Below are 118,363 nucleotides of genomic sequence, written 5' to 3'. Positions count from 1 at the left end.
TCGTGCAGTCCCCCCAGTCCTCGCTCCACAGAAAAAAAAAAAAAATAAATAAAATTGAAAAAACAAAAAACAAAAAAAAAAAAAAAAAACAAGTCATTTGAAGCGGTCCAGTTCAAGAAAATACACCAACAGAGGGAAGATCCTTCACCTGTACATTCGAACAGGTGGTGTCTTCCTATATATATGCACCTTCCGAACGAAGTACAAATCGAAGGATCGTCAGAGTTTCGACTACCATTTAACCGTTTGATGTTCACGTCTCAGTTGTTTCTTACCCCGTGAGGGATTCTAGTCTTATCCAGTTTTTTTTTTTTTTTTTTTTTTTTTTTTTTTTCTAAGCGCTTTTGCGCAGGTACATTGTGCGTGTACATGGGTATGCATCTTCACACCTCTCATAGTTTCACATCTGCGTAGGTACACATCTATGTTGATGTTACGTAGCTACGTGTGCATAGATGCCTGTTTTGGAATTCCTGACGCCAGGTCGGGGGAGGGAGGGATGTCTCCGCCAATGTGTTCTACTCCACTTCTCACCTTCGTCCCTTCAGGGTATGTTCCTCTGGAGAGCATCCCCCTCAATAGAATTGTTCACCCTCCTTACAAGCCCCACTCCAAAATGGTAGATGGAGTTTTAAAATTCAATCTTCCAGAAAATGGCCTGGAGGAAAGTACCAGGAGCCTCAGCGTAAGTCCCGAAGAACATTTCACCTGAATACGTTTTTTTTCGTGTTGTTTGTTTGCACATTAGATGTGGTTTCATTTTCTGGTTTGTCATTTTCCACTCCTCCGTGTAGATGTACTACGACGGGAAAGGGGATGCACAAAAACTGAACAAGAGCCTCTTCCTTAATTTGAATGTGCCAATACCAGCTCTTAATTATATCATAGACGAGAGTAAGAATTACGTTGCGGGACATGCCCACTACCAACGGTGCACCCAAGAGACCTTCCGGTACTCCAAGAACCTCCTGGATATCATCATGAGGATTTCCCTTCAGCGCAGGGCACTCACGAACCAGGTGAGATCACATTAATATTACAACCACCAGACAAGGGATCCAACACAGTTGCGTTACCTGCGTATCTATGTACCGGGTTACATACCTACTGCTACGTTTATGTGCACCATATGGACAGACAGATGCTTTCCCTCTCCCCACAGGGATTGTACACTGAAGAGAAAGCGCATCTACCTGAGGGTAAGAAGGAAACGGAACAAACAGAACGGGAAGAACTAACTGGACAAGGTACACACAAGGGATACGTTATTCAAAACGAGCAAGCCTCACAAAAGGGAGAAGGTATTTTACCCATGACAGATGCGCAACAAAGGGTTAATCATCCCCATGACGGTGGCCCCACCATAGCACACGGGCAAGATGTAGATGGCCGAGGTGAAATGGAAAGGCTAAAGTATTACCCAGGATTTTGCATGCAGCTAGGAGCCAAAGGAAGGAGATGCATGTTGGATCTGATCCGGAGAGTATACAAGGAGAAAACCTCCACTTGCAAAAATATCTTGGCCCACAAAATAAATCCTCCCGCGTGTATCTCAAACCTTCCATTTTTTAACATTAACATGTTATGGAAACTGTCGTATGAATTTGGTGTTTTTGAGGAGGCCCTAAAGATTCACAGGATTTATGGACAGAGCGCTGAGTCCTTCGATGAGCTTATAAATGGGGGGTACTCCATGCCGAATTGCTCCAACTATGATGGAGGGTTCGATGCAGGTGCACCCAAGGTGAGTCACGAGGGTGAAGGTGGAACGATGGTAAAAAGAGAGTTGAGCGAAGAGAAATGTGGAGGGGGTGAAGCGCATAATGGGAGCAGTACCGACGGAAGACGGGGATCAGTGAGGCGGAAAAGAAAACGGATGTGGTGTACACAAGAAGGAAGGAAATATAATTTGAGTGAGGGGAACCCACAAATCTGTGAGGGGAACCCACAAGTCTGTGAGGGGAACCCACAAATCTGTGAGGGAGTTCCCCCGAAAGAAGATGCGAAGGAGGTGGGACGAGTCTGTTCGGGGGGAAATGTGTCGGACAGGAGAAGGCTCTCCATCAAGTCTGTTAAATGGACCAAATGGAGCGGTCCAGAAGAGCAGACAAGTCAATGCTTGAATCCTCAATTCGGATTTATTCCCCCCACAGAAGTGGTAGACACACAAGGGAGAAGCAAACAATGTATGGATGAACATGGAAGTACCCCCCCGAAGGACACGACGGAAGGGCCCCATAACTACCACCCTTTATCAAATAGAAGCATTGCAAAAGGAGCGAACTCAAGAGGAGAAGAAAAAAAGGGAAGCACCATCCCTGATAATAACGACATGGAGAAAGCCCTACCCAATTTGTTGTTCAATGAAAACTGTGAGTCCTGCAGGATGAACAGGGCGTATAGCAGACGGAGCCTCCAAAAGGAGAGTCGCCATGAAAAAAAGGAAACAGAGGAAATAAGGAATAATGTGGCGGAAGAGGAAGATCTAATGAAGACATACGAAATAGAAAAGGAATTGAAGGTAGACTCTGTGGAGGAATTACTATCCAACTTCGTTCACATAAGCAATGCAATATTACTTCACCTTAAAAAAAATAAAGGTACCCGTCTTCCCAAGGGAAAATACAACTTGTTGAGTGACCACTGCTTGTTGTTAATCCCGATAAATCAACAGAAGAAAAGAAAGATAGTAAGGAGGAATGCACATAAAGGAAACGAACCCAGTACACAACGGAGAGTTCAACATCAGGATGATCATCGGGGGGTAGGAAAAATGAAAACGGATCGAATTCTCCACGAGGCGGGCATGCCTCATAACGAGAGAGACAACTCCATAATACATAGTGTTCCAGAACAAATAAATGAAAAGTTCAGCCTGACTGATCTGGGTACCTTTGCCACGCCAAAAAGTTCCACGAAGGAAAGTTTGCCACAGGGACAAGGAAAAATTGCCAAATGGAAAAGGCAACGAAGTTGTTCACCTGCAAGGGGGAAGAGGAAGAAGCTGGCATCTGGGATGATGAGTGGGATAGCCCCCGTGGTGATAGCAGAAAACAAGCCCTTCGAGAGAACCGGGGGGTACTACAGAAAATTGCTCCCATCAGCAGAGGTCCAAGAACGGATCACATCGCTACTGGCGAACAACTCGGAAAGTCGTACGAACCGAGGCAGTGACACGGGAAAAACGACACGGAAGAGGAAAACCCCAAGTGACGCACACAGGGAAATGCAACGAAAATGATACTACCACCAGGTTAACCAATTAGTACAGAAAATTATAAAAGAATGCCAGACGGATAAGAAGGACAACACGATTCTGATGCAAGAGAAAATTAAGACCAACGAGAAAAACGTTCTTAATTGTCTGAAAAAAAAAAAAAAAATTTCAAGGAAAAAGGTGAACTCTTCAAAAGTGTACAAACTGAGGAACAACATGGACTTACAAAGAAGAGAGTTGAGACGGAGGACTTCATAAATTTTTTTTACGAGGGAGGTGAAAAGAGGAGAACCACCAAGCCCATTTCTTAGTGAGGCTTCCAAGGGGCGGTTTAGTAAAATCTGGAGTAAGCATCCCCTGAAGTACACGCAGATGATAGTGCTTCGAGCCAACTAGTCTATGCTAGAGACGAACTGCTGTGCGTCGCAGGGGTGCGGGGGAGAGCAGAAATAGGACGCATACATTTTCCTAATGGTGATTGTTACTCCGATTACCAGTGTGGTCGACATTTTGATTACCACTGTAATCGAGTGTTAAACGATACACACCCCTTTAAGCGCAGAAAAAAAAAAAAAAAAAAAAAAAAAAAAAAAAACTCTTAATCTCTTTTAAAAGAATATACGCAAAGGGAAACCTGGAGGCTGTTCCGCGGAGGGACCTTTCACACCCTCTGGGAAGAAGAAATTAGTGGCGTTATGTCGCGCTCTGTCTTGTTATATTCGCGTTACAGTCAAAGGGTTTATGTACACGTAATAATACAGGTACATAAAAGCATATGCCTCTTCCGTAGACACACTTTCGCAAAATGGTTATTTTTTTTATTTTATTTTTTTTTTTTTTTCTTCTTCCACTTTATGTCTTTGAAGTAGCACGCATAGCTCAGTCAAGTTGCAGACAACAAAGACTATTCAGTTCATCCTTTCACGTGTATGGAATTGGGAAGACGGGTATATACGTAAACGTTACGAGGTTCACTGTGTGGCCATCGAAACGGTGATGTCTCCTCTCCCCATGATCAGGGCCAACTGTTAACAAAAAAAAAAAAAAAAAAAAAAAGAAGAAAAAAAAGAGGGCACACGGCACGAGAGACACGCCGGGCATGAGGGAAAGGATACTTAAAATGCGAAACGAGGCAACAGATTAATGCGCGGAACTTTTCTCCGGTACGGACCACCTGCGAAGAATGGGGAAAGGCGTATACACGTGTAGCAGTGGAGAAGTGAAAAGGATACGTGTATATATAGAAAGCAACACTGTTATGTTTGGAAATTAAAATAGACGCATCTCCACTTTGCACTTTTCACACACTTGCGCCACCATATGCCATTTTTTGTTTTATATCATTTTTCCTACATGAAGTCCGTAAAGAAGAATGGGAGGCATATGACACAGGTAATTATGAAGGGGGAAAGCACGTCCAGCCTAACGTCCACCTGAGGGAAGAAAAGGGAAAGTAATGAATCACCATGGGGCGCCAAATGGTAATTAGCTAGCCAAAATGGGGAAAAAAAAAAAAAAAAAAAAAAAAGTCAGGTAAAAAAAAGAAAAAAATCCCCAATTAATATGACTCATTCATATATATATATATATATATATATATATATATATTTTCTTTTTTTTGCAATGCTCCCACGCCTTACATATTGCGCCATCTGGTACCTCTTAGGAGGTAGGGGTATCTTCATCCCGTTGTACAAGATGTTGGTGAGGAAGCTTCTGTTTTGCGGATTTGCTGAAAAATTATTCTGCGCCAGCATAAATGAGTAGCTGCTGTTGTAGTCGAACTTCCGGTCAGCCCTCTTGATTCCCTTTATCTCCATCGGCTTCAAGTAGGGGCAGTACTTTAACTGGGCGTTGCTTTTGTCTAAATGTTCTCCCACGATCTGCGATCCAACCTGCTCACTCACATTGTTATAAGCCAAATTCTTATGCTTGTTCGTGTTAAACTTTAGTATGTTTCCGAGTACCTGTGAAAAGGGAATTCATTGTCGTTGGGGTGAGGTGTATCCCCTGAAAAAGGTGTGTACTCCATTTGTGCGTGTCCGCTTCAGCTTCCACCTCTCCGCCTGCACACGGATGTTTTTTTTTTTTTTTTTTTTTTTTTTTTATTTTATTTTATTTTATTTTTTATTTTATTTTTTTTTTTTTTTTACATTGTGATTAAAAACGGCCGGAATGGGACCATTCGATTTTCTCAACAAGTTCAGTGACGTTGCCATTTTCTCTATCTCTTCGTTTGGGCGCGATAACTCAGGGATGAACACGCGCGTATATACGTTGCATACGCTGCTACGTTAGCGACGTTTGATTAATACAAATGAAAGAGCGTAATTATGGAAAGGGACCTCCGAACACACAACGCATCACGCCCCTGTTGTAGCGTAAAAGCGTGGGAAGAAAATCCGTGAAATTACTAAAACGTGAGAAATGTTCACGGCATAACTACGTACATATGTACGTACGTTCAAGTGTATTCATATCTGTATACATGGATATATCTTTTGTACATGTACACAACTCCGTCGATTTGAACAAGAGGGCGCAGCGTGTTATCTTCTTGTAACTATCACTTGCCGTATGAACAAGCAATTGCTTTACCCTGCTGAAATGGAAAAAAAAAAAAAAAAAAAAAAAAAAAAAATACTCTATAAGATAAACCAACAAGTTTATCCTTTTCACCAAAAGATTAAGAATTTTTTTTTCTTTTTTTCTTTTTTTCTTTTTTTCTTTTTTTCTTTTCTTTTTTTTTTTTTTTTTTTTTTGCAAAACTGAGATGGTACACGGATAGGCACATGAAATTTGTGCACTGCACCAAAGGGGGGGGGAAATGATGTGCGCCACGAGAAGAGAATTTCGCCCTGCTTCGTGAAATAACATATATAATGTTGGGAGATGACTAAGAAATGAAGCGAAAGTGACTTTTTTTTTATTTTTATTTTTTTTCTTTTCTTCCTTTTTTTCCTTTTGCTTCTTTCTCTTTTTTTTTTTTTTTTTGGGTGGGTTGGGAAACTGTATAGGCATGAAGAGCACATTCAACGGCGAGTCGCGCTTACCAGCACGCAGTGCTACTTAAAAAAAAAAAAAAAAAATGACAAGAAGATCGTAGGCACCAACGTGACTTTGCAGACGTCGACTATTGGAGGATAGAAGTATAAGAGTATGCCCTTAGATGTACATGTGTACATAGGAGAATCCCCTTCGACCAAGCGACTATCTCGATCTAACACACGGAAAGGAACTTACAATGGGTGAAGAAGGTGGCATTGACCACGTCCATATGAAACGGTAGGGAGGAGGCTGAGCACCCCACGAGGCTCGGCAACTAATGTGAAGTGTCATACCTGTTGAATACCCTAGCTGCTATCACCAGCGTCATATTCAACAGGTATAAAACTTCACATATGTAGCTAGTTATATGCACCCATCTATCCATCTACCTGCCTATTTTTTTTTTTTTTTTTTCCTTTTCTGCCACCCCCGAAGATTTGACCTGTACGCATCCTTCCCAAATGAGGGGTACATCTCCAGCATAGATTTGCTTAACAACTTAATCGCTACGACGAACACGAAGAATGGGATACAGATTTACGATGTGAACGAAAAAAGAGAAAAACTAACATACAGTATTGAAGACATAGTAATTAATGACATCAAGCTATTAAAAAGCGGATTGGAGGAAAGTGCTGATTCTGGCACAGAGTGCCAAGTGAACGAATGCCTCTTCAGTTCATACGAGAAAAATAAAAAGTGCAAAATATATCATTTCCATTTGCTTGACAAGAAGGTGATACATGTATTTGAATTTCTCAGCGAAATTGTTGAGAACAGCTTTGTCTTGCATCCAGACACGCACATTTTCATCGTGGCGCTGAGGAGTAAGGAACTGGTAGTTACACACATAAAGAACAAAACTACTATTTACAGGACCAATGTAAACAATGAGCATTGTATAGCTAGCTACAACAAGACGGGCATTATCTACGCCTATACGGTGAGCACCGATGCGATTTACCTATGCAGCTGTTTTGCGGATGATTACAACGATGAATTTTTTGCAAACTTTGACGTTACAAAACTTACGGCAAATAACAATGTTTGTACACACATAGACTTTTCATTCGATGAGAAGAAAATGCTTATAGCGACACAGGATGGTTCCATTTACACGTTGGACGCCTACACAGGGGATGTGCTCTACTCGTACAGCTTCCTCTACGACAGCAACTCTCCGCTGGCCTCGTCCATTGTACCTTCCTACCCGATTTATTCGTTCGATTCGAATTATGTGCTCTCCGGTGAGGCCCCATGTTCGATGCGCAAAAAGTGTGCAGGAAAATGAGCAAGCGTTGTGTGCTTCGTTTTGTGATCTTCCCGTTTAGAGACAGGTTCCCTTTGGGACCATACCTGCTAGAGCACTTTCACCTCTCCATCGCAACAGTGTTGCGCCGTACATTCAAAGAAACCATTGCACCATGGTTACGCCTTCACTGTGATCTTTTTTTTTTTCCTTTTCGTCAAGGCGGAAGAGATGGAAACCTCCACGTCTGGGACATAATGGGAAACCCCGTGTGCAAAAAAAAAATTGACAACCACGTTTTGTTTGTAAAATGGATATACAACCGAGTAGCTTTTGTAACGAGTAAGTTTTTCGGGCCACTTTTTCCGCGAGGAGGAAGTCTCTCTCTCTCTTTCTCTTTTTTTTTTTTTTTTCTTATTTCCTTATGTGTGTGTGATTATATCTGATGGGAATAATTTTCCCGTGCCATAGCCCCAGTTGGTGTGTTAATTCCCTTTTTTCCCTTCCGTAGCTAGCAATTACCTCCTAATCTGGCAGATACCGAAGGATAATTAAGGAAGATAAAAGAGGGCATGTGGCTTGTAGCAGGAATACCTCGCTTGGTATAGCAGAACTCCACAAAGTGTGTAACTCGCATGAAAGTGTTTTTTTTTTTTTTGAGCCGCTTTTAAGATGACGGTTTGTACCAGTGTTTAGCTCTTTTGCACCATCATTCAGATATTTACCTGACCATTTTTTCTTTTTTTAAGATTTTTACCTGACTTTTTTTCTTTTTTTTAAGCTATTTACCTGACTTTTTTTTTTTTTTTTTTTTTTTTCCCCATTTTGGCTAACTCCTCCACCAAATCGGAATTCGCTTCGACACAACCCCTGTGTGTGTCTTCATTTGAACAGTTTGAACAATAGTTAGCAGAAGCTGTCCCCATTTTGTGCCTCTTCCAATTCGAGGCCCCGTCAAGCGGATGGAACTGCTGCCGCGGGTAAATTTCTCGCCCATATTGTAACCACCTCCTCCTGTCCTGCTGGGGTGATACAAATGCAAGCAAACGACAGGGTTCGAAACTTCGCGGAGGACATCCAGAAAATCAGAATATGGAACCGCATATATGAGAGGAAGATGGAGCTTTTTCATTTGAAGAAGTTAATTCAACAAGAAATAGCAGGAACATCAGGTGGCATAGGGAAAGAGACCGAGGGTGGAGGAGGAAGAGGTCAAACGGATTGGACGAACTTCAGTGTGGACCGCAAGGAAAGGGCACCGAGCAGTGGCAATGCAGGTAAAAGCAAACTGTCCTTCTTTTTGACCCCCCCCTTATCGTACGATAACTATTTTAATTTGAAAAAAACTGAAAAGAAGAGCACGATAATGTGTAGGAAGGAAAGGGGGAAACTTCTAACGATAAAGGAGTGTGCGATGCCTGCAAATGGTGATCATGGTGAGCGCAAAGAGAGTGGAAATAGAAGGGAAAAATGTTTATCCAGTGGAAGATTCTATGCCAAGGGAGGAGTGAGTACAAATGGTGAAGAAAACGTTCCGGTGAAGAGTGAGCAGAAGGATGAAAAAACAAATGTCAGAGACGCCCAGTGGGAGAAAAGGACAGTCACTCTTGAAAAAAAGAAAAACTATTTTACCTGCATGAGCAAGCATCTTGATGGTTACATAAAGGAACAAGTAAAGAAAGGAGTGCCCGATCACTTGAGAGGCTTCATATGGCAGATATTAGTACAGTCATATGAATACAGAAAGGAGACTAACCTCACAGAAAAAAATCATACAAATGAGAGAGATAGTAGTACATACCAATATTACTTGAGTATAACTAACCAATACGAAAATACAATCAAGAAAGATATGAACAGGACATACCCCAAACACATTTTATTTAAAAATAATTATGAACAAGGTCAGCAAATATTATTTAATATTCTAAAGGCTTACAGTAATTATAACAAAAGCTTGGGTTACTGTCAAGGGATGGCATTTATCGTGGCGACTTTTATTCTTTACATGAATGAAGAAGATGCTTTTTATATGTTGGTAGCTTTAATAGAGAAGTACCATCTGAATGATCTATTCTCTTCCGATATGTCGTTACTAAATGAGGATTTGTTCATCCTAGACCAACTACTACTTGTATTCTTCCCAAAAATATATTTCCATCTGAGGAAGGAAAACGTACACTCGAGTATGTTTGCCTCCCAGTGGTTTGTCACTCTCTTCTCCTACAGTATTAGCATCATCTACGTAGTTAGGATTTGGGATTTTTTTTTTATCTATGGTCATTCGTTTTTATTTAAAGTGGCTCTGGCGTATTTTAAGCTACAGGAGGAGGCCATTCTGCGAGAATCCTTTGAGGAAATCCTGAACAGGTTAAAGGTTCTGTCTAGGCACGTCGAGCTGAACCCCCTTATTGATACAGCTCTGGGACTGGACCTACCCGAAGAAACCATTGCACGCCTCTCTGCGGAATATCGCGCACGTAGTGGCAAAGTGGTAAGGCGGTATCAGAAGGACGGGGTGATGGAACGATGTCTTCCCACCCCGCCGTCACAGGTCCAGGAAGTCGTCGGAGAAGTCGTCCACGGGAAGATGGAACTCTTTCATGAAGAATGAGATGAACTCTGAAAAGAGGAGAGAATCATATAAAGGGTGGAACATTTTCTTATTATGTAGGAACAATCACATATAATTCTGACAACGTAGGTGGTACATCCACTCCTGGGAGGCTACTCCATTTCATCATTTGTGCCTTCCCCCCATACACACACACAAGCTTATCTAATTACCGTCAGCGGTCCACACGTACTGTCTCGCGTCATCGCTATATAAGTGGGGCAAAAGGGCCAAGTTCTTTTTAATGTTTTCGTTTTTTTCGAAGATGCTCTGGTGCTCTGAGCTGTTTTTCACGAGACAACAGAACTGCAGGGTACTTATGTACAGCTCCCAGACCTGCGGAGGGGAGGTTATATAGTTGGGTAGGAGTACACATTAGTAGAGCCATGCGTTTGTTTGGCAAACACGTAGATACTGTCATTATGGTTCACTTATGTGTGTGTGTGTGCACTTGCGGGCACCCTGAGAACCCACCTCTTCCACATAGTTGCGCTCTCCGGAGAGGGGCGCGCCCTTGGGCTGTTCCTTATTGTACTCAAAGAAGGCGAAATGGTCCGTCACGCTTTTCTTGTTCAGCTCGCTGAAATACAAAACCTGCACCCCTGAAACATTCTCCACCTCCTTTAGATGCTTCATAAAGGAAAATACATTTTTCGTTTCCATGGATTCTAGAAGCATGATGGAGTACACGTGGACAAAGATACACACACCTGTGATCGCTTGGTTATAATCTTGCTGGAGTACCTTGAGCAGATGGTCCTTGACACAATTCCTTTTACTTTCTTCATTGGATGTTTGGAAGAGGATCAATACTCTAGTGCAAGCCTTTTCTTCCCTTAACTTTTTTTTAAACACCTTCAACAGGGGGATGTTGTTTCTTTCTTTTTCACTGTCCAGACTGTAGTCCGTTTCAATGTTGATAAATGTCTCCCGGAATTCATTTGCATGTTTGCACTCCTTGAAGAGGATATTTTTGTTCGTTACGGCGATTGATCCGTCGTCATTTTTTTTCTCCGCCAGGAGCACCGTCCTTTTCGCTTCGCTCATATTGCCGGGGTTGACTTGGTTGCGCGGCACTTATGAAGCGTGGTGAGTCGATCAGGTCTTGTTAAGCAATTTCGCCATGGGAAGGGGGAAAAATCCCACAGCCCATCTGCAGTTGCGCAGATGGACATATAGACACGGGTTAGGAGTACATGTGGCAGTTTTCCTCCTCACTTGATGGATGTACTCTATCTATTATACGCCGTTTTGCACAAGAGAGGGGGAAAATCGCATCTTTTTTTAAAGGTAATAAAATATCACTGCTCCTCATTGCCGCTTTGCATCACCTTTGCGTAGTGGCGTTCCATTCGAGTGACATTTCACACATTTCATCCAAGTTGGCAGTCGTAAAATTAATTTAAAAAAAAAAAAAAAAAAAAAAAAAAAGCTGGTTAGCTAGCTAAAAAAATTAAGTGCAAAAAAAAAAAAAAAAAAAAAAAAAAAAAAAAAAGATAAATAGGAAGAGAAAGAGATGGAAGGAATAAACACACACCTAGGGACATGGACAAACTTCTAAACAGAGGGGAGAGGGTTAACATTAGTCTTTTTTTTTTTTTTTTTTTTTTTTTTTGTTTGCTGTGTGGCAACAGGGAAAAACCGAGTCATCAGTTTACCTTCGTTGCCTGAATTTCCTAGACAATTGAAGACGAGTATGTTCACAAAGGAACAGAAGTTCGTTGGTAATTTTTCACCGTGATAGAACCAGAGGCTCAGCGGAGGATTTTTCCACGGTGATGATAGATAGGGCCCTATATCCCATTTTGTTCATAAAGATCCCTGATGATGGGCTTGACGTGCATGTCGTAAGTGGCTTCATCCAACTTTTCCATTCTAATTATCCTTCCTTCATACTTACGGTTGGACATATTTGCAATGCTACTGTCCACAGAAGAAGCGTTTTCAAACTCTATCAAAACATCTCCTACACTGAAGGGGGTTGTGTGTGCATACTTGGGGGTTATTAAAATGGCGTTGATTATTATTCCCTGTGAGTGAAAGCCATCCTTGATGTCTTCCACTATAGATGAATAATCTTCAGTGTTAATTGACTGTTCAGAAACAATTTCTAGCACGCGTAGGTACTTGGTTTCGAGGTCACTTTGGTTGTCCATTGCTCCCGTCAGGACGGATGGAGGGGGAGCGCCTGGTGGTGGGGGGGGCTTGCCGTACACGCTACCCCCGCCGCTAACCACTCCACTAACCACTCCGGTAGCCACTCCACTAGCCACTGCGCCAACGCTCTGCAGCAGAGACGGTTGGTTATGCTTCATCGTGTTGGTAGAGGAATAGTCATTCGGTCTGGAAACCTTAAGCGCAACCCCCCTACAGAGCATACCGTCCATGGTTAGAGCCCTCTCTGTTTCCTCTACAGTGGAAAACTCAACGAACCCATAGTTACCCTTGTCTTTGGCAAACCAAACGTAAAGAACAGGATTGATGTTATCGTCATTACAGAACTTTCTTTTCTTCATCTCATCCCAGATAGTTTCTTGGAATTCGTTTTCTGATAATCCTAGATGTAGAGGTAAATTACCAAAATATAGGCGTCTCAATTTTCTCGTGGAGTTCATTACTGCAGGATCTAAGTGCGAGGTAGATGAGTGATTCGTTTTCGCTACCCACTGGAACCCATCCCAAAAAACGCTCGTTGTTTCATGTCCTTCCATGTCAGCTAGCTTTTTAAATCCTCCTGCTTTTTTAATGCATTCTGCCTGTAACCTCCTTCTTCGCCTCTCCCTCGACCTGGAGCGCTCATGGGAGGAAGACAAATTCGGGTTGAGTCTACTGGACTTCCTTTTCCTTCCATCCCTATCTCGTCTTTCTCTCCTGTCTCTGTGATCCCGCCTTTCTCGGCGTTCCTTCCTTTCTCGACTGTCACTGTGTCCGCGGTAGGAGCGGCGTTCCCCTCGTTCTAACCGCTCATCACGATCTTCACGATTATCACGCTCTCCTCTCCTAACCCGCCACCTTGCTTCGTCCATTGAATTGTCTTCACTCCTCTTTATGTGTGACTCTCGTGAGGGATGGTTACTGTCTGGGCTCCTCTCTCTTCTTCCTCTTGCATCCATATGGTACCTGTCGCCACCTGCGTGATTTTCCATTGAGTTTCTTTTCCCTCGATATGAGTGAGACCTACTTCTACGTGCCCTTGGCGAGTTGTGTCTCTCCCGTGGATACCTGAAAGATGTTGTGGTGTGATAGTTGTGAAATCTTTTCGTAGGTGCAACCTGTGTTCGGTGGGGAAATCTCCCTTCCAGAGACGGCAAGTTTTTCTGTTCGCCCACCACCATGTTATCATCCTCCGGAGATGGGTAGCACGCTTCCACACCTCGCTAACATGAGGAGGAATTATTATACTGTTCAACACAACGCTGTGATGTTATGTACTCTTCCTTACCTTTCCACGCCTCTGTCATCATTTGGAGCTCTCCTGCTATCGTCGCTTGCCTCGTATGGGTACTTAGCTCCCCTGCTTCTGGTGGTCTCAAACTCCATTGGGTCAATTGGAGGCCAAAAGAAAGGCAGAGAGAAAAAGGGGAAAACGCGCTATCGCTGTATGGCGGTATCGCCGTATCGTGGTTGCGCGGCAAAGTGACTAATCACAGGAGACCCACTCAACGACCATCGATGTCGCGGCGATGCATTGAACACATTAAATGGTTGAAGAACTGACAATAGGAGGGAAAAAAAAAAAAAAAAAAAAATATATATATATATATATACTTCCTTTCCGCAGTTCAAATTCAGTTGGAGTCCCCTTTTTTTTTTTTTTTTTTTTTTCCCTTTTGCAAAAAAAGAAAAAGTGATTGTGAGAACGGTTCGGGAAGGGCCAAATTTTGTGACCGCGGTGGGAAAATGGTGAGAGATAAAATGTACCGTATCCTTGGGGCCAACTTCCTCTCAAAAAAAGTACCCACAGGAAAGTCTCTTGGCCGTAAAAGCTCATCAGCACCTCGTCCTCCCAGACCCCGCTCCCTCACGGAAATTCTAATGATAAAACGTACCCTTATCAATGTGATGAAATTGGAGGTGCCTATTCTTCAACCACTTTTCGACATATCATGGAAAATATGCACGAAAGGGAGTGGGGTATATATAGGATTACTTATAAACAGGTGGGTGTTAACACTATGTTAGTACTTTACCATTTTTTCCTAAAGTGCTCCATTGCCTGGCATCTAAGTGTTTTTTTTTTTTTTTTTTTTTTTTTTCCCCACAAAACCAATTCATTGGAAAAAGAAAAAAAAAAAAAAAGTTGCTAACACTTAAATGTTTTCTTTTCGCTCCCACTGAGGCATAAGTTCCTATGGATGAATCTTTAAAGAGTTGGGGAAGGCAGTCGCTCACGACCCATGGTGATGTATAACTAACTGGTAGGAAAGCGAGCAACGCCGTTGCATGAGAATAAAACGAATGGGCACATGTGTTAAGTCCACATTTTGCTTTTATCACTATACACAGGTGGGTGTGTCATCTATGGGGGATGCAGCCTGGGGATGACAAAGAAAAAAGGGAATGTTTTTTTTCTTTTCTTCCTCCTTTTCCAGTCCAGGGCATCACTCTGTGAGGATACTAAACGCACACGTTTTTTTTTTTTTTTTTTTTTTTTTTTTTTTTTTCATAATTAAATGGACGGAGATGAAGTTTGAAGGAGGATTGGTGAGGTAATGAAAAGGGAGTCCTTCCAACAATGGTTTTATTACGTAATGATATTTATTGAAAAAAAAAAGAAAAAACATATTGCAAAAGTGGAGCCAAAAAGAACAAACAGACAGGCTCGGGAAAAAGACAAACATCCGCCATATTTATGTAGCGTTTCAATACGACAGAGGGTTTTTTTCCAAAAAAAAAAAAAAAAAAAAAAAAAAAAAAAAAGAATTGTATGAGCCCTTTTTTTTCTTTTTTTTTTTTATTATTTATTTTGGCACCGCTAGGAGATAAACAAAGGTAGGGTTTCCTTCTCGAAGATGCCATTCCTTTCGATGACACTGTTCTCACGTACTATGCAGTCAACCAACTGAGGAATTAAAAAAAAAAAAAAAAAAAAAAAAGGAGGAAATTATTGAGCGGTATACGGGGGGTAATACGCTTTGTTGGATAATGCATTTCATGCCCATTGGTGTTCGTATATGTTGCTCATACGCCAGGGGAGAGAGATCACTCCTACACCACAGAAGACCCAAACTAGAGGTGATCTGTGGCACACTTTACTCACCTTACAATTATCTTCGATAACAACGTTTTTGCAAATGATGGAGTTCTGTATGTGGCAATTCTCACTGATAATTATGTTATCCATGAAAATACTTCTGTTAACGGAGGAGTTTTTTTTTATCCTTACGTTTTTTCCTAATTATTTTTTTAGTGGAGGAGTGCGTGGGGGGGTGGGTGGGTATAGATTACGCATGTGTGAAGTGTATTAATTACAGGGGGGGGGAGGGGGGGTAGACACTTTCCTGAACGGGCACTGCTCCCAGGGGAAAAAGGGCTTACCCAAGACAGATTTTTTGAGAATGACATTTTCTTCGTGCTCAAATTGGCTACTTATTATGCAGTCCTTGTACTGAAAGATGGAGCGGGCCCCACAAGAAAAAAAAAAAAAAGGAAGAAAAAATGGGAAGTGAAATAAAATGAGAAAAAGAGGCAACGGAGCGGAATGAAGTGGTGATGTGTAGCAGTGGGCATGTCACACATACGATGTTGACGATACCGCGGGTACGCAAACCTACCGACTGGTTCTTATCACTCATTAGGAAGAAGCAGTAGGGGGGCAGCACGTTCTTCAACTGCTCGTGCCTGGAGACGCAGAACTGGGGGGGGAGGGGGAAGGCGAATTTTCGTTGCTTAATGAGTGGGTTGACCTGGGCACATACACACACGCGTAAAAACACGCGTAAAAATAGGCGTAAAAATAGGCGTAAAAATAGGCGTAAAAATAGGCGTAAAAATAGGCGTAAAAACATGCGTAAAAACGTGCGTAAAAACGTGCGTGCCACATAGTGTACATGCGTACACAGGTACATGTGTATAAGTAACGGGGCAATGACGCAACGATATGGAGAAGGATGTGCCATGAGCTGTACCCTTCTCGCTCTCCCATGCTTACCAACATGTTGGCCTTGATAAAGTTCGGTAGACTGTTTATCCTCTGGCAGAACCCATTGGATTTGGGTTGCACGTAACAGACGACACTTTCTATATTTTCCTTCTGTGAGAGATTAGGAAGATAAAGGGGGTTGGGTAAAGGCAGATGAGATGTGAAACTGCTACATAAGATGCATGTCTTCCTATTTGCTACTATGTTTCTTTTTTTTAGCGCTGGTGGGGTCAGTACCTGGTCGAGGGTTCCATGTGGAGCGATGGCTCCCTCCTTCTGTTCTGACACATCGTTGTCCTCTCCTCCTTCGTACTTATTAATCAACGTTTTGTACATGTTAAATTTGAATTCTGATTTGGAGTAGTACTCTGCGCGGGGGAGAAAAAAAATGGTGAAGTCGTCCACATGGGAATGTTAACTCTCAGCGACTAACACAGGGATGAACATAAGGATGGAGTGGTTGGACATAGCTCTAAAACGGGCTGTTCAAAATTTTTTTTTTTTCTTTTTTTTTTTTCTCCTGCTTACCCGCTGCTCTACGTGTATTCTGAATTTTGATCAGGTAGGGTATGAGATCATACTGTATGGGTAAATGATGTGGGTGGAAAAAAAAAAAATGTTGCGGTGAAGGTTGCCAGTGGGCAGGTAGAACGTGCATTGATCATCGCTGCACGAGTTGCACCCACCTTAATGCTAGTGAAGTTGGTCTTGTGGTCCATAATGTCCAAGACATAGTTCTTAAAAATATAGACGTGACTATCCAGCAAATCCGTTTTGAGAATGAAATTTCTATGCGCAGTTAAATTTATTTTACTGATCTTAAGTCTCCCACTCTGCTTCATAGATAAGGAATCCTTTATACTAACGACTTTACTATTTTTGTCTATGCATACCCAGATGTTGTTTTCTAAGTTTAGTAACTCGTCCTCCCTTTTCTGCTTCTTGTTCTCGTTGTCTGTTTGGTTCTCTTCCAGTAGGAGCAACGCGCAGATGGCGTTTTCGCCTCGAAATAAGTCTGCATAAGGGTTGGAAGGAAGAGGGTGAAAAAAAATGCCAATGGGGGGGGGATACAACGGATGGATACACTCGCTCACATTTATATCTATTAATAAGTAACGGTGTGTGGGGGCGGAACGACTCGGCACACTCCACCAAGGGGGTGAAATTTTACTTGCTAAGGAATGGAAATCGACAAACCCGACGATATCACAGTTAACGACGATAAAGTCAGACTGATAGGAAAAAAAAAAAAAAAAAAAAAAAAAAAAAAAAAAAATGAGAGTGTCTTCGTATGGAGCGCTCATAAGGAGGATTTCACGGCAACGTACAGGACGCATCAATCCCGTGTCCCTACTTAGAATAGCTTCACACGCATTCAGACAAATTAATGAAGCCTACCTTTATCCTGTGGCGAATGTGCAGCAGGCACTGGATGGGCCCTAGCTCTTCGTTATTGTTCGAGGTGTATGGCTCCACGTCGATGAAGTAGCCGGCCATGCTCTTCTTGTCGTCCACCTTGTGGTTCTCCGGGAATGTCTCATTCACATAACTGACCATCTCATCGTAATACTTGCTATTCACAACGATGGTGATGTACTTTAACTTCTGTTCAATTAGGTTCCTCAGGATGTAGTAGATCATGGGGCGATTACTTATCTTGATGAGCCCCTTGCAAGTCCCTTCGCACAAGTCACTAGCAAAGTGGTTCTCATCATTCGTCAAAACAATCACTTGAAATTCAACGAAAGTACCTACTGGTACTTTCGCGTTGCTGGAATTTGCCGACTGCATTGTCGTTACTGGAAAAACGGAAAAAACCGAAAAAACAGAAAAAATGGAGAAGGGACGAAGGGCAGCAAAAGGCCCTCAAGGCCGAGGACGGAAAAAATGTATCCAATAGAGGTATCTTCAAGTTGGTGAAAAAAAAAAAAAAAAAAAAAAAAAAAAAAACCCTCGGACAAATTCACCCCATTTTGTGCTTCCCTTTTGAATCGCCAGAATGGGGCTTCTTTATACCTTCTAAGGGAACAAAAAAAAAAAAAAAAAAAAAAAAAAAAAAAAAAGAGAAAGAAAGAAAGAAAAAAAAATACAATAAAAATAACAATAGTAAAAAGGAATAATAACTGCACGTCCTTATGCACAGATACTTTTAACTCCTCTATACTGCGCACAATGTGGGGCACGCGGGAAAAAAGTAATCACTCGTTGAAATCGCCCGTTGAAGGAGCGGAAAAAAAAAAAAAAAAAAAAAAAAAAAAAAAAGAACTAGTGGGCACCATCAGATGCAATGCGCCGCGAGTTTCCCTTTGGCTCTCCCAACAAACTCAGAAAAAAAAAAAAAAAAAAAAAAAAAAAATACCAATGGGAAGGAAAGAGAAAGAAAGAAAAAAAAAAAGGGATGTATGTTTCAGAATCATCGCCAGGAGACAGTTGGGCACGAGGCATCCAGGTAGACGTGCATACACGTGAATGCGCTGTGCAAACGGGGTGTACAAAAGAGGAGAACGTAAACTGGATGGTGAAGAAAAAAGCGGAAGACTAACTGGCAACCAACTATCAACCGACTGGCAACCAACTATCAACCAACTGGCAACCAATTGTCAACCAACTGGCAACCAATTGTCAACCAACTGGCAAGCAACTATCAACCAACTGGCAAGCAAGCGCCTAGCCCGCACAACTACCTGAGCGAAGTGTACACAAAGAGGACGACGAAGGAAAGGAGCGAAAGCGCAGAAAGCTGAATTAGCAAAATAAACGTTCTGTAAAAATGGAAGTTGTTGTGTTTCTCCTTTGCCCGATCGCAGGTACTGACTTGGAAAGCAGTGTTGTCACCACATGATGATGAAAAGGAGAAAATCTTCTCAACCATCCCCTTCTTATGTCTCTTGATAATATTTTTTATATTTCTCTTCGAAACTATATGTTCGTAAATTTCGTTATTTAAAAGGTGTTCTTTCTCTTGTGGGTTTCCATTTTCTAGTGTCCTGTCTGATATACCCCCACTGTTATTGGGGGAAGTTCCTTTCCCAAGATGATTGGTCCGCTTGTTGCAATATGAAATGGCTGTATCGTATGTGTTCTTTAGGTTCTCTTTGAACTTGCTTAGATGTTTGGGTGTATCACCCACAAGGTCCACCTCCTCACGTATGTACTCTCCTCCACTATTACAGGCCTCTACTTCATCGGGTCGCTCCACCAACTTCTCATCCATCTGCATGTTTTCTCCTTGCTGGTGTCTATCGGTCACTCCATTTTTAGTGACAGTAGGATTATCCCTCATTTCCTTGGAGATATTCCCCCCGAAGTTTCTCTCTTGTGTACCTCCCATCAATTCGCCACTTGTATCTATACCATGATGATGCGAGTCAGACAGATTTTCTACCTCCGTAAGGATATATTCTTTCTCTGATTTGTTTTTTCCTACGTACCCGGTACTGTCTCCGGTGTCTCTACTCACCGTGGCTGCATTTAAAATATTTCTGAGTTTGGAAAATGCACCTGTGGTGGTTCTCTCTACTATCCCTTTGCTTGTTTTAATGACACGTAGAAACAAGTCGTCTTTGATGTACCTACAGAAGTATACATTGTCTACCATTTGAAGGAACCCCTCGTCGATATCATTCTTCCCCATGGTATAACTGTTCTCCTGTACATATTTGTTATAAATATAGTTAAGGATAATGAGGTCGTTTCTTTCGTTTTGTTTTTCGTCTTCGGTTAAATCCTTATGTATATATTTTTTCTTCTTCACTGCTTGATCATAATTCTGCTCAAAGACAGCGCAATCAATTTTTCTTACTACTATTTTAACAATCTTCGATCTATCTAGATTCAGCGTACATAGAGTAAACAATAGTTCAACTAGGTTGTTAGACATTAGGTGCTCGAAATTATTGCAACAATCTTCAAGCAGGTTCTCGAAAAGAATTCTTTCACAGGAATTCAACGCAAATTCATACTTGTTATTGTGATCATACATTTTATAATATTCTTTTATTTTTTTTTTCTCATTCATTTTTTTCGGATACCTGTTTTTCGGTACCTCATTCCTCGTTTCTCCACTGGGATGAGCAATTGTTTTGACGCCACCAGTTCCACCCGCTCTATAAATATTGGAACTGTTAAAACGGGAATTCTGTACACTGGAATCATGTGCACCGGATGGGGATTCACTCATCCTGTTTTCTACACTCAGACTCCTACATGTTTTCCTTCTCACATCGCTTCGATCAGTATGGTCCATAGTAAATTCCCCGGTTGGACATTTCACACTGTCGCGCTCTTCATAGTGCAGGAACCCATGCGCCAGAATCTTAAAGACGAGTGCATGAGAGACAGGTCGGTGGTAGAAGCAGTAGGGAAAGAGTTTTCTGTGCGTGTAATACTCAGCGATGACAGGCTCGTATGCACTGTACTCCCTCTCATTCGAAGCGGTGATCCCGAATCGATGTTCCGATGTTCCATCCACTGTCTTCCTAACATTATTGAAATAATTTTTGATGATAAGCATTTTCTGACAGCTGAAGCAACATGAGATGGTAATGAACTCCCCTAAAGGTAGGAAGTGCAAAATGCTAATAATGTACTCACTCAGATCCTTGAAAAAATCAGTGCAACAGAACTCTATCATGCACAAGGACCACAGAATATGAACCAACAAGACACACTTGGTGATCTTCTTAACATTACTTCGAAAGTAGTTAAGTATCTTGTGAAAGAAATAGGGGTAATGCTCATTTTTAACATTTAAATTGGATAAGGCACACAGGATGTTAGTGCAAGCATACAAGCTTATGTTCTCTACCCTGTCATAAAAGTAAGATACAACCCTATCGATATTCTTCCTATGAGTGGGTGTTATGAATCGCTTGTCATATGCACTACACATGTGAAGCAGATGTAGATACATGCACAGGTTCTCATTGGTACTATCTTCCACTCCTAGATGCACATGTCTGGTCAATTGAGATTTGCAATCTTCCAAGTGTATTATGTTGCAATACTTAAAAAGATAACTGATACAGAAGACGAATTCATTGGACAGTTTCATGCATTCGACCTCCTTGTATAGAATCCTCAACAAATCTACATACTGCACGTTTTTTTTCAACACACATAAACACCAAGCTATTTTTAATATTTCTACGAGGGTAATTATTTTCATATTTTCACCAAGGTAGAAACATTTTTTTTTGTAATTGCTATCCTGACAAAAGTTTCTTTGGTTTTGAAGGATTCCTTTGGGATTTTCATCTGTGGTCTCCACTTGGTCCTTCTTCTCCAATACGATCCGTTTGTTGTACAAGGTGAACAAGCTGACTTGGTTCGGGTGGTCACAAGGGTTCCTCTTCGTATTTTCACCTGTACCTACTGTCTTAATCCCTTTTTCAAGGTAATTTCCCTTTGTATTTTCTCCCCTTGTATTTTCTCCCTTTGTATTTTCTCCCTTTGTATTTTCTCCCTTTATATTTTCTCCCTTTATATTTTCTCCCTTTTCCTCTTCCTTCTCTTGCCCAACATTATCTCCTCCTTCCTCATTTTTTCTAATCTGTATATAGTAGTACTTGTTGCTATCCCCGGGTTTCCCCCCCAGGGTATCCTTAAGCAAGCAAGTCTTTAAATTTAAGCAGTACAGAATTTTGTTGAGCAACTTTATGAGGACTTGTTCTGGAATTTCGCTGGTGTCTGTGTTTCCATTCATCTCGGAAGTTAGAGAGTACAATGCCAAGGCGAGCAACACATCTATATTTTTAATACTTATAGGAATTCCATTGATTGACTCTGTGATGTACTTCAAGTAGTCTTCATAAGTATGTATACTACCAACTTGCTTCATGTGTTTTTTTTTTTCCTTTGACACAACACAGGGGAGTGCTTCTCTATAACTTATTCCACTTTTTAGCATAGCCCCATGGGCTATTTTGTTCTGGGTTGATATTTTTTCACTACAGTTTTGGACACTTCCCTCTCTCTTCCCTCCACTGTATATGCTTACATTACTACTCAGCATATTATTATTTTCCAGCTTATTGTTGAATATGTTAAGTAGTTTCTTTTCTGAAAAGTACAAAGGATGGAGGAAGTTCTTCTCCCCCTCTGACCTGACTAAATTAGCGGAGACAAATCCGAGAAACTCCCCCTGGCTTGAGCCCCTCCCCTGGATACTAGCAACACCGCTACCACTACGTATGTTGCTCTGGTTGGAGTTCCTAATGGGAACCCTTTCATCACTTCTTACGAAGTAGTCACCCGTGGGGGGTAACTTCTTCTCATATACACTGGTGTTTGCCTTCTCATGATATCCATCCCCCTGGGAAATAGAACGAGGAATGTGCTCATCATTATGTTCTCCCCTCACCGTGGTGTGTCTAACCATGGAACTCGTTCCACCGTCAACATAGAGCGCACCGTATATTTCTGCATTGCTACTTAAATCATTGTAATGAATGGATTTGTCCTTACTAGGATGCAATGCTGATATGTGAGAACTAGTGGTTAATAATTCACCTCCTGGATTTGTCGTCCCCAGAGATATCAGATCTGAACTGTCATTTGTTAGAGTATTTAGTTGGATATTGACACCCCTACTGTTACTATTACTTGTGCATCCATTCACAGGCAAATCTACAAGCTTGCTCGACTCGGAGTAGGTCGATTTGAAGAAACTCATGTTGATGGCGCTATTGCCAATATGATCAGAGTGTCCAGATTTACTTACAGAAAAGCAACTTCCATTTTCATTGTGTCTATTCCTCAAGTTGGAATTTTCCTCCTCTACCATCCGCCTGTAAGTATTGTTATTCTGTGAAGCCTCAACATGGCTGTTGTTAAAAATGTTAATGTTGTTATGAAGATCGTTATCATTGTTGCATCTACTTTGGTAACCTCTGAGAACAGAGCTAAAAAGGGACCCGTGTCGTTTGATCCCATCCATGTTAGTTTTTCTCCTCAAGTACGTATTTTCCAACTTGCCGGGAAGACCTTTCTTCTTTCTTAAATCTTTTTTAATTGACACTTCATTCTTAAGGAAACTATTTCGGTTGCTGAGGTAATGTACATAATCTTTATTTCTTTGCATTAAATTTTTTTTTTTACTACTACCTTGGGAGATGTCTGGAACAAATCTGTTCATCCGGTTGGGGTAGTAACTCTTGTTGCTCTCCCTTCCGAGGCCGACTCCACTTGTATCTTCTGCTTTGTTCATGAAGGAGGCTCTAATTTTCATTCCCTCCGAATTTTTCCTCCTGGCTGGGCGATGGAAAATGGGATTTACATCTCCCCCCAATCTGCGCTGTGCCTGTGTGTTACTACCTGCACTGCGCTCCACGTCGATGTCCATATCGAAGTTCACACCGACGTGTGCACCGACATGTGGACCGATGTTCACACCCATATTGATGTCCCCGTCGGTGCCGCTACTTCCATACTTCTTAAGCAGTTCATCAATGCTATTCATGTGAGTACCCTTGTTGGAATCTCCGTCGGGCCCGGCTTTCGAGGCACTTTGGCCAAACTTCAAAAACTGCTCTTCCACATAGTAGCTGTTATTTTTTTCCTCTTTGAATTTGCTGAGGTGTGTAAAATCGGTTGGACTAGCCGAATTTGTGGAGCTAAAAAAATTTGTCATATTATTTGACAACGAAACTGAATTTGTGTACCCTCTACTCTGATCATTTTGGTGAGAGTAGGTGTTATAGTGGAGATTGCCGGCGGCGCCGCTGTTAGTGTTCCTGGTCTCGGAAAAGATCGGCACGTTATTGAAGTGGCTATCATAGGTCGGGTTAGGGTTCGCCTTCCGCTCAGGCCGAGGATATTCATTCGCTCTACTACGATAGCTTGTCTGACCGCCCGCAACGTTAAGATGACCCCCCTGATCATTCTCCGTTCTGCCATGGTTGGAATTTTCCCCTACATTCCTGCCCCGATAAAAGTTCCTGTGAGCACCTCCACTGGCATTGTAACTTGCCTTGCCAATGTTCTTAAAATCCAAGCTCAATTTACTCCTTAAGTATTTTTCGGCAATTTCTTCAGCGGAGCTGTTCTTAGATATGTTGAGACTTTCGTAACTGTTCATAAAGGAATTGGACTTTGCACCACCACCGTTGCTTCCCAATGGATCATCGTGTTGGCAATTCATTTTTACATACGCAAAAAAAAAAAAAAAAAAAAAAAAAAAAAAAAAAGGGAGAACGGTGTTACCGTTGTCGTTTTTGTTTTTCTCTCTCTGTGTATTTTCTTGGCGATGTTACCCTGATTTTGTATTCACTGCATGGGAGGTGATGGTCCGATGGATGATCTGCTCCACACTATATAAATTTTGCCCTTCCTCGCAATGGTAACCACGTAGGAGGATGCTCACAAGTTAACGTGTGTACGCTCGTGTGTGTATGTGTGTGTGTGTGTTTTTTTTTTTTAAGAACGTGCTTGCGGCGAAATGCATGTTGTGTGGGTGACATGCCTCATTATCTGCTAAGGCAGCTCGCTATTTGCAGAAATACAAATGTATTTTCAGCGCTTAATGCGGATTACTTCTTTTCAAGTTAGCTATTTGTAAATATGGAGAGGGGGGTTCCGCACTCGTGTGCGTACGCACATACATAAATGTATGTTGCCCGGTTGATGCGAGAGCGTATGAAAATGTTTGCGGACAGGGGTCACTCATCTACGCTCTCATTGATACGTTGCCCTTTCCCCTTGTATGTTTAGAAAACGCGCAGTGGGGTGAACCTCCCCACATACGTTTTTTTTTTTTTTTTTTTTTTTTTCCTGTAAAGTCACGTAATCGCGGGTAAGATTGGCCAATTTGTTCCGTGTCTTTTTATCTGCCCGCGGGGAAAATCTGCTTTTCCGAGGCCAAGCAGAGTTACAGCTACGGTGCTACGCAGCTTTGTCGCTTCTCAATTACGTTTATAGGCTCAGAGCGCAATCGTTCACGCAAAAATGCATTTCCAGTTCCTTCCTGGATGAAGCCCCTCGCGCCGGCTTGCCACCCCCTATAACCGAAATTTCGTGTCTATCGATGTTGTGACGCCCGAAGTGTATCAAAAAAAAAAAAAAAAAAAAAAAAAAAAAAAAAGCGAAGAGCCTATGCAAGTATCTTCCTTATAATAGAAGTTAATAAAAGGAAGAGCTACAGATATATAGCCCTTCTGCAATACACTCCAAAGTGCCAAACACTTAAATGTTGATTTAACAAGTGGCGGAGAAAACGTAAAACACACAAAAGGGAAAATCGCAGCATTGGCGGGGGGAAAAAAATATGCCTACATGTTTATATTTTCCTTTCCTTTTTTTTTTTTTTTTTTTTTTTTTTTTATCTGAACAGGTCATAAAAAAAGCGCGATAAATTAGGCACATGTGAGGAAATGTAGCCAAATATAGCTGTTTTTGTTTTGTTTTTTTTTTTTCTTCTTCTTCTTTTTCACCTGAACGGGTCATATTTTACATTTTTACAAAAGGGACAAAATAGGAGAATACTTACTTGTGCCCAAAGCATGCAACCCTACATCCTTTTTTTTTTTTGTCAGCAGTGTTAATCTTTGCGCGTCACTTTCCTGTTCACTTGAAAGAAGTATCAAGAACGGAAATAAAGAGAACAGAGTTGTGAGCCGAATGGGAGCAAAAAAAAAATGACGCTGCACGATGGAACCAATAGAAAAAGATACAACTCGTCAGCTCCACTTTTAAGTTGTACTATATTATGTACTACATCGCTTTGTTTGGGGTAGTGTGATGGTGCTTAATCATGTATTCTTTCCTCGCCCTATACCTTTTTTAGTTTGGACATGCTAAATTTACCACTTTGTATAGATTTTTTTTTTTTTTTTTTTTTAATAAAATACAATTCTTACAACGTACATTTTTGTAATCTCTTTGTCGCTTAACAAAATGACCCATGAGGATGATACCTTCCGTCTTTGCACCCTTGTGTTGTTACATGCTTAAAAGGAAAAAGGAGATACACAATGGAGTTGTACTCCTGCTAGACATTTTAAAATATGTGAATAAACTTAAGGGAATTTTTTTTTTTTTTTTCCCTCCTTGTTAACCTTGTACACCTGTACGAGTCACCATTTCCAGCAACGTGTGACACTCCCATGCGATTGCCCCTTCGGAAGGCTTGTCGAGCAAAGGCCATTCCGCATCCTTTTGATAGAGTCCTCTGCACTAAGCCAGAAGAGTTCTCAATGTGAACCAAAGGGGTATGCACGCACAAGAGCATGCACCTGTATTATGCACCTGTCGTGTGTACCTGCAACGTGCCTCCATTGTATACTTATTCCCCCTTGAAATAACCAACCGTCAATTAACCCCTCCGACGAATCAACACCATTTGAAAGCAGTTTATCGCACCTCTCGCGGATTCCCTACTTGTGCCTGTCATAACATGTTTTTTTCGCAAGCCGCCCTATTCTTTAATCACCAGGGATTTGCGCAGTGGTTAAAAACCGCAAGAGGAGGGCAATCACGAATGGGGCAGAAGCATTCGTCCAGCAAGTGAAGCTCTTCCCCTTAATCCGTTCTGACACCGCTTTCCCCTAGTGCCTTTACAGATACACATTTATGCAAGTCTTTATCTCAGCCCAATTCGTTTACACATTCGTTTGTACATCAGTTGACACATTCGTTTGTACATCAGTTGACGCATTCGTTTGTACATCAGTTGGCACATTTGCTTGCACCTTTTTTGCGCTCGCGCACACGACTCTTGCGCGTGGTTCCCGACGAAAGCGTCTCCACTTGTGCATGCGAGGCATTCGGCGCACATGCGCTTGAAAATTAAGGGAAAATTCACACGCTTGCGTATATAAGCAGGTGCCAAAAGGGTACACGGAAGGGGGGCGAAGCACAGCAGAATGAGAGGGACACACTTGTAGTTCTGCTCCCTTATTGGTGAATCCTCCCCCCCCAAAAAAATAAAATAATAAAATAAAATAATAAAATAAAAAAATAAAATAATAAAATAATAAAATAAAAAAATAAAATAATAAAATAATATAATAAAATAATAAAATAAAAGCCAAATCAGTGGCTCAAAAAAAGAACCGATCTGAAACACAAGGCAGGGAAGAAAACATAAAACGGAGAAAGGGGACTTCGCCTTTTCACAAAGTGTCAAGCAAGGCGAAGGGAGCGTGTAGCGAAGAGAACCCACCTCAGCGCTGAACAAGTGTGTATGTGCTTGCGCATATATGTGTTACATGCACGTGTGATCCTCTCACAAAGAACCTCTGCCTGACCCACCACTCTGGCGTTTTAGCCGCCAAATTTACGCAACCCATGAACGCACCTAAGCATGATGGACAGAAGGGAACGAGACTATTCCCCACCATAGACAACACTGCCAAGTGGAAGGGAAGGGAGAGAGCGTGGCCCACCGGAAGCCAAGCCAGTGATCTAGAGAAAGAAAAGAACAACGCCTTCCCGAAGGAGCTGGGGGTAGCAAAATGGAGGGAGAAAAAAATAGTGGAAAGAAAGTGGGGATGTAGTGATGTGAAAAACCACGCGGAAAAGTACGCGGAAGAAAAGCCCACACGGGGGCAAGAACGAAACAACGACGTGACCTCACTGACCGATGTCGTCGAAAGCTTCGTTGGCATAGATCACCAGAACTTGCCTTTCGTGAAGAGTAATTTTGCTAGCCGCATTAACAGCGAAAATGTAGTGCCCATAATAGACCTCTTTATCCATAACTTATTTTTTCACTTAAAAAGCATCGGAAAAAATATAGACAATTTTTATTTGCGCTTTGATAAAATTGTGTATCCTTTTCACTTCCCCTTTCGGAAAGGTGACATCTGTGATGAGTGCCTATTGAATGAGAACAAGAGGAGGAAGATGATGATGGGGTGGAGGGGGGAAAGGTGGTGTGCATGTGGACAGGAGCACCAAGATAACGGGGGAAGGAAAAAAGGGAGTGAATTTCTCCCCCAAGTTTTAAATGCTTGGTGTGAAAGAGTAAAATGCTTGATAACCATTTATAATAAGAATAGGAAGAAGCAAAAAATAAAGGAATACTTAGAAGGGGGTGGAAGAGAATGGGATTCAGAAGATGGTAGTCTTCTCTTCGATCGAAGGAGCAGGTATGACATGAACGAATGTGCGAAGGGGTTAGTAGAAAGCATCCTTCTGGGTGAAGATAGATGGAAAAAACTAAAACACGTGTCTTTTTTCCCAACGGGGAAAAAAAAACAATTCGTCAAAAATAAATCAGGTTTTTTAACCCATGAAAGGGAAGACCACTTTTTACCTGACCTGTTCAGGCAAAAAAGAGAATTATGGAATGAAGAAATAAACGATTTGTATTTAATCAATTTGATAAAAAGAAAAATTGAAGATTACATAAAAAATATACAAGTGAAAAAATTTTGGGACGTCATAAATGTGCAGTACTTAGCTAATTTTGACTATAGGTATGCGGGGGGGGTAGGAACTTCGACCTCCTCCAAAGGGTTAGCAACTTCCTCCAAAGGGTTATCAGCTTCCTCTAAAGGGCTAGCAACTTCCTCTAAAGGACTAGCAACTTCCTCTAAAGGGCTAGCAACTTCCTACAAAGGGTTATCATCGAGCTCAAGAGGGATAGCTCCTCCCAGACACTCCATCTACCGTGAGCCAATATACGACTACATCCAAATGGTAAAAAAGAGTAAGTGCAAGAAGGAAGGAAAAAACAGTCAAGTGGGAAAGGAAACGAACAAAGTGAAGAACCAAGTGATGAATGGAAACAAGACGGGGGGGGGCGTTGACAGGGGAAAGACAGACAAAGAATTTATGATGAAGGATCTCTTTAACAATACAATTAAGAATTATGAATCGAATGAAATTCAAATTTTTTTAAGTAATTACGATAACGTGTTTTTAAAGTCTATAGGGAGGTTTTACCTTCTGCTAAATTTCTCCGTAGAAATTGTGGCTATTCTATATGAGAACCTTGACTTGTATTCCCTTCACATTTTTTCCTTGTACAGAAATTTCGATCAGTATGGGAGAGATGGTGGCGTTCCTCACCAGACTGATTCACAGTGTTCTAAACCATCCGCTGGAGGCAGTGGAAGAAGTTTGGGGGAGCATACCTTCTCCGCCATCGCTAACAAACTTCTTTGTAGCCTTCCTCCAGCCCAGAGGAGACTTGACATGGCCGTCTTTTTGTTGCTACGAGTATTTTTGAGGGGCAAACATGAAACACCTTGCGTGGGTCCTACTGCTAACGGTAATGAACCATTCTGTGTGGGATCGCAGGTGTCTGGTTCCCTCCTGGACGAGATACACAATCTCAAGGTGGAGAAGTACAAGGAAATTATAAAAGAAGTGATAAAGCTAATTAAGTATATTATTGAGAAAAAAATCCATTCGCAGAAACCAGTCCTTAAGTACCTTCTACGGGCTTATAAGAAGTACAACCAGAAGATTCACATGTTGGAGAAGATCAAGGGGAGGAGGAACTTCCATTCTGATCAGGTAACCATGTTGAGAAGAAACTTCCTTTTGCACTCCATGAATTTCTACTACTTTGATTTCTTCACCAAAGAGCATTTGCGGATAAATTTAAGGGGGATTCCGAAATGGCGCAATAAAAGGAAGGAGCTAAGAATTCCGGGGCATTGTAAAAGGAGAGTCTCCCTCTACAAATGGACATTCTCTCTCCGGGAAGTAGATCCTTCCTCTCGGGGATGGTGGTCCTCCCAAGGGGATAACCCTACTCACGACAACCTCTGTAGAATTTACACTTCGAGTCATGTGTACCGTCCATGGGAAAACTCCCACTTCGGGAAAAACATGGAGAACTTGCTTTTCCGTCGAGTGAATGAAAGGCGGCTGAGAAGGGCAAGGCGGGTGCGGCATCTACGGGCGCTGAGACTTCGCGTATACACGTACTTCAGGTTGGCGTTGCACCTGGGGGTGTCTTCCGTTGGAGGAAAAAAAAAGGAGAGAAGGAAAAAATGGACAAGTAGGAAAAAAGGAAAGGGCAGTAGCAAAGGGAAGAAGCCAAGTGGAGGAATATGTCGCGATCGAAAATTATCCTGTCGGTTCAAAAAGAAGGCGCATCTGTTCGTCCTCTCCTTTTACAAGAACAACTTGGTGAAATCTCTAAACGTAGAGAGAATAAGGCACAAGTTTCGAGCCCTGGTGAGGAGTAAAAACGCAGTCTACAGAAAGGTTGTGCAGAAGGCCAGGGAGCGCTTTGCAATGCAGAAGAAGACACAGGTTGAAGCACGCGACAAATACTACGATCTCTTTATGGACGTATTAAGCATTATCAAAAGACAGGACGAAGAGATTAGGAGCAACTTGTTTGGAATGATAAGGGCAGTGAGCGAGCAACTGAATTTGTTCTACAGAAACATTTGTCGTTGCGCTCCAGGGGAGACTTGGGAGGAGAAAAACGTGGAGCTCGCGATGCACGAGCGATTAGGGACAATGAGGAGGGAATGCTCCGTTCGGATGGATAAGGGAAATAGAGGAAACGCGGAGGAAGGGCAACAATCGGGAGAAGGGGAAGAAGCGATGAGTGACGAAATATGCAGGGATGTGTGTAATGGTGATCATCGTTTGCTTGGAAAAATAGCTGAACATTGTCCATCCCGGGGTGGTAAGCGCACCCAACGGCGTTGTACGCAGAAAGGGAAGGACAGCCACGCAACATTTTGCGCAGAATGCCGAGGTACCATAGACAAGCATCTACTCCATAGGAAAGAAAAATTATTCAATCATTTTCACAACATGAAAAATTATTACAAAGAAAAGATGCAAAAAATTAACTACCTATCATACGATGTATCCATTTTGAAGGAGTACCTATGTGCCTATGTGAAAAAATTTTTTGGAGACATTATCCTTCTGTTCGAGTACTTATTCTGCGTATCGAATTCTCCTGTTGGTGTGAATTGCGGCAACCAGGAAGGTGGAGAAAAGAAGGAGGAGGACCTACTGTTCGAATGGTTCGCTTTGTCCAGTGTGGATAACTTCAACAATGAAGGAGAATCCGTGGGGGATAGCCTAAACATCAAGCAGGCCAAATGGTCCAAGGAGAGTAATTGTATCAAAGGGAGAAAGCGCTCTAAAGAGTATGAGAACTATCTCCTTCTGAAAAAATTAAAATTTTTTGCGAAAAACGATATAATACAGTTTATGAGCAAAAGTATTAACTGTGCCCAGAATCAGGTACTCCTAAAAATAGGGAATGTCAAAAAGGCTTTTTATTTATTGCATGCTCTACTGAAAACTCAAGGAAATAGAAATGAGTTATTCATTTATAAGCTTCTACTGAGTCTGGTTGTAAAGTATGGGGAGTATTGTCAGAGGAAGGAGATGAAGAAACGTGCATCAATACCACAGGACAGTTCCCTCTCAAATAGGTACTCCTCCACGTACGAGCTGGAGAAATACTTCCTACAACAGAAGAAGAGAAAAAAATTTTTATCAAAGTTTGGCCTGGACTGTATGAATATCCCTGGTGATGTTACTTCCTTTTTAAAGGATATCATTCAGGGTTGCAATGCGGAGCACACAGGGAAAGGCTCTTATGGGAAAACGGTTCGGGCGAATGGAAACACTATGGATATTTATACCTCCTGTCTGTACAATATGTCTAGCTGTGGTAAGGATGATCATAATTTGAATTCCATCTTGCAAAAAATTATAAAAAAACAAAAAAAAAAAAATGTTTGCCTCGCTCAAAGTAAGGCGAAAACACATTCCGGGAGAGACACATACAGAGAGGACCTACTCTTATCTGATTTATCCACTCTGTATGAAGTTATTCACTCTAAAAATTTAGAGAAATATGTTGACTTGAGGGTTTTCATAACGATGGTGAAGAAGAGGAAAAATAACAGGAAGAGAAAATTCAACTGCGATGAGATACTAGCCACTGTGGACATGAGTGAGAGTAATGACATTATAAAAAAAGTGATAAAAAGATACACCATTAATTTTGTGGATGATAATAAATACGTTTTCCCCTATATTTGTAACACATTCGATTTTATATCTCCGGGAAGGGAACAAGGGAATTCGAAAGATTCTAGTAACCCTTCTATTTCGCCTGATTCGGAGCTGGACTATGAAGTTATCCAGTTAAATAACAATTTTAAGTTTTTTCATTTTATCAATCCGGGGAGAGAATACTCTTTTAGTAACTCCATCTTGAATTTCGTTTATGGGTACCCGGTTCTGTGCATAAGGAAGGACCTGGAGGATTGTGTCGTCCCGGAGGTGAGTCTCCATAAGGGGGAAACAGGCAATGCACATGTGGAAGGATCAAAAGAATCGGTACAAAAATTGCTCCGAAAAAGGAAGAGGAAGGAACTATTGCGACATTTAAGCAACGTAGATATATCGAATAGTATTCCCTTGAAATACATGCACCTGTCTGTCATGGGTGATATATTTAGATACCTAAAATTGGAACACATCCTCATAGACACTATTAAAAAAATATATGAAGAAATGTTACAAACAGTTCAGGAGAAGTTTTTGCGGTCCAACGATACACATCACTTGGCTAATGCTGTGACATGCTTTCTCTTATACTTTACCTCGTTTATAGATATCCTTCTGGGGGTAAGAGACAACAACTACATCAACCTTACCTACCATGGAGACTTTAATATCTTCAACAATTTCAATGGGGCTTTATTTAGAAAGCAGAAAAAGAAGCGTGGTGAAGAGAACCTGTTGAAAGGGTACGTCGGGGGGAAGGAGAGTTACGTGTACATGCACAATAGATACAGTCGAAGGAGTACTTACCTGTGGCTGTTGTGGAATGGGAGGGAGAATGAGATGGGTTCGCAAGTGGAACACATATATGTGTGTCCCAGGGGGGAGACAAGCTTGGGAATTGTCCCAGGGGGTAGGCTCGTGGCCCTCATGAGCAACTACGGGGACTTCAATTTTTCCTTTCTCAATAACGGAATGTGTGTCGACGAGTATAAGGGTAAACAGTACCTGTTCGTGGTTGGCGGCGGGAAAGAGTTGGAAAAGACAACCGAGGGAGAAACAGCGAAGAAGAAAGGAATAGACGACTCAGTAATGGAGCGAACACTTCTGTTCAGGCACACAAACGTTAGCGTTCACAGCGTGGAGGAGAGCGTAGGGTGTGAGGAGTACCCGCCATTTTTGACAGGAGGGATCTTGTCCCACCTTGTCAGATGGGGCGACAGCCACTTGGGATGGACACAAAATTTTGAGTTGGTCGAGGGGGGAATGACAAGCATGGAAATGAAAAACGTGGAAATGAAAAACGGGGGAGAGACAAACGTGGAAATGAAAAACGTGGAAATGAAAAACGGGGGAGAGACAAACGTGGAAATGACAAACGGGGGAGAGGCACCTTTAGGAATGATCCAAGGAGGGAAAAAATCCAACTCCAGTAACATCCATTTAAATTCTATCCGTCAAATCAGCTTCACTCATCATGGTAAGAGTACCAAGTGGAGTAGCGCGACCTCCTCCTTAGTGGAACGAATTGGACTGGCCCTAACCATCCTTAAGGGTTACCTGAAAGAAACACTAAACCTGAAGCGGCACTGTCTGGTCGATGCGTTGGAAAATTTTAAAGAATGCAAAAGAGGACTAGAGGATATAAAGTTCATTTACCATTTGATCTATCTCCTAGACCTTGATGGGAAGGAAAAAAAGGCACCAGATTCTTCCATCTTTAAGAAGGTGTACTACTTACTGGTGGAGGCTTTGTTCGGTGGAGAAGGCACATTGCCTGAGGGGGAAATAACAGAGAAAGGGAAGGCAACTGATGAAGGAAAGACAACTGAGAAGGAAAAAACAACTGAAAAAGGAAAGGAGCAGAATGAGAAAGAAAAAAAAACAGAGAAAGGAATGGAGCTGTATGACAGACGCCCACTTTGCATCCCTCCCAGATTGGATACCGAGCGAGTAATAACATTCATCTTCAATTTGGTGAAAATCACCAGAGTAATAAAAATGAGAAAAGAAAAAATTGAAAGGATTTTCAAGCTTTTTCAAATGTATGTAGAACGATCTCCAGATTTTTATGAGTCCATTTTTAACAGGCTATTTCTTTTTATATATGAAGATACGAAGGAGGAGAACAGGAGATTTTTGAGGAAACACCTGAACAGCTATTTCAATGGCAAGAAAATTACCTTCCATATTTTGAACCATATCCTGCGATCCGTCCGTGCAGGTGGCCAACGGGGGGAGAGAAGAGTGAAGCGAGAGCGGGGGTGGTGCCTTCCATGGGACCACGCATCTGAGCAAAGGAGTGTACTTGAGAACCCCTCCCCTATACAGGGGCACATCCCCCGTGTTAAGGAAGAACACAGAGCAGACGCATGTAGAACGGACCAACGCAGCACGTATCTGTCCCGGAAACAACACCAAGCCAAACGAAGCACTTGGAAAAAAATGAAATTTTCCAGTGTGAAGGAAGAGATATTTAAGAAAGCCTTTCGGATGGGGAGGAGCATATATTCAAGTGATAGCTGTGACTCGACCAGGCAAGGCGTGTTCCGAGTGAAACCTGTGGAGAGTAGGAACTACCTGGTGTACGAGAGGGAGAAGGCAAATTACTTCTTATGTCGTTTAGGAAAGAAGGCATCTGTGGAAAACGTTTCTATGGCAAGTAAAGCGAAGGAGAAAAGTTCCAACGTATTTTCCGGTGGCAGTTCCTGGTTGGTAACTTCCCATATGAGAGAAGAACCCACTAAAATGGACCAGTCCAATAAGAAAGGAAATAAAAGGGGAGAACAACTAAGAGCATATATTTTAACTGAGCAACTGTGCAATGACAACCTATGGGATGAAACGAGAAGTTTTTCCACCTCCCTCTGCACGAATGACGAAGCGTCCATCGCGACGAGGAAAGGTTTCACAAATGTACAGGATTTCACGCACAGTGAAGAGAACCCATTCGGAAAAAAATCGATGGATGGATACAGCTCAAATGAATGCTTCCACTATGTTGATAATTTGTACCTTCACTATGAAAACAGACGGAAGGGACAACGAAAAAAAAAAAGCACTTGTAAAATGAGGAGCATATTAAAAGGCGATTGGAGAAACAAGGACGAAGACACCATTAGGTTCGAAGAGAATATGAGCGATGGTAGCACCCCCCTTAGTTGTACATCCTCCTCCTATTCAAAATTTCAGGAGAATTCAAGTGAAGAAGATAGACAGAAGATATGCTTCTACATGGATGAACTCAATAGTAGAGGTGGAGAAAAATATCTGAGCCTATTAAGTGCACCAGACTTTAAATTGCTAAAAGGAGTAAATAGGAATAATATATTTCAATCAATTGAAGATATAAAGAGGTACCCATTGGAAGAAGAAATGGAAGAAGTAAGAGGTAGGTATGGTGTGTACAACAAGGAAATGCACCGTTTGTTGACCTTCCCGAATGACAGCTCCTTCTGCTTTATCAAATATAAGCCGAACTATGAATTCAACGAAAACAGGAGAGTTAAGATAAACAAGTACAATGAAAAGGAGAAGAAAAGGAAGAAGAAAAAAATAGACATTATGTTTATGCCTCTCTACATTAGCATCGCCGGTGGACTGGACGTATTTTTATTTAAGTATTACCAACATATTTGCAACACATATGTGAACCCCTACTTTTATATGAATACCTACTACTTCGAAAGGTATATTCGTAAAAGGTACCGAGGAAAAAGGCATTCGGAGCAGTACCTAATACACGACCCCTTTTATTATCACTACTTGTTTTGCAACAAATTCGGTTGCCATGATAGTGCGAAGGCTCTTCGAGGTGCGCGCGTAGGTCCCCATGCATACGTGAAGTTTTTTAATCACAAGGGGGGGGGAGAGGCTAAGATGGTCTCTACTGATGTGTTGAACTCTAGTGACATTGCTCATGTGCGTATAAAGGAAGATGTCGTCCGGGAGGAGGCCCCCTCTGGAGTAGGGAGCCATGTAGAGCTGACAAACGAAAAAGTTGCGCGCGCTACGGACAAAAAAAAAAGACTAGACAGTGTAGTAGACAAGCGGAGCAAACAAACATCGAACGAGGTTAGAAAAACTTCAAAAATATCATCAACGGAGAAAAAGAAAAACAAAATCGCAAATGAAGAGGAATACAACTGTGGAAAGCACATCACGCAGAAGGAAAGTGAGTGGAAAAAATGTAAGCAAAATTTTTTCTATGCAGAAAATGAACTAAGTACAGATGATGAAGAAGGAATAGCTCCAAAGGAGCCGAAGGATATTCATATTTTTAAGAGGCACTTATTCATCCTAGATTATTTGAAAGGATATTTTAGCTTTTCCATTTTCACACGAATGGAAAATATGATTGGCGATATGTTTGAGAACTACTTGTTGAATATGCCCTACGTGAATAAGTATGTCTTGGTGAAGAGCGACAGTGGGTGCAGGGGCAACGTGGAGTATGAAGTTCTGCTTCCGAAGGGGGCGGTTGTCCCTATGGTTAATGGGGTAGTTAGCGCGTTGACTCCAGGGGGCATCCCCCTCCCGGAGAGACACTTCACATCTAGTAGGCCCTTCCCACCTGATAACGCGACCTACCACGACTTGGTGGGGGAGTGCTTCGTGCATGGGAGTGGAGTGCAACTCTCCATGACTGTGGTAAACGTGGAGTATTGGAAGTTCGAAGACATGAAGGAGGAAGACACCATTGTGAAGAAACTAATCCCGGAAAACTTATATGCATACTTTAACGTGGTTAACAAAATATACCAGAAGAAGAACGCAGACAAGCACCTAGTCTTTCTTTTTAATTTGTGTTATCTGGATTTGTGTGTGAACGATTATTTCTTCACTGTAAATTTAGCAGAAGGTTTAGTGTACTTATTTTTAACCACTCTGGAGGTTAGAACCGTGGATTTATACAAGGACAACTTACAGTCAGATCATTTCGACACGAATAACTGTATGTACAATTTCGATTTTCTATTTATTTCTTCTACGTATAAATCGGTGGAGAGTAGAACCATCCACATCATTGTAAATGAGCGCATGGTCTTATATGATTTTCACTTGATTAAGAATGCGGAGGAAATTTCCTCGTCCAAGAGCAGGAAGAATTTCCGAGTGAACCCTCCACAGAAGGAGGCAACATTCCGTGGACAAATGCAAAAGAGAGAAGGAGCCCCCAGAAAGGTGTCACTAACGGAGAGCCACCATCTTCAAAGGAGCCTCCAGAATAAGGGTGGAGAGTCCATTATCGAGAAGGACAAGGAATTTGTGGGAGAGTTAACCAAGAAGGTTACCTTGCCAAAGTTCGAAGAATCTTACATGCAAGAGAAGAAGAATGAATCAGAAAATGTTCATATGGACATGTCAGAAGTAAAATCCTTGTCATCCCCCCAGGGAGATACTGAGAAGGAAGATCGAAATAAAATGTGCGGAGAATTAAGTGGAGGAAGAAAGCACAGCGATGGAGACACGAATCCTACAAACACCGGGAAGAGTCGACAAAATAATTCACAGGAAGTAGAGACAATAAAAAAGAAAAATATTTCCACGGAAAACGTATATTACAATTTAACGTTTCTCAAAGAATATCAGGAAAATGAAATAAGAAAATTAAAAAGCAAAAAAGTTCTGGATGATGTAGATGTAAAGTTTTTTTTCACAGAGGAGTATCTGATCCAGAAGAGTAATTTGCCAGATAGGTTCATTCGGGAGACTCTAAAAAAGCTAACTAGGATGAAACTTCTACAGAGGAATACATTCAAAGTTATGAATAAGAGGAACAACAAATCGACTCAGTTTGTTGTTTACACGACGTCGGAGTTGGATGATGTGGATGAGATGGATGTATGTGAGAGGAGAGTTAAGGATGAGGAAGTGATGGAACCATGGGAAAAGGTGCCTGAGAGGGACAAGGAAGGTAGTACTTTCCTCCATCAGTTCGGTGAAGTGGGTGAAGTGGGTGATGCGGGTGAGAGGCGTGCACCGGGGGAAGAGCCGGAGAGGGACCAAGAGGGAGAACCCGAGGTTGGTTTGCGCAGAAGACAGGGAGGAACGCGTCATGCAACAAGAGAACGGTCGGAAGAGGTTACAAGGCAGAGATCGATTCCGGAGCGAGCTAACACTCCGGATCCCACCCCTAGGAGCGACAGGAGAAGGAAACTTCCAATTGGACCTAGCGACCTGTGCGGCCAGAACACCGAAGAGGGTAAGCTCCAATTGGCGAAGAAGCAGAAGTGTGGCAAGGGCAAAAGCGCAACGGGGGGAGAAAATGCTCCTCTGGGACCGCCTCCCCCATCTTCATCCATAGCACCTGCACCATCTTCATCCATAGCACCTGCACCATCTTCATCCATAGCACCTGCACCATCTTCATCCATAGCACCTGCACCATCTTCATCCATAGCACCTGCACCATCTTCATCAATAGTACCTCCATCATCATCATCAATAGCACCTGCACTGTCTTCCCCATCAACGTGTGTCGGGAAAATAAAAACCGAACGAGTGACCAAAGCATCGCAAAAACGACTCGCGGGAAAAGTGTCCAGCAATGGGAAGACGAAAAAAGAAAAAGGCACCCCCATAGTTAGCAGTAGCGTTGTGAAATTCGAGACTAGTAGTATGGCCTCCCTTATGAACAATTCACTAGGCACCTGTGCTCCGAATGAAGATATTGTGAAGAGGGAGAGTGTCGCTAGTGCGGAAAACATCACTAGTGGAGCGAACAACGCCAATGCAGACATCGCCAATGCAGACAACGCCAATGCAGACAACACCAACAGCGGGTGCGTCTCTACGATGCAGGGAGAAAAGGCCGACACTTACAGTGGTCGCCACACACGCCCTGGTGCACGGAGTGGCAATCGGAATAGAACGTGCAAAGGCGGGCAAGAGAAGGGCTCCGCGGAGGGAAACGATCATGAAAAGGCACCCCGAGTGAATGATTCCGATAATAAAAAAAGAACGAATAGAAAAAGGGTTGTCAAAGTTGTAAAGGAAGAATCAGTAGTTAACAGCATAGTGTCCTATCTGAGTGAGAGAAAAGGCAACAACGATGGCACCGTTAAGGACCATTCAGTAGTGAAGCAGGGAGAGGCAACCAACCCCGCCGGCAATAGCTCCAAATGTAGTAGTAGTATGAGTAATAACCTGCATGCAGAAGTGTGCATGTCGATTGATATGCTTACACGACTTTCGTTTGTTACGATTCGTATGCGTTGCGCGCTCGTTGCGCGCCTGTTGCTCGTCCGTTGCGCCGCTTCACTGTCTCTTCGCCCCCCTCCTCCCCAGACGAACCCATGGATTTCTTCCTGGACGAAGTACTAACGGACAACGATGAAGAGAATGAGATAAAGAAAAGGAGAACCTTCGACAACTTAAACTTAGAAGAGACCTACGAATTTTACGAAAACCATATCTTAAAAATAACGACGGATAGAATGAACAGAATGAAAGCAGAGCCGGGGAGGAACACCTCCACTCCTTTGTTTCTCATTGTGAGCAGCTTGAATAAAATTCTAACGGAAAGAAAAATGAACCTTTTGTCTCAGCCCACTGTACTGGCAATTTTAAATATCATGATGAAAAAGAACAAGGTGGTGCGGGTCGGCGGTAACTGGCAGCCAACTTAGGTCCTACCCTAAACGGAGAAAAAACGAAATACCAAAGCGAGCACATATTTGTAATGAATCCAACACACAAAATTTCCTTGTCCCTCTGATGTAACCTTTTAACGTGATATTTTTGCGTCAATACTTTGGAGGACGTAGCTTTTTTTTTTTTCTTCTTTTTTCTTTTTCTTTTTCTTTTTCTTTTTTTTTTTTTTTTTTTTTTTTTTTTTTTTTTTTTTTTTTTTCACGATGTAATTTTTCCTGCACACGCTTTGTAACTTCAGAGGGGTATATCAATCCAAGTTGTTTTTGAATTCGGTCCTTTTTTTTCAGTTCCTTTTCCCTCTACCATTTTGACACTGGACAGCACGGACATGTTTGCCAAAAATAAATAAGTGTATTCTTTCCTACAAGCGGCAGTGTGCACCCAAATGGGCACATGCGGGTTAGCTCATATATAAAAGGTGGCAGGCGGCGGACGCGCGTGCACACTTTTTGTTAGCTTTTTTAAACTTTTTAGGAAATCGCACAAAGGGGTGGGGGAGAAGGAGGAGCGGGAACAAACTGACGATGCCTTCTTTTCCAACTTATGCGTTTTCCTTATTTGCGTGTGTTTTTTATTTTTTTTGTTTTATTTATTTTATTTTATTTTTTTTTTTCGTCTGCTGTGTTCGCCCTCCAACTAGCGCTACACTTTTTAACTTTAACTTTAGCTTTTTTTTTTTTTTTTTTTTTTTTTTTTTTTTTTTTTTTCATTCTTCATTTTTGCGTAACTCTTTTCACATTTTTAAGCAGTGTTCATTTGTGAAAAAAAAAAAAAATGGCCTTTCTTTAATGCGAGAATTTTGTGTATGTATTTATTTTTGCTAAGCCCCTGTAATTACATATATATGTATATTGGGAGGAGTGAATATTTAGTTTCTATCTTCTTTTTTCTTTTCTACCCCCCCCCTTCTTTGGCTGACTTCATTTCCCCATTATTATTTGCGTGGCCGCGCATGCATGAACGGAAACAAGGTGAGCGTCATCATTCTGTTCGTTCCACGCGATCGCAGGGTGGCAGTTATGTATATATGGATGTGGCACATCACGCGCATCATTTGGTGATTTCGCCTCCCATCCATGTATAGTTAAGTGACTTGTCGGCCGATCCCTGAGACTGTGAATGTATATTTGAATAACATAATGTATTTTGCGAATTGCTGCACTTAATCGGATTCGCCGAATGCGCCTTCACGCCATTCGGAGACCACTTTCATTTCGGTTCGATCTTCCATCCAACACCAACAGAGTATACATTTGTGTTGTGTTGTACTGTATCTTACCCATGAGCATGTATACACGATGGTGCATTGACGCTAGCCAATACGGGAAAGGAGGCACATACCATACTGTGCTTGTAACTTCCCAACGCTGACGTATGTATATATAATATTGTATGCATATACACTACATACGTACTCGCGAGAACTCCCCGAATTTGTAACCATATTACCCAATTTGATGATCAACTTTTTTGTAAACCTCGGCATTCTGCCCTTCCCCCTCCCTAAACCTGTGTGCTGCGCTACGCTATGCTGCGCTTTTTTTTTTTTTTTTTTTTTTTTTTTTATTATTTATTTTTCTCCCAACCTCTTTTACTTCATCTACAACTCCCCAACCATCGTCCATTTTTAGCTGATTAATTTTTTTTTTTTTTTTTTTGTAATTACTATAATATTTTTATATAATTTTACCGAAAAAAGGAATCTTCCATTTTTTTTTCTACTTATTTTGAAGGAAAAAAAAAAAAAAAAAAAGGGGCCAACCCATTTGAACCACATTCTCCTCGCCAAACTGTCGCAAGTAGCTGCGGAGCAAATCATCAAACAGGTTATATCTCCTGCTGTTGTGCAAGAGATCTATTTGTACTACTGATTCGCATTTACCATTTAATATGCCTGTTCCACCACCAAACCTGTGAACACTTGGTGAATTGGAACATTTTGAACAAAAGGAAAGAAGTCAAACGGAACGCCAAGTGGATTGAGCGACCGAACGAAAAAAAAGAAAAAAAAAAAAAAAAGAAAAACGGATTTTCCCCTGTACAACTCTCTTCGCTTTAATTGTCACAATTTTCTTGAAAAAAAAAAAAAAAAAAAAAAAAAAGATTTTATTTATTTACTTTTTTTTTTTTTTTTTACACAAAAGGGGGAAGTGTCACCTTTCTGTGGCCATTTCCTGCCTCTATTTCCTCCGCCCCCCCCGTCTCCCTTTTCAAGAAAAGCCAATCCGTGTGCATCATAAACCTTTTTCATTTACACCCTAAAAAAAAAAAAAAAAAAAAAAAAAAAAGTATATATATATATATATATCCCCTAATCTGCCGCATAATAGCATATACATACTTGAACGTGTGCAGGGAAAACCCCCTCCACCACCACCCCGTGAACACCCACACACTCCAAATGTATATAACCCCCCCACCCGTGTAATAATTTGGGCACGCACTGTTGTACTTTACCTACCGTTACGCTTTTCGAAGCCATCACATACACCTCTGACTATTTAAGAAGAGTTCTTGGAGAATATTTGCCTTAGCAACCATGTCACGACGTAAAGTGGAAGGGAAGTTTCCTTGTTGTTGAGTTCGCCATTCTTGTCGAGTTGAGGATCGGTGCCAATTTGGAAGCGACGGCAACCCTGCAACTGTGACCCCCTCGAAGTTTACCATAGTCATTCACCCCCACGGACTGCATCGATCGAGAACGTGCCTTGAGCAGTAGATGTACGTTCTTCAGGGGGTGTGCTTATTCATACATGTGTTTATGTAAACATATATGTATGTGCCAAGCCAAGTGATCAGTGCGCATTAGACACGTTGGATAGCTCACCAGGCATTTGGCTCGATTCATGATACAAGGTCTTCCCCGTGATACAGCTAAAGAGTGCCCCCGTCTCGCACGTGCGGAAAATTCAGGTCATCGCTGCGATGCAACTGCGCGGTAAGGGTTAATGTGTACTCATCGTGGGTTTGCCCAAGTACGCCAATACGATTGCACGTCAGCTCAACTACACGTCAGCACGACTGCACGTCAGTACGACTGCACGTCAGTACGATCACGCGGTCACACGCATGTATATGTGAAGGTACCTAAAGGAGCGACTCGCAGCCCTGCGAAGCTTGCCCCGTGAAGCCTGTCTCCCGCAGGGCCCCTCCCCTGTGCTGTATACACCCGTTCCCACTTTTTCTTGATACCTGCATGAGCATAAAATGCAAGACACAGAAAGGAAAAAAGAAAAAATGAAATTTAAGTTGAATTGCGGGGAGAAAAAAAACCTCATCAGCGTAAGCATTAGAAAAAATGACCAAAGTACCAGGAGCAATCACATAAATGGGAGCAGCAGCCCCCATGTGAGCAATGCCAACACGCCGAGGAACAATATTAGTGGGATGGTTAAGAGAAGCCCTTTGGAAAAAGGCCCCGTAAAGGGTGTGTCAAAAAATATCAAAATAAACCTCGCGGGGTCCAAGGGCATCATGCAAAAAAGTGGCATAACCACGAATCGAGTAAACCATGCGAACTCGAACAATTCTGTAACAAAGGACAATAGTAGCAGCAGTAGCGTGAGTCATGCGAAGCAGGTTGGCGGTAATGTCAATTCCCCAGGAAAGACGACCACCCCGAACAACGCTAGCAGCGACAACAAGTACTACAGCTCGAACATCAACCCCCAAGAAACCGTAACTTTCAACGATAGTCTAAACATGCACGACAGCCTAAGCTTTAACGAAAGTTTAAGCCTCAGCGAGAGCACCAACCTGAACGGCAGTCTGCACCTGAACGGTAGCATGAACCTGAACGGTAGCATGAATCTGAACGGTAGCATGAACCTGAACGGTAGCATGAACCTGAACAGTAGCCTGAACTTGAACAGCAGCCTGAATCTGAACGACGCAGGCACCAACTGTGAAAATTTGAACGGAACTGGGAATAGCGAGTACGTCAGTAGCGGTGGAAGCGGCGTTGCGGTAAATGTGACAAACGCGCCAAGCGGTGGAGGGGTGCAGCTACACCACGGAAACAAGTCCCTCCTCAAAAGTAACCTAAAAATATACTACAAAAATGAGTTAATCCCTTTTTCGTTCCTTTACCATAAAATCCTGACGATACTAAAGTCTCACTACACTAACCATATTACGAACAACCCAGACGTGGCAAACAGAGGCATATCATTTTTCCACATAGAAAACATGTTAATAAATTTAGGTTTCAAAGGGGTAGACATAAGCAACCATTCTTTGCTAAGCTACTTGGCTTCATCGAAGCAAATAAAAGTTGATTTGAATGAAAAAAGAATTTGCTACATGAATCCCTACGTAGACATAACAAGCGTCACATCCTTGTTAAACAAAATAAACAAGCATGGTTTTCTGTACGGATACGAAATTAATGATGATTTAATTAATACCAATAAAAATATCTACAAGTGGATTAACACTCTGCTTTATGAAAAGAAAGTTCGCTGCATACGATCGAATAACAGCCACTTGAGAGGAAAATTAAAGTGCAAACATTTGCCATCCTTTTGTGATATTTATGCAAAAAATAAATGTGAAAACTGCTTTTACAATTTAAAGGGATATATCTTCTTCCCTCTGTCTTATGAACACATAGAACAGCAGCGCTATTCCATCACCAACGATATTAAAAATCTGTGGGACGAAATTACTCTCCCCAACCTTGATGACATTTTAAAAGAATACAAATTGAAGTCCACCAACAAAGTTTTCGTGAATGACAATGCCCCCAAGAGGAAAAACAAGGAGGACAAGTTCGCACCCGTCGTTAAGAAAATGAAACGCATTTACAACACCCACTTGTTCACTGCGGACGAGATTAAAAATGAGTTCATACAGAAGAAGTGAGGGCGTCCTTACCCATCACAGGAGCAGATGTGAGAAGCACACTGAGAAGATGCTCCTTTCACCAAGTCGCTATTTTGGCACACCTACATCTTAATCCACAAGGTGTATAGTTCAAATAGGGGAAATCGAAAAAAAAAAAAAAAAAAAAAAAGCTGCACGAGTCATAATTTTACTCTTTAAGAATTGCACTTTGCTCGTGCAGCCTGCTTTGTTTGATAAATTGGCTAGCTGGATTGCAATACATATGTGTGTTTTTTTTTTTTTTTTTTTTTTTTGCCAGTTAGCTATTTCGGCGAAGAAAAAAACATTCCTTTAAGGGGGGAAGAAAAAAAATTTATATTTTGCGCTTCCATCCGGACAGGGCGACAAAATAGTAGTAACGCTTGCATGACCGTTGCCTCTTCCCCCCGTCTTTTTCCTTTTTTTTTTTTTTTTTTTTTTTTGTGTTTCGTTGAAATGTATGCATTATGTGTGCTATATTTACCTACCCATACCTGCATACAACAACCATTTGAATGAAAATGCTGTTTTGTAATTTTTTTTAAACTAAACCTTACCTCTTCAAAAGTCAAAGAAGGTGCTCTCCTCATCCCCGATTGGGGGTCAGGAGAAGGAATTTTTTCCTTTTTCTCTGCATGAGAAAAAAGGACGAATAGGGGCATAAAATGGGATGCACATTGAAGAGAGCTATATGTGTGCACATTACATGGAGGATTAAAAAAAACATTTTCCCATTTTGCTGCTTCCCGACAGACAAAAAAAAAAAAAAAAAAAAAAAAAAAAATTATTTTGAAAGGATGCGTGTGCAATTCTGCATTGTCCAAATGGGCATTGCATAGGATAGCCTGGCTCCCGCCCGGAGAGACTACAGGGAGGTAAATGTGCTACCTCATAGCGGTTTAGTATTTAACGAAGTTTCGTTGCAGTTGGGGAAAGCTTCTTAACGATTTGGGGTAACTTCTTCTTTTTCGTCGCCTCTTCCGCATCATCACTATCGGAGCAAATCGAAGATGAGCAAAAAGAGGGAGGTGCACAGGAGGACGAAGAAGATGAGGGAGTTCATGCTTTTCTTGTTTTGTATTTTACTGAGGTAGGTATTCCCTTGGGCTACGTTCTCTATGCTTTCCTCCACCACGTGCTCTATCATGTTCAAGTTCTCATTCTGTTCATATATCTTTGTAACAAATATGTTCATTAGTTTGCTTATTTTGGCGATTTTGCTTTTAGTTTCCATGATGTAGGTGTTTTCTTCCTTCTCAAAGAGGTCCACGTACTTTTTGAATTCCAATTGTTGGTTCGCGTTGAGGGTGTAATTATAATTGCTGCTCGAGGTGGGGAGAAATACTCCCTCCTGCCCTCTTTTTGCCTCTTCCTCTTCAACATAGTTATACGTATCGAATTTGACGACTTTCTTTTCCCTTCGTTTTCTCGCAGTCATGTTTTTCATGGAATTTTCCTTCGCCATGTTCTGCTGCTCTCCTCCTTCATCCAAAAGGTAATTTTCACATTTCTCTCTCTCTAAGTGATAGTCGAGGCGATTTTCTCCATTTTGGTGCTCCCCAGTGTTGCTGCTCTTGATGGAGTCAACGGCGTGGTGATTATTTGAGTGCGTCTCTTGGTCAGGGGTACCTCCTCCATGTGTTAGGCCCAAAAGTGCATCGGGTTTTCTAAAATGGCTGTCATATGAATTGGTTGCGTATATGTAACGGTTCAATCTGCTAAGGTAATCAAAGTTACACTTGATGCCTTTCACGTCGTAGAAGCAAAAGTTCGTGTATCGATTCAACTTCAAATGGTAGCTACTTAAGTTGTGTTCATACTTGTTAATAATGTCAATGAAAATACCAAGGAGGCTATTTAGGCAGCATAACACATGCTTATGTGTTTCCGTCTCCGTCTTTGGTTTTAAAAGGTTAATGTCTTCTGAAATTTTGTTGACGGCGTAGAGTAAATTGCCTTTACTTTTGACCCTGGTCTTTTTCTCCTTCACGTGTATGCTTCGGGGAATTGTGAGGTTATATTGCTTTAGCGTGTTGTTATCTATGTAGTCACAGTTGGCAAGGAGGGTTGTGTATATTTTGCTGCTGTGGATAAGAAAGGCATCCTTGCACTTATTTTCCCTGCGCGTGAGGGACACGCCTTTGTCGCGCTTCCTGCATAAGCACATGAACTCGTCTGAGCGATCCATTTTGGGGAGTTGCCGCTGGTTTCGCCAAGTGCGCGCTAGCGTTTTTCACCCTCATTTTTACCGCTTCGCATTGCCCATTTTCTCCTTAAAATAACCCTCAGTGGGATTTCTCATGAGAATCAATTTCCTCATGGGAAAAGTTGCAAGAAAAAAAAAAAAAAAAAAAAAAAAAAAAAATTCACGGCACTTCGCATGACTCACCAGTGAGCAACATTACCGAGGTTAACACGTTTGTCACAAAAAAAAAAAAAAAGAAAGAAAAGAAAAAATCGGTAGGAGTGGCGGGCATTATATATGCCCCACGTCGATTACGTAAAAAAAAAAAAAAAAAAAAAAAAAAAAAAAAGTATACCCCTCAGATGGATGGACGGATAGATGAATGGATTTGCTTGTTCATGCTTACCATCCGAACGACACTACAAAAGGGAAAAAAAAGGTGTGGAAGTTTTTCCGTGGCGCTAAGATGAAACAATAGGGAGGAAAAAACTCTCCCTGTACATGAGTCACAACATGCTTGCCCTGCTCAGTGGTAAAACCCACATAAGGGGGGAGGGGGATCGCCCTACGCCAAGTCGAGCATTTTCCCGCGCAACACACAAATGGATTTCCTACACACATCCCGCATGTACTCGTTGTACCCGTCGTCAGCATACATTTTATTTTTGGCAGCGTAGTTGAGCAAACGCTGGTAATGCTGTATGGCCTGCACGATGAAGTTTTTGTCATCCACTGTGGATAGCGTTTTGCACACGTAAAAGTATATATCGAAGTAGGATTTTTTTTCCTCCTCAGTTTGGAAAGAAGCTGGGTTGGTGAACTCCTCCCCTGTCCCTATCTGGTAGGTACTCAAAAAGAGGAGATAATATTTCACAATCTGTAGGATTAATCCCTTCTCTTGCCCTGTGAGGGGTCCCTGGATGTGATCATCAAAATGTAGGTTCTTGTTTTTGTTATGGTCATTCACGTACATGTTATCAATAAAGGTGTTGTATTTTGAGCAGATGAAAATATCTTTCAAGATGAGTGCGCTTTTGAGAGCCATCTCCCGTCTGAAGGACAAGTATTGCTGGTTTGTTATTTGCGGCAAGGGGGCACTGATGCAGTTTAACATTTGCCTGCAGTTGTACATATACTCTTCATACGATTTGGTAAAGAAGTTAAAGTAAAAGTAGGATTCACTTGAATTCAGGAGAATGTCTAAGTGTAATGTTGTCTCGTTGTCTAGAGAGAAATATGCGAGCGTTTTTTTTTTATATTTTTTTACCTTCTTAAATAAAAATTGTACTTCGTCAAAATTGTGACATAGGTAGTGTGCATGCTCGCAGTACCCTATGCAGGTGGATTGTTTCCCCCCGTGGGTGATCCCCACAGAAGGAAGGTGCCACTTCTCAGACTGCTCTTCGGCCCTACCTTTGGAGAAATTTCTGTAAATCTTTTTCATCTTATCCGTGGCTAACTTAGCATACTCTGTGTGGGAAAAATTGCAGACATCGAATTGCATATGGGGGAGGTTAATTTTTTTAAAGTGGAAGATTTGGAGAAAATCCTCGGCATGTTCTTCATCCAGGTGAATCTTTACCCAGGGGAAGGCGTCACCCTTCACTGCCCTAGTGGTGGTTGCTGTTGTTGGTTCTGATGCTACTGTACAGGGGAATGCGCCCATTCGTGTAGCTTCATGCCAAACGTAAGAGAAAATTTCCCCCACCAAGCCATCCATCTTTTTTATGTTACCCCGGAGGAAAGTTGAGAAGGTCATTTGCTCATTGGACCTAGGGAATACATAATCATTCTGCTTGAGTTTTCCCTCCACCTCTTCATCCACATCGAAATTGAAAGTATTACTATTTGCAATTTGTTCACATATAAACTGATAAACGATGTTACTATCTTCGACGAGGGAGAAAATATCTCCAAATAGTTTTGATGGAATTTCCTTTCGACGTGAATAATGAGTGGGTTCTTCATTTGACATAGTCTTCACATCAGGGGTACTCACCCGTATGATGCTTTCCAGGTAAGAATTTGCTTCTATATCATCCTCCCCCTGATCAATGACTCTAGCGCGAATACAAATTTTCTTTCTGTGGAAGTACTCTCTAGTGAGGAATCCCCTCTCCTGTGTGCAACTAGTTGTCGTGTTTTCCTTTTTTCCTACGTTCCCTTTTTTTCTCCCGATTGGATTATTATCCATATGTGTGTTGCTTCTGCCATCATACCCTTGAAGTAATGAACGAATGGTCCGCCTGGCCTCGTCCAAGCGTCTATAAACCTGACATGCCCTTACGTAGGTATCGTCGTCTCCTCCCCCCCTGTTCGAATAACGCAAATAATTGTGTTTCAAATAGATGATGTAAATCTCGAGCAAGTTCCTGTACGCCATGTACTTGTACCGTTGTGAAAGTTTTTTTTTTTTTTTTTCTCCCTTGAATTGATGAAATAGCTTGCTAACATCTTTGGCCATGTAGAGAGAAAACAAAACAAGATGCTCGTAAATGCTAAGGAAGTGTAAATCTATGAAAAGGTACATGCATTCATTTATGCTGTCGAAAAGGGATGTTGTTGTTTCCATTATTTTGTCCATCTTCTTCTCAATCTGTGCGTCGACCCTTTTTTCTCCCTCCTCCTTTGTATCGACATAACTGGGGATCATATAAAAGTGGCAGTCATCTTGTGTTAACTCCTCATTCAGGTAGACAAGCTCACCATTCGGGGGATTGTCCTTGGGGGTTCCCGTTACAGGTTCTTCCCTCTTGATAGGAGGCATCGATTTCCACTGTTTCCTCACCTTCTCTATTTCATTCCTCAGGAGGAAGGAGTGCAGATCGATACTTCCCATCACGAGGAATGTGGATTCTGTGAAGAAGTTAAACTCGATGAGCACTTGGTTGATGGCCTGGATAATATTTATCATGTCTTGGAAGGAGTTGTATTTTTTTTTCTCTCCCTCTCTGTGATCCGTGCCTGTTTTTGCACCTTTCCCCTCAGGTGCACTTCCTCCCTTGTGAGCACACTGGAGAAACAAAAAACTGTGTGTTAGGAAGAACAAGCAAGAGAGGGTGTCCCCTTCCTGTTTACAATTCAACCCCACAATCTTACACACATGGGACAGGAGGGTCGGCACAGACACGTCGAACCTGAGGTAGACATTTCCCTCTAGGCACACGTAGTGCTCAATTTCTTTATCCTTAAATAGTGGGAAGGAAAGGAGAAGGAGGAAGAGGCTGACGTGTAGGTGGTATTTTTCCCTTTTGTCACTTATGAGGTGCATGTGATAAAAGCAGAGCGCGAGGTACAAAAGGCTGAGATGGAAACCCCACTGTTCCCTTCGTGAAGAGGGCAAACCGCTATTGATGAGGCTATCACTACTTTTAACGCCACTCTGCTCTGTTTTGTCCACCTTCCCATCGCTACCCCCACCATCCCCCTCCTCGGGAATGGGTTTGCCCCTACACTCTTTCATACCCTTCAGTAGAAGAGAAATGCACATGTGGAACCCCTCCGTAAGGTTCTTGCATATTTGGGCAATGTTACATCCCTTGTCCACCTGACCGGTATCCTTTTCCTCTTCCGCGGATAACTTATCCGGTAGTCTTTCCCTCAGGTCATCCCCACCATCAAGTGTACTCCACCCATCGGGCTCGTACAATATTTCCTCCCGTTTGAAATTCGCCCCATGTTTGCTTTCGGTTAATTTTTGCTTTATCTTATGTATGTTTTCTTGGATAATTTTTTTTTTTTTTTTTTCCTCATTCAGTTCTGCCCCTCGTTTTTCCTCTTCACTCTTCGCAATAATTTTTTTAACCAACAGGATGAAATGAATTAAATAATTCATGACCAAGTCCTTGGTCTTTATCTCCTGCAGTCGTTTTAATTGATGTAATTTCTCCCGTAGGAGATCCTCCTCTACATCTCCCCATGAAATCCAGTTCATCTTGAAGAGAGAAAAAAAAAAAAAAAAAAAAAAAAGGGGGGGGTTATCCAACAGGGGGAGGGAAAAGTCACGCATAGAGAAGTGTAACAGAAAGCAGTGTATTCATGTTCGTACGTGTTCTTTGCTCCCCTGCTCTAACGCTGCAGGCAGGAAAATGCAGTTAAAAAAAAAAAAAAAAAAAAATTACAAAAAAGGAAAAGTTCATTTGTACATATGCGTGTGGGAAACCCCGTAACGCATGCGCTTTTTGCCTGTGCGACCAATAGAAAATGGCTGAAGTTGTCGTTTCCAGGGGGGTAACTTTTGCATAGGGTGTTGTAAAACAGATGATGTGATCAGAGCCAGGTATTTTAGTGCACTTGCACCAGGAAGACGAATTAAAAAAGTGGCAAATCAACATACGCGCTTGAAACGCTTCCCGCAGGGGCGAAAATGCAGGCGCGACTGGACCGGTTCTATACTCCTGCATTTAGGTGGCAGTCTTGCGGGCACGCTTGTTAAGCTTATCAACTTCACCTGTCTGCTTCGCCCCATCCAATTTAAACGTGGGTCTCGATGAACCTGTTTAAAAACGAACAAATGGAAAGGTGCTTCTCCTGCTTGCATAGCTTGTTTGTCTCGAAACGGATCTCCCCGCGGGCCTGTAGAAATGAAAGCCATTTCATGTGTGAGGATATTTTGGAAAGAGAAAAAAAAAAAAAAAAAAAAAAAAAAAGGAACCTATCAATCAAAAGAGATAATCTAAAAACGAGTAATATGGGGAATCCACTTCCCCACGTATACACACATCTGAATTGTTGTCCACTCTGGTGGAGGAGGACAAAGCCTCAATGGGTAAACCATCCCCACTAAGGGTATATACCCATGCAGGTGTGTACCTTCTTCACTTGTTTTAGGCGAAAAATTAGGAGCGATACAAAAGTGGGATGATAATACATAACAAGGTAGACTAATTCTAAATTTTGGAGAAAGTACTTATGCCTTTTCCCACTCTTGCGGATTGCTTCTTCCGCCTTCAGTGTGCCTTCGCCTTCTGTATCCACTCCAACTTCGACTTCAATTTTCAGGTTGAGGAGGGATGCAATGAGACAATCCTGGGGTGGGCGGGGGAAGGAGATGGAAAGAGCAGTGATGAAGCCGCCCTTTTGCATGTCGCAGTAGCTATACGAACACGTGCAAGTGGGGCAATAGAAGCTTAACACATGTCTCGAGCTTATGCCAACCTGCAGGAAGAGCGTGGGGTGTTTGTCCAGTAGGGTGTTTAGAACGGAGGAATCAAAACGTAGGAAGAGCAGCGACGAAATGGTGAACAGAACCTTAAGAGCGAGAAAAAATTCAAGCTCGTTCGTTCGAATATGTCCAGCGCAAGCATTGAAATAGTTGTGTTCAAAGAGGTAAGGCTCTGAGTTGGCAAGTTGTCCTTTGGGGGTCATCAAAAAGAAGTTCCAGTAGTGAAAAAAAAAATTCACAGAAAAGGAAAGGATGTTAGTTATATTGCGAATGAACTGTTGGTCGTTCTTCCTTTTGTTGTACTCGTCCTCACAGATGATGTAGACGAAGGGCACGATGTTCAATTTGTCAATTGGTATGTTGCATGGCAAAACCAAATCATAATCTTTGGAAAGAAAACGAGGAACATTTTCAGGCGTAAATTTCACAAATATATCATTTTGAACAATCTGGATTGACTCTACAACGTTAAAAATGCATTTGTAAAAAATGTCATACAGAATTTTTATGTGAACAATATTTTTCATGGTTGGGTCCAGTATGAGGAGAAAGAGCTTCGTTACAAATTGCTTGTTGTGTATGTATCGATCTGCATGCACATTCTTCATAATTAGAGGGAATGCCAAAAAAACCTTTTCCTCATCTACCCAGATGGAAAATAACTCTAGTAAGCTCAGGAAATCATCTATATAGTGCCCATTTTCGAAAAGTAAATAATTACAAAAGAGATGCACCATAGAATTTAGCTGTTTGTGAAATTTCTCCTTTAGCATTTTAAAGGATTCGCAAGAAGGATTCAATTCTCGGATGTGAGACTTCAAATCTTTAAAGAGCTCAATCACAATTTCGATCGCTCTTTTTATCTTTCCTATAATTTTGTGCAGTTCGCCCATGGGGAGGTTCTCCCCTTTGAGAGATATTTTTTTCCCTGCTTCGTCCACACCCTCTTGACTGATAAAATTAATCACATGTTCGATGTTGGTGCATATGAGTGGGATGATTTGTGCAGAGGAAATCTCCTCAAAAGGGTAAGTTTCCCCCTTATCTTTCTCTCCCCCCATGTACTTCATGATTTTCTCTGCAAATAAGTAGAGCTCTACGTTCATATAGGATAATGGTGTTTTTAAAATATCGATGCATTTCTCACTTAGGAAAGAAAAGTTCAGACACGAGTATACAGTGGAATAGAGGATATAGAGGAGTTCCTTCTCCTCCTGAACCTTCACTTGGGAAAACAAGTATATAATGTTTGCATACAGTTTGTATACGCTCCTTTTGTCCAACACGCTTATGCAGCCTTGTTTTTTCATGTACGCGTTCAGATTGGTTTGACACTTCATTGCCGTTACTCTACTTTGCCTGTACGTTTCGATCACCTTGTTGAGTAGATAAAAATACTCCTTCACGAAGCGACTTCCGCTCAGTTTTAGGAACGTATTGTTCAGCAGTAGTAGGGTCATGTCTACATTTCTGCTATTAAGAAGGAACTTTGCCTCCCGGGCGCGGATCATCATTTGGGAGGCTTTATCCAGGGGGTGCGCCTCCCCCTTAGGAAGTTCTCCTTTAGGAGGGGGTGATCCTTTAGGTGTATTTTTCCCTTTGGGAAGTTCCTCCTCTCCGTTGTTCATATAAATCCTTGCGCGCATTGCCTCCACCATTCGGATATTCTCGGTGAGTGCGTCGAAGAGCAGTTCCACCAAGCTGACACGCTCTTCCCGGGAATCATCCTCCTCTTGTTCGTCCTCATCATTCAGGGAAGTGTCTTCCATTGAAGAGGCATCCCCTTCGACATCATCCTCCCCATTAACTTCTTCTTTTATTACTTCTTCGACCACTTCTTTTTCCACTTCGAAATCTTCCCTCTTTTCCCCCTGATGGGGGAGCTTCTTAAACCCCTTGAGTCCACCCTGTGCTCGTCCTCCCAGGCGCGGTGATAGGGAAGGGTGTGCCCCTTTCTTTAGCTTCTTCTGCAAAAAGTACATGTCAGCGTCAAAACTTACGTTGCTCCCTTCACGAGGAAAAAAAGAGTTATCCACAATCTCCTTCTCATTTAAAAACGGTAACATCTTCAAAAGATATTCTAGGCACTCAAGGTAAATGTCGTTGATTCCGTCAGTGTTGTAGTTTGCCCCGGCACCTTCCGATCCATCCGATCCGTTCGATCCATCCAACTTTGGAAATTCCTCCGTGTCGCTTAAACATGGGGAGAGCTCCGCACTCCCTGTCTGCGAGGTGCGAGATTCTTCCCCTTTCCCCTTCCCTTCCTTCTTCCTTCCTTGCACCTCCACCTTTTCATTCCATTCATTCACAAAATCGCAATAATAAAAAATGATGGCGTTTACAAAAGGCATACACCTTTTTAAGTAAGCCTCAGTAGATTCAGCTATTAGGCTGTTAACTAACCGGAGAGCAAATAATTGAAAGGAGTTGTCCGACCGGAGTAGTAAGGAAATGAAGTGGACGCCAATGCATTTGGATATTTTTAATTTTTCTCCTTCATGTAAATAGCTTGTATATCTGGACAATTTTAAAATGCTTCCAAATTTGTCCTTGGTGTTATCACTGTTTTTTATCCTTCTAAGGATAGCCTTTATTTCTTCGTTTTTACTCATATGGTTATTTTCCTCCCCCATCTTGTGTTTTGCATGCATTTTCTGTTCATTCGCCAGAGAGTGTGGAAGGGGAAAAAAAATCACGCGGACAAAAACAACGTGGTGACAAAAAAAAAAAAAAAAAAAAAAAAAAAGTTACTTCTTTCCCCAGTGAGGTACACACAAACAACCTCTTTCACAGAGAAGGGGGCATTTGCGCCAATTCACAAAGTGGACGCGTCGCTATTATTTTTTCTTCTCCGTTAATGTAGTCAGCAAGGCGAGAGCGGTGCGCGGCGCTTTGATCCGCTTGGCTCTATTTTTATGAGGGACAGATGGTGCAAGCTGAGCAGTGAACAAAGATGCAAACGGAAATATCACAAATATAAGAAGTAGGCTTGCGATGTTAAAGCATCGGAGGTTCCTTTTGAGAGGCTTCCCTTTGGATTCTCCACTTCCAATTACCCCTTCTTCATCTTAAGGGTCCCTCGAACCCCTTGATCGCTTTTTTATTTTTCGGGAAAAAAAAAAAAAATAAAATAAAAAAGGTGGATTAAAGGAGAAATAACTCCACGACGACAGCTTTGCACGCATGTGCCAGTAACTTATATGGGTGCCCCACCCTCATGTTTGCAACAAAAACGGGGACACGAAACAACGTCCAACGGGCAGGTGTTCTAAGCACAGCTATGCAGTTATTTCCCCTTTTGTATTTTTTTTTTTTTTTTTTTTTTTTTTTTTCTTTACTCATTCTCCGCTTCGGCTCCTTCGAACTGAAAATTAAATAAAACGAAAAAGAAGGGCGGAAAATATTAAAAACACACCAGGTCAAGAGGCACTCCACGTACGACCCCTTTTTGTAAAAATTATCAGAAAGGGGGAAGAAGCGAAGCGGGTAGATTCTTCTTTCTCTCATTCGTTTTATTTTTTTTTTTTTTTTATTATTTTATTCTTTTCTTTTTTGGGAAGTTACCTTTTGTTGTTTTTCCCAAAGATAAACCCTTCATGGGAGACCTGCATTTATGTACGTTATTATTTTTATTTATTTATTTATTTTTTTTTTTTGCAAAATACTCGGTCATCGCAGAAAAAGGGGGAAATGGAAATGTGCCTTCCCTTATTCTACCCCCCCCATCCCCTATGCTCCTATTTGACCATTGTATTTTTAGACTTCCTCAGACGCGGCTTACATATTTGGGGAATCCTTTGCAAAACCAGGCATAGTTCCGGAAGCTTTTAGGAACACCTTTTACTCTTTAAGGGCAAAAAAAAAAAAGTTACAAATGGGTTGAGTTACGTGTGGTTTAGGTTTCCTTTTCCGTGCCTCTTCAACTTATCGTTGTGTTCCTCCTCCTCCCCACACACACACACATACGTGTGCAAAATGGGAGTTGTCTGTGCTTACCCATTAGCCGTGGACATCTGAGGGAAAAAAACAAGGGGAGAGTATCGATTTCATGTGTATTTTTTTTTTTTTTTTTTTTTTTTTTTTTTTTCAAGCCATTTTTAAAAAGTCGTTACCGTGAAGTAGTCACAGTCGACTTCCCTGCATTTCTCTGAAAGGGATTTAAAAAAAAAAAAAAAAAAAACAGATAATGTGGAATCCTACTGTTTTCACGTCATACATTTTGCCAATTTTTGTTCGCATGCAGTGGGGGAAAAACAAATTTGCCTCTCCTGTTACCGTATAGGTCATCCAAGCGTAAAGCTGAGTTCATCTCGAACACTACATCCTTCTTTTCGCATACCCCTGTAATGGTGAACAAAGGAGGTGGAGATTTCTTCAACGTGGCAACCGCGAGGTGTGTCTGTGTCTGTCTGTCTGTCTGCCCGTTGGGGGGAATTCTTCTAAGTGGTCAGCATATATACAACTGCCAACAAAATGGCAAAGGAAAATTCCCTCTTTTGACCTTGAACATTTGGAAATACTTCGTAGTTGTGGGGTGGCCTTCCGATGACTGTTAAACGGGGGAGGAGGTGCGCGCATGGGGGTATTGGTGATACAGGTGAATGTGTACCTTTCTGCTTATGCCGATATTGCGTGCTTAAAGATATAAAAGAGCTCCCGGAGGAGGCATCCTTTTTTTTTTTTTTTTTTTTTTTTTTTATTATTTACTGTAAGACATTTTGATATAAATCTGAGGGGTAGAAATTGGGGTAGAAAAATGAACAAGAAAATTTTCCCTTTTGCAGAGGCATACAAAGGGAGGTCCATCCCCCATGAGCAGGTGCCACCCCATTTTGTTCCCTCATGGATATGGAAAACATCGTTAACTCACCTTGGAGTTCCTTTGAACTGTTGCATTTTTGTACGAGGAGGACTCACACAGTGTGTATCCATCGTAATTGAAAATTATGAAAACGCAGTTACTTAAGGCGTTACACCTGATTTGGACAAAGCACACACAGAGACAAGGGAGTGGGGTGGGGAAATATGTTTACAAAGAGAATACTGTGAAGGAAGGAGAAATAATGAGGAGACTCGTTCCAATTTTTAAATGTGCTACATGCTTACTCCTTCTCGGCCTCGTTCACGTCTATGTATTTTTTCCTAAGCAACGGTTTTTCACACAGGGCGTTTCTGCAAAAGGAGGAGGAGATTCTCTCGTGAGAAAGGGCAAAAAGGGCAGGAGGGGCACTCTCCGACGTGTAGCTGCACATCGGCAGATCTCCATATTTTCCCCCTTTACATGTCCTCCACGTGAAGGTACAGTTCCTCCTTTTCCTCTTCACCTATGTAATTGGGAGGTAGAAAAAATGAAGAAAGTGAGAAGGGTGACCCTCCCGCAAGTGGAGAAACGCATGCGCCTTCACTGGCCCCTCTACTGCTCAACTCTTTTTAGAAAAAAACCTTCAAACTCAATATTCCAGGTGTTGTCGCCCCCTCTTCGGGCCTTTACGTTGTCTGCAAGAAGTGACAAATCAAATGGAGAAAGGAATGAGTAGCGCACAAACATATTAAAATAAAATGGGTTCCTTCCATTTTTTCCCCATTTAATGGTGGGTGCAAAATGATAGACAAGTCCTTTTACGTACACTTGGGGAATGTCTCCAACGCGTCTGACGTGCAGGTGTATTTTACGACAAGTTTGTGGAAGTCCTTTATCATGGATAAGACTTTGAACGTTTCGTCATTGACAGGGATCTGAGATAGGGGATGCATAAATGGACAGTGAAACCATACGCAGAGTAAAAAAAAAAAAAAAAAAAAAAAAAAAAAACACTTTAGTGAATACCTCCCCACCAGCATCACCTCTTTATCAATGTTTCTATTTTCACCGAAGCTCACGTCAAATGTGAGGCTTCACCGAATTGTTCATTTTTACATCGCAGCTGGGTTTCCCTTCACATAACATCTGAACAACCGGCAGGGTGTGCGGTGCATCTAAGGGATCTGAGGGAGTTCACATGGTACAAAGGAGTCGTCACGTTGGAGCATTTTCCAAGATGGGCCACTAGCACACACGTGGGAATATGTACCTCAGTACGCACTTAACATGCGTGCACCAACTGAACATGCATGCACCAACTGAATATGCGTGGTGTCATTTATCAGCTAACTTTTTCTTATGAGAAAATTATCAACGGACGGATTTCCATAACTAGCGTCCAAAATGTGCACAGAGTGAGTTCCCCCACAATGTAGAGTTATCCTTTCCTCCAAATTCCCACTTTGTATTTTTACAGGGCCATTTGTAATTTCATCATTTGGCTTCAGGCAGAAAGATGTATAACTACATAGGGTGGTGATTAGCACCACGAGAGGGATCAACCTTACGCCATTCATTGGGGGGAAAGTAGTGGGGAGAAGCACAAGTGAAACAATTTACCTCTGTTGTGCAACTTAATGAAATTTTTCGTTTTACTCGATGGAGGAACCTAATTGAGGGAATTCATAAAAAGTAATTTGCTTCACACAGGAGGGGAAAAATGCTAATTCATAAATAATGCTTACAATATTAACGATGTTGCAATTTGTTGGCATGTCCATTACATCTCGTGAGGTATGTGTAGGTACACAACGGAGGAATTGTGTGTAAAAGAGAGGAGGGGGAATGCAAAACGCCCCATGCGCGTATGAAATATGCACATATTGGTATACCTTTTGGAGGAAGTGAATCGAAGACATTCCCATTTATTTTGCTTTTTACCTACTTTAATTTCAGCGAGATAATGTGCGCTTAACCCGAATAGTTGCGCCCAAAGTGGTGGACAGTTGATCTCCGAGTGGTTCGTTCACAATTGGGGGGGGCCCACTTGGGAGAAGTACAAAAAAAGTGATGGAACAAACGCGAGAAGAAAATGTGCCCAAGCTGAAAATTGATCAAACAGCGCATATTTTTTCTCCCCTTTATAGACTTTCACCCAAACCGTTGAATTAATGCCCAACTGAGGAATTTCAAAAATGGCTTGCTTGGGAGGATGGTTAAATACAGAACTTCAATAACTTGGCCTTCATTCATCCTTTTATGGTCTACCCCAAATGACAACTTTTTTTTTCTTACAAAAAAAAAAGGATGGCCATTATCAAATATGTAATGTTTATGTACAAATGGGACAACGCGGAGCGCTACCAAAAAAAATGCACAATGCTCTTGGAAAAAAAAAAAAAAAAAAAAAAAAAAAAAGAACAAATGAGTAACTTCAATTTTTTCCAACCATTACAACATTCCAAATTTTTCAAAAGTGATAATTTTCAAATTCTCTTTTTTGCATCTTGCCCAGGAAAAAATTGTGCATTTTTGATAGATAAAACAAGAGGAGAAAAACATTCACAACAGGGCAAAAGTGGGAACGGTGGGACCTACTCAATTACGCCCACTATTGTAGAACACAAGTGAGCTTCCTCTTAAAGAGGCACAAAGAAAATACATCTGCGTAAAACCCATCCTAGGGAACCCATTTGGTACGTTCGCCAAAAATAAATCAGGCACAGGGCAGCACGTGAGGCCAAGAGTCGTTTGTCCTACCCCAGAGCAGGGACAATCTGGTACATTTACAGTTGCGCTACGCACACGTAATTACATACGTACATGGTACCCAGAGTGTACAGATTTGTGTAGGTATATCTACTGCGCCGTAGTTCCAACATGCTCCCGCGCCTCAGTTGCACGAAGAAAAGGCCCTATTCATACAAAACATGTGTTACCCAAAAAATGAAAACGAACGTAGAAAGGATGACCAACCGGCAGAAAATACAGAAAGTGCCAACACATTAAAGAAAGAGTTCAGTGAATTATACACCAACGAAGGTTGCCAACATTGCGAAAAGGGTCAACCAGGAGATACCTCCCATGTCGTTAGCAGTGGGAATGGCGGGAAAAAACGAGAAACTGCCACGGAAAAGCATAACCGTGAAGAAATTCACGAAACCTCAAATGCGCATGAAAAGAAGGAGAACGGTGGGGTAGACCAAAATGGACAAACCAATAGTGAAAAAACGAACACAAAAAAGCATAAATCCTCAACAGATGAACCACCAATTGGGAAGAAAAAAAAAAAGAGAAAAAAAAAATTTAATGACAATGAAGTGACCAAGCCATCTAAACAAATGATTAGAATAAATTACCTATTGCAAGCATCATTTCTAATGAATGAATTTAACCCGAACATCTCAAGGGAGTATATCAAAACGATGAAAAAACTTTCGAACAAGTTCTTAATAAAATACGACAAAAAATTTAAGAAACTCTTCTGCAAAAAATGCAACTCAGTCCTCATCCCAAGTGCTAGTTGCAAAGTATCTGTTAACCCACTAAATTTGAAGAAAAAAGAAAATAACAAAAATGAGGAAATGAGTAGCAATTTGAAGGGGAAGTTGAGAGATGATTTTCTTGTTTCATACCGTTGTAACTATTGCCAGCACGACACGAAATTTGTTTACGAAAATAGTTTGACTGCTAAGCGCGTGAATGAAGCGGAGGCCGTCTGACGGGGATTCAGATGATAAGTGCATGAACAAAAGCGAATGTCCAACTGTATATACATGTTTATTAGGAGGGGGGGTGCTCCGCAAAATTGGAACAAAAATTCTGAGCAATTGTGTGCAAAGGTAAGACATTTTAAAAGGGGAAAAAAATCCACCCAACCCCGCTACATGTGCACACGCAGCTTGTAGAAATTGTAATCTTTGTTCTGCTAAAACCAGAAATGCGAATAATGGGAAAAAATGAAACAGAGTATAGCAAGACGAAGTAAACAAAATTACAAACAATAATCCATTTCCACAAGGAAACTTATAAAATGGAGTTTTTTTTTTTTTTTTTTTTTACTGCTTTTTTTAAATTTATATCATAAATATCAACAATTAGGGAACGCCAGTTATGAAGAACAAGAAAATCTATCTGGCCCATTTTTTTTTTTTTTTTTTTTTTGTTTGAAGTGTCCAGATTTTTTTCAACTGCACTTCATTTTCTCATTCACAAAAGGGAAGAATAAAAATATTCAATAGAATCTCTGTTTATTGAAATTTTCGTATAAAATTTTCCCAATTAACAAACTACCTTGAAATTAAGCCTTTTGGCCATTTCAACATATCTACAAATTTGTGCACATGTGTGTGTGTGTGCGCGAAGAGTTGCATATATAAATGCGCATTTGTATGTATATATATCATATGGCATATGTTTACCCATACAAATTGACACTCCCTTTTCAGTAGAAATTTATTCATTCCTTTTTTTTTTATCACGAAATGATAGGCTCTTTCTGTGTAAAAGTTACTTTCCACAAGTGACAGTTCCTACCGCTACGTATAGAGTTGTTAAAGTTAGAGAATTCAATAGAAAAGTTATTGGAATGGAAAATATGAATTTGGCATAGCAAAATAAAAAATATATATTTTTTTAATGAGCAAAATTGATAAAAATAAAAATAAAATTCTCGAATTTTTCTTAAAAAAAATATGACCATGCAACAATATTTTTTTCATGATTAAAATTAAGTCACAATATCGAAAGCTAGCCATCTTTTTTTTTTTTTTTTTTTTTTTTTTTTTTTTTTTTACAACAGTGCAACAATCTTGCTTGTTGCTGTTGGTGCATTCGCATGTTATTTCTACTTTGTATTACACAAAAAAAATGGGGTACAAATATTTTTTCACGAATATATGAATTTTTCAAGATATTTGCGCTTGTATATGTTTCTTCTAATTCATCAATTTTTAACATCGGCTTTTTTTGTTTTATTGTGTTTTTTTTTCCAGGTCATCATCTACAGCACTTTTTTTAACATGTACACATGTGTATACGTAAAATAGCCTTTTTTTTTTTTTTTTTTTTTGTACACTTATTTCTTCGTATAGCTACCAGCAACAGGGTAAAATGCACATGAACAAATTTTAAAATAGCTTTTTTTTTTTTTTTTTTTTTTTTTTTTTTTGTACATGTAAATGTTACCCATAAGCATGCTTTAAAATTTTTATTTTGTTTTTTGCTTTTCATTCTCTGCACTTCTTTTTTTTTTTTTTTTTTTTGTATTAAAATTGTGATGTTGTTTACGTATAAATACAAATATGCATGCATTTGTATAATACGTCCGTCCCTTTGTTTTTTGTAGTAACTTTTAATTGGCTAATTTGTAATAACATAAGGGGGGGAAAAAAAAAAAAAAAAAGAAAGAGGCTACATAGACCATTTTTGCGTGTCACTTTTGTGCACCATTTTTACTCACCTGTTGTAATGAATAATCCCATCAGCGATGGACCCGAACGACAATAAAAACGTGGACCCGTCAGTCGACTCAACAGGTGAAAGACAGGAAAACGCAGTAGCAAGTATCGAAACGCAGGATGAAAACCCAAAGAAGATAGATGAAGAAGAAAGAATTTCAGGCGTAGAAGTAAATGAAAATGCTCCAACTACTGCCAATGATGTTGTAAATGACACAAAGGCGGGGACGACGGGCTTTGATACTTCGAATAAGGATAACAACTGCAGCATGGATGCTTCTATCAAAGCGACCAAACAACTGACGCAAAATGGGGAAATCAGAGAGGGGGGTAATGGCCTGAATGTGGAAGACGCGTCCAAATTGGTCAAAGAAGGAGATGAGCACGTGAACAAAAATGAGACTTTAAAAGAGTGGGAACAAGAAGCTAAAAAGGAAGCTGAAAAGGAAGCTGAAAAGGAGAACGAAAAAGGGGTTCAACATGAGGCTGTGGAGGAGCACCAAAAAGAGAACTTTCCAAGTAGCACAGTCAAACCACTTGAGGGTGCTCCCATGAGCAAACACCCGAATATCACCTTTTCCCCGAAAGCTCCCCCCACAGTTATGAACAGCGAGCCGTTATACATCGAAGTGAAAGGCCTCCTGCAGGTCCTTAATCCTCAGGATTTTGCCAAAAATATGAGCATGGAAAGTTTAAATTTAGCAAAAAAAAACGAAAATGTACCGATCAACAAGCGCTCACATAGTGTGCCATACAAAGGAGTTTCGAAAAGCATTCCAAAGGACATTAACAAGCAAAACAGTAAAAGCAGTAATACAGCTCCTCAGAAGTTTCCAGGGATGCCCAAATCAGCCGATCTGATAAAAAGGCCCCCCCTGCCAATTAAGTCACCCATAATAAATCCACCAATTACATTGAACAAAAGTAACCTTCATAAGGAGGGAATTACGGGGAAGGCGTTAGACACTGGTAAAGGGAAAAGCATTTTTCGAAATTTACCAAAGAAAATTCCTTCACCGGAAGTAGTAAAGATAAAGCCCAAAGGAATGATTAAAATGAATTTTGTTCCATCTAAAGAAATTAGCAAGGACGAAAATGGGAAAGTACTACTGCCAAAAGAAAAAACATCTTTGAAAATTCCTCCAAAAGTGTTACCCTTTTTGATTAAAGAGAAAAGTGTTAAGCATAAGGCTCCTCCCAAAGGTAACATAAAACACACGTTGCATTATCTTAAAAGGGCTGCAGAAATAGGAAACAAAGAAGTTGATGTATCTGCGACAGAAAGGAAAGAAGTTCTAAATGGGACCACTAGTAATACAAGGAAGAGCTCACTAGTCACTCGAAATTTTATAGAGAAACCCAAGAATGCACAAAAAACTAGCCCCCTAAAGATGGAATCTGTGAAAAGAGGAAAGGTAATTTTAGCCAAAAAACCCATTTCCAAATTGGTAGGCGAATCTAAGACAATGGGAAAGGATAGAAAGAAAAAGGTTCTGCTTAAAAGTATAGAAGGGAAAGAAGCACAGCCTTCAGAGGTTCCTCTGGACACCTCTGCCCCTAAATTAGACGACGACGCAGGTGCAGATATTGAGAAGAGTCCCGAAAAGGGGGAAAAATCGACCGAGAAAGGGGACAAAACGAACAATGAACAGATAAACGTAAATGAAGATACAAAAGAAGAACAAATTCCCCCGGTAGATAAGGAAGAGGTTGTAGTAGTTGATACGGAACATATCACACAAAGGGAAAAAACGTTAGAAGAAAAGAACGAATCAGAAATGGAAAAATATGGGAAAGACATGTACGATTTGACCAGAAGCGAAACGGAGAGGCCAGAAGAGGCAGATGAAGTGGAGGGGGAAGTGGTCGCGGCAGAACGGGTAAAAAAGGTGGACGATGGGGATGAACACGCCGATGCGAGTGGCGATAAGGACTTGGACGCAGGGAAGGGAGAAAAAAAAGGGGAAAAAGAAGATAAAGCGGAAAAAGGGGATGGTGAAAAGGAAGAAGGAAATTCGGCTGATGTTCGAAAGGAGATAGGGCCGAAAGAGTTGGAAGATGGAAAGAAGGGCGATGAAATGGTTCAACCAGAAGAAGAGAAGAGAGACGAAACGATCCAATTAGCGGAATCGTCGAAACCGACACAATCAGAATCAGACGAAATAAAGAAAGGGATGGAAAAACTGAACGAAGCGAAGGAGTCAAAAAAAACAAAATCCGAGGTAAAGAAAGGCGCTGACCATAAGATAAGTAAAAAGGTGCCAAAAAGAGGCGATAACGCACCTACAAAAAAGGATGAGGGTGGATCTCCGCTAACCATGAAAGCAATTGGAAAGGCACCCTTATCCATGAAAACTATTGGGAAGGCGTCTCTAACCATGAAGTCCATTGGGAAGGCTCCGCTATCCATGAAATCCATTGGGAAAGCGCCTCTATCCATGAAGACCATTGGAAAGGCATCTCTTACCATGAAAACTATTGGAAAGACACCTATAACCGTGAAGCAAAGCACAAAGCCTGAATTGGCCTTAAAGCATAAGGCAACGATGAAAGGCATCCCAGGGTTACTAAAATTAAAGACAGATGTTACAGGCAACGTAAAAGAAAAGAAGGGCGTAAAAAATGAAAAAAGCGGCGACCCGATAAAAAGTACAACTAGCAAAAATTCGCCCCCAAGAAAGAGCACCCTCTTTTTGAAGAAAGTTAACACTTTAAAGAAAGCTACATTGAGCAAAAATTCATTGAAAGATTTAGATGCAGAAAAGAAGAAGCTTATAAAAAAGCTAGATACATCTATGAGTGATAAAAATGAGAAGATAGATGCAGAAAATGATTCCATTTCCATGCCCAGTAAAAATGTGTCCAAGAAAATTTCTTCTACATCTATTAAAAATGCCTTGTCCATTTTTAAGAAAAAAACGTTGAGTAAGTCCAAGACGGACAGCATTCATGAGCTCATGTCGAGCGAAGGAAACAACAAAGCAATCGTGTCGTCTAAGTCAGAAAATATTCACAAGGTGTTAGAGCAAAAGAAGAAGGAGAGAGAAAATGAAGCAGATGAGTTATTTACAAAAAGGTTGCTAAGTTCGAAGGATTTAAGAGCGGGTTCCAAATCCAACTCATTTGATGAGAACAATCATCAAAATCAAAACCCAAATGAAAATGAGAATGAATCTCCTCCTCCCATGGAGAGGAACGAAGAAGTTGTCGGATCTAAGGGGGATGAAGAATTTCCGAGGATGGTAGTAAAAAAACCCTCTTTGAAGAAATCCAAGTCGTTCAAAAAGCTCAAGTCCAAGTCGAGCAAAAAAATGAGCATGAGTGATGACATTTCAATTGGGGAAGAAAAGGTAACTAAAAAAATTGCCAAGCTCAGTAGCTCCAGGAAGATAAAAAGTGCTGTGTCCCAAATGAAAGAGGAGAAGAAAATGAAAAAGCTGAAATCAGAAATATTGAACAAGGGAGCGAGCAACCTAATCAAAATGAAAGATAAGAAGGGACCCAAGAAATATAAGTCTACAACTGGAAATGGGAACAGTAAAAATGTCAAAGAAGGAATGGGGGGAAGCAAATCCTTCATGGAAAAGGAATTAGTAAAAATGAAGTCTTTTAAGGATAAATGGAACAAGGATTTTGTAACTCCAAGGATAGGAGGCATGGGTTCATCCAATAGTTCTTTTGCTCAGGACAAATCGGAAATGTCAGAAGTTGATGCATCGGGTGATAACGCTTCGCACTCGATTACCTCTCCTTCGGTGGCGTCCAAAAAGATGCGGAAGAAGAAGAAAATGAGCAGCCGCGCGGATGGAATCGTGAGCAACCGCATAAATGGCCTTACCCGCACAGATGACGCTCCAAAAAAGAGGGGAACCACGAAAAAGGCTAAAAAAATTGCCGCGAGCTCCAGCATAAAATCCATGGATCATAGAATTATGAACGACTTGGAGCAAGAAGCACAACCACTCCCGGGCACACATAAAGACAGCGTGACCACGACCACAAGTGCGGAAGAAAGAAGAAACAGTGGAGAAGCAAGCACAGGAATGTTAAAACTGAGAAACGCTTCTCTGTTAAATTTTAACCGAATAAAATCTGCAAACACGTTGAGGAATTTATCAGTCCAAGTGAAGTTAGAATCTCCTCCTCCCCCCATGGAAGAGGCATCCCAAGGGGAACCCAATTTGAAGGTAAACAATTTATGCTCGAAAACGCCAGCGGTGGGTAGAAGGTCAAGTGGAATGATCACGCAAAATACCAGTTGGATGTTTGGCAAATGTTGTTCAGTGGGGAATAGTAGCAGTGAATATGTATATGAGAGAAAAGAACCTGCGATTCAGAACTTTAGCTCCCTCTTTAACGTGAATAATAAGTATATGCCGGTAAGCACGAATTTGCAAATGGCTCTCCTGTCTGGCAACAGCGTAAAGCTCTCAAATGTTTACGAGTCTGATTTGCTGGGGAGGGGTGCGTGGGCGCTGAACAGAGAGACTCTGCGTGGGTCTCTCAAGGGCAACACAGCGAGTGTGGGGGGTCCCTTGCGCAGACCGGTGAGCGGGTTGATGAGTAGGCCATCGTCCAGGCCGATGGGCAGGTTCATGAGTAAGCCGCCCAGCAGGCCGATGAGCAGCCAAGTGAACGGTCAGATGGGCAACCACATGAGCAGCACACTTAGCTATCAACTGGACGATCAAATGGCAAGTCAGATGAGTGGCCAGATGAATGGCCAGATGAGTGGCCAGATGAATGGACAGATGAGCGGCCAGATGAGCGGCCAATGGAGCAGCCAACTTAGTCACCAACTGGACGGACGGAATAGCCTCCCCCTGAGTTGCAAAATGAATTCTGGATCATACTCCAACAAATCGCTCCTAAATAATAGCAGCTCCCTGGAGTTAAGAAGAAGGCCATCCTGCAACACAACAGTGAATTACTGCAGTTGTATATAGAAAGGGTGGTTGAGGGGGAGGTGCTGAGAGAGACACTGCCCGGAACGGTTCCCTGCGTTGATCCTTCCGAACGGTTTAGAGTACTTCATGGTAGATAATTTATCCCGTGGAGAAGTTTCCCTCCCGAAATGTGAAAACGCGTGACCAAGTTACAAAATATATACACAAGGACATACGCAGGTACTACATACATTATTTCAACATTTTACCAACGTGGTGTTTTTTTTTTTTCTGTTTTTTCCATCCTTCTTTTTCATTATCAAAAATGGTTACCCTTTGCTTGTTTTTGTCTTCAACCGTGTCGATAATTCTTTCGTAGAATTAAAATTTCGTAGTATTACACCCTTACATGGCATGAGCAATATAATTATTTATTTTACAACCTAAATGGGGGGGGGGATGCACTTTTTTTTCCCCCCTCTCCTGCTGGGTGTTTCTCTCTTTCCATTATGTTTTCCTTTTGTTTTGTCTATTTTTTCCTTTTTTTTCTTTTTTTCTTTTTTTCTTTTTTTCTTTTTTTCTTTTTTTCTTTTTTTCTTTTTTTTCTTCTTTTTCTTTTTTTTTTCGTTCCCTTTTTGTTCCTTTTTTCGTTCCTTTTTTCGTTCCTTTTTTCGTCCCTTTTTTCGTCCCTTTTTTCGTTCCTTTTTTCGTTCCTTTTTTCGTTCCTTTTTTCTTTTCCCGATCCGCAAGAATGCGCATACACACATAGGTTACCCTCATGTGTGACTACATGCACAACGAGTACGGTGAACATTTTTTCGTGTTCTCTAGGCAGTCGAAAAAAAAAAAAAAAAAAATAGGGTAACTTTTGCAAAATTAAAAAGAGGGGCGTTCACGAGGAGGGAAAAATAGATCACTTAATTATTACTTAGGTCAAATTGGCCATTAAAAAAAGAGGTGAATTTTTGCGAAATAAATAAAATAAATGAAATCAAAAAAGGGGGGGCATATATCGTAAGACAGGTAGAAATGGCTTCTTCCTAATATACTCATATGTTCTGTTGTGTGTGTGTGTGCTTTTTTTTTTTTTTTTTTTTTTTTTTTCTTCCTTTTCCCGTTAGTTGTTAGTATTTGGTTTCACCTGGTACTTGTTCAAGTGTTCTTTCAAGTGGTCATTTTCGTGATACAGGTGGTTGATATGCCTTCTATATAAATCAATTTGCGTTTTGTACATAGACGGGAGGTTTCCTTGGTTACTGGAATGCACTGGTTGTGTATACCCTGATTCTCCGCTGCTACAGAGTAGTGGTCTTAAATCTGTTGAGGCCCCCTTCTGTGGCTCCCCTTTCGCGCATACATTAACCGAGTGGGCCTTAACGAAACGTTCATTTTTTCTAGTGAGTCTCTGCTTGTTCTTCAACAAATTGTGTGTGTAAAAGAACAAGTCATTTATAACACTTTGTTGGAGCTGAATTAAACTTAAAGTGTCATTATAACTCTCAATTAACGAAGTTAGCATTTGCAAGGTTTTCTTTTCTGAGTGGGCAGAGTGGTTCACCAGATCATAGGGTGGGACATGGACATGCTTTACCAAGACTTGGTTGTTAAAAATGTTGAAATTATTGTGCTTATCATATGTCATAATATTTTCTGTGTATGTAGAAAGAGACAAATTATTTTTATACAATATTTCATTAATATGAGTTATATCATTTTCACTTAAAAAATTTGGCGAGGAAAATTTTGTATTGAATTTTGTTTTTCTCTTTTCTTCTTCTTTTGCTTTTTTTCTTTTTTGCTCTTTTAACTGCAAAAAGTTCAGGATATATTTATTTGCATAAATTATATTTTCACTGTCATATGTTATTTCCTGCTTGTAATCATTCGTGAGTTTTCTTCCTTTGTGTTCATTTTTTATGGTACTCAACAAATTTAGTTCTTTCAGGAGGGAAAAGTTTTTAACCAGTCTGTTGGCAATTTTTATTTTGTCTTCCTTGTAGGTATCTTCGCACTGAATGTCTTGGCTAATTAATTTGTTTACATCTCCGCTGCTCATTTTTGTGTGTCTCCCCCCCTTTGGTTGGTTAATTCATTTTTTTTTGCTTGTCCGGGTACCTCTGCGTGGGGTCATATGTACGTACGGTACGCGTATGTGGATATATGCAAATAGCCATTCATGTGTTTTTTCCCCACTTGGGGGTTGCCTTATTTCCCCCTTTACTGTAAGTCTTCCCCTTGCGCTATGTTGGCCTCTTTAACAGTTGTAAAAATGTTTAGTGCTAGCTTTTACAATTTTGCACCTTTCTCGTTGTTGTCGCGCCAGCCATGCTTGTTCGCTCCTCAACTCTTTATGTGAATTTATCGTCCAGCTCCAATCCGTCCCTGGCATGGAGAATGAACATATATTGATGCATGCGTGGGATAATTATACATACCTATTTCGCGCATGTGATAATGTGAAAGGGGCAAAAAAAGGAAAGAAATGACGTGGAAATAAAATTACCAGTGGGGCAAAGAAATTGGGGGGGGGGAAAAAAAAGTTCACCAGGGGTCGGACGCATATGGTACAACGCGTGTTGCGTTATATTATACATGAAGTACATTTTTTTCTCTTTACCTGCCATATGCACATATAATGCGCACATGAGCACATCATAACGTAAGAAAAATGTACTTCATGTATACACATACAAATTTCTGTCATGCGACGAATGAGAAAAAAAAAAAAAAAAAAAAAAAAAAAAAATTACACAAAATGAAAAGTTTCCCTGCTTTCATGCAAATTTGTTTGTGCAAGTTATTGGTGGCATTCGTTTTTTCCATGGCCATTTTTTTAAACCACTTTTTTTTAGGCATCATACAAATGTTCAGCGTTTTGCGTTTTCCTTTTTTCAAACATTGCATTCGTTTAGCGGAGTGCTCAGCTCGTTTGCCTTTTCTTTTTTTTTTTTTTTAAACCCCCATTTTCGACTACGGGGAGACCGCATGAATTCTTTAATTTATCGAACTTTGCGTTTTTGAATTTTCGAGAATTCTTTTAAAAGCGCGAAATGTGGCCACTGCTGCTGCAGTTCTTGCAGCTTTGTGAGCAATTCTTTTAGAGGCGTCCCTGCGTTGTTCGCTTCCCTTTTGAGTGGAACGCAAGCCGTGAAGCCGTTTTTTTGTCTTATTGTCTTTGTTTTGTTGTCTCATTGTTTTGTTTTTTATTTGTTTTGTTGTCTCATTGTTTTGTTTTTTATTTGTTTTGTTGTCTCATTGTTTTGTTTTTTATTTGTTTTGTTTTTTGTTTTTTTGTTTTTTTGTTTTTTGTTTTTTTGTTGTTTTGTTGTTTTGTTCTGTTTTTTTTTTTTTGTCCCGCGTGACTTCTCCACCGCGGTTGCTGTCCTCGTGGGAAATTTTAACGTTAAGCTGATGTGTATGTTGTACACATTTACACACATATGTGTAACCAGTGCGAACTCCCATTGTGTTTAAAATTGGGATCGTTTTTTCCCCCAGACACACCCATGTCTGTTGTCTAACCACTTGTACATTGCCAAGTAACATTCCTTCAGTGCGCCCCTATTTTTTCTCTTGTGCAAAAAAAAAAAAAAAAAAAAAAAATGTTCTGTTGTTCGAAAAACATATTAGACGCGGTGGATAAGAGAAGAAGGAACTATGGAATGTACACGGAAAAAAAGACAAACAATGAAGGAAATGAATTAATATCAATATGTGATAATAAAGTATCCGTCGTTAACATTTTAAGAAGAGGAAATGAGTCGACGCCCAAAGCAAAGGAAGCAAAAGGAGATATAATTAAGAAGATACCGCCGGTGTCTAAATCCAGTGTGCTGAAATATTATGAAGCTAACATTTTGAAGGAAAAATGTTCCAAGGGGGTATCCCTTACAGATGTAAAAAAAAACCAAGAAGTGAAAAAAAAAAAAGAAGAAGATACACGCAAGTCACACCATGATAAATATAAGAAGGATGTTATTGAGGACAAGCTCCAGGAGGATGAGCTTACTCATTTGAACACGAAGTACAAATTTAAAGCTTTGGAGGAAATACAGAGACAGCTGAAAAATTGCTTAAAGGAGCAGGAATTTAGCATCCACGATGATATTTTGTTCTTGAACATATACAAACTAACCCACAAGAAAATGTACTCCCTGATGGAAAGGAAAAAGAAGAGTGTGGTAAGTTTGGACGAATCCCCATGGTATACTTGGGTGTCTGCGGAGGTGTGTACGTGTATGTGAATGTCTATACCAGTGTGTATGCGTGGACTTACCCCACTAATGGACAACAAAACAGATGCCCATCCCTTTTTCATCCTGCTCACAGGGTTACTATAACTGTAATGAAATCCTGGACATGATAATGAAGGGGAAGCTCCACAAAAACAGCCTAATTAAGCGAAAGTCGGAAGTGGATTATGTGTATCTAAAAGAAAAAATCAGGGAAATTCATTTTTTAAAAAATATGGAGCTACAGTATTATCTCAGAATTAAGAAGAACATACCCTCCATGAAATCTAAATTTGAAGAAAAGTACACAAAGGAAAATTCTCTATTTCTGGAATTCAGTGAAGCATTATTAGCGGAAAAGGTAAAGTCATTAAAACAGTTCTTTGTTTCTCCCTACTGTAAAAATATTGTAGAAATAGTTTTAATACCTAAGAAGAAAGATTGGAACACATTATATGGGTATCATAAAATTTTTGTGGATCTATTTGTAACAAAACATATTTCTGTATACTTTTATCACATCATTGAGAAAAAAATGGAAAAGCATAATTTGGCAGAGAAGACAGGTCCTGTACAGTTAAGAATAAAATTGAAGACAAATTACCCACAAGCCATAAAAACCATTTTCAGGTACATATACGACAAGAATTTGAACCTTCACGAATTAGATTTTAAATTATTAGTGGCTGTTTATATGGAGTGTGTTAATTTGAAAATTCTGAGCATCATGGATGACGTGATTGAGGTGATTTCTCAGAAGGCTACCTTCGACAACATCATTGGGGTGCTGAGCCTCGCGTCCAGCTTTAAGCAGATCGGGATTCCCTTGTTTAACGACTTTGCGCGAATCATTTCGGATTCAGGGGGATACCTCTTTGCGAGTAAGTCAAACGAAGCGCAGTACGCGGTAGCGCATGTGTGCATGTGAAAATTTAAAAAAAAAAAAAAAAAATGTGCGTTTGGCCCTTCCCTACGATGGATCGTTTTCCCTCACCTTTTCCACCTTTTTACACCCCATTTATCCAGAAAATTACCACTACGTGCTGGACAGCGAAACGTACAGCCACTTCCTCAGCAGCGACAACCTCATCGTGAACGAAATGAGGCTCTTCATCGAATCCATAAAGTTCATAATCAAGAACAACTGTAACATGAAAGAACAGAACTTAATTTTCCAGAACATCAGATTCAACCTGCTATCTGTGGAACACCTCGAAGAAATTTACCAGTACATAAAGAATTGTTTCGAAGACATTATACATAGCAAGTACGATGAGACGAATTTCATTTCCATGAGGTATCGACACTCCAAGTTGAAAATAAAGGAAGAATATCCAAATAATGAGCACAGGAAAAATTCTAATGAAGCAAATGCTCCCAGTAAAGAAGGTGCAGACGGGGACAAATCAGATGATGTAAAGGAAAACGAAGAAGTGGCACCTGTTGAAAGACCCCCCAATTTTTCATTTTCTGAAGAAATAAAACATTTAAACGAATTTTACAAAATAATAAATAAAGAAGCATTTGAACCCCCATATATTAGTAAAAAGAAAAAAGAATTATCCACTAAAGAAATAACCATTTGCATGAACAATATTTACAACATCCTTTTTGATCACATTTTCAAAAAAATAGGAAATAAAAAAGAGGTAAAGGAGAGATGCAGGATATGGAAAGATAATAAAAACTTCTTGTGTGTAAACGATTTTACCAATGAGAATTATTCTTTCCAATTAGTTAAAAAGAAAGAGAGTACAGATAAGTATGCTTTCACACATGGGGACGAAAGGTTGATAAGTGAATGTAAGTTGGTGTACCAAATTGTACAAAGCAAAGAGAGTAATATTTCCATTGGAGTCATCTTAAAAACGAAAGAATTAAACAATTTGTCCCATCCACAGAATTGTAAAATCCCAATGATCTTACTTGAATGCAGTGATCAGCTGGTCATTTATTTTGATTTTTTTGTAAATGATTTTTATGTGTGCAATTTTGACAATAACAGCTCCACGTTATTGAACAGGACCAAATTGAATATACATGCACATGAAAATAAATTGCAAAATGGGGACATGATTATTTACAACGTAGCCGTTATAAATCAAGCTCTCGAAATTGACATCAGAATATTACCAAAGGGTATCAACTTTTCGTTTTCCTTTCCGCTGCTAAAACCGACCATTTGGGGAGGGCAGGTGATAAAGAAGCCCTTTATCCACGTGGCGCCCTTTTTCGCCCTCAAGGATGCCTTAGACTCTATTTCCGTGCCCATCGTAAAGTTCTGAGTGCGCCCAGGCGTTTGCAGAAGAAAGCAGACTGGTCACATGTAAACATGTAAATATGTGTGTGGTATACGTGTATATATGTACATGTATGTACACGTAAACGTGTTTGTGTTGATTGCTTATGTTGTTTGTCATTTGCTTCTTTTACCGTTTTCTGTTTTTTTTTTGTTTTTTTTTTGTTTTTTTTTTGTATCTAGCGTCACGGGACCTAACCCACATATATGCTTTATTTTTTTAATCCCATTATGGCCATGACCCCCCTTTGTGAATTTACTTTTTCACATGATAATTTTTTTTTCTTTTTCTTTTTTTGCGCCAAAAGAGTTCTTTTTAATTTGTATAGTGCAATGTACATGAGTTCATCACATGTGCATTTATATGTGTACAAAAGCATAAGCATATGACATGCTTCCGTTCATATGTGAGATCTGTGTGCGCGGTATGTATGCATGGTATACACTTTTATATATACACAGGAGTGTATGGGTGGACCGCTGAGCATTTTGCCAAAGGGATAGATATAAGCAGCGCTTTGTTGCTCTTTTTGCTAGTATTTCGTTTTTAATTTTAAAATCTTTTTTTTGTAGTTTTTAAGTTAACCTGCTTTTTGGTTTTTCTCCTTCAGAGTTATTATTTTTTTTTTTTCTTCTTTCTCTTTCCACGTTGCTATGCATTTTTTTTTTTTTTTTTTTTTTTTTTTCCTACACAATTCTGCCTTCTTTTTTTTTCCCCCCCCCCTTCAGCAACAATTTAATACTTTTCTGTTTTGTGAAATTATATAACAGTTTTTAAACACTTTAAAGTTTTTCACAATTATAATTAAGCACAGATGTTTTTTCATCTGGGTTGAATCTGTCACATGATGTGATAATTGCTAGGCGTCCCTTCCCTTCTTTTTTTATGCATGAAAGTTCTTCAACACAGTAGAGCACGTCGCGGCGCCACACCTCTCACTTTTGCATCTTTTTGCCCACCCAGCACACTAAACGGAAAAAGGAAAAAGAAAAATTCGAGAAATTAGCAAAATTGGCAAAAAGAGTCCTTCTTCCGAATATACCACTTTTTTCCCATCTACAGACCAATCCAGCAAAGATGACTAACAAATTTTATAAGGTATCAGAGCAAGTGTGTGTACGCTGAAATTCGGTTCTCTGGTTGACTGACTGATTCATTTTTTTTTTTTCTTTTTGCAAAACGAGAGATATATAAAACGAATGCACAAGAAAAAAAAAAAAAAAAAAAAAAAGGAAAAATATATAACGTAGTATACATAGAAGGTAAAAAAAAAAAAAAAAAGGAACAACTAAAAACATTAACACATAAACAAATTGACAAATAAAGAGTCACAAAAGCGCCAAATTAACGAATTGGCTAGCCAACCAGCACATACGCACAAAATATTTGTATGTTCAATTTTGTGTGGGTATTTTGGTTACCACTTAAAATAATGTCGCTTGTCAAAGTGTGTTCTCATTTGCTTATAGTTATTTTATTCCTTTTTTTTTTCTTTTCATCATCCTGGGGACAACCAAAGATGAATAAACACATCTGTATCTATGGAGGCTCCTTTGATCCAATTACTCATGCGCACGAAATGGTTCTCACCGAAGTCAGCAACCTAGACTGGATAGACGAAATATGGGTGGTCATCTGTAGGTGTCGAGACGATAAACACCTAACAGAATTCCAACATAGACATAATATGTTCTCCCTAATCATGAATAATAATTCACCTAAAATGTTAAAAAATAAAATTTTCTTAAAAGATATTGAAAGCAAAGAAACCACCACTCCAACTTATGATTTGCTCAAGATGCTAAAGGAGAAATATCCAAATTATACTTTTTACTTTACTATTGGATCTGATCTACTGAATGACATTTTTTCTTGGGATAATGGAGAACAGCTAGTTGCAGAAAATAAATTCATTATAGTCGAACGGGGGAATTTTAAAATTGATGAAAATATCCTTAAGAAATTCCCAAGTTACTATTTAATCAAAATTGAAAATATGTCTTTTATTAATTATATTTCTTCAACTGATGCCAGGAAGATATTATCAGAAAAGAACAACTCGGAAGATCTGCAGAAGTATATCCACCCTGTCATTATTAATTATATAAAGGAACATGACTTGTATGAGAACAGCTCAACGTAGTTCTCAGCTTAGCGCTTACGTGAAATTAGTTTTCTATCACTATCCCAGTTGGGTTGGGCAATAAAACCACCTCTATTCGCCGCTCCCCCACCCCCCATATATACACACACAAAAACCATCTCATTGCTCCGTAACTATATATTATATATCACCAGTTCTACAATGCGAATTTCGCAGTACATGTCACGCGTTAAGCATATTTACATACTTTCTTCCTTCTTACCCCCCACATTGTAAAATTTGGCTCCTTATTTTTTTGAAAATATGTTTTGAAGTAATAATTAAATATTTTCATGTTACGTCTTAATAAATGTAGACGTTTATTTTTGAAAATAAATAGACGATATATTATTTATTATTTTTTTCAGCAAAAGTATGTGTCACCGTATGTGTCTCCTTTCTTTTGATAAAAGGTCAGTAATTCGTGGAAAAAAGGGGAAACCATCAATGCATGTTTTTTTTTTCGTTAATTGGCTTTATCTTCGTTTTATCCATTTTCTTTCTTTCTTTTTTTTTTTTTTTTTTTTTTTGCACTTTCTCCCTTGTGCAACCTGCATTGCCCCCGCCCCCCTTCCGCCTAGATATGCTCCCCTTTTATTTTGTTTTTCCATTCCTTATTCATTTAATAGGATCTCATATGTCACAACTCATTTCATGGGCTAAGTAAAAATTATTTTTTTTAAAGTGACTCCAACAATGCCAATGATAAAAAGAAAGAAATTTGTTCTTGTCATTATTGGTGGGGTACACTACCATTGCTTTAGACATAGTTATGGGTATCACCCCAGGGGGGGCATTTTCAAGAAGTATAACACTTTTTTCCTTTTTTTTCCGCTTTGGAAATTTACGCACCTTTCAAATTGAGCCCATTGGGTGCGCGCTTCAAGCAGATCTACATATTTTAATTTTTTATTCTTCAAGTTTTTTCTTAAAACTACAACTAGGGATGATAAAATTATAAGTCTTCTTTCATCACATTGATTAGATCACCGTTATCCTGATCCTTCTTAATAGGCTCCTCCGAGTTGTTCATTTCTTCACAGTATTTTAAAAAATAGGCATCTGATTCTAAGGTGTTGTTCATATCATCTAACTTATTTTTGTGTATGATGGTTTGATACGGTGCAAAGGATACCATGGCTTTGAACTTACCACCATTCGAATCGTAAAAGAATTTCCCATGTTGTGTTTTTATAAATTCCTTTGTCTTCAAATCATCCTTAAAGGATAAGTACATTCGTGAATGTGTTATATCCCCTCCCGGATTTTTTGGTACACATCCATTAACATAGTAATAATAATCTAATTCATCTTTGAGGTTGCTTGGGAAGGAGTCAAAAAAATTATCTTCACTTAAAGTTGGTGGTAAATGTCGAATGATGATTTTTTTATTATGTACAGAGGATTGTTCCTTTTTCAGTAAAGTTATCAGTATATCTTCTTTTTTTTTTAGTACCTTTTCGTTTTGCAATTTTTTAACATGGTTATTGTCTGCATTATTATTTGTTTTATTATTCCTTGTTATTTTATCATGGTCTTCTGCTTCTTGCCTCTTTGTACTAAGTGATTTTCTATTACATTCGTAGTATTTTAAGTCTTCGTATTTTTTTTTCTTCTCGATGGTGTGTTTTTTGCTATTATCTTCCCGTTCGGTTGGTTCTTTCTTTGCTTCATTGGAGTTTTGTTTGTTGCTATTATTATTTTCATTTTTTTTCACTTTTTGTAATATTTTGTACGGTCTTACGCTTGAATACATTTTTTTTTTTTTTTTCCTTTTTGATTATTTTTATTGTTTTCTTTCACAGTATGAAAGGGGGGGGGGTACTCATCTACTTATAGTTGGGTTTATGCTACAGGTATATATTTCCCGTGTGTGCTTCTATATGTGTTGTTGTGGATGTAGGTGTGTTCTCACACGTATGTGCAGGTTGAACCCTCCCTTCGAAAATAGGCCTCCAAAAGGAGCGTAGAAATTGCATTTACAGCGGGTGTTCACACGTTAAATACGCACTGCATTTTACTTTTCTCATAGAAATGATATTTATTTATTTTGAGGATGGGAGGGAAAAAATTGAAAGGAGTTGCACATTTTATGCCATTGCTCTTGTTATAGTTTCCCACACGGCCAACTGTTCGCGGAAAAAATATCTCCTTGTGTCAAAACAGTAAATGTTAAAAAGGTATGCATATATTATATATACACGTTTCAAGCCACCTCACAGAAAGGCACTTTCTAAGGAGCTTACTCAAAATATATAGATTTCAAACGGAAGTTCCTCCATGCATATAATGCTTTTTTTTTTTTTTTTTTTTTTTTTTATTTCAAACGAATCTACAAACATGTTATGAAAAAATAGTGACTCCATGATGAAGGAAAATATATATGTACATGCGAAAATGAAAAGCTTTGCGGAGTTAAAATTACCCTTTTCTGAGAATAAAATGCACATTAGAAACATCACTTCAAATGAGGAATACGAAGAACTGCAAGTACACCTTTTTCTGTGCGTTTTTTATGCTTGTTTTTTTATGCCTATTTTGTTCTTCGGTTCATGAAGTGGCGTGCATATTACGCGGATTTACACGTTAAAGCGGTTTAAAAAAAGAAGAGTAAAAGAACTGTGAGGCATAGATCAACAGTGCCTGCTTCAACATTATTGTGCTTGTCTTTCGAGGGCATATATTTGCGCTCACCAAACATGTACAAAATTATGCCTGTTCATAACAAAGAAGGAAAAAATGATGTTGCCAAGGTAGGAAATTGCCCCTTGGCGCTTAAAGGGAAAAGGAGTATATTCGACAAATATGCAATATGAATATGTGACTTTCCGCTTTACAGTGTTCTCCAGACCTTTTTCCTGAGTAAAAAAGTCTTTTACAAAAAGGAGAAAAAAACTGCATTAAAATGAATTGCGTTAAGGCGAAATCGGAAGTTGTGAAGGATGCACTGTACTCATAAGAGTCTATTTTTTTTTTTTTTCAACTTTTAGCGTTTTTCTGTTTAGCCATATGTTGTGTTTATTTATAAGTATTCACAAGCCAAAGGCTTTAACTTTTTCAATCGTGTTGTGTTTGCCTGAAACAATGCAAAATAACACGTTTTCCAAACACCCGCAACTACAAAGGTTCAATTTTTGTCCTCCAAGAGGAGAGAGCATGCTTTATTTTGTAAACCTTTTAAAAAATAAAACAATAAAACTTTAGAGGGGGTAGCCAATTTTTTGCAAAATAGTATTTATTCACGTGGGTTACCTCGTTTACCAATCTTTACGAGAATGTTCACAAAAACGAACGCTTAAAGAATTTTCCAGCATTCATCCAAGTAGTGCTAACATTTTTTGGTTAAACTATAACAGTAGCGAATTACTGAAGAGATGTTTTTTTTTTCCTTCACTTATATGCCATGTCGGTAATGGCCTTGTTGTTGGGGAAACATTAACGTGTAAACTGTATTGGGAATTTTATACACCCCACACAACTGTGCCACCTGCGCGAAAATAACCCCCTGTACCATTGTTAAATTTGCATTTGGTTCAACTCACAAAATGTGTAAACTTCGGAATGCTTACAAATTTTTGCTTTACTTATACAACGTTTAACTACGCCGTGCAAACAGAAGAGTTTTACATGAGATAGACGCATCGGTCTGGGAAATATAACAGGCAGTTTAAAGCCTTAAGCGTATAATGCTGATCAATTTTGCTAGTAGCGATCCGGAGCACCCAAATAAGTGATATAAAATGTCCGTACATATAACCATTTAGCAATTACGTAAATAAACACATGGACATTGCTATTCCACATGCCTATCTGTGCAAATAACTGGCGAACTGATATTTTGCAAACATAACAGAAGTGTATTTTTCTAATTTGCCTCTTTTTCATTTCCACAAATTTTGTATACATTTGGCCAAATTGAAACACATGTTATACATGTAACGTGGTGTTACATATAATATAGCACTGAATCATAATTTTGTTTAAGCTGAATAGCATAAAAATAAATGATGTTCATATTAAATTTCACTACTGCGATTTAATAAAACCCCGTTCAAAATTTTGGTGCGAAAATCGCAAGTTATCTTTATCCCCTTTTACATGCGCAAAATGAAAAAAAAAAAAAAAAAAAAAAAAAAAAAACATAGGAATAAGCAAACAAAATGATGAAGCAAATTATGCCGAAACAGAAGCACAGTCGGCAAACATATTTATTCATGTAATAAAATCAATTCTTACATATAGCAAAATTTTAACACAAATAAAGTAGGCAAATTTCTCGTATTTTTTCTTTGAAAAAAACACGCATGATATGATAGCAACATAAATGCAAGCGCCCCCTTCTCGTACGAACACATTTAACGGGTTTGCACAGTACGATATATAACATTATAAACAAAGCGTTGACTGTTACATCTACAATTAAAAAAAGGGTTAAAGAAAATCAACCGATTTGCACAGAAAGTACGCATCAAAAAATATTTGGGCCCGCTCACCCCGCATATACATACTGTTGCAATAGGAAAAGGAATAGAGAAAAGGAGCACCCATTAATGAAGTAACAAATACAATGAAATTTTTCAATATAGTAAATTAAATAATTCTCAGCTGAGAAACATACCAGATTACACATGACAAAATAAAGGTCCCTTTGGCTAAGGGCATATGCATATGTATATACATGTATACATACGTACTCTTACCTATAACGTGGAAGTAAATCGATCTCCCACCATCCGTGTAATGTACCTTTCATGAGGGAACATTTTCAAAATAAGCCTATTGTGTAATACAGAACAATATAATGATTTACAAAATTTATAACTACTCCCGGAAACTTTACGAACACAGGGATAAATTCATGAGATACTTTTCTGCTAAAAATGAATCTGTAAACATTTATCATGATAAATTTCAGAAAAGTGTATATTTCGTGTATGAAAATGCAAACCACTACAATTTCAATGAATACCCAGTAGTTTTGAACCAAGAAAGGCAAGGGCACAATGGGAGAAGAAGTCACGCGAAAGTCAAAACTATTTTATTCGCAAATATGTTGGGCCTAAGTGTGCATTCAAAGGAAGATGAAAATTTAGAAAATAAAGACATAAGTATTAAAAAAAATGAATTTAGTTTAATAAATAATAAAGGCAGAATATCTACAAATTCAAAGGACACCCACAACGTGGAAGCAGACTCTATGCACCCAGGAAAGAGTAAGAAAAAATCAAAAGATGATAAATATGAATATTATCAAGAATTAAGTGAATATAGTAACATGCAAATATTCTCTAGCAATAGCCACCATGAATTGGCCAATGAAATATGCTCCAATTTAGGAATAGGCTTAGGCAGAGCTTATGTCGGAAAATACAGTGATGGAGAAATAGCCCTTCAAATAATGGATGAAGTTAGAGGCAGAGATATTTATATAATTCATTCTACCCCGTCCGGTGGTAAAGATATTCATTCCCGTTTAATGGAATTGTTTTTATTCGTTTCCACGTTAAGGAGATCTTCTGCAAAAAAGGTTACTGCCGTTATACCATACCTAAATTACTCCAGACAAACTATGCAATTGGATCATTTGAATCATGTCCATTCTCTTGGAGCACCTGAAATAGCTATACTATTGCAAGCATGCGGTGTTGATGCAATTATTTCAGTTGATTTACATAGTCCACGAATTGAGGGATTTTCCACGGACGAAAAACTTTTCCAGCCCCCTCTTATGAATATTAATCCCCAATCCTTAGCTGTGGAATATTTTAAAAAAAAAAAACTTCAAAACCCAGTTATTGTTTCGATTGACAATGATGGAGCAGAAAGGACGAAGGAATTCTGGATTCGAATGAAAAAGCATTCTCTTAATGCCGGGTTTACAACGATTGTTTCTAGCGCATATAACGAAATGAACAGTAGAGAAGGGCATCCAAATGATGATGGAAGTGAAGGCAAAAACACGTCTAGTAATAAATATTTTAATATATTTAGTCAAGATAGAAGAAAAAATACCAATACCATCACAACCCCCGTAAAAAATGTAGAAAATAAAAATATAAATTACATAACTCCAAATTCTGAAAAGGAGAAATTTACCATAGTTGGAGATATCAAAGGTTGTGACTGCATTTTAGTAGATGATATTCTGGACACTGGCGAAAAATCTAAAAAAGTTGCAGCTCTTTTGAAAAGTGCTGGAGCTAGCAAAATATATCTTTATGCTACTCATGCTATCTTATCAGACGGATGCATCGAAAATATTAACGAATCCTGTATAGATGAAGTTGTAACTACAAACACTATACATATTCCAAGCAATATATGTTGTGAAAAATTGCACGTTCTGTCAGTTGCCAAATTATTGGCTGAAGGAATAAAAAGAGTTCAGAACGAACCATCACAAAATGCACTGGAAGATTTCTCAGATGGAGAAGTAGTAATAAGGGAAAAATAACCTTTTTTATTTTTTTTTGAAAAAGGTTATATTATCCTAATTAAGGCTTGTGGATGCCAGAAAAGGTTAACATGTAATGCACAACATCTACCTTTTTTTTTTTTTTTTTTTTCTTGTCAAATTATAAGTATTTTTTACAAAAAGATATACACATTTCTTTTATCCTCTTGTAATGTAGAATATTAACATGCCTATAGTTAAAAGAGCATTTAATAAGTTACATCCAACGTCAAGGTAATACATTCCTTTATTTTGCTTGTATATGTTTCCTTGTATCCTGACCTGTGCTTATTTATTTGTTGCTCCCCTCACACTTATATTTACATATTTATTCACTTACCTTTACATTTGTCTTATTAATGAATAAAATGTCTAATTACTCATATGATAAAGTAGAATTTTAGATTTCAATATGAAAACTGCTTCTAATTTTAGTTTAATTACAAAATTAAATATAATTTAGGGAATTACTTAAGAAGAAAAGCGAAACGCTGTATTCTCTTTGTATAAGCTTATTTTTATAGCAAAATTCGTAAGGTATTTTAAAAATAAATTATAGTGTTTCCATTTTTTATAATTACATTTATTTGTATATGAATAAAATTTCTTTTTCTAAAATTTTTTATTTTAAGGAATATAGCATTTATAATTTTGAATAATTTAAGCTTCTATTCATTTTTGAAAACCTTGTAATAGACGTATCTTCAATTGGCATGCAGCATATTTTTCTTTTAAACCTTTTTCCTCGATTCTATTTTAACACATCTACTTTGATGTAATTAGTTAAGCGGTATCCAAGTATCGAGCTACGTGCACTGAGCATACTTTTAATTTGTTATTTTTAACGCATAAAAAAAAAAAAAAAAAAAAAAAAAAATGTACTTCTAAATAGATGAAAGTAGGGATTAACATTAACACACATTTCTGATTATTCTTTAAGCTAGTTATTAAGTTCCATCTATTTGTGAAATACAATATTATTAAATTCTTTATTACAAATGAATTCATAATAGGACAAATGTCTAGAAAATGTGTACATAGTAATCTTATGTTTTGTATTTCAATTTAGTAAATTATACTGTGTAATGGCCTTTTACGTTCTCCAAGTTTCACTTTAAGAGACAAACACTTTTCCTGTATCATCCTGTCCATTAATTTGAACTATAACTTCCCACTACATACAAATGAATTTTGATGATTTTGTTAATGTTATATATGGAAAAGATGTATTTGATGATGAAAACTGCCATTATGTTAAAGAAAACATCTTCCCATATTTATTGCCTGTAATTATCTAACACAAAATTGTATAATAAGACATCATTAATTTCTCTTTTTTATTCACTATTATTATTAGCAATCATTTAAAATTATTTCTTTTTCATTTTACAGGCACTAGAAAAGGTATTATAAAGGATATTCCAATAGAAATATGTAAATTATACTCTTAAGCAGAACACAATTATAAATATCATTTTTTTTCTTTTTTTTTTTCTTTTTTTCCTCTTATATATTCATATATAGTTAGTTACATTAGTAAATAATGAAAAAGAGAAACATAAATACTTTAATGTATTCTATGATTATAATGAAAGAGAACGGCCTTTAATCAGAGTACACAACAAAAAGTAATGTCTTTGTATTTATACCTAAGTCTCGTTAATGGGTATATCCATAATAATTATATGCATTTTCTATAAGAAAGTTTTTTTCTTTTTTATTCTTAGGAGTGAGGAAAATGTTGGTAAAACAAAATATATATATATTTACTTTTATAACTTTTCCAGTTGTACAAGTTTTTAGATAGAAATGCCTTTAATACCTTATTCTAATATAGTTATACAGCGTGTTACAGAAAATTTTATTTTGTTCTAAATTCGTTTATTAGTTATAGAATTCGTTGTATACTGTATGATAAAAAAATTAGTATAATTTAAACTGTGAAAAAAAAAAAAAATTTTTAGCTAATAAACTACATGTACATTTGAAAATTACCGATGTATCTACGTCTTTTGAATTATTTAATGTTATGCTAGGTGATAAAAAAAATGATAACAAAATATACATTTTTCCCCTTTGAAAAATAAGCAGAACAAGTAGATATTTTCAGCACTGATAAATTAAAAGCCAGTTCTACAGAATTACTTGAAATCCAGCAAGAAGTAATATAAGATTTATTTTGCATAATGTTATATTTATGAACACATATTTACATCTTTGTTCAAAGTCTTACATTTCTCTTACTTCGTGAATACATTCATAGTACATAAATGGTATTATCTGATTGCTGTTTTTTTTTCCTATGTAGGTTCTAAAAAAATACGTAAACATCAACCCTATTTTGGCGCTTAGTGAATATCTTATAGAAGAATACAATAAAAAGAATGAAGACAAGAAAACAAGCGAATAAAACTTGTGTTATTTCTTTTTTTTTTTTCAATACTACATATATAATATAACAGTCCACTCTTTTGCTGTGCATATGTGTGAAGTATGACTATTAATACTTCTATATTCATGCCATTTGACTAATATGATTATTTCTTTTATTGCAATGTTTTCCTATATTATGAATTTTTATATAATAATTTTTGTATAAATAACAAATGGAACTATTAAAAATAACTTTAATGGAGAATCATTTATATGAAAATTAATTATCGGTTTTTGTAGGAATTTATGAGAATTATAAGCAGTCTTACATAACATTTATTTGTTCAATGTGATATTTTAAGTTCTATGAAATCTTGCGAATTTTTTTGTGTATTTCATTTAGATGTATTCTTCATGAACGTTCTATAATGAATAAATTTACACTCAAAGAATATAACGTTGTTAAGGTTTAGAGACATGTTTTTCTTATGTTTCTCACACTTCTTTTTTCTTTCGGTATTATCACATATAGACATAACGTGTAGCATTTTCCTACTATACCATTTCCTGTCCATTTACATAATTATATATTTTAAATAAAACTATTATTTCTATTTTTTTTTTACAACACATAATGTTGTACGTGTATTTTATTACTTTGATAAAAAGTAAGAAACAGTATCTTTAACGTAGGATGCACAAAATATGATTATGTGTACTTAATTCCCAAGGATATAACTTGTTCCACACACGCAAAATAAGAAAAAAAATCATATTACATATTCTTTCAATTGAAATTTTCGGCTTAATATTTTAAGAGCTTTATGGATTTTATAAAATTAGATTAAGAAGAATTATGAAAGTTTAAACAGTTAAAATAAAAATAGTGAGTTTTTTGTTATTTCCCCTTATTTTTATGTACATATGTATATAAGGCTTTGCCATTTCTAATGATGTTACATAGTTCGATGTTTCGTAAAATCATTTTTTAAAGTAAACGCTTAATGCTTTTTGGATTGCTGGATTTGCAGTAGTTATTGAGATTAGGAGTGACAATGAATTTTATAACATGTCCTATTAATTGAATTAATAGCATATGTGTCACGTAATGGTATACTATTATACTTAAAAAAAATAAATTTTGAAACATTCAATTGGAAGAACGAAATGCAGCAATTGCATCATCTAAATTTTAGTTACCAAAAAATATAAGACAATAATAACACTTTAGAACATGTTTCTATTGTTAAGAACAATCAAAACATAAGATCTGGTAAATCAAAGCACAATTTCAATTCTATAAAGAAAAAAAAGTAATTTACACTCATCATGTATATATAATTAATTAAAATTGTGATCTTTCCCTTTTTGTTAATTTACATTGTTTCGTATATATTTATCATAAACACAACCATGGAACATAAATTACGTCCTTTTTTTGTCGTAAAATATAGTTTAAATTTATACATTCTATATAGAAAATAGCTTTAAGGCTTTTTATGTCCTATATTTTAACATTCATGAAAAATACTTGATAATTTAGTGAAAGAATAATTATATAAATAAAATTTATCATTAAAAATAAAAAGTATAAAACAATATTATAATGGACAATAAGAAAAAATTACAAATGCAAAAAACAATTGGGGAAATTACATATAAAAGAAAGATAGAAAAATTAAATAAATATAATAAAAAAATAACATAATTTTTTAATTTAATAAACAAGCATTTAATATGTCAGTAACTGTACAAACTTAATTTAAATGAAATAAAAATATTAAAAAAAAAAATAAATAAAATAACCATATAAATAATATAAGCATATTTAATAATTTGAACAGTATAAACAATTAGAAAATTAAATTAATAATTTAAATAAATAGTACATCCAATTAAATAATATAAATATATTTAATTGAATAAAATTATAAGTAATAAATATGCTTATTTAAATAATATAAATATTAAATATATTTAATTAAATTAAATAAATATAATTATATAACAATTATGTTTATTTAAGTATAAAATGAGATGTTTTCTAAAACAAATAATTAAAATCTAACATTAAATTATAAGAAATCCTAAATATTATTTTAAATAATAATATATATCTATAGTAAATAATTCTTAATATTATAATAAATAAATATAACTAAATTAAAAAACTGAATAAAAAATAAATTATTATATAATTAAAATTAATTAATTGTGTATTGAAAATGTTAAAAAATATAAATATATATATATATATATTATTTTAATTAAATTATGAAACCACAATAAATATATTATATATAAAAAATAATTAATTTATTAATATAGTATTGTATATAAACTAATTACTGTCTAATGAAATATATATATAATATATTAATATAAATATTAAATTATTTATAATTAAATAATTATAGTATATAAATATATATATTTAAAATGTTAAAATAATCAAATAAAATTATAATAAATATAATAGTAATAAAAATATTTTTATTAAAAAAAATTTTAAACACAATTAATTATATTATCATTTTATTAAAAAAAAAATAATAATAATAAATTAAATATGGATAATACAATATATATTGCATTTATTTATTAAATATAAATAATATTAGTTAATTAACTAATTTGAATATAATGTCTTAAATTTATAAATAACAATCATAACATAATTTAATTAATAAGAACATAATAAATGATATAATTAAATAACGATTATATTATTATAACATAAATAATAATTAATTATATTTAATAGGTACATTTCAATAATTATTTAATTTATTATAATAAATGATAATTTAATTATATTATATATTGATTTATAGTATAAAATAATTGAAATTCATTTATTACTTTAAAATTTTTAAATATAATAAATAAAAAAAATACATAATGTAATATAATATATATATATTAATAATATTTAAAATACAAATATAATATTATAACGAACAATTACTCAATTTATTAAATTAAAAATGTTTTAAATAATTTTATGATGTTCAATATTTTATTTAATTACTGACATAATAATATATTACCATAAATTTATTATTAATTATATATACTAATATTGTATTTATTAAATCATTGACATTATTATTAATTAATTCATATATTTTTATTTTTATATTTAATTAATTCTTTATTTATATTTTATTATTTTAATTGTATATAATATATATATTTTTTAATTTAATTATTGTTTTTAGTATTATTTGACACATTTGTTATATTTATTTCATTGTATATTTACTTTATTATATATTTATTTTATTATTATATATTTTATTTATTATTATATATCTATATTATTATATAATTAATTATATATACATTTTTTATTGTTATATAATTAATTTTATATATATATTTTTTATTTATTAAAATATAATTAATTTATATATTATTTATTTATTATTATATAATTAATTTATTTTTTGTTTTTTATTATGTAATTAATTTATTTTTTATTTTTTATTATTTTATTTATTTATTATTTAATTATAATAGTTATTAATTCTCTCGGTTTGTTTTATTCAACTAATTTATTTATTGTTTTAATTAATTTTATTGAATTGAATTTAGTTTTTTTATAACTTAATTAATTTGCTTTATTTGTTATTTGTTATTTAATATATTTATTTTTATATTTATTTGCAGGTAATATTTAATTAAAATGGACATTTATGAAAGGAATATATACTATTTTAAATTATATATTTTATGTAAATTCTTACTTTATTTATTCCATTATATAATATATGAATTAACATAATATTTATTTTGCCTTTAGAAAAATAGGCTTTAAAGGTCATTATTGTGGAATTAATAAATATCTGAAATTTTATATCTAATTTTCATGATGAGTGCTTCGAATGAAATGTGTAGCATTCAGGGGAAAATGATACAGACATGTTTTGCAACAGCTTTATAACTGCTTATATAAGAACAAAGTAGTATTTTTTTTTAATTCATTAGAATGTTGCTTAATATTGTAAGTTGTAGTAAGAATGTAACGTGAAGAAGTACATTTTAACTCAGATTTGTTTTGTTTTGTTGGTGTAATCCACTGAAACAGCACTTTGTCATGAATTGCATTTAAAGGGTTATTTATCTTTGCATCTCATAAACGCTTTAATCAATTTTTGCAATATGTACACTTATATAGCAATTCATGAAATGTTATAATGTTATTTTTTGTTATACCTTATAATGTTTATCTTTTCACATTTTTTGCAGCTTTTGTGTTAGTTATTACACAATACTTTATGGTGTAAAACATTTGAAATTGTGAATCAGCATCTATTAGAATAAATGTAAATGTTTAACCCCGCTTTCCACTTTAGACTAAAGAATGCTTCCTATTTCATGCATCCGTGAATTATAATTAATGCAAGAAAGGTGCCTTCCTGATGAAAAAACATATAACTACAAAAATTTTAATAATAATAATGAGGAAATACAGGGCATCCAAAGGTACACGTAAATTTAAAATTCGATACATGTCTATCCTATGTCATCATGCCGAATTAAACCGAAATTAATTAACAGAAGCATGCTAACATGTTAAGGATATGACTTAGTATGTTCTATTATTGTTAATATACTTTAATATTTTTAAAATATCACAAGGTAAATCCTTTTTATAGTTTTAGCATTAATTTATAAGAAAAATAAGTTATCAACTCCAAAGAGAAATTATTATAGAAACAATCAACTTTTGCACATATCCTTTTTTTATCGCAACTTAATACCTATTTTGAAATCCCTTTGTCCAAAAAATTTTAATGAAAATTCATACTTATAATAATTTATAATTAGCGACGCCTTGTATTTGTATTTTGCTCAAAAATAGTATGCTATAAGAACGAAATTCGTCATGAACAATTGTTAGATAAAAGCATAAAATGCATAAACTGCCAGAAAAAATGTTATGAACGTTTAAAGTAGCTTAAAAAATATATTTACATTATTTAAAAGTTGTTTTTTCATTTGTCTAATAAATCTAATTAATAACTGATAATTTTCTTGTCTACACATTTAAAATGAAGTGTGTTTTTTGCTGAGAAATTGATTTATGAAATATTGTATAAACGAAACCTTTAACAGAAAGCGTACTTATCTATAGAGACAGTTGTCATTTTACTTAATATTTTCTATGTTTATTGTTAGGATAACTTTTCACAATAATAAAATGATTATATAATTGCGCGCTGCGAAATGGTACATTCAGGAAACCTTGAACTCCTTAAGCCTATAACACAGGAATAGGGCGATGTTTCTATATATGTCTATACTGAAATACTGAAAGAATTATTTCTTTTCATATTGAATTTCCATTATTATCTATTCCATGTATTAAAACGATCATGGAATGAGCTACTTTTGCGTTACAAAGAAAATAATTATTTCAAGTTGTAGCAAAGAATAAAAGAGTCCTTTATTTCTTGAACATACTCATTAGAAAACTTAAGGGAACATATAAAAGAGAAATTCCTTGTCCAGTATTTGGGTACTTCTTTTATTTTTTTTACATTATATGTTCCATTTTTTCTTTACTCAATAAAATTTTCATAACTGTCGCTTAATGAGCTTTAACATGTCAAAGATTTTACTTTTAAATGAAGATATTAGTGTATGCATTTCAGAATGAGTATTAGTGTAATATACAAGTAGTACTGTTTTCTTAAAGATACACTTCAGAATAAATTTATGTGAATTAAAAAAATAACACAGTATGTATAAACTATTAAACACTTCATTTACCACTATACTGTAATTACATAGATAATTTTAAAGAAAGAATGTACATTTTATGTAATGAATGCTTCTAGACAATCCAGAGTTTTTATTAGCACATGTGGTACTAAGCATTTATGGTAAGAAACATGACACCTTTTATTTATGTTTCTTCTCTAGCTTTCTTATTGCTAATAAAAAATGAAGCATCAGTTAGTGCTTTCAGAGTGTTAATTATTAAACTTTTATGCAAAATGAAATGAGAATTTCTTCATCACGCTAAGTAGGTCAATATATTTTGATATAAAAACTTAAATCATTTATTCATGTTGAAAAATACTTCAGCACGTACAACATGTGTCTATCATATGGTCTAGGGGTAAAAACATTTTAAAATAATTTACCTGATTATTTACATAAATTATACTTTACGCTCTCTCTAACGCATGATATCTAAGTAAGTGGTCATAAATATCAGCTTATAATAGAAGAATTTACCTTCATCCTACGTGTTGTCTATATCAGCTGATGAAATTATGTAATTTGCTCTATACATTTTCGTTTTATTGTTTTTGGGGAGAGGAATAAAGTTGTCTTAGGAATATAGATGTGTTATCTTTTTACGTTACCTTTTTGATAAAATTAAAAATTCCGTAAAAATTTTGTTATAGCAGTCTTTCTCTATATACAAACAGAATTAAAAAGGAAAAAATTTCCACATATTTATGTTGCACATTTTTTTTCATTATTCTCAGACAACCCACAGCATGAAAAAGCATGAGGGTCATAACATTTCCAAAAGATCCTTTACTTTTACTATAGCATGAAATTTATCCGATTGTTTATCGCGCTCAGTTTCATTTACGTTTCCTTTTATACATGGAGTTACTAATTTTATTTTTATTCAAATAGAATGACTATAATAGAACAAATAAAAATTGTATTTGAAAGGGGCTCTTGAGAACTGTGACGTATACATTTATTTCTCATGTAAATTTGAAAGTGTAAAGATTATTCATTTGCAAAAATTATGCAAACATGTGTCATATATTTATGAAAGTTATTTATTTTGTTGTACCTTAAAATGAATAAGAATTAAAATATTTTTGAGCTTCAGAAAAATGAAGAATTTTTTACAATAATATGATACTTTTTCCATATATTATGAACTTCCTAAAATGAGAATTTTTCTTTTACGGTTCGAACCTTTAGTCATATTATACATAACCATTTTTATTTTTAAAATACGAAAATAAGACACCCTGTTATCTCGAAATGTACATGTTCACTTTTAAACCTTTTAAATGCTAGAAAAAGACATTATATATTTTTTTTTCAAATTTAACATTTTAGAATTTTTTTCGCGTTTCTTGTAGGAAATAAAAGTACATGTTTTAAACATATAAAAGTTCCACGGTTTTATGGAACTTTCTAAGTAATGACGTTTCCTTTGCTTCTATCATAGAATGACATACGGTGAAATTCAAAAAAGGGGAAGATAAATGGTAAAGGTAAAGGAAAGCTAAGCACATATAGCATATAGAATGAAGCACAGAAGGGGGACAACATTTATTTCTTCCTCTAGGGATACACAAACATCAAATAACTTTTTAAAAAATCTTACACATTTTTTTAATTACCTAACATGCAACAGTTTGTGTTGACTTTTTTTACGATGTATTTTCGTACTCATAAACATACACAATAGTGTCTTATATGTACAGATGTGCATGTTAGTGTAGCATAATGGTACTTCACGCGTATCCGTTCGGCTACTTTTCGAAACTTCAAATTCAAAAGTTTGCAGAAGATCTATTTTTTATAAAGGGTATTTAATTCAGTTGTTAATAAATAAAAATATATCGCACACTGTTTTAGAGGTGAAGAAGGCCATTTGTAATGTTTTATTTGGTAATTCATAATACAGAAAAAAAAATGCATACATATATAAACGTATATATAAGTGTGTACATAAATTCGCATATACTTGTATGCATGCACACTTCAGCATAAATAATATATAGCCGTTTGGCATGTGCTTACATAAAGGTAGAATCCACGACTAATAATTAAAAATATCTATGGACTGAAATGTTAAACAAAGAACTTAATTAAAAAAGAAAGGCCAAGGGGAGAGATAAAGGGATAAATTATGACGAGAAGAAAAAAAAGAAAAAAAAAGAAAAAAAGAAAACAGAATAATCACGAAGGAAGAGGAAGGTTCGTTCATTCCAGAACTACAAATATTTTTACTACATCTATGTATTCCCGTAAAATGTTGGTAGGTTTAATTATTTAAGAAAGTATGTGTATAAGTAACCCGCTAAGAAGGAAACCAGGGTTTCTTTAGTGTCAATTCTGTTTTAAAAAAAAAAAAAAGTTTTATTTAAAGCGTGCTTCAGTTATTTGGGTGGATTCATGCCCATTTTATTTTTTTCCCTTAGAATAATTTTTTAAAAACAGAGGTAGCCATTTTGAAAGCGCTAGACATGGAAGTTTCGCTGGTTCTGCTAGAAGGAGATTCTACACTCCCTTTCTTATTACCCTGTCCTTTGTCATTTTCTGAATGTTCAAAAGATGTGTTATCATCCTGACATTTTTTATTTGTGTACCTTCTAATTTTTCTATTTTCGTTAACAATAATGTTGCTATTGCTTAACCTTTTCGAATTAAAAGTTACTGTCGAATTATCTGTGTCTTTCTTATTTGTATAAAATGACATACTGGTTTTAATTTTTTTTTCTAGAATATATTTTTTGTCAATATTTTGTTTCGTAATTTTTAGGGCATTCATGTCTACCTTAGCGTTGTTCATACTTTTCTGAGATTCGGCAGTGGCATACTGCTCATTTATTATTATATTTTTTTCTTCCGTCGGGTCGTAATTTTCAGTATTCTTGCTGAGAAAATAGTCTGCTATCATTTGGTTGTTTTTTCCATTAGCATGTTTGTTTGAGCTGTTTCCATATTTACACTCGAAATAGTTGCAGTTGTCCTCACTGATCATATCGTTATTGCGGTTGTCGTGGTGGTTTTCGCTGCCATTGTTTCCATGGCTGTCACTGTACTCCGCGTTTCCCCCCTTGCATTTGCTGGGGTACCTTTCACTTAACTCCTTAATGGGAAATTTTGTTTCGTTTTTGTTTTGACTTTGATTTTGCTCTGCAAAGTTTGGGTTGGACAAACCGGTGCGGAAAATGCTCTTGTACTGCAATTCATTTTGGGCCATCTCCCTGGTTGAAAAATGACTGAATTTGTTCGAGGAAAAATTCGTTTGTTCCATGTCGTAATAGCTTCTATCCACGAAGTTACTCTTGGTGAAGGGCCCCTTTCCCATAGAACTACCACCATGGTTGTCCATGTCATAATCTCTACTCAGACTGTTCCTGCTGTCACCATGATCCCCCCCGTTCTTGTTAAAATTCTGCTCATACATTCGTATATTGCTAAATATGCTCATGTTCACATTATTATTCGCATTTCCATACTTGTCCGTCATGCTCATGTGAAACGGTTGCATGGAGTCATTAGTAGGTCTTCCCCCTCCTTTGTAGCAAAAACTTCCACCTTTGCTGGAGAAGTTTTCATTGTCCCTTGTCATGTAGTAGCCCATGCCACTGCTATTTTCATTCCCATCATTGTCATTCTTTCTAAAGTCAAACGGATTTTTGGTACCACCAAATTCGTATATATTGTTATTACTGATATAACTGGTATGTTCGTTCATTCGGAAATTTTCGCACAAGTTCTCCGGGGCATTGTCAAAATTGTCCATTTGCATGCTATCGATAGGATTATTTCTTGTGTCCACATGGTTTTTGCTTTTTACCTTATCATCTGAAGCATCGAATGTATCCTTGTGAAAAACACATGTGGAATCATTACCATCTCCCGAATCCTTAGAATCAAAGCTGTTCAAATTGTTGTTGTAAATGTTGTCCGAATTTATCATGGAGGAATTTAAGAAATAGAAACTGTCTGAATTGTTAATAGATTTTTTAACTGAATTGTTCTTTCTTGTTTTCTTCGGAGAGGCAAAAAATTTAATGGTATTATCCTTATTCTTAATGTAATCAAATGCCGTGTTGTTGCAGTTGTATTTGTTATCCATATTGTGCCTGTACAAAGATGTATTAACCGTCATAATTGGTATGACATCTTCGTCGTAATTTTTATTATGGTACACACTCTTCTTCTTCTTCGTGGAAAATATGTTGGGATAATACGCGCTATCATGGTTGTGCTTTTTACTTTTCAATCCGCTCATACGCATGCCCATGTCCATGTTGATTCTCATCCTCATGCACGGGTCATTTGAAAAATTCGTATTATTATGTTGAGAGGAATACACATGTTTGTAGTCATTTTCAGATCCCTCTTTTGTTTCCATATAAAAAACTCCTGATGATGGCGCGTCGGCTGCGTTTGCCCTTTCCATGTCTATAGCACCAACATCTGCGTCGTTCACATCGTTGTTCGCGGCAAATTGTCTACTTTGTTCCTTCAATATTTGGTTTTTCTCCTTGAGCATTTTTTTTTTCTTTTTTAAAAGTTTCTTCTTCCTTTTAGATAACTTCTTCTGTTTCATCAGATTCTGCTGAAACATGAGGTGCTCACACCCGCTTGCCCTCTTTCTAAAGGAAACTTGCTTATCTTTATTTTTCAGTTCTGCGTTCTTGTTTCCAGCGTACTTGTCCTTCACAGAATGGCTTGTCGGCTCAGCATCTTCCTTCGATTTGTTGTAGCACAAGTTCGTGTATATAACCCTGGAATCGTTCCATGCATAATACGAACTAGGATCCAAAGTGGGGCAGTAACAAACCTCAATATCCGCAACCTTGTCAGTCATATTTAGGTATTCATTATTTGTGCTTAAATACCACTCCAGTTCTTCATAGAGTAAAGGGTCGCATGCCCAGTTCAGTTCAATGTTTGTTTCTTTACTCCATCTTTTCTTTAAATATGCGTGTACTTGTGGCCATTCCTTATCCGTTATTTTGTCATTAAGGTTGTTAATCACTTTCTGTTTTGCTAATATTCGCAGCAGGGAATGAGATTTACGGCTATTCCTTGAAACGAATTTATTATACACCTCTTTGTCAAACACTTCATCAAAATCGAGCAAACTCGGAGCAGATCCAAATATGGTGAAGGGATTAAAACAACTCTGTTCTTTCAACCTTTCCACAATTTTCTTCTTGTTATGCCACTTGGGGTGATACAATTTTATATTTGTCACATTTGTTATATTACTTTTTATGCACCCTTTTTTAGCATCATAAATGGCACTATGCTGAACAATTTCTTTGTCCCTTAATATGCAAATATTTTCTTCATTGTTTAGGTCTCCTCCATGCTTCTGCAGCAGATACAGACAAATGTCAAAATTGTTCGATCGATTTTTCACTGGAAGAGGTTTCAACACTTTATGCAGTAGAGGTATTTTTCCGTTAAAGTCTCGTAATATCTCTTCATATTTTTTTTCCGTAGATTCTAAATTATCAAAAGAGTTTAATGAATCTTTCAGAAAGTTCATTTCACTTTCTTCATTTTTTAGATCATCATCAGAGCCGAAGCTGTCTTCTCTGCTTAGTCCATTAAGAAGGGTATTCTTAAAATCGTAGCAATCTGTGTAATTAAATTTCTTTGCCTCGTTTTTATCATTTTCTTTATTTGCATATTGCTCATAGTATTTTATGAAAACATCATTGCTGTAGTCATTTCCCTTCTTCATGTAATACTCCTTGTTGATAGAATTTATATGACAGTTGCTGTAAATTCCCACGTTGTTAAAAGTGCTATTAGATGTATTTTGTGAAGCTGTATTGTTGAATACGTTAATTTTCATATTATTCATAAAATTCATGTTCGGATCATTGTAGAGGTTGTATCCTGGTGGGTCCTGCTTAAAACAGCTATTTCCACATTCTGCATTGCTCATATAGGGTTGATAATGAAAACTGGAGTTACCGTAAGATGCAAACTTCTCCTTGTGATTCTGTAAAAAATTTTCACCAAGTTTTTTCGACTCTTGCGGAATGTAATCTGGATTTAGTATCTTGTCTTCATTGCAGTACCTTTCATAATCTTCATTTGTTCTAAATTTTGATGCATTCTCTTTCAAACATTCTTCAACCAAAAAATTGTGATCATCATTGTTATTCATTTTTTTGTCTCTACTATTGTAAGCAAAAATATTTACCCCCTTTCTACCTTTTGCTAAGAAATCAATTTCATTACTTGTGTTGCGGAAATTCGGAATGTCTACAATTAGGGGGGTCTTACTTGAGGGCCTTTCCCTTGTGTGTTTTGTCTTGAAGATGCAAAAGGAGGTGCTGTCGTTTTCGTTTATCTTGGGAATCCCCTTAAAATGGTTGTTCTGTATATTTGATACCACTGGTGTTTTTATCAATTCCGCGCTGCTTAGCGAGTTTACGCTTGATCTCAGACTTTTCTGGCCTTCCAAATTGTTTATTCCCAATTCGGAGGATTTTATTCTTATCTTCTGCTTATCTCCCGTATTGTCCCTTTCAGCGGCAGAATCAGTACGAGCATCAGCGTCTACAGATTTGGTCTTAGCGCTTCGCTGAAAAGGGATAATAGTAGGAATGGCCGAATTATCATCGTTGCTCCTTTTGCCTTGGGGTGGATCTCCCCGGTTAAGAATCCCTACCGGTGGTGCAACATCACATCTATCTTTCCGATGCCTACTGATTGAACTACTAAAGGTAGAAATAATACTCTGCTTCTTGTAGCTGCTTTTGAAAAAACTGCGAGACCAATTGTCCATGTATTGCATATTGTTGCTGTGCAGGCTGTTCATGGTGTGATTACTATGATTGTCTGCACTAAAATATACGTTATCACTAGCATTAGCATCGGTGGAATTGATCAACGAATCATTTCTCTTAACATTGTTCAGGCTAAATGTGCACTCGTTATACATGTTCTCGGAAATGCCACAGTTACAATTACCATTGTCCTTTTTTTCTCTGCCACTTGGGATGCCACTCTGAGCATTCCGCGTTTCACTAGTGTTAAATATCCACTCATTATTTCGAATACGGTCAGCGCTATTCATATGAACCGGTGCATATTGCGTAACAATGCCTGGGACTTCTTCGAGAGAATTTTCCCTAAGCTTACAAGTAGCGCTACTCATAACACTAGGGACAATACTTGCATTCGCTACATGCGAAAGCATACAACTACTATCTGCATTTTCAGAAAACTTGAAGTTGCTTAAATTATATATTTTTTCTTGCAGATTCTTTTTCTCACTGCACATAACCACATTTTCATGGACACTCAATTTTTTTTGCACAATGCATGCTGCCCATTTTTCGTTTCTTAAATCTTTTTGGCGAAGCCTTCTCTCTATTTTGGGAGATTTACCTGAGCGGGTGTTTTCTATTGACGGATAGTCCTTCTCCAAATTATAGTTCAAATGGTTCTGTCTTTTGAGGATATGTTTCTTCAGGTCTGTAAAAGTAGGCGTGTATTTTTTGGTGCAGTGCAGTAGGTTGCTGTCCGAATGAAAATTATTTTTATGGTTATTTGGTGCGCTAGTCACACAGAGCAATGTGTTTTCTTTCTTCTGATTCCCATGCTTGATTTGATTGCTACTGACTGCTCTTTCCACCACAGGTATGTTTTTCTCTACTATTCCTTCTTTTCTAGATGCATTCCCCACTTTGGCGTGGTTACCCTTCGCACCCACGTTTTGGTGGTTCAAAGGGGACTTCAAATTGGTAAGGTGCTTACTTGTCGTTTTTGTTCCTGTCCCTATCCTTTTCATGAAATAGTTACTTTCCTCTTGTTTGCTCAAATTTGCGCGTTCAACAGGGTTTACGGGCTGATAAACGTGACTCTTCTTCTTTTTCTTTTTTTCTTTTAGATTTTCTGAAAAATAATTATCCGAATGGCAACGTTGGTATGTGTAAAATGAAGGGGAAGGATCTTTTTGTTTTTTCACTTTTTCTTCATCATGCATGTAATCATTATTTCCCCTCTTACAACTATTCGATCTGTCTCTATCATCGTAATGAACATCACAATCACTATTATAACAATGTGTGGTATGTAAATAATTCCCGCACATACGACTGCTCTCGTTTTTCTCCCCTATATACTTAAACAATTTTCTAAAATAAAATTTTGGTATGTCATTGTATTTTTTTACTTTTTTTTTTAACTCCTTTATTTCGTTCTTATTTACACTACTAACGATGTCGTAATGAAAATTGTGATCACTCAAAATTTTATTCACATAGTGCAGTACACTTTTGTCGTATTCATCTTTGGAATCATCTTTTTTCTCGTTTGTCTTATTCAGCTCGTTTGATAAACTAATAATGGAATCTATTAAACTATTTGTTGTTAATGTTCGCATGCTACATGTGTTGAAAAGTGCCTTTCTGGTTGGATGCCTATTTAGATGCCAATTGGGATGTTGCTTCTCCCTGTTCAGGACGACGGTCACCATGTCTAACGTGGAATTATTCGCACTTATGCCATCTAAATTTGCACTATTTGCTTCTACATCGTAAGAATGTTGATTTTTTGCGACATTTTTGCTAGTTACATGGTGATGATTTGTTTTTACCTTAAAGTGAAACTCGTCGCTTAGTGGATGCAGACTGGGGACCTGTCTCCCACCTATATCTTTAGCCTTCTCCAAAGCAGCTTCCCGAACACTTATGAAATTCTTTCGAGCGCTTCTCTTAATATGGCTTTTCCTTCTCTTGCCTTTTAAATGTACTAAAAAGGAATTTCTTCCAGATGGAACATTTTTTATATAAGAATTTTTTAAGATAACATTATAGTTAACTCTCCTTGCTATAACTTGATATTTTTTCTTTCTACTTTTGGGGAACTTTTCCAAATGGTTAAAATTTTTTTTCTTTTCTACGGAAACAAGTTTTATTTTCCTTGCATATTTTCCATGGCATAAATGTTTCCTTGCATATAGATAGTGGTACTTTATCTTATCACTTTCCTTTATGAACTTACGTGTTTTTATTAACTCCCTTTTGCTTTTTGTTATGTCTCCACAATATGGTGTGATTCTGTTGGATATGACTTTCACTTGGGAGTTGTTTCTTTTGATTGACACTTTACTCCCTCTTGGATACTTTGGGTTGTTGGTTTTTTCGAATGTGTTTTCTGTAATTACGAGCATGATTCCGCCATTTGATTAGTACCGAGTGGGAAAGGGGTTTAACAAACAGCTGGTTGATCATGTACATTTGCATAAACGCCTTCGCTCATATGCCTACGTAAAACGATCATGCCCTATGCACACGAGCGCAGGTTGACCGTTATGCATTCTCGGCGGTTAAGCATTTTTCTTTGCTGTATTTTAAATCTCCTGATTGCCGATGTTGTTCAGTGGATGGATGACTGCCTGATTGCCTGATTGCCTGGTTACTGTTTTACCTGCTCTATTGTTTGCTTTTGCACGTGGTTGCGTCGTTACTCCACTTCGCAGCTTGGTGAACTCCCCGGGGAGGCACAACACGGGGAAATGTTACAGGAGACACAAAGGGCACTGTACGGAATAAGTGGAGGCAGCTTCCAAACTATGCAGCGTTCATTATTCGGAAAATCTATATGCTTGACGGAAAACGTATTGCATGTATTTTTTTTTTAATTCTGACGAGCAGGGCCGGTGCAGCGCCAATACGCCTGCACGTACATAATATATTTACATACGTAAGTAGGCACGGGGTATATGTACATATATATACATGCGCGCTTATCCTTTGCAATGTTCCAGAGTTATATAAAGTGTGTGGTGCGATGGAAAGGATGCACTAGAGAAGGGGGTACTGTTTTAAAAGCGCGAAACTAGCTGACTTCGAACGGTTTCCATAAAGGTACACAAACATGCTCATACGCAATAAAAAATTTACGAATGCGCTATGGTCATATCACTGAGATATCATTTCTTAAGGGGTCGTTCCACTATAGTGCATACTTTTCAGTTTTCCCTTTAAATTGCAAAGGGGGGGATTTCCTTTTCCCGTTCTGTACATACGCCCATACATATGCATATACACGCTTATATTATTTAGGTAATACGTATTGCTACACACGGAAAAGGAAAATACGCGCAAACAGGAGAATGGGTTAATAAAAAAAAAAAAAAAAAATCTAACTCATATTGTCATATTAAAAAGAACAAAAAGGATTTAGACATTTCATAAATAGAAGTTTCTTTTTTTTTTTTTTTTTTTATAATTCTTATGGGCATATTCAATTCAAAATGAAAGATGAGTTAAATGTATGCATATTATATATACATTTACATACACATATATATACACATTACAATTATTACGAAGCATTTTTTTCTCCATAAAAAAAAAAAAAAAAAAAGGAGCGAAAAGGAAGCAGTCACCGTTTAGATGATTTTTAATATACATCTTTTATGACCGTTTTAAGAAGGAAACGAAATATCTCACTTTTCGTTCTTCAGAAAGTATATTGTCTTTTTTTAATGTTTTTTTTTTTTTTTTTTTTTTTTTTCTAATATTGGTAAATCAAGAAGGAAGCATCAAAACGTGTAAAAAAAATATGAACAAGGAATAAAAAAAGTTGCGTTTTTTTTTTTTTTTTTTTTTTTTTTTGTATGACCAATTTGTATGCTAGGTTTACAAAAACAGCTGGCTGTTCATAATTTTTTTTTTTTTTTTTTTGCGTTAGGAAAAAAATGTTTGAAATAATTTTGAGGAACGAATCTGACTTAAAGAAGTTCGCGTTCTCTAACAGATAAACGATTTTTCTTAGAAAGATGAATTACATTCAAGTGATGACAAGTGAATGGAAATCGTTTCGGGAGACAAATGTGTCAACGTTTTGTAGAGATACGCATATGCACACACGTGTATAATATATATGTGCTGCGTATACACCTATATATGAGATCACCTCTTCTAATGGCGGATCAAAAGGGGTGAGGTGAAATATGACTGCTTAACAGAAAAATGTGTGTTTGTTCCTACAAGCAGGTGAACTTGAACGCAGCACAAATTACGAACTGGTGTACTTAGGAGGAATGTACTATTTTTCTTTGCTAGGTAGCTCGCCACAAACTTTGGCACACTAAAAATTCGACAATCAATTTGTAAGAGGCAACAGTGATCATCTATCGGCTGGTGTACATCCTTTTGTTTAATCTCCGTTTTTCTTTGCACCAGGCTGTGGGTGTAGTTTATCCCTTATGACTTTTCCTCAAGTGTGAACACAACTTTGTTCACACCGTTCATGCGTAAAGAAAAAAGAACCCGCACAGCGCAAAAAGAAAAAATTGAATTGTGCAAGGACATGTAATAACATTTGGCCATGTAAATAAACCCGCACTTTAACGCAAATGCGTTTGTTCGCATAGCCCTTTCTTACTTTTGCTAAAGCTGTTAAGTCCACGGAGGCCATTCGCTCTTTGCCGCCAATTCTTGAGTGTGCCATTTGGGGGTGTAACTGATTTGTGTTCACTTCGGAAAAAAAAAAAAAAAAACGTAACGCATAATATTATTAATAGTTGTACACTTTTTCCACGTTTCCGTTTGAGAGGAAAAAAAAAAAAAAAAGTTAATCACGGAGTAGCAAATTCGTATTGGGCACGCTTCTTAAGGAGTTTCTAATTTTTATCAGCTGCCTTGATTAAAGGGTTTTCGTATTCGCCTTCAATTTGAAGCACCACCTTTTTCATTTAACACATATATGTTATTCTTCCTGAAATAAGCACTTCACTTGCGTTTTTCTTAAGGAAGCATCCGCGAGTAGCAGTGTTCACCGAATGCGCAATTCCAGCACGCATACCATTTCAAACCAGCATGCATATTTGCGGCCGAGGGAAACTTTTTTAACACTTTTTTTTTTTTCTTTTTGCTAGGAGTGATTTATACATGAGGGTATGAAAACACATGTACAGCTTCGCTTTGGTAAAGAAGGAATTTATGGCATGCGAATAATTGTGAATGGGAGAGCTACAATTTAAGGGCACAACGCGAGTAAACAACCACTGGTAAGTATCGCCCCCATATATCAAACGGATAGGCATTTCTCATTTTTATCCATAACTCGAGCAACCCTTTCTCCAAAAAACGAAGTGTACACGGCGAAGAACCACGGCTTAAAGAAAAATCAACGATCTCCCTCTACACACACACAACATACCATACGTTAACGTTACATTGAGCGCAAAAATGAAACTCGAATATATGAATGCGTTGAAAGAAGAAAGTGGAGGATTTAATTTTGAAAATATCAAGAGAAATGAAATTTTGAAGGAAAAGGGAATAACATTTCCCAATTTTCGAAAAACGGGAACAACCATATGTGGCTTGGTATGCCAAAATGCGGTTATTTTGGGAGCTGATACGAGAGCTACGGAAGGTCCAATAGTAGCAGATAAAAATTGTAGCAAATTACACTATATAAGTAAAAATATATACTGTGCAGGTGCAGGAGTAGCTGGAGACCTGGAGCATACTACCTTATGGTTGCAACACAATGTCGAATTGCATCGTTTAAATACGAATACGCAGCCCCGAGTAGCTATGTGTGTTTCAAGATTGACACAAGAACTGTTTAAGTACCAAGGATATAAAGTGTGCGCTATAGTGTTAGGAGGGGTAGATGTTACCGGCCCTCAGCTGTATGGTATTCATCCGCATGGTTCTTCCTGCTTGTTACCTTTCACTGCTTTGGGGTCTGGATCCCTTAGTGCTATGGCTGTATTGGAAGCTAAGTACAGGGATAATATGACTATAGAAGAAGGGAAAGAACTCGTGTGCGAAGCTATATGTGCAGGTATTTTTAACGATCTGGGTTCAGGTGGAAATGTGGACATTTGCGTTATAACGAAGGATGGTTCGCAACACATAAGACCGTATAAGCAGCCGAACGTTCGACTATATCACTTGGCGCAACCGACTGTTTTTCCAAAGGGAACCACCCCTGTGTTGTGTCAAAAAATTGAAAATATTAAAAAATACATCACTGTGGAGGATGCATGATTTGGTCCCCTATTTCCTGCCCACATGTGTAGCACTATTTATCTTCATAGTAAGTAGCAAAAAATTTTTTAATTTTGCCACTATCTTCCATTACGTTATGATCACTATATTATTCTATTCTTTTTTTTTTTTTTTTACCCATTTGGAACTTGTAACAACCAGGCAAAAAAAAAAAAAAGAGAATTTTTTTTAACAATGTTTTTTTCAAACATGTGTATGTTAACGGACTGACGATTAATAATTATCGTCACATATTTGAGAGATAGCCCCACTGGTGTTGGTGCGGGGGTACACATGTCAGGTCTCCAACGCAACAAAAGCTTCATAGGTTACGGGCAAGAACGTGAGAATCCTCGTCCAGAAGTGTGAGCATAACCGTGTGTGCTAATCATTTTTTTGTTAAAAAGGGAAGAGAAGTAATGAGTGACCAGGTGGGCTTTTCCCATTTGTAAAAGAATGCCCGCATGGGAACAATTCCAATACATTTTCACCTTTGTTACGCTCTTCCCTATTCGTGGTTCATGTTTACCACCAAGTGTACGCTCCAAAGGGGGGGCGAAAAGAAGAAAAGAATTAGAACTTTTCTAACATTCATGTGAGAACGTTATAAGGAGGTATATTTTGAATCTGCTGATGAAAATTCCTCCCCACTATGTGTCTTTTTTTGTGCGGAAAATTCCTTTAAAAATTGCTACGTATATATGCATTTTATACATACACATCACATGTTCATCCCTTTTTTTTTTCGCAAAAGGAAAATCAAAATTGGGGACGAAAGTTTGACGGTACAGGAGATATGTCATTGACGGGTACGCTACCATTCGCGTAAAACGCTTTAATGGTTTATTTTCTCCTTTTCATGTTTGGGGAGTTAAAGCTGAAGGGGAATAGGAAGGGATGGAGCACAGCAGAACGCCAGAACAGCATAACATGAGAAAATTGCCCTTCCGTAGAATGAACACACACACAAATTCTTCAGCACCTTTTTTTTATCTGTTCCTTTCTTCCTTCGTTCGTTCGTGCGTTTTTTTTTTTTTTTTTTTTTTTTTTTTTTCTCAAAGGTGAATACACACTGGGCTGGCTCTTTCACAATGCCGGGGTATTATCAAATGGGAGAAACTTTCTCGCGTGGCTGACTTTGATGGGAAAGAGGAATACTTGCCCAAGGTTTGCAGGAGGCTCGATTTTTTCTTCTTCCCGAATTTTTCATGTTCCCTATTACTTTTTCTCCCCCATTAGCATATTCACCTGGGCAGGTGGAGGGGCAAGTCCAATTTGTGTATAACTGCAAATGAACAGAACATTTTAAATGGAAACAAGTGCCTTTTATCATACCATGGCAGAGGGCGAGGAAATGCGAAGAGCTTTGTCGAAATGAATCGTACTGAACAATTTGGTGAGAGGTTAAAACTTTTTTTTTTTTTTTTTTTTTCGCAACTTAAATAGCATCACTGGAAAACAAAGACAAATGAAGTGCATATTTACCACTCGTCCTGGGGTGTGTAGGTCATATAGGGAAAATTGTAAACTTTGGTCGGTAGGAGAAATTGAGGAGAAGAGGGGATTAACTCTATTGTAAATTATGAAATTGCCATTACTGTTACTCTCTCAATTGTTGCTAGCAGTACGTCACCGAGATTAACAGTGCAAATTTTTTTTTTTTTTTTTTTTTTTTTTTTTTTTCCACCTTTTAAGAAAAATGGCCACAAATCCACCAAAATGAGCAGCACCAAATTTAATGGAAATGTGCCGCGGAAAGACAATAACGTAAAAGACGAGTGGAGTGCATACGAAAATTATGGTGCTGGACATGGAAAGAATAACCATGTCTGTGTGCACATCCACAATAACATACACATTTTTTACAACCCTGGTAACAATTTATGTAGCATCGATAGGGTTATAAGTGCGTCTAACAATAAGGTAATAAACTTGGGTATATTTCAGAATGAAGGAAGAGATGTGCAAGATATTGGAAGAGTAAAAAACAACTTCCACTTTAACAATTCAAACGAGTTATACAGGGACATTGGGTTGCTTGTGTTGGATAGTTGGTTCGACAGTAGTGGCGCAAATGTTCAGGGTTGGGACGGAGCGGGTTGCATTAGTGATATGGTTCAGAGGTACTTTACCACGTCCAGTTGCAACAAAAGTGGTGTTAACTGCAGTCACAACTGTGCCCCATCCAATGACGCCATCATGTGCGGTCATACCAACCAAAACAGTAGACTCGAATTCGCCTCTTCTCAGCAGAACACTGCAACTAACAGAATAATGTTAGAAGACTTTAGCGCCCCCAGGAATAATAACAACAAGGAGTACCTGGAAAAGGAACACTCTACTAATAAACTCAATTTTTATGATAATGACTCGAGCGGGAAGAGTTCAAAGTTGACGGAAAAGTACCATCAGTTCAGCAACAACCATGGTGGCAGCAGAATTGCCGTTCTGAAAAAGAAAGGAGGGGGTGATGTGAAATTGCAAAGTGCACATAGGGGTGGACCTCACGAGGGGGGTAAGCATACACAAATTGTTAACATTCCTCCTGGAAACTATCTCCAAGACAGAAGTGATTGTGCAATGCCGAAATTGGAAAGTGGGAAGAGAAACTTAAGTTATAACAGCGCCATCGACGCTTTCGTGAGCGGAGAATATGTTAGTTGTGAAGAATTCCGCTGCGAAGTGGATGGTTTACAAGAGCATTCCAACATAGGGGGGTTTGATTGTGCATATAATTTTTCGGACACCGGGAAGAGGTCCAACTCCTTCGGAAAAAGGAAAATTACACAAGGCAACTTGGCGCATAGTGCTGCCACAAAGTGCAGCTTGACAAGGAGGGACAAGTGGGATAATAGCAGGAAAGTACAGGAGCAGGGGGAAATACTTTCCCCACGGAAATGGTGCGAGGTGGTAAGTTTCCCAAGTGGTAATAACCCCGAAGGAAATGGCACATGGGAAAAAATAGAGAAAGGGGAATTTCAAAAAAATAGCATTGACGAAGATACAAATGGGGGAGAAAAAATGACGTACTCTGGTGAAGAGGTAATAAAGAAGGTGAACTTGTCCGGTACTCACCATGGCCATATTCCTGAGGAAAAAAAAAAAAAAAAATGCCCAGATAGCGAAAATGGGTCTTACAAGCTAAATGGTGGAAGAAAAGGGGGGAATGGTTCTATACAGGGCATCAAAATAAAGGAGAAGAGCAACACCGCACAGGGGTGTGACGATAATTTAATTTATAATTGGGCGTTCGACCTGTTTGAAGATGGCAAATTAAGTTATGACCGTGTGTGCAAATTTGATGATAGTCAAAATTGCCTGAACGGGTCAGGTGAAAGTTTTTACACAAATGGCTTGATCAAGTCAGGCGATAGCTTCCACAAAAGTTGCACAAACAAGTCAGGTGGAGGCTGTCGTACGAATGACCCAAAAGGAAGCGGAAACATCGAGAACCACGACATGGAAAGCAGAATCCGCAGTATACGCAGTGAGAAGTACCCCAGGGGGGATTACGCAAACAGTAGAATTGACAATAGTTGGAAGGAAGTGTTACCTGGAAAGGGCGAGGAATATTTTTACTTTGAGCAAAATGGATGGAAGGAAGATAATTTTTACCTGAACAGTCATAATTTTGAGCGCATTTTTAATAAAAGTGCAAGTGAGAAAAGTTCACATGGCTGCTACGGAAAAGATTTGCACAATGGCGGATGGACAGAGAGTCCATTTTGCAAAAATGACAAGACGTACAATGAGAACATTTGCACACGCGAGGAAGATACATACGTTGAAAAGAAAAAAAAAAATATTTGTGAGGAAAAAATAAAGAACGCAAAAATTGACATGTTAAAAAAAACAACGGCATACGACCAAGTGCCACCATCAAATCGCGTTTTCACAGATGCCTACATCAATAAACAAATAAATGCTATTTTTGGAGATCTTAAAAAAGACGGTGATTTAAGTAAAGATAATATTGCACAATTGGTTCATGGGAGTTCTGTGAGGGAAACAAATTTTCTATTTCGAAAAAGTATTGATATGGAAATTGAGACAAAGGAAAATATGAAATATAACCCCACCACGCTTTTGGGAAAAAATCAATTTTCAGGAAATAATTTTAGCCATGGAAATTACGACAATTCGAAAAAATTAAATGGTGACAATAACAACAGACTGACGTTTAACGTGGCGCAATATTTCTTGGAGGATAGCAAGCACGATAATTTTTCGTGCAAAAGCATTAACGTTGGGCCATATGGAAGTAGAATGTTTACCACCGCCACTACCGTCGAAGGACAAGGGCAGGGAAATGACTTACATGATTTTTTACACTTTTGTGATCAGAGTCAAGTTGGAAGTAAAGCGAAAGAATTCCAATTATATGACTTGCTCGAAAATTATGACAGAAGCAATTATACTATTCCAAATGAGAAATCAACTCAGGATGAATTTGTGGAGATTTATGATAGCATTAATGGCACAGGAAGGAAGGAAACTAAGAACATAAATGATGAATTTCTTGAGATTAGTCAGCATGAAGAAAATTCAATCTTGCACGTCGAAGATGAATTTGTACACATTCGTGAAAAATCACAGAGCAGTGGAGCTGGTCCCCAGGAGGATGAATTTGTAGACATATACGACAAAATTGTTAGCGCCAACAGTGCACAGGTTGATGAGTTTTTGGATATCTGTGGTAGGGAGGAGAGGTTTCAGCAGTTGCGGCAGGGGCAGCAGGAGCATGGAGGTTGGGGAGAGGAAGTGGTTGGAAACGCTGAGAGGAAGTGCGTGGAGAAGGCAGATCACCATGAAGGTGGGAAAAGCGGGCAAAGTGAGCAGAGCGACAAACAGCGCCAAAGCGGGGGAAATCACTTTACATCCAGCTACAATGCTAGGAAGAAGGTTAGGCAAAGTGAACTCCCCGATCCGTTGGAAGATTTTCCCCAGGGAAATAAAAGCTCAATGAGAGAGAGACTCCAAAGTTACTCTTCATTCACGTATGCTTCTGGGAAGGAAGTGAACATAAATAAAGACGTGCTGAACAGAATGAGGAAGAAACTGTTCGGGGATGATGATGATGATGAGGGAGAAAGGTGTATTACGGGGGAGGCAATTCCGACCGAGGGAAGCACCGAAGTCAGACCTAGTGACAGTAACAATAGCTCATTTAGGAGCGTGAATTTGTCCAGTGAAGGAGCCCCCACGAGGAATGGGAAGGAGCACAAATCATTCACGTACGCCTCTGGTAAGGAAGTGAACATTAACAAGGACGTGCTGAACCGGATGCGCGAGACACTATTCGGGGATGAGGGCGTCGTCAGCGGAAACACTAATAATAGTAGCAACAATATCAGTAACAGCAGTAAGAGCGGTAACAATGACATTGTGGGCATGAAGGAGAAACAACTCGGTTCCTTTGCGTATGCCTCCGGGAAGAAAATCAGCATAGACAGGGATGTGCTTAACAGGATGCGGGAGACACTATTCGGGGATGACGAGCACCATAAGGACGACAGCGTTTGTACAGACAACTTGAGAGAGAGAAAAAAACACGTAGATCTCAATATTCGAAATGGGGACAAAATTGCAAACAGAAATGAGCATCAGTTGGAATATGCCCGTCTCACGTTAGCACAACCGTCGGGGGGGGAAGAAGACGGAGGAGTGAAGGAAGGGGAAGAGGCAGTTATGGAGAACCAAGGAAAGGGGAAGCTGTCTGAGTTCAAGGATCCAGAGTCGAAGGGCATCAAAGTGGAGTGTACACAGAAGAGCATTCCTCCAGGAGAGAGGAACCATACAGGAGTCACCCTTCACGAAGGGGGAAGCGTAAAAGAAGGGGAACTGTACGAATCGGACGGTTACAACGAAATTATAAACACGCAGATGAATCTATTGCACAATACAGAATATAAGGGCACCTGTGCAAAGGGTAGGAACGTTTCAAAGAAGAGAGTGGGAAGACAAATGTTGAGGAGTGATGTGAAGGGGAAAAATAATTTTGTTAACCCGAGGAAGCGTAAGTTAAGCGTAGAAACGGGCCGGGCGGAGTGGGTTCACGAAAGGGGAAGAACCAATCACAAGAATAAGATGAATATCACTTCCTTTGGTAAGAGAAATAAGGAACTCGATTTAAATCTCAACCTAAGGGACCACCTGAAACTGATAAGGGACATATACACCCTTTTGGCCAAAGGAAAAAAGTTAAAAGGAAACAGAAGATTGACAAACACCCTCATATACCTGAATGAAAATAAACGAGGGTATACATTTAACTGGTACGCCAATGATTATTTGTATTTTCTGAAAAATGAAGAACTGAATGAGTACTACACTGCTGATGTGTCTATCTTGTACGAGCTGTTCGTGCTGATAACGAAGCAGCTTAACATCTTCCATTCGTATGATTTTTCCTGGTTTTCAAAGAAGTACAAATTGGTAACCATGACCCTGGTGCGTAGGTACAAGAAGGACCTCCGAAGGAGGTACAGAATACTGCGTGATGGGGTATCAAAGGATAGGGGGCAAAAGTTCCCTCCCCCCAAGTATCCATTTTACACATGTAAATTTGGACAAAGAATGGGAAGGTCCACCCAGTCAATGCTCACCCTTCAAATCATCGACGAGGTGGAGCCGCCATGCCCAATAGAATTCATGTTCAAATTGCTGAAACGATATGTGGAGGAAAGAAAGAACAAAAAGTCCATCCTCCAGAAGATGCAGGATAACGCAGTTTCATGCAAAGTCCCTGTAAATCTGCGAGTGGAGAAAATTATAAAAAGCAGAGGGAATCAATTTGTTTTAATTTTGAGTGACAACTTTGAGTACATATATTGCACTGCGAAAGATTCTTATTTAAAAAAGATAATAAAGACAAATATAATAAAGGAAGGCAATGTGTTAAGAATTAATGCGCTAGATTTGCATAAGCAGACAGAGAATCAAACTGAGAGTGAGCTCTGGCATAAGGGCGTCATGTTATGTACCCTTTCTAGTAACGATTTGGTCGAAGTAGATCGACAGAATAATCTCAAAGTAGGGATGACAAAATATAGGGCGAAAAGAATTAAGCATATTGAGCACTGTGGAAACTCTTGCTTCTTTGTAGATGTCATAATTATCAGTAAGAGTGAATTTTCCTATGGGTTCTATGATTCGGTAAAGGGGAAGTACTACCTGTTACCTAGCAATGTGTATGAGAAGATTATCTACAATTTGAAGCACGAAATGAGCGAGTTACTCCAGGAGGAAAACTTTCAGGAGGATGATCGATACACCAAAGTGAAGGACGACTTAAATATGTTCTTGGAGGCCACTTCCTTTTGCACCGTGCATGCCATAGACTTTGCGGCCTGCGAACGGATCAGGGGGTGGACATCCCTGGATGATAAGATCGAGCATGTCATCAATTCGTTGTGTCGAGTGAAGCTCTTCCGAGTGAGTCGCAGAGCGGAAGCGATAGTGCGCGCGGAGATGTGAAGATGCAGGGGCCCGAAGGTGCGGGATGCATTTATCTCCATTTTGCACACCTACATATATATGTTTTCTTTTTTTTTCCCCACAGATGGATATGGAGACATACGAAAATCTACAGCGGGGGAAGCGGATACAGCTGTTCAACGTGCACGTACAGAAGTTAGGAAGGAACAACAAATTCAGCCAAGTGGTGGGTGAGGACATGGAGGATTTTATTTATGAGACATTCCAGGGGGAAAACATAGCTGACCAGATGAAGAGAGCAGTGAATTATAACTCCTTTGAATCTCACTTTTTTAAGGAAGAGATGGAGAGCAGAAATGGAGCTAGGGAAGGAAGTTACCGAGATGACTACCTGGATGGCTACACGCAGAACCCATTCAGGGGGTTCCTGAAGAGAGGTAAAAAGTACACGCCCATAATCCTTCAAGGGACGCAAGCGACGTACATCAATGTGGATGATAAGTATAGGAGCAAATTGTTTGAAGAGCTTAACGACATGGTGATCTTGCAAAATAATGCACAGGGGAACAGAGCTAGAAGGGAAAGTCAAATAGGACATGAAGGGAAAGAGCAGCAGATTTGCTACCCAGCGTTCATCTATACGAACGTTTTTAAAATCCCCGTTTTATCCAGAATCCACATGGATCTTTTGAGAAATTACGCTAAGATAAATGGGAGAGGCAGAAGTTTCTACTACGATTTAATTCAGGGCAATTTCTACACTCTCTCGGGGGTTATAGTGCACTATACGGATGTCGAAATGAAGGTAAAATTTGGATGAGCCAGATGTGGGGGAGGTGGAGGCGAGTTATGTGCCTGCACGTAGTTACCCTCTACACGTACGCAAAAGATGGACACACGTGGGAGGCTTGCGCGTGGGCCCATGTATGGGCGCCTTGTCATTTCCCCCCACGTTCTTCAGAAATGCCGAACTTTTACCATGGCACACCCGTTCACCTCACCTCTGTAGGAAGTTACCGGCTATGCGTGCCCTGAAGGAAAGAAGAACAATTTATTTTACCAAGTTTTTCTCCTAACTTCCAACGGAAATCTGTGCTGTGTAAACATTTCGATGATTTCGCCAGACTCCTTAATATCGACATACAGGAAAGATTTCGAGTGCAAGGAGAGAGAAATGATTAAAAGGATGATTGACGTACGGCATGTAGATCCTAACGGGGAGAAGGGAGAACATAAAAAAGGGCAAGGGGACAACAAAAGTGTTGGTAGCAGTAGCATGAACAATTTGTACAGTTACTTGTACAAGGTAGAAAGGAAGAACAGGGAGAGTGCATCCGAAGAAGACGTGGACAGCAAGAACATTGATGTTTTTATATTTTTTAAAGATGTGGAGTTTATAAATTATGATGAGAAGTACGACATTTATAACTTCCGATCATACAATCACCCGGTAAGTGAGGACACGCATGTCAGCACGTCAATTGGTGATATGCGTTTGTTTGGATACGTCGTTCATGTTCCTCTCTTCTTGCGCTCCCATTTGGCACTTCTGTTCGCCCCACCCCCCCTTGCAGCACTTTCAAGTTCCGAGGTTGTACTCAAACGAGTTTGAATATACAAGGAGGAGTATAGCCGAGTTAATCAGAGGAAAGTACATCGAATGTGAAAAGAATAGACTAGTCGTGAAACTAACAGGAAGCTTGAAAATAAAAATCGGAAAAGACAATCTGCCCCATATGCATTTCTTCTATTTACTTATTTACTCAAAATCGAAATCCATTGAATTGACTGGAGTTCATGTTAAGGACAATTACTTATCCACCTTTTTGGAGAACATGTGGACTGTGTTTGTTAAGTAAAATTTTGTTATCAATGTGTGGCGTTGATTGCCTTTCGCCATAACGGGAGAGTGTGTGTGTTTTGTACGCGACGTCGATCTTTCATAAGGGTTACTGTCACTTGGGGAGGGGGGCATATGGGGTTGCCATTTCCGCGATTGCTATGACCTGGCTTAAGGGTGAAAAGGATTTTCCAATTTGCGCGGACCCATTGTGTGGAGGCACAGAACACATATTCCGCAGTGCACATTCCACAGCGATCATTTTGTTCAATGTATTTGGCCCCTGGGTGGCACATCGCACACGCGCATGTAAATATATATATATATATATGTATGCAGTACACACATATGTACTATCAATTCGCTTTGTGTTTGCCACTTTTTTGCATTTTCGGAAACCCCCCTTTGGGTTCAGTTTCGCACTTGTGTAGTGATTCGGAAATATGAACCCCAATTTGAACGTTACCTCCTGAGCACCACGTAGATATGTGCGAGAACACTTTGCGCGAACCGTCGTATAATTTTATTATAATTGTTCACCGGTTTTATGTGTGTTAAATGTACAGAAAAAAGGAAGAAATAAAAAAATAAAAAAACGTTCGCGCGCTAAGTGAAGAAAAAGGGGCAGGCATGGGCAAATGGAAAAAAGGAAGGAAAAAAAGGAAGAAGAAAAAGAAGTTACTTAGCTAGTTGTGAAAAAAGAAGAAAAAAAAGAAGTTACATTAGCTAGTTGTGAAGAAAAAAAAAAAAAAAAGTTACATTCGCTAGTTGTGAAAAAAAAAAAAAAAAAAAAGAAAAAGGACAAAGAGAAAATGGTATAAAGAAAGAACATATTTTTAAGGACTTCCTCCAAAGGGGAGGAAAAACTATTTATCATCTTATCATGGATCACCGCTTCGTATAAAACTGTTTTATGTAGTTAATGAGGGAGGATTCATTTTCGAAGTTCTTTTTTATATTTAGGCGAATAATGTGGGTGCTATACATGATATTTACTTTTTCTTCTACAATTATGTTAGAAGTGATGGTCTCGGGTGATCGTTCGTAATCTTCAATGTTTAGGAATGTGTTGGAGTTTACCTTTTGTATTATTTGCACGTGGATATTTATATCACTGTACTTGAGGAGGCCCTGTTCGAATTTGGATGTCTCGACAAGGGGAGAAATTTTGCACTCGCACTGGAGGGGGGGATGGGGTTGTGGGGAAGTAAGTAGGTGAAGGGGGGGGTTGTTTCGAAGCAATTGATTCTAGACGGGCAGTTCAACACCGTCGGTTCAACGCTGTCTATTCAACGCTGTCGGTTCAGCGCTGTCTATTTAACGCTGTCAGTTCAACGCTGTCGGTTCAACGCTGTCAGTTCAACGCTGTCGGTTCAACGCTGTCTATTCAACACAGTTGGTGCAGCACATTAAGGCATGAGTAAAACTTAGGTGGCGAAAACTACTCAGTGAAGAGTTCCCCTTACCTTGGTGCCATCGCGGACAAAGTTGTTGTAAGGGGATGGTCGCGAGCACACCTAATTGCCTTGGCCAATCCATAAATCCTTCCATGCATGCGTTCCATCCTAAGACTCTATGTATTGAATGTTCAGTTTCTCCCTCCATATGCACTTGCACGAGCTTTCCGGTTTTATCTATGTGCAAGAAAGTTTTTCCTTTCCCCCTCCCTCAAGGCAACTGAAGCTAACCCCGGTACCCTATTCAAATATCCTAGGAACCTTACAAACATACCCCAACAACCTCCATTCCAACACCCCCGAACAACATCATTCCAACACCCCCGAACAACATCATTCCAACACCCCCGAACAACATCATTCCAACACCCCCGAACAACATCATTCCAACACCACAACAACGTTCATTCCAACACCCCAAACAACATCATTCCAACACCCCCGAACAACATCATTCCAACACCCCAAACAACATCATTCCAACACCCCAAACAACATCATTCCAACACCCCAAACAACATCATTCCAACACCCCAAACAACATCATTCCAACACCCCAACAGCCTGACAACTAATACCCCTAAGACCTCCTTCCTGAAACGGGAATCTAAACCCTAAACCATGGAAACCTATAACTTGGACCATGAACCCCTCAACAGCAAACCCTTAGAACCCTGAAAACCCAAGAGCCTAAATGAAGAAACCCTTTTTTTTTTATTGTACATGCTCCTCTGCTATGGTGTACATGTTACTAATGCAAGTAGTTTGCATATATATGTGTGTAGGTCTTGGTGATGGACAACAGTGTAGGTGTTTGTGATGGTCACCGGGGGGGAGATCGACAAGGGTGTAGGTCTTGGTGAGGGTCACCGGGGGGGGGAGATGGGCCAAGGGGGAGATGGGCCAAAGGGTGGATGGGCCAAGGGGGAGATGGGCCAAGGGGGAGATGGGCCAAGGGGGAGATGGGCCAAGGGGAGATGGGACAAGGGGGGAGATGGGCCAAGAGGAGTGGGACAAGGGTGGTAGGAGGTAAAGTGCCTTATTAGAAATAGATTCAGGTACTATATTAAGGGGAATGTTTTTCACATGTATAAAATTTTTTTTTTGAATTCTGGGTTGAAGATGAATAAGTATATTTTTCCTAGTTGTATTAATTTGAAGTAATTTTTTTTTAGAATTTTCATTTTTTTTAGAATTGAGGGGGGGGTGAAAGAAAGACTGCTTAAGGGGGGGGGGGGGGGGGGTGAAGGAAAGGGTTGCTTAGGGGGGGTGGGAAGCAAGGAGTGTTTAGGGGGGGAGGGAAGGAAAAAGAACGTTCAGGGGAAAGGAAAGAAGGTTTAGGGGGATGGAAAGGAATGAAGGTTTAAGGGGGGAAGGAAGGAAGGTGTGTTTAGGGGGGAAAAGGGAAGGGTTCTTTAGGGGGGGGCGTAAGGAAAGAGTGTTTAGGGGGCAGAGAAAGAAGGGTTTACGGGTAAGGAAAGATTCTTTCCTAGGTTATTAGAACAACAATATGGCCTGGTACTTAGCCACCCTATGGGAAAGAAGGAAAGGGAATGTGGTTTGGGGAAAAGGGGAAGGGGAAGAGTGCTTAGGGGGGAGGAAGGAATGAAGGTGTGTTCAGGGGTGGTAAGGAAAGAGTGCTTATGGGGGTAAGGGTAAGGAAAGAGTGCTTAGGTAGGGGGAAAGGAAAGAGTGCTTAGGGGGAGGGGGATAAGAAAAAAGGTTTAGGGGGAAGGAAGGTTCTTTCCTAGGTTATTAGAACAACAATGTGGCCTGGTACATAACCACCGTAGGAGGGGGTAAGGAAAGAGTGTTTAGGGGGAGGGGGTAAAGAAAGAGTCTTTAGGGGGAGGGAGTAAGGAAAGAGTGTTTAAGTGAAGGGAGTAAGGAAAGAGTGTTTAGGGGGGGGAAAGGGAAGAAGATTTGGGGGGGGGAAAGGAAAGAAGGCTGTTTAGGAGGGGGAAAGGAAAGAAGATTTGGGGGGGGGAAAGGGAAGAAGGCTGTTTAGGAGGGGGAAAGGAAAGAAGATTTGGGGGGGGGAAAGGGAAGAAGGCTGTTTAGGAGGGGGAAAGGAAAGAAGATTTGGGGGGGGGAAAGGGAAGAAGGCTGTTTAGGAGGGGGAAAGGAAAGAAGATTTGGGGGGGGGAAAGGGAAGAAGGCTGTTTAGGAGGGGGAAAGGAAAGAAGATTTGGGGGGGGGAAAGGGAAGAAGGCTGTTTAGGAGGGGGAAAGGAGAGAAAGAAGGTTCTGCAGGTTAGGAAAGAAGGTTTTCAAAGGGGGAAGAAGAAAGAAGGTTTTCAAAGGGAAGGAAAAGAAGAAAGAAGGTTTAAAGGGGGGAAAAGAAAAGAAGGTTCCTTAGAGGGGGGAAAGGAATAAAAAGGTTTTGCAGGAAAGAAGAAGGAGGTTCTCAAGGGGGGAAGAGAAAGAAGGTTTAAAGAGTGAAAAGAAAGAAGGTTCTTTTTCCTCGGTTTTCTTAGAACAACAAGATATGACCTGTTGTTTTAGCCACCTTTAGGGGGGGAGAAAAAGAATCTTTTCTTTTTTTTTATACGTGTTTTAAAGGGGGGAAAACAAACAGGGTTTTACAGGTAAGAAAAGAAGGTTTTCAGAGTGAAGAGAAAGAAGGTTTAAAGGGAAAAAAAAGAAGGTTCTTAAAGGAGGAAGAAAAGGGAGGTTTCTTAAGGGATGAAGAAGAAAGAAGGTTTCTTAAAAGAGGAGAAAAGAAAGAAGGTTTCTTAAAGGAGTAAGGAGGAAGTGAAAAATAATCTCTTCTTGAGGGAAGGAGTGGTAAGGCAAAATAATCTCTTCTTAAGGGAAGGGTATAAAAAGGATCGTGCTTAGAGGAAGGAGAAAATAAAGGGGGGGGGGGGACAAAATAATCTCTCCATAGAGGAAGGGAGAAAGAAAATAAAAGAGGGGGGGACAAAATAATATCTTCTTAGAGGGGAAGGGTAAGGAGTAGTAGTGAGGCAAAAATAATCTCTTCTTAGAGGAAAGTAAGGAGTAATCTCTTCTTAGAGGGGAAGGATAAAGAGTAGTAAGGCAAAATAATCTCTTCTTACAGAGGGGAAGGTAAGGATTAAGGGAGGAAAAATAATCTCTTCTTAGAGGGGGAAGGTAAGTAGTAGTAAGGGGCAAAATAATCTCCTTTTAAGGTAAGGATTAAGGAAGGGACAAAATAATCTCTTCTTAGATGTAGGTAAGGAGTAAGGAGTAGTGGGGCAAAATAATCTCTTCTTAGAGGAAGGTAAGGAAAAAATAAAAGGGTGGCAAAATAATCTCTTCTTAGTGGGAAGGATAAGGAGAAAGAAAATAGAAGGGGACAAAATAATCTCTTCTTAGGGTAAAGTAAGAAGAAGGAAATAGAAGGGGGCAACATAATCTCTTTTTAGAGGGAAGGTAAAGAGAAAGGAAGGGAGCAAAATAATCTATTTTTATAGGAAGGAAGGAGAAGAAAATTAAAAGGGGGGGGGGACAAAATAATCTCTTCTTAGTGGAAAGTAAGGAGAAAGGAAGGGGACAAAATAATCTCTATTCTTAGAGGGGAAGGTAAGAAGGGTTCAGGGTTTAGGTAAGCTCTTCTTATAGGGAGGTAAGAAGGGTTCAGGGTTTAGATAATCTCTTCTTAGAGGAAGGAAGGTAAGGAGTAGTAAGGCAAAATAATCACTTTTTGAAAGAAGGGAGAAAGAAAAAAAAAAGAGGGGGGGCAAAGTAATTTCTTCTTAAGGGAAGGGAAAAGGTAGTTATCTCTTCTTAGAGGGAGTTAAAAAGGAGTAGTAAGGGCAAAATAATCTCTTCTTAAAGGAAAGAGAAGAAAACAAAATAAAAGGGGGGGGGACAAAATAATCTCTTCTTAGAGGGGAAGGTAAAAAGGGTTCAGTGTTCACGGTTTAGGGTTTAGGGTTCAGGCTTTATTTAATCTCTTTTTAGAGGGAGGTAAGAAGGGTTCAGGGTTCAGGTAATCTCTTCTTAGAGGGAGGTAAGAAGGGTTCAGGGTTTAGATAATCTCTTCTTAGAGGGGAAGGTAAGAAGGGTTCAGGGTTTAGGTAATCTCTTCTTACAGGAAGGTAAGAAGGGTTCGGAGTTCAGATAATTTCTTCTTAGGGGGAGGTAAGAAGGGTTCAGGATT

The 118,363-nt window shown here is 38.5% G+C and overlaps 25 protein-coding genes across 25 annotated transcripts; 13 read left to right on the top strand and 12 right to left on the bottom strand.

Annotated features, from left to right (window-relative positions):
- Positions 1 to 616: 616 nt before the first annotated feature.
- Positions 617 to 3,241, top strand: PKNH_1202800 (conserved Plasmodium protein, unknown function; the record flags this gene model as incomplete). The annotated part of the gene is made up of 3 exons (XM_002260045.2): positions 617 to 685; positions 795 to 1,019; positions 1,163 to 3,241. 3 exons carry the CDS (start codon positions 617 to 619, stop codon positions 3,239 to 3,241), a joined length of 2,373 nt encoding a protein of 790 aa, XP_002260081.2.
- A 1,116-nt stretch (positions 3,242 to 4,357) lies between these two features.
- On the bottom strand, positions 4,358 to 5,436 carry PKNH_1202700 (conserved Plasmodium protein, unknown function; the record flags this gene model as incomplete). Its single annotated transcript, XM_002260044.1, has 4 exons — positions 4,358 to 4,391; positions 4,571 to 4,650; positions 4,858 to 5,184; positions 5,371 to 5,436. 4 exons carry the CDS (start codon positions 5,434 to 5,436, stop codon positions 4,358 to 4,360), a joined length of 507 nt encoding a protein of 168 aa, XP_002260080.1.
- A 1,025-nt stretch (positions 5,437 to 6,461) lies between these two features.
- Positions 6,462 to 8,069, top strand: PKNH_1202600 (WD repeat-containing protein, putative; the record flags this gene model as incomplete). Its single annotated transcript, XM_002260043.1, has 4 exons — positions 6,462 to 6,502; positions 6,701 to 7,512; positions 7,737 to 7,856; positions 8,026 to 8,069. 4 exons carry the CDS (start codon positions 6,462 to 6,464, stop codon positions 8,067 to 8,069), a joined length of 1,017 nt encoding a protein of 338 aa, XP_002260079.1.
- Positions 8,070 to 8,550: 481 nt separating this feature from the next.
- On the top strand, positions 8,551 to 10,128 carry PKNH_1202500 (GTPase-activating protein, putative; the record flags this gene model as incomplete). The annotated part of the gene is made up of 1 exon (XM_002260042.1): positions 8,551 to 10,128. One exon carries the CDS (start codon positions 8,551 to 8,553, stop codon positions 10,126 to 10,128), a length of 1,578 nt encoding a protein of 525 aa, XP_002260078.1.
- A 165-nt stretch (positions 10,129 to 10,293) lies between these two features.
- On the bottom strand, positions 10,294 to 11,175 carry PKNH_1202400 (conserved Plasmodium protein, unknown function; the record flags this gene model as incomplete). Its single annotated transcript, XM_039113806.1, has 2 exons — positions 10,294 to 10,464; positions 10,603 to 11,175. 2 exons carry the CDS (start codon positions 11,173 to 11,175, stop codon positions 10,294 to 10,296), a joined length of 744 nt encoding a protein of 247 aa, XP_038969792.1.
- Positions 11,176 to 11,921: 746 nt separating this feature from the next.
- PKNH_1202300 (RNA-binding protein, putative) lies at positions 11,922 to 13,668 on the bottom strand (the record flags this gene model as incomplete). The annotated part of the gene is made up of 2 exons (XM_002260040.2): positions 11,922 to 13,350; positions 13,571 to 13,668. 2 exons carry the CDS (start codon positions 13,666 to 13,668, stop codon positions 11,922 to 11,924), a joined length of 1,527 nt encoding a protein of 508 aa, XP_002260076.2.
- Positions 13,669 to 15,103: 1,435 nt separating this feature from the next.
- Positions 15,104 to 18,061, bottom strand: PKNH_1202200 (translation initiation factor eIF-2B subunit gamma, putative; the record flags this gene model as incomplete). The annotated part of the gene is made up of 10 exons (XM_039113802.1): positions 15,104 to 15,190; positions 15,389 to 15,522; positions 15,667 to 15,736; positions 15,903 to 15,983; positions 16,280 to 16,381; positions 16,508 to 16,638; positions 16,799 to 16,850; positions 16,957 to 17,285; positions 17,442 to 17,502; positions 17,669 to 18,061. The coding sequence occupies 10 exons, from the start codon at positions 18,059 to 18,061 to the stop codon at positions 15,104 to 15,106; spliced, it is 1,440 nt and encodes a 479-aa protein (XP_038969791.1).
- An 889-nt stretch (positions 18,062 to 18,950) lies between these two features.
- Positions 18,951 to 24,410, bottom strand: PKNH_1202100 (conserved Plasmodium protein, unknown function; the record flags this gene model as incomplete). The annotated part of the gene is made up of 1 exon (XM_002260038.1): positions 18,951 to 24,410. The coding sequence occupies one exon, from the start codon at positions 24,408 to 24,410 to the stop codon at positions 18,951 to 18,953; it is 5,460 nt and encodes a 1,819-aa protein (XP_002260074.1).
- Positions 24,411 to 27,553: 3,143 nt separating this feature from the next.
- On the top strand, positions 27,554 to 39,843 carry PKNH_1202000 (conserved Plasmodium protein, unknown function; the record flags this gene model as incomplete). The annotated part of the gene is made up of 2 exons (XM_002260037.1): positions 27,554 to 39,353; positions 39,503 to 39,843. The coding sequence occupies 2 exons, from the start codon at positions 27,554 to 27,556 to the stop codon at positions 39,841 to 39,843; spliced, it is 12,141 nt and encodes a 4,046-aa protein (XP_002260073.1).
- A 3,232-nt stretch (positions 39,844 to 43,075) lies between these two features.
- On the top strand, positions 43,076 to 44,731 carry PKNH_1201900 (conserved Apicomplexan protein, unknown function; the record flags this gene model as incomplete). The annotated part of the gene is made up of 1 exon (XM_002260036.1): positions 43,076 to 44,731. The coding sequence occupies one exon, from the start codon at positions 43,076 to 43,078 to the stop codon at positions 44,729 to 44,731; it is 1,656 nt and encodes a 551-aa protein (XP_002260072.1).
- Positions 44,732 to 45,722: 991 nt separating this feature from the next.
- On the bottom strand, positions 45,723 to 46,919 carry PKNH_1201800 (Qa-SNARE protein, putative; the record flags this gene model as incomplete). Its single annotated transcript, XM_002260035.1, has 1 exon — positions 45,723 to 46,919. One exon carries the CDS (start codon positions 46,917 to 46,919, stop codon positions 45,723 to 45,725), a length of 1,197 nt encoding a protein of 398 aa, XP_002260071.1.
- Positions 46,920 to 47,481: 562 nt separating this feature from the next.
- On the bottom strand, positions 47,482 to 50,850 carry PKNH_1201700 (conserved Plasmodium protein, unknown function; the record flags this gene model as incomplete). The annotated part of the gene is made up of 1 exon (XM_002260034.1): positions 47,482 to 50,850. One exon carries the CDS (start codon positions 50,848 to 50,850, stop codon positions 47,482 to 47,484), a length of 3,369 nt encoding a protein of 1,122 aa, XP_002260070.1.
- A 539-nt stretch (positions 50,851 to 51,389) lies between these two features.
- On the bottom strand, positions 51,390 to 54,731 carry PKNH_1201600 (conserved Plasmodium protein, unknown function; the record flags this gene model as incomplete). Its single annotated transcript, XM_039113790.1, has 3 exons — positions 51,390 to 51,491; positions 51,729 to 51,944; positions 52,074 to 54,731. The coding sequence occupies 3 exons, from the start codon at positions 54,729 to 54,731 to the stop codon at positions 51,390 to 51,392; spliced, it is 2,976 nt and encodes a 991-aa protein (XP_038969790.1).
- A 412-nt stretch (positions 54,732 to 55,143) lies between these two features.
- On the bottom strand, positions 55,144 to 58,458 carry PKNH_1201500 (conserved protein, unknown function; the record flags this gene model as incomplete). The annotated part of the gene is made up of 16 exons (XM_002260032.2): positions 55,144 to 55,175; positions 55,419 to 55,444; positions 55,645 to 55,685; positions 55,862 to 55,925; positions 56,077 to 56,093; positions 56,193 to 56,227; positions 56,356 to 56,421; positions 56,582 to 56,629; positions 56,788 to 56,809; positions 56,951 to 57,056; positions 57,187 to 57,252; positions 57,362 to 57,404; positions 57,523 to 57,576; positions 57,708 to 57,816; positions 57,998 to 58,065; positions 58,233 to 58,458. The coding sequence occupies 16 exons, from the start codon at positions 58,456 to 58,458 to the stop codon at positions 55,144 to 55,146; spliced, it is 1,023 nt and encodes a 340-aa protein (XP_002260068.2).
- A 1,353-nt stretch (positions 58,459 to 59,811) lies between these two features.
- On the top strand, positions 59,812 to 60,603 carry PKNH_1201400 (ribonuclease P protein subunit RPR2, putative; the record flags this gene model as incomplete). The annotated part of the gene is made up of 1 exon (XM_002260031.1): positions 59,812 to 60,603. One exon carries the CDS (start codon positions 59,812 to 59,814, stop codon positions 60,601 to 60,603), a length of 792 nt encoding a protein of 263 aa, XP_002260067.1.
- A 1,766-nt stretch (positions 60,604 to 62,369) lies between these two features.
- Positions 62,370 to 67,286, top strand: PKNH_1201300 (conserved Plasmodium protein, unknown function; the record flags this gene model as incomplete). The annotated part of the gene is made up of 1 exon (XM_002260030.1): positions 62,370 to 67,286. One exon carries the CDS (start codon positions 62,370 to 62,372, stop codon positions 67,284 to 67,286), a length of 4,917 nt encoding a protein of 1,638 aa, XP_002260066.1.
- Positions 67,287 to 68,343: 1,057 nt separating this feature from the next.
- Positions 68,344 to 69,282, bottom strand: PKNH_1201200 (conserved Plasmodium protein, unknown function; the record flags this gene model as incomplete). The annotated part of the gene is made up of 1 exon (XM_002260029.2): positions 68,344 to 69,282. The coding sequence occupies one exon, from the start codon at positions 69,280 to 69,282 to the stop codon at positions 68,344 to 68,346; it is 939 nt and encodes a 312-aa protein (XP_002260065.2).
- A 1,546-nt stretch (positions 69,283 to 70,828) lies between these two features.
- On the top strand, positions 70,829 to 73,743 carry PKNH_1201100 (conserved protein, unknown function; the record flags this gene model as incomplete). The annotated part of the gene is made up of 3 exons (XM_002260028.1): positions 70,829 to 71,407; positions 71,556 to 72,339; positions 72,485 to 73,743. The coding sequence occupies 3 exons, from the start codon at positions 70,829 to 70,831 to the stop codon at positions 73,741 to 73,743; spliced, it is 2,622 nt and encodes an 873-aa protein (XP_002260064.1).
- Positions 73,744 to 75,148: 1,405 nt separating this feature from the next.
- On the top strand, positions 75,149 to 75,901 carry PKNH_1201000 (nicotinamide/nicotinic acid mononucleotide adenylyltransferase, putative; the record flags this gene model as incomplete). The annotated part of the gene is made up of 1 exon (XM_002260027.1): positions 75,149 to 75,901. The coding sequence occupies one exon, from the start codon at positions 75,149 to 75,151 to the stop codon at positions 75,899 to 75,901; it is 753 nt and encodes a 250-aa protein (XP_002260063.1).
- Positions 75,902 to 76,856: 955 nt separating this feature from the next.
- On the bottom strand, positions 76,857 to 77,657 carry PKNH_1200900 (regulator of nonsense transcripts 3B, putative; the record flags this gene model as incomplete). Its single annotated transcript, XM_002260026.1, has 1 exon — positions 76,857 to 77,657. The coding sequence occupies one exon, from the start codon at positions 77,655 to 77,657 to the stop codon at positions 76,857 to 76,859; it is 801 nt and encodes a 266-aa protein (XP_002260062.1).
- Positions 77,658 to 80,702: 3,045 nt separating this feature from the next.
- On the top strand, positions 80,703 to 82,355 carry PKNH_1200800 (ribose-phosphate pyrophosphokinase, putative; the record flags this gene model as incomplete). The annotated part of the gene is made up of 1 exon (XM_002260025.1): positions 80,703 to 82,355. One exon carries the CDS (start codon positions 80,703 to 80,705, stop codon positions 82,353 to 82,355), a length of 1,653 nt encoding a protein of 550 aa, XP_002260061.1.
- Positions 82,356 to 83,539: 1,184 nt separating this feature from the next.
- Positions 83,540 to 84,765, top strand: PKNH_1200700 (conserved Plasmodium protein, unknown function; the record flags this gene model as incomplete). Its single annotated transcript, XM_039113783.1, has 5 exons — positions 83,540 to 83,641; positions 83,880 to 83,983; positions 84,083 to 84,099; positions 84,447 to 84,517; positions 84,664 to 84,765. 5 exons carry the CDS (start codon positions 83,540 to 83,542, stop codon positions 84,763 to 84,765), a joined length of 396 nt encoding a protein of 131 aa, XP_038969789.1.
- An 8,154-nt stretch (positions 84,766 to 92,919) lies between these two features.
- PKNH_1200600 (conserved Plasmodium protein, unknown function) lies at positions 92,920 to 99,660 on the bottom strand (the record flags this gene model as incomplete). Its single annotated transcript, XM_002260024.1, has 1 exon — positions 92,920 to 99,660. One exon carries the CDS (start codon positions 99,658 to 99,660, stop codon positions 92,920 to 92,922), a length of 6,741 nt encoding a protein of 2,246 aa, XP_002260060.1.
- A 3,028-nt stretch (positions 99,661 to 102,688) lies between these two features.
- PKNH_1200500 (proteasome subunit beta type-7, putative) lies at positions 102,689 to 103,501 on the top strand (the record flags this gene model as incomplete). The annotated part of the gene is made up of 1 exon (XM_002260023.1): positions 102,689 to 103,501. One exon carries the CDS (start codon positions 102,689 to 102,691, stop codon positions 103,499 to 103,501), a length of 813 nt encoding a protein of 270 aa, XP_002260059.1.
- Positions 103,502 to 105,220: 1,719 nt separating this feature from the next.
- PKNH_1200400 (conserved Plasmodium protein, unknown function) lies at positions 105,221 to 112,797 on the top strand (the record flags this gene model as incomplete). Its single annotated transcript, XM_002260022.1, has 4 exons — positions 105,221 to 110,935; positions 111,063 to 111,743; positions 111,948 to 112,388; positions 112,513 to 112,797. 4 exons carry the CDS (start codon positions 105,221 to 105,223, stop codon positions 112,795 to 112,797), a joined length of 7,122 nt encoding a protein of 2,373 aa, XP_002260058.1.
- Positions 112,798 to 118,363: the final 5,566 nt, after the last annotated feature.

Source organism: Plasmodium knowlesi, assembly GCF_000006355.2.
Source record: "Plasmodium knowlesi strain H genome assembly, chromosome: 12".
NCBI classification, from domain to species: Eukaryota; Apicomplexa; class Aconoidasida; order Haemosporida; family Plasmodiidae; genus Plasmodium; species Plasmodium knowlesi.
This window is presented reverse-complemented; position numbering and strand designations above follow the sequence as displayed.